Source organism: Rhinoderma darwinii, chromosome 5 (assembly GCF_050947455.1).
Source record: "Rhinoderma darwinii isolate aRhiDar2 chromosome 5, aRhiDar2.hap1, whole genome shotgun sequence".
In the NCBI taxonomy this organism is placed as follows: domain Eukaryota; kingdom Metazoa; phylum Chordata; class Amphibia; order Anura; family Rhinodermatidae; genus Rhinoderma; species Rhinoderma darwinii.
The window spans coordinates 211,361,912-211,506,090 of NC_134691.1; the positions used below are offsets into that span (position 1 = coordinate 211,361,912).

A 144,179-nucleotide genomic window follows, 5' to 3' on the forward strand; every position below is an offset into this window, starting at 1 on the left:
ATCTTTGTTCCTGGCTAAAGCTCTAACTGTATCGCTGCAACTGCAGCAGGGGGGCTGGTGGAATCAACAGACTGTGACCTAGCAACCCTGTCCACCAATCACCGGACTACAACATTTTCGGCATAATGGACAGCTGATTCTCTTAACTATAGAAACCTAGGTGGCAGCTAGATCTACTATCCTCCGATGGCTACAATTAGTGTATAAACACCTTGAGCAAACTCATTTTACAACAGATCTGAAGATATTGAGTCTACCTTTATAGTAACTTCATATTAGTTCACAGGATTAAGATAAATATTTAAAATCACTCATAAATGCTCAATGGGACTGATAAAGATGGGTGAATCACCGGTCAGTCTGTTGATTCCACCAAGCCCGCTGCTGCGCATTCGCAGCGATGCAGTTAGAGCTTTCGCCAGGAACAAAGATGGCCACCACGCATGCGCTATGGAACAGTGAGTAACTCACGGACTTACTCTATTCATTGGCGCAGAAGCATATGGGGAACGCCGAGACAAATGGGTGTTATGTGGTTTGGCAGTGACATCCTACAGCATGACTTAAGTATACAATGTTTTGCACTTGTTTGATGCTTGTTATGCATTAATGTTTACACAGGTGTGTTTTGAAGGAGTGTTTGCAACACCTCATCTGGATTGGATGAATTCACTTTGGGGATGTGTATTTATAACCCACATTTTGCAAAATTAATTTTATGCTTGATAAAGACTCCTGCGGAATCGAAACGTAGCAGTTTATATTTGGCATGTGTTAATAAAACACCTTTCCCATGTGGATGCAGTCCAGTTTTTGTACCAATAGTCTGTCCGGATGGGATTTCTGGACATGGAATTTGCATCCTTTTGAAATGGAGGTGGTGATATTCCGATTAACCCCTTAATGACCGGGCCATTTTGCACGTTAATGACCAAGGATTATTTTTTGTTTTTTCATTGTCGCATTCCAAGAGTCGTAACTTTTTTTTTATTACGTCGACATAGCCGTATAAGGGCTTGTTTTTTGCGGGACGAGTTGTATTTTGTAATTGCACCATTTTTAGATGCTTACAATTTATTGATTAACTTTTATTAACTTTATTTTAGGAGAGAATTGAAAATAAGCAGCTATTCCAGCATTAATTTTCACGTTATAAATTTACGCCGTTTACTATGCAGCATAAATAACATGTTAACTTTATTCTATGGGTCGGCACGATTACGTTGATACCAAATATGTAAAGGTTTTATATCTTTCCTACGTTTGCACAATAAAAAGCCTTTTAGAAAAAAATTACTTGTTTTTGCATCGCCGCGTTCCAAGATGTGGCCGTATGTGGGCTTGATTTTTGCGGGCCAATGTGTAGTTTATTAGTACTATTTTGGGGTACATAGGACTTATAGATTAACTTTTATTTTATTTTTTATGGGGGGAATGGGAGAAAAGAGAATTTTGCCGTTGTTTTTTTGGACGCCGTTCATCCGGCGGTTTAATTAATGTGTTCATTTTATTGGTCAAGTTGTTACGATCGCGGGGATACCATATATGTGTATGTGTGATTTGTTTTGACACTTTTACTGAATAAAACCACTTTTTGGGCAAAAAAAGTAGTTTTATTTGATTTTGACTAATTATTTTTTTTTTTTCAACAAACTTTATGTAACTGATTGACATTTTTTTTTTAAGTCCCACCAGGGGACTTCACTATGCGATGTGCCGATCGCATATATAATGCTTTGGTATACTTAGTATACCAAAGCATTATTGCCTGTCAGTGTAAAACTGACAGGCAACCTGTTAGGTCATGCCTCCGGCATCGCCTAACAGGCAGCTGCGGAAAACAGACCTGGGGGTCTTTGTTAGACCCCCGGCTGTCATGGAAACCCGACGGCGACCCGTGATTTGTTTGCGGGGGCGCCGATCGGGTGACAGAGGGAGCTCCCTCCCTGTCAAACACATTAGATGCCGCTGTCACTATTGACAGCGGCATTTAATGGGTTAAACTGCAGGAATCGGAGCACGCTTCAATTCCGGCAGTTGCAGCAGGAGCCAGGCTGAGTATAACAGCCGTGCTCCTGCCGCTGATCGCGTGGGTACAGTCTCAGTACCCGCGCCATCACAGGACGGATATATCCGTCCTTCGGCGTTAAGGAGTTAAGTGAGTGCTGTGGATAACCTGTTTACCAACTAGTAAGAAATAATCTAGGTATAGAAAAAAAAACTGGATTTGTCTCTGATCTGGGCAACCATTTCTGATATTAATTTTATGAACGCGCTCAGTGCCATGGAAATCACATAGTAGAGGGTCTGAAATTGCAGGGGTTCTAGGGTAATTTCACACAGCAGATTCATTGAAGAAATTTCCACGAAAATACATACCATACATCTAAATGGGGCTGTTTTTGCAGCATGTGCATAGGATTCTGCAAATTTTACTCAAATATACAGGACAGTCGAAAAACATTTCTGTAACAAATTTGTTTTGTGTAAGTATACCCATAGTTACTTCTGTACCTTCACGGCCATGGGTGTAGATATTTTTTGCAGTCTCTGAATAGAAATAGTTAAAAAAATCTATTGTTGTTACGGAACAATCCTTGAAGATATTGTGAATTAAATGGTTTCCAATTTGAACTTTCCCATGATAAATTTCTAATGAAAGTAGCTTTTTTTATTTGTTTTATTAAACATAAAAAAACCTGTGGGACTGGGACTAAACTTTTCCTCTTTCATGGATACAACTTGGATAGATATTCTAGTGCTGGCCCCCTTTTCTCAGGACTTTATGTACCGGGTGGATTTTTAATGTTTATACAATAAAGACAAAACTACTAATGCGCTTACGCGTTTCAAAAGCGAACAGCGTTCTTACTCATAGCCAATGTCAATAGTAAAGTTGTGAAGAAAAAAAAAGGACTATCAAGTTCTTTCCCAGAACAATTATACATCATTCAAAGCTACATTTTCTGAAGTATAGGTTGTATGTGTTGCTACAGTAAGGTATCTAGTGACTTAGGAGATATTTGCTTATACATAAATAAGGAAAACCATTTGCCAGTGATTAAAAGAAAGCATCCTCCATTACTAAAAGTTACATTGCATTGTAGCTGTAAGAATGAGATAATATTATAGCAGTTATCCAGGTTATTACATTTGATGGCTTATCCTTTAGGAAAGACCATTGCTGCAATTCCTTGAATAGCTGCTACGAATATAATTGCATGTGCAAATACGAACAAATCCAAAAAACAGCAGGTGTGTGGCATTTCAGACCCCCACCGATCTAATAATGATGGCCTATTCTAAGGATAGGTCGTCAATTTTAAAAACCTGGATAACCCCTTTAAAATGGAATCTATCACCAGGTTAATGCTATCCTATCCGAGGGCAGTATAAAGTAGAACCAGAGAACCGGATTGAGGTCGTTTTTACAAAAACTACTGAACGCTGACAAATACATTGTCGAAACAAGGTCTCTGGCACTTTATGCTGCCCTCAGATTAGGGCAATATAAACCTGGTGACAGATTCTCTTGGTTTTAGCTACTTTGTGACCAGCAGCTTTACCGTAGTGTTACCAGGAGCATATTCAAGTTTCAGCCATGTGTCAATTGCATATTACTGTTATATTACTTGTTCAACGTACATGTATTTGGTATTAATTTCTTCAGAACATATTGGACTTCCATAGAGTTAAAAAAAAAAAAAAAGGTGAATTTAGGTCTTTTTTTTTACATCTGGTGCATGAACTGGGTGAACACACATTCAGCAACTTCTGCCGACTTCAGAGAAACCAAACGTATGTGCATTTCTTATACGTTGGTAAGGGTGTGTTCAGATCGGTGTTCGGTTCAGTTGATGGGTTCCATCAGAGGAATCCATTAGAGGAACCAATCAACTGAAAGGCAAACGGAAACCATAGCTTCCATTTGCATTACCATTGAAATCAACAGTAATGCTTCAGTTGCTAATAGTTATCTCCGTTCCATAAGGTTTCACTTTTGGCGGAATCAACAGCGCAGTGGATTACATTGCAAAAATCTTTGTCCTGTACCCTACAGCGCAAGTACAATTGCCATGACCACACGGACTGCCAATACTTGTGATGCAGGCTACGGGACATAGCAATCTTTAGAAGTTGGAATTTAAGACTACATGTACACGTTGTGCATTTTTCTGTGGAAAATACGCACCAAAACAGCATGAAATTTGCAGGTAAAAACTCAACTAACCGCACGTTAATCTGTTTTTTTTTTACATTTTGATGCGTAAAAGCGGTGCATTTTTATGGTGCGTTTTTCCTAGGAACGATTTGCAAGCAGAAAGCAAGATAAATTGACATGCTGTGGATTTGAAAATACGCACCACAGGTCAATTTATGTGCCGAAAAAAACCAGTGTGTACATGATTGTGAAATTTAATTTACTCTGAGGGTACTATATTATGCTGCGGATCTCCTGCATGTAATACCAATTGTGTGCATTGAACCTAAAAGTTTATTTTCTTACTAACTTTTTGTGATCATTGTGACAGGCTGTCACATTAAGAATATATCTGTACTTTGGTCAGGGTTCAGGCAAAGATGAATGGAGCAGTCTCCCTGTCCCAGCTGCTGAAAAACACCCCCATAGTACAATGCTGCTGCTGCCGCCTCCACCACCGTGCTTCACTCTAGGGATTGTTTTGGGCAGGTGACATGCAGTGCCTGGTTTTCTCCAGACTTAAAGATTGAACTTTTTGGCCTCAATTCCGTTTCATCAGACCACAGAATCTTGTTTGTGAGCATATGTGCACACGATAACTGCAAATACCTCTGAAATTACTGAGCTGTTTTCAGGAGAAAACAGCTCTTGAATTTCAAACGTAATTGCATGTACTGGCGTTTTTCGCCGCGTCTTTTTTGGACGTAATTTGGAGCTGTTCTTCATTGGAGTCCATGAAAAACGGCTCCAATTACGTCCCAAGAAGTGTCCTGAACTTCTTTTGACGAGGCTGTAATTTTACGCGCCGTCTTTGGACAGCGACGCGTAAAATGACAGGTCGTCGGCACAGTACATCGTAAAGCCCATTGAAAGTAATGGGCAGATGTTTGTCGACGTATTGGAGGTGTTTTTCCAGACGTAATTCGAGGCGTAAAACGCCTCCATTACGTCTGAAAATAGGTTGTGTGAATACAGCCTAACAGTTAGGCTGGGTTAACACGACCATGTTACGTCCGTAATGGACGGAACGTATTTCGGCCGGAAGACCCGGACCGAACACAGTGCAGGGAGCCGGGCTTCTAGTATCATAGTTATGTACGATGCTAGGAGTCCCTGCCTCGCTGCAGGACAACTGTCCCGTACTGTAATCATGTTTTCAGTACGGGACAGTTGTCCTGCAGCGAGGCAGGGACTCCTAGCATCATACATAACTATGATGCTAGGAGCCCGGCTCCCTTCATTACGGACGTAACATGGTCGTGTGAACCCAGCCTTAGAGTCCTTTAGGCGTTTGTTTATTTATTTATTTTTTTTGCCAACTCAGGCGGGCTTTCATGTATTTTTTTTTACTGAGAAGAGACTTCTTTCTGGCCATTCTGGAGTGCTGGTTATTGTTGACCACCTGAAGGTTTTTCCCATTTGCACACAGAATCTTTGGAGCTCAGCCAGAGTGACCATTGGATTCTTGGTCACCTCTCTTACCAAGGCCCTTTTTCCCCCCCGATTACTTAGTTTGTTGGGTGGCCAGCTATAGGGAGTCCTGGTTGTTCCAAACTGCTTTTATTTAAGAATTATGAAGGCCACTGTGCTCTTGGGAACTTTCAGTGCAGTTTTCCTCATCATGGCTTGGTTTTTGCTCTGATATGCATGGTCAGCGGTGAGACTTTGATTATACAGCCAGGGTTGTTTTTTCAAATCATGTTCAGTCAGGTGGACTCTAATCAAGGTGTAGAAACAATTCAAAGATTATCTAGATAAATGGGAGCCTCCCCAGAGCTAAATTTTAAGCGTCATAGCAAAGAGGTGGAATACTTACGTCCATGCAAAGTTAGAGTTTATCATTTTTAATAAATTTTAAAGAATTTCGAAACTTTTGTTGCCACCTTTGGCATTATGGGGTATTGAGTGCAGAATGACTGGGAAATTTTTATTTTTAGCACAAGGCCTCAACATAAAATGTGATTTTACAACTATAATCCTAATAAAAATATATTTTTATTCCATGTATAGAACTTAGAAATGTGATAATTAAAAGTGGAAGCGATTTCTTGCAATGTATGCACCTTTTAAAACCTGTGTACTGATAATGAAATATACAACACTACTGATCGGATCTAAGGAAAATTGATGGCCAGCCTTTGTGATACCACTGTAAATTGGAACGTCTACAAAATTAATAGCGTGCGTCAGTGAAAGGCAGGTGTATCGACAAAGTAGAACACAAAAAAAGTGTTAGAAAAATCTAAATAAAAGCGAACACAAAATATTAAAAAGGCACTTTGCAAGTTCTGTTTATTAAAAATGAAATAGAAAATTACATAAAAAGTTTTGTTTCACCCATCACATTGTTGCATCCCAAAAGTTTCACACATTATATCCCTTTTAAACCAGCATAATCCGTTACGTTGCTTGGCTGTCTGGTGTTAGAGAATGCTTGACCTTGAAAATATAATTATATCAAGACAGCAAAAGTAAGTCTCTGCTTTTACACTTGTGCACTGAACAGTTTTACTCCACAGTAAGATTGTTACTTGACAACCACATAATAAATTAAATTTTACAAGATTTAGGCAAATAAGGTTTTAGACATGTGAACAGGATCAGAATGCACTATAATTTGGAATGTTTGTTCATTCTAACCAAGCCTCAGTTATCGATCTTTCAGTGCCAGAGGATTTCTATATGAAACCACTAATGAAAACTATTTCCATATATCCAAAATGGCTTAGCTAAACATAGCTGTGAAACAAGATTCACAGCCCAGAGCCATATAAAGACTATTGTAGGCTGGAACATTCCAAAGTACAATAAAGAGCAACTTTGGGTAAATCAAATAGAATATTTAAATGCAAAGCCAAATGGCTTGAAAATTAATGGTTAAAAACAAAAACCCCCACACAAAAAACAGCTCATATATATATATACAGTACATTAAATACACAAATTACCTTGCATAGAAGACCGGTACACATTAAAAGAAGCAATGCAAATTTGCCCAACATGTGTACAACTGGCTCATGATATTGTAGTTCTTAACAGAACACATACATAAAGATTTCTTAAAGAAATCAAAATATTCTAAGAAAATATGTCACCTGACATATCAGCACAACTACTACTGCAATAAAAAAAAAAAAAAAAAATAAAAAGTACAACCACAAGACCAAATCAAAACCGGTGCTCATAACCCATCTTCTATAAATGAACAAAGTAATTCTGAAAATTAAAATATTACCTAATGAGCCGGTAATAAAAATAATACATATGCACAATTAAAGAGTACCTGAAAAAGAGGTTCTTCTGTAACAAATGTTAAATGGGCAGATTTAAAAAAAAGTTATGTCACTGGGCAAAGACATTATACAAGTAGTTTTTACTACCAAGTACTGGATATTAAGGAAAATAGTGGAAAGGTGTTAATTTTTCTCTTTTTTAAATCAAAGATTACTTTTTAGACTACGAGACTATCAGAAGTTTTAAACCCTCAAAACGGCTAACAGCCCTATAAACAGGATGGGGAACAGCAGCATGACGATAATTGTATTGAAACCTGTTTTAATGTTCCAGGTGCTGTGATTGCAAGTGCCGTGGAGGCGGCCCCTTCATGTTTAGTATTCCAGGCTCTCTGCGCTGAATGCTACCAGCTCCTTCACTCTGAGCGATTGCTCTAACATCCTATTCAAGAGACCGCTAAAGCAGTAAGTCAGAGCAAAGCATGGCACTTGCATTCGCAGCATCAAAATGTATATTTCTCAGTCATGCAATTTGTATGACCAACTACACAAGTATCATTATGCTGCTCTCCCAGTCTTGTATATAGCAGTCTGCAGTTTCGTGGGCTAAAAATTGCTGACAGATTTGCTTTAAAGATTAAAAATGTGGGCTTCAAATCCTGGGAGACGAAAAAAATGAAAGGCTATACGAAATGATTTTTGGAAACGAAAGATGTCTGTTACAAAACATCATGCAAATAAAACCACTCTAGATGAAAAGTAAAACAGAACTACGAGATCTGTTAAACACCATGTCGTATAGTTCATGCCATCGGATATGTGGGCAGGACGTTACAGAGCAGGATTAGCCGAGCAGATGGATCTATAACTATCTGGGAAAAGATTCAGGATAACTTGTATATTATTAGAATTCCCTGCTCACTCTTGGCCTAGAGTCTAGTGGGCAGCCCTACCCAATGATTGACAACCATTTCTGTATGCATAGATAAGGCTGACAATGAGTAGTTGAGAACGCCCACTGGACACTAGTGAGCAGGGCTATACATCAATAAAACAGGTTATCCTGAAGTTTCCCAGAAAACTTTATATCCATCTACCCACAGAATGAACAGCATGTACCATGTGACAGGTTCTCCAACGTATTTTACGAAATTTGAAAAATGTAAACTTGAGTTATCAGGGTTGAAGTTGAAGGCCAACTGTCTATTTTGTAGACCCAGGACAAATTCCCTATTCTCTGGCAGCTGGGATATTATTGGTTGCTTTAAAGGTCCAGTGGTGCTATGAATATAGTCAGCTGCCAGGGTACACTGAGAGAAAGTTGCCATAGGGACAGATATGTTCTCCTCACAAACTTCAAGACGACAACTATTTTATTTCACATTTAATTTTTTTTTTTATGTATATACACTAAAGAATGTTCTAAAAGACATGTTCTGGCAGTTTTTGTTTTTTTATAAAGGACAAGTGCTAACCGTTGACCAGTTTCTTCTTTGCCTGCATCTGGGAGTTCTTTCAGTGCCAACATACTCATCTGCTGATGTGGATTGGTTGGCTATCCCTTAATTGCTTTTTCCGCTTCCAGGTGTTGCGATTATAGTGATATGTTCCCCTGCTGCCAGTCTGTCTTGTATTAGCAATGCTGTCCACTTCTTGTCCATCTCTTAAACTGCGATTATACATTTCCTTCACTTTTATACCATTGTGATTTTGCTAAAATAGAAAAAATATAAAACATGGATTATAATAGTAAAATTGCCCTTGAACCAGGTGTTGTGTCCTATTCTCTTGTGAAGTTTCACATAACCTTGATTGATTCTAAGCCAGCACTTGTCTACACTACATTTGTTTTTAAACAGATGCCTCAATGTATTCTACCGATTATCCTGTACCTGCAAAAGTATGTGCTACGTAGAGGGTCAGGTAATAGTGCCACGACCCTTTATTAAAGAACGTACTGCGTTTTGTTCAGCAGGTTGAGATGCTGGGATCATGTATGAAATAGCAACTACAAATGTTGGGGGATTACGCCATTCCAGTCTTGCTCCACAATAGTATGTTGCGGCTTCCAAGTAACCACTACAGTGCAGCAATGGTGCTGGCACAGGAGCGGTGCCTGCCTGTGTCACCACCAGTAGATGCCAGCTATAACATACAGCTGACATCCTCCTTTAACGGTCGGGATTAGAAAGAACTTCGACCTCTGCCATTTAACTCCATAGATGCCACTACCAACAGCAACTGTGGCACCAAAGGTGTTTAAGAGGGAGGGAGCTCCCTCAGTCACTCCATGACACGATTGTGGGGTGCCAATGGATTGTCATGGCAGCCGAGGGGCCTAACAAAGGCCTCAAAGTCAATTTGGATCAAGTTTAGTGAATGTCTCCCTGATTGAAGTAGTAAAGTTTATGTATCCATGCTTCCTCAGTGACATTGGGGGAGATTTATCTAACGGTCTTATAGTAAGAATGTCCTTTGCAACCCCACAGCTTTCATATATTGAGCTCAGGTAAAATGAAAGCTGAACTCTGATTGGTTGCTATGGGCAACAACGTACATGTTTACTTATTGCTCTTAAATTAAAATGGATCGACATTTGAGAAGACACTCCAGCCTATTATAGCTGGTACAAATAAACCCAATGTCATCCAATTCATGACAGCACTATTTACTTGCAAACAATCTGGACTGCGAGAACTACCATTAACCTCTGCATTGGAACGCTCGTCGCCAATGCTCTGATGGATATTCTCGGAAGTGTCTTTACAAGAACTGCGCACTATAGGTATCAGGAAGGGCTCTCTTCGAAAAGCCGCACATCTTTGAAAAAGTGGCTACACATTACTTACCTCTGGTGTTTGCTACCTCTGAAAAACAAGCTGCATTACTGACTGGAATATCCAAACACAGGGGAACAATCTTCACTTGATCCGTGAATTTACCTATTAGGCTCTGCATAAAGCACCTAATAGGTTGACTGTCCGTAAAACAGGCAACCCCAAAGCTAAAACAGGCCACGTTTGTTAAAAATGACCTAATTTTTTACATTTTACTCGTTTTGCCTTTTATATTTGGTATCACTGCAATCATGACGACCTTTTTAAATAAAAAAAAAAATGCTAGAAATTTATACAGCACAGAGAAAGTGTATAATTAAACAAAACAAAAAAAACACTAGCTAATTTACCATTTTGCTATTAACCCTCCTGAAAACTTTATGAAAGTTTAATGATTTACACTACTGCATGTTAAATTCAATACACCCCCAGATTAGTCAATTTCTCTGTAAAGGATGAATGTAATACGTGTTTTGCACAGAAGTTAGTCTATCTACTGTTGAAACACTTTCAGCATCTTATTTATACATTAAACTGTAGTTTTTAAAACAAAGTGTTATTAAACCAGTGTAAAAGAAAAAAAACTGTCTTTACTGTCTATAGAAACTAATCACAGCTTTCATTTTCCAAGAGCAGAATATAAAATGAAAGCTGTGCGGTGACTGTTTATGGGCAACAAGGTTTTTATTTAACACAGGTTTCTACATCACCTCACCACACCACAGTAAAAGACCCAGTGTTCGTCCTGTATTGTGATACTGTGTAAACTCTTAAAAACTTGTAAAGTTGTCTGGTAAATGGCTCCCAGGAAGGAGTTATTTAAAAAGCAATCTGCCATAGTTTTTGAGAAATGCAGGGCATAGTCTGTGAGAGAGTGCACGCAACCAAGAGAAACCTTCTCCAGGCAAGTAGTGTACCCTCAAGAGGTATGCCGAAAACAAGTGTACGTGATAGACCACGACCTGGACAACTTCGAGTGACCACAAAATTAGGGAAAATTTATCAAAGTGTGCTCCAAATTGGACAGATTCAAAACAGATTGTCCGATCTGTGCTGTCTTGATGGAAGAGGGGAAGAAAAGCATGTCAATCTTGACTTTCAAACGCCACCTTGTAAACAATGACTTGAAGGGATGAGTTGCAGCTAGACAGGTGTGTTCAAGATGTGCAAGTTACAAGACACCTTGTCCTAGTGAAGAAGGCATTGGAGGATCTTGTCATTCCCCTTCCCCAAGACTCACCTGATGACCACAGCAACCAGAAAAAACTGCCATTAAGCAGATGAGATACAAGGAAGCATCTCAGACTAAAAAGGGGGAAGATGGAGGCCGACTAATACCAAATTTCAATTACAAATGGGAAGGGGGAAGAAGAGCTGTATGGAGGACCCCTTGAAGAAAGGCTTTCAGATGGGATATAGTTTCTCCATTCTCTGAAAAAGAATGGAAATGGCAGAGACATGACCCTTCAGGAAACAGAGGGCTAGCCCAGCAACCCAACCAGCCTGAAGGCAGGCAAGTAGAATAGAGAGCAAGAGAATGGAGATCCGTCTCTTCACACCATCGAAAAACAGGTACAAGGTACAGTGATAAATATGAGAAACTGGCTTTCTTGCGCTGATCTTCGTCTGAATAACTTGGTCCAAAAAGTCACTGGCTTTTAAGACGGTGGCTTCAACAGCCATGCCATTAAGTGCCGCAACTGTCAATTCTGGTGGTAGAGGGGAATTTGGGAGTAGAGATCTGGAAGGAGTCTGGGATAATCAGACTACATTTTCCACTTCTGTGTACAAGCATTTGTGCCAAATCAAGCCACTAGGATGACTAACTCCTGCCTTGAAAGTCCTGAGTACCCATAGAAGAGGAAGTGGAGGGAAAGGGTACTGTAGTAAGAAGGTCTATGGAACCAGCAAAGTAGCCATTGTGACTGCCAGAAGTTTGCGTTGCCTAAAGATACACCCGGGGCACCTTGTGGTTGATCCGCCATTGTATCCATGTCTGGGGTGCCCCAGAACTGGACGAAGATGTTAGTGGGAAAACCAGTATTCAGATACCATCTATTCTCGTTGGTTAGTGACCAAATTTTGCATGTGTACTGCAGAGATTGACAGAACCCAGTGTTCTTACAAGGAGAGGGAACCGCTGACTTAGACAGCTTTTCTGTGGATACCCCCTTTTTAATTCATTAACTCACGGCATTGTCAGTCTGGATACAGCTGGCTGCCCCATTGGAGAGAACAACATTTTGCTCTTCGTTCCAATTTGTTGACAGGCAGGAGAGCTTTCAGAGGTCTCCAACCGCCTTGGGCCATGTGATGGCGAAACACACCCCAGGAGGCTGGCATCTGTAGTAAGCAACTGCCAGTGAACTGGGGAGGAAGCATCAACCATGGAGGATCAGAGGAAAGTTGAGCCACCACAGTAGGAATCAGTGAATATGGCCAAAATCAGAAATGGCTTATTAAGTGAGAGGGGGACTTTACAATTTAGAGAGGATGGCCATTTAAAGGGGTCTGGAATGGAACTGGGCAGAAAGGCACAGATTCCAGTATTGCACCTTCTGCAGTATTGGAGGGGAAAAGTAGTCTGTCGCCTGAGGGACTACTCCAGTCTGAGGGGCACTCACTTTTTCTGGAAGAATACGTGCTGTTGATGTGTCAGAGAATCACCAGGAAGAGGATCCATTGAGAAGGACTACTTTGCCCTATTGATGATCCAGCTGAAACAGTAATTAGAGACTTTAGTCTATGGAGAAGGCTTTGTGAAGAATGTCCGAAATGTGATTACCATGACTCCGTTGGAGCGTAGAAAAGCCATGACTCAAGTGAAGATGCAAAGAGCCATGGAAAGCCGGAAGGGAAATTGAAAATGCAAATGTTTGCTTTGGAATTTCTTTTCAGTGGCGTACATATTCTCATATGCATACAAAATTAAAAAGGGGTAATACAGTTTAAGCAAATAAAGCTTATTCTTGGTTAAAAGAAAACATTTTCAACTTTGTGCATCAATTCCTAATGGTTTCCAAGATTTCTGCCTGCTGCCATTCAATAGGATCCTCCATGGATTACTTAGTGGATAAAAATCTGTCTTGGTCATGTGATGCACACGGTTGCAGGACAGATTAGTTACAGAAAAGATCTGAGCGGTGTCTTCTAATAAAACCCTGCAACTGTGTGTATCACATGACCAGGAGAGATTTTTTTAGCCACTGGTAGTAATCAATTAGGTATCATATTGAAAGACAGCGGGCAGAGATCTTGAACTAACCCAAACGATCCCACGAAATCAGGATTTGAGAAGCTCACTATAAAATCATTTTCTTGTCTAGTTCATTAGGTGGACACAGACTGGGTATGTAAATGTTGCCACTAGGAGGCTTGACACTAAGAATTGAAAAAGTGTCCCCTCCTACAGGATATACTCCACCTACAGACAGCTGTTGAGTGTCTGCAAGCAGTAAGAGAAGCAGAAACCAGGTGAGAGTACGTAAAAACGAGAGAATCCTTGGAACCACAATAGGTAGGTGCTGTGTCCCCCAATAAACTGGTCGAGAAAAGTGTTTTACAGCGAGTAGGCAAAAAATCCTGTATTCTCGTTAGTTGCATAAGGCACACAGACCATGGGACGTCCCAGAGCAGTACCCAGGGACGGGAACAGAAAAGGACATGGTCACCAATTTCAGGTACATGCAAGACCTTGAGACCCAGGGAAGAGTCTGCACAAGCAAAAAGTTGTGCACCTGATAGAACTTACCAAAAGTTTGTAAAGACCATGAGGCCTCCTTGCACACCTGAAGGACAGAAGCTTGATTGCGCACAGCCAAAGTAGCACCAACTGCTCTGGTAGAGTGGGCCGTAATCCAAAAATGGAGAACCTTACCCCGAACCCGGTAAACCTCACTAATAGCCATCCGAATCCAGCGAGCTGTAGTGGTCTTGACGCCATCCAGGTTGTTGAAAGAAAGTTTCTCAATCTGAGGGAACGATGTCCTCATTCATGTGAAAAGCCAGAACTTTATGCAAAAGGAAGTCACTGTGCGGAGCACCGCTTAGTCCTGATGAAGAATGACAGGACCTAAACTGCCAATTCAGAGACCCTTCTGATGAAAGTCATCGCAACCAGAAAAACTTTTCAGGAAAGGCTACAGAGGTAGATTTCTCGCAAGGATTCAAAGTCAGCAGACTGCAGTACCTCCAAAAACCGATTGAGATCCCACAAAGGAATTAGACAACGAGCAACACTGTAGAAAAGTTCTGACGTCAGACTTGGATGCCAACGAGTGACTATACAAGATGGAAAGCGCCGACTTCTGGGAACTAAGGGCCAGACCTTAATCCAGGTCACCCTGGAGGAAGGAAAGAGTTCTGGATAAAGAAAAAGGGGAGAGAGATGGCCATCCTCACACCAATAAAGCAGGTCTTCCAGGTAGGATGGCAAATGCATGCTGAGGAAGGCTTCCCAAACTGGAGTATGGTGAGAATGACAAACCGGGAGCCCTAAGGGCATGTTCACACAGTTTTTTGCAGGCAGAAAAATTTGCCTCAATTTTCTTTCAGGAATTTTGAGGAAGATTTTGACCTGCCTGCACTCTTTGCTGCGTTTTTGGGCACGACTATTGAGCACCACGAAAACCGCTTTCTCTGCCTACCATTGATGTCAACGGAAGGTCAGAGACAAACGCCTGAAGAAAGAGCATGTTGCTTTTTCCCCACGAGCGTTTTTTTTTTCCTGCTCGCGGGAAAAAACGCCTCCACTTCCCATTGTAATCAATGGCAGGCGAATTGGCAGTTTTTTGGCACGGTTTCCGACAGTTTCCGCAAAAAATCAGTGTGAACTAGGCCTAAGAACAGCGGCCTCAGCCACACTGTTAAACATAGCAACCTTATATTCTGGAGGAAGAGGTTCCTGAGAGAGTTCGGGACAGAGGTAATGGCCACGGTATGTCGGCCAGCAGAGAGTACTTCCGCGTACCAACAGATGCAGCCAATTTGCTGCTACCAGGATGGCCAGAATCGCCTTGACCTTAAATTGGCAGAGGAGCTGAAGCACGTACAAAAGGCTGGTCAACAGAGAAAAGAGTATCCACGGCGCAGGGCTCTGCGAACTAGGTTCAGGAGATTAAGCAGGGAACTAGGATGCCATCAGGTTCATGTCAGTCTGTCCCCTTCTGATGCAAATCCGGTCAAACCTTAAACTGGTTGAGGAATCACTACCCAGAATCACCAGTTTCCCGGCTGAGGATGTCTGCGACAGTACGCATTCCTGTGGTCGACAACTGCCTTTCGAGAAGGAACGTCCAGGCGAGAATCTTCACGCCATTGGCCATGACAGAGTTCCATCTTGAGGATTGAGATAAGCCACGGCAGTGACTGTCCCTTGAACTCGAACCGGATGTCCAGACAGCAGGCACAGTTAGACTGCTCAACTCCGCCAGATTTTTGGGGGATAGAGTCCACAGCCCCTGAGCTGTGAAATTCTGAAAAGATCCAACCCTTGAGACTCATACGTGAAGAGAAGCTACCACTTCAGTTAAAAGGAGTGACATCTGTACAGCCGGAGAGAAGATCCCCCACTGAAGCGACTGATTGACTGCGAGGGGAAGAACCATAAATCCAAGGAGTCCATGGAACGGTTCCTCTGGGAAAGGACTGCCCGCTGAAGGGGGCACATGTGGAACTGCGCAAAGAGAATAGTCTTGATTGAGACCACCACAGTTCCAAAAACCCTAATGTAGACACAGTGAGGTCGGAGTAGACTTCCACAACGAGCCTATCCCATCCTGAAGGTCCAACACCATTCCTGAGGAAGAAACTCAGCAGAATGTGTTCCTGGGTGTATCCTTTTATACTCTGAGAGGAAAAATATGGAGCAGTTGACAGCCACCAAACAGGTGACCAGCAATTGCACCCCCTCAGTGGTTGACCCTGTGTAAGGGGACACACTGGTGGGAGAGATACAAGAGGTGCTCCTTAGGCTTGGTGGGTGACAGAGGAGCTGACTTTCTTGTCCCACTTGCCTTCACAGGCAGGGGGACAACTGCGCATTTGCATGACAGTGAGTCTGCCATGGAGAGGAAAACTGAGACATCTGTCAGTCTGCTTCCCAGCTATAAACTGTAAAAAAAAAAAGAAATGGTAGTCTGATGCAACATAAATGTCTGCCTTCTAGGGACACTGAGCTATTCAGTGTTAGCTTAGAGTATATCCGGTAGGAGGGGGCCACTTTTTCAATTCTTAGTGTCAAGTCTCCTAGTGGCAACTGCATATACCCACAGTCTGCGTCCCAGAATGCAACAAACAAATTTTTAAAAGCAAGTTAGTTTGCAATATGAAATTAAAATGTATTACTTATATCATTTTACATTTGCATCAGTGGCAGTGCCCCCTTAAATTTTATCCCCCCCCCCCCCCGATTCTTTGTTCAACTTCTAAATCGGCTATTGGTGACAATGCATGTACAGTACACAATTCCTGGCCCTCTCCCCTGTTCGCTTAGCCGCGCATTAATCTTGGTGTTCTTTCTCGGATAGAGCTTCTGCACTTGTCAGCAGATAATCAGAGCACAGGATTTTACTTTCCAGGGCAAGCTGTGAAGACAGCACTGCTGAAAAACCGGGGATGGGGGGGGGGGGCTTTCAGGAAGCCGCACGCAGTTAGGGAATGTTCACACGGCCTATCTTCGGCCGGTAAACGCCTGAGAAATCGGAAGCAGAACGCCTCCAAACATCTGCCCATTAATTTCAATGGTAAAAACGGTGCTGTTCCGACGGGCCGTTTTTTTACACAGCTGTTATGAAAAATGGCCGCGAAAAAGTGCATGTGACATTTTTGGAGCGGTTTTTCATAGACTATTGAAAACCTCTCCAAAAACGGCCGTAAAAAACGCAGTGAAAATCACGAGTGATTTTTCCCTTGAAAACCGCTCCATATTTTCAGACGTTTTAGAGTGTGTGTGTGAACATACACTAATACTGGAAGATCTAACAGGAGAAACACTTACTCTATCGTTTCTATTCGGTCTTCAGAGCAAAGGCGTAAATGGTCCATAATGGCTTAAGTCCTGTTTTGGCCTTGTGGACCAGGCCAATTTTTTCCAAATCTGACGTATCGCTTTACGTGGTAATAACATTGGAATGATTTTATTTTTTCAAGTGATTGAGACTGTTCTCATGACACATTGTACTTTACGTTAGTGGTAAAATTTGCTTGATACATTCAGTGTTTGTGAGGAACACCAAAATGTTAAAAATTAGCATTTTTATAAATTTAAGTGGATCTGCTTGCAATACAGATACAAATACCACATAAAAAAAAGTTACTAGTTAACATTTACCATAGGTCTACTTAGTTGACAGGTTTGATTTTTAAAGTCATTTTAATTTTCTAGCATGTTACAAAGCTAAATTTAGCAGCAATTTCTCATTTTCAAGAAAATTCCCAAAACCTATTTTGGGACCAGTTCAGTTCTAAAATGGCTCTGAGGGCCCTATATTTTAGACACTCCCGATAAACCTCCCCATTTTAAAAACTGCACCGCTTAAAATACTCTCAACAGAATTTAGAAAGTTTAACTCTAGGTATTTTACAGGAATTAACCTTAGTTTTTAAGTCGGCGGTTTGGGGTAGATCTCAAGTGCCGCCTTTTCACGTTACCAATATCCTCGGGCTTCAGGGCAACTATCTACCACTAGCAGTGGTCTCCGATCATATTTAACCCCTCAAATGCGGCGCTCAATAGCGACCGCCACATCTGAGTGGTTTTAGAGGGTGGGAGCCCCTCAACCAACTAGCCGATGGATTCTATGGCAGCCTGGGGGCCTAACAATGGCACCAACGTCTGCCTTTAGTGATTGTCTGCTAGGCCATGTTTTACACGGACAGGCAATAATACACTGCCATACAGAAGTATTGCAGTGTATTATAAAAGCGATCAAAAGATTGCACAGTGAAGTCCCCTAGTGGGACAAAAAAAAAAAACGTTCAAGTTTTAAATAAATACAAGTCCCAAGTTAAAAAAAAGAAAGATAATTTATAAGCCCACTTTTTCCCCCTTACAAAAAAAATGAAAATATATATTTTTTTAAATATTACTCATATTTGGTATCACCGCTTCCGTAACGAACCCAACTATAAAACTATTACATTTAACCCGCACGGTGAACGCCATAAAAAAAATTAAAATAATGCCAGAATTGCTGTTTTTCCTTTCATCCTACCCTCAAAAAAATTTGTTAAAAAGTGATCAAAATGTCGCATGTACTCCAAAATGGTACCAATAAAAAGTTGTCCCGCAAAAAAATGCCCTCATACAGCTGTATCAGTCGAAAAAAATAAAAAAGTTATGGCTCTTAAAATATGGAGACAAGAACAAATAATTTTGAAAGAAAACCTGTTTTTACAGTATAAAACCGGGACGGCATAAAAAAAAACTATATGAATTTGGTATCGCCGCAATCTTAACGACCCACAGTAAACTTATAAAAAGAATGGCGACATTTGTGGGTTTTTTCAGTACCCCACTAAAATGAATAAAAAAGCTAATCAATAAATTATATGTACCCCAAAATGGTTTTATTAAAAAATACAAATTGTCCCACAAAAAACTAAAAAAACTAAAAAAACTAAAAAAACTAAAAAAAAGTCCTTACACAGCAGTCAACGAAAAGAAAAAAAGTTAGCTCTTTGAATGAGACTATGAAAAAAAAACAAATTGCTCTGTCATTAAAGAGGCTCTGTCACCAGATTCTCAAATCCCTATCTCCTATTGCATGTGATCGGCGCTGCAATGTAGATAACATTAACATTGTTTTTTTGAAAAACGTTAATTTTTGGCCAAGTTATCAGCATATATATATATATATATATAAATATATATGCAAATGTGTATTCAGAATCCTGACACTTCTGAATCTTTTCTGTGAGATTCTAGCAAGCCACACGTAATCCCGCGAGATTACGGAGGTAAACGAGATTTTGTTTCCCTTGCTGGAAATCTCAAAGAAAAGAGTCAGACGTGTCAGGATTCTGAATACACATGACGTCCAGGCTGGATGATCATGTGTATTCATTATCAGGACACTGCAGTAACGTTAATCTCTGTGTATGCGGCTGCACATCGCTGCTGTGTAAATAAATGGAGAGGAGTGTATGACGCTGACTGGTCACTGATTGGTCAGCGTCATACACGTAAACACGCCCAGTTAAAAGCACAATAGACGCCCAGTTGGACATAACGAAAAAAAAAACGCCCAATTGTCCATTTCAAAGCTCATTTGCATATATATAACATAGCTCATAACTTGGCCAAAAATGAACGTTTTAAAAAAACAAAAAAAAACACTTTACTGTTATCTACATTGCAGCGCCGATCACATGCAATAGGAGATAGGGATTTGAGAATCTGGTGACAGAGCCTCTTTAAGGTTTAAAATAACATCGGTATTAAGGGGTTAGAGAAAAGGAGTTAAAATTGGCAAAAACAAAAATTGTAAATTTCATTTTAATCTTTTTTTTCCTGTAAAAAAAAAAAAAAGGTCTTACCAGAGAAACATAATATTTATTTCCCAGATTCTGCAGTTTAGAAACATCCCACATGTGGCCCTAATGTGCTAAGCACAGAGGCCTCAGAGACAAATGAGCACCAAATGGATTTTGTAGCCTATTAGAATATATTTTAGGCACCATGTTAGGTTTGAAGAGTTCTTGTTGTGCACAACTAGTGGAAACACCCCCCCCAAAACACACCATTTGTCAAACTACCTCTCGATAAATTCCTTGAGGGGTGTAGAGTGAGCATTTTGACCCCACAGGTTTTTTTGGTTGAATTTAGTGGAATTAGGCCGTTAAAACGAAAATATACATTTTCTCCAATGAAACGTAGAAATGTTCAATTTTTACAAGGAAGGAAAGCAAAAAAAACAAAACACACCAATATTTGAAAATAAATATCTCCCGATTATGGCAATAAACCATATGTGGTCAAACTGCTGCTTTGACACACGGCAGAGTTCAGAACGGAAGGCACGCCATTTGGCTTATGGAGTTCAAGTTTTGCTGGATTGTTTTTTGGGTGCCAGGTTGCATTTGCAAATCCCGAGGGACTAAAACCGTGAAAACTACCCCAGAAGTGACTTCATTTGGGAAACGACACCCCTCAAGGAATTTATCTAGGGGTATATTGAGCGTTTTGACCACAAAGGTTTTTTACTACTGTAACTCATTACTAAATCTGTCTTGCACTCACTAAATTCTCCAATCTATCCTCAATTCAGCAGCCAGGCACCTTTTTTTGACCAACCGCTACACCAATGCCTCTACACTGTGCCAGTCACTGCACTGGTTACCCATAACCTTCAGAATTAAATTGAAACTACTCACCCACAGTGCTGCACCACCTTATATCTCCTCCCTCATCTACCACCCTAGTCACGCTCTACGTTCTGCCAACGACCTTAGATTAACATCCACCATAATCCGTACATCACACGTCAGTCTCCCAAGATTTTTCTCAAGCTGCACAAGTCCTCTGGAATGTGTTATCCTAGACAACTAGATTAATTCCCAACATTCAATTTTAAACATGCCCTGAAAACACCTTTTTAGACTGGCCCATAACACTCCCTATTCTGACTACTTTCCCTGGCCCCCCTTTTACATTGGTCATGAGAACTTGACCCCCTCATTCAGCAGTATTCCCCACACTCCTTTCACCCTAATGCAATTCATGTCTGTCATACAGATACTGACTGGTGACCGTCTCATGCAGCTTTGTGTGCACTACCGCATATGTATAAAAGATGGCTGGACCATTGTGCTTAAAGAGGCTCTGTCACCAGATTGTCAAATCCCTATCTCCTATTGCATATGATCGTCGCTGCAATGTAGATAACAGTAACATTTTGTTTTTTTTTAAAAACGTTCATTTTTGGCCAAGTTATGAGCAATTTTATATATATGCAAATGAGCTTTGAAATGGACAACTGGGCGTGTTTTTTTTCGTATGTCCAACTGGGCGTTTATTGTGTTTTAACTGGGCGTGTTTACTTGTTTTACTAACTGGGCGTTGTGAATAGAAGTGTATGATGCTGACGAATCAGTGACCAGTCAGCATCATGCACTCCTCTCCATTCATTTACACATCAGCATCACGTTCTTATTAGAACGATGTGCAGCCACATACACAAGTGTCCTGATAATGAATATACATGACCTCCAGCCTGGACTTCATGTGTACTCCGAATCCTGACACTTCTGAATCTTTTCTGTGAGATTCCAGCAAGCCACGCGTAATCTCGCGAGATTACGAGGTAAACGAGATTTCGTTTCCCTTGCTGGAAATCTCACAGAAAAGATTCAGAAGTGTCAGGATTCTGAATACACATGACGTCCAGGCTGGAGGTCATGTGTATTCATTATCAGGACACTTGTGTATGCGGCTGCACATCATTCTAGTAAGAACGTGATGCTGCTGTGTAAATGAATGGAGAGGAGTGCATGATGCTGATTGGTCACTGATTCGTCAGCATCATACACTTCTATTCACAACGCCCAGCTAGTAAAACAAGTAAACACGCCCAGTTAAAAAACACAATACACGCCCAGTTGGACATACGAAAAACAACACGCCCAGTTGTCCATTTAAAACCTCATTTGCATATATATATATATATAAAATAGCTCATAACTTGGCCAAAAATGAACGTTTTTAAAAAACAAAAACGTTACTGTTATCTACATTGCAGCGCCGATCACATGCAATAGGAGATAGGGATTTGACAATCTGGTGACAGTCTCTTTAAGCACTTTTTTTTTTGCATTGAGTCTCCCTTATTTCCTCAGATTGTAAGCTCTTGCGAGCAGGGTCCTCACTCCTTTTGTTTGAATTGTAAATTAGTTTTGTCAATATGTAATGTCTGATATTGTCTGTACAATGTACCCTCGAATTGTAAAGTGCTGCGGAATATGTTGGCTCTATAAAAAGATTATTATTCTTAGAACTAGGTTGTGAACAATAAAATCTTTTTTTTTATAAAACGTAGATTTAGTTTAGATTTCTCATTTTCACAATAGATAAGGGAGAAAAGGCACCCCAACATTTGTGAGAACGGCAATAACCCATATGTGGTAATAAACTGCTGTTTTGACACACGACGGCTTATTGTAGCCGTTTGCGGCGCCATGTCGCATTTGCAGATCCCGATGGACCAAAACAATGGAACCACCACAAAAGTGACAACCTACATCACTCAAGGAATCTATAGAGGGGTCTAGTGAGCATTTTGAACCCACAGGGTTTTTTTGCTGAATTTAGTGGAATTAGGCAGTAAAATTGAAAATCTAAATTTTTTCAGATAAAACAAAATATTTACAATTTTTACAAAGAATAAAGAGAAAAAGCACCCAAACACTATAAACTGCTGTTTAGACACAGTAGGGCTCAGAATAGCAAGAGCACTATTTGGCATGAACACTGAGTGATTGGTTTTTGGGTGCCATGTCACATTTACAGAGCCACTGAGGTACCAGTACAGGGGGAAACCCCTTAAAAAGGGACTCCATTTTGGAAACTACACCCCTCTTGGCATTCATCTAGGGGTATAGTAAGCATTTTGACCCCACAGGTGTTTCATCGATTTTATTAGCATTAGGCAGTGAAAATTAAAAACTACATTTTTTCAGAAAAATTAAATAAATGTAGTTTTAGCACGCAACTTTTTATTTTCACAAGGGGCAATAGGAGAAAAAAAAAACAAGACAATTTGTTACTCAATTTCTCGCGTGTATGGCAATGCTCCATTTGTGTCCCTAAACTGCTGTTTGGGCACATGGCCAGCTCAAATTGGAAGGAATTAGAGAACAGATTTTACTGGATTGGCGTTTGGGCACTAGGTCACATTTGCAGAGCCCCTGAAACACTGTGGAAAACCCAGAGAAGAGACCCCATTTTGGAAATTACACCCAAGGCATTTATCATTTGCCTTGGCATATAGGTCTGCTAAGGTTTTTGTTTTTGGTGAGATAACCAAAGGATAAACCTTTAACCACTTCCTGACCAAAAGTTTTACCCCGTTCCTGACCATGCACAATTTTAACCATTTGTCAGATTAAAAGCAAATTATTGTTCTATTACTAGTCCAACATGCATGCATTTGGCCTGGTTTTTGTCAGAAGATATTGGGCTTCCATATTGCGTAAAAATATTTGTCTTTTTTTTTTTTTTTTTTTTTTTTAAATACGGAAGTAAAAATGAAAGAATTTTTGAACGAATTTAGGTGAATGCCACTGGGTAAAATACACCTGAACGCATTTGGCCACTTCTAGGTTACCTAGGTTATGGTAAAAATCGCAGTGTATAAAGAGCCTAAAGCTGTAAAATACATCAATATATAGGATATGAGAGATAATCTTTAATTGTATGACAAAAAAAAATAAAAAAAATCTGTATTTAGATAGATTACGATATTCCGAAAATCATGATCTATCTAAACAAAGATTTTTTTATAAAGATTAGTATGTCTATCATAGTGGAGTTTTAGGCTGGGGCTACACGGCGACTTTGTCCACGACACAGATCGCATGCCCAAAAACAGCTTTGTCCAGTAGCCTACATCACAGGTAAAACTACCACACATTACTTGCGATGTAGGCTACCGTATATAGCCATCTTATGCCCGATGACCTGTCGCGGCCAAGGTTGTCATGTAGCCCCAGCCTAGATCGATATGACATAAAAAGGTGGATAGTAAAATATATTTATTGAAAGCGGGTAAGCCATGATGTGACAAGTACTGTCAGAGGCTGTCACAACGTTCACATGCCCGAGACCACACAGATTAATCTCCGGGTAAAGCTCTGTAATACAGGAGACTAGAGACACCTTTATCTCAGAGCTAAATGCCGCTGCTGGCATAATCTGCAATCAGCTCACTTAAGGATCAAAACTCACCCTGCTGTATAATCACTTCCATTCTGAGAGAGAAGTATTCTCCTATTCTCAGTGTGTGCAGTGTATGGCAGACATAACAGAAACTAGGCTCCACCAACTAGCTCAGACAACTCAGATTTGGAAAGGGAAAACTGCTCAAAAAAAAATCCACATACAAGTCACAAAAAAATAGTGTTATTCCTCATGTTTTTCTTACGGTTTGCCAGAACAGTATATTGTACTTTAAATGGTGTCAATAGAAACTACAACTCCTACCACAAAAAATAAGCTTGCACACCACTCTATTGACTGAAAAATAAAAAAGTTATGGCTCTTGGGAAGCAGGGAGTGAAAAAAAACCAATGAAAAAAGTGGATCAGTCCTAAAAGGGTTAATTTCTAATGAAAAAAAAAAACACATTTATGACTACTAATGGTGTAATCGGCAGAAATTGCTTGAAAATGAAAAATTTATGAATTTATAAAACTAAACATTTTAGCGGAAAAAAGTTGGATATTCAATTTCACAGCCTAATTCCACTAAATTCTGCAAAAAAACGGTGGGATCAAAATTCTAACTATACCCCTAGAAAAATTCCTTGAAGGGTGTAGTTTTGAAAATGGGGTCACTTTAGGGGTTTCCACGGTCTTGGTCCCTCCATGGCGGTGCAAACATTACATGGCACTGAATAGCATTCCAGCAAAATCTGCGCTCCAAAATCCAAATGGCACTCCTTCACTTCTGAGCCCTGCCGTGGGTCCAAACAGCAGTTTAATACCACATATGGTGTATTTCCGTAATTGGGAGAAATTGCTTTACAAATTTGAGTGCTTTTTCTCCTTTACTCCTTGTAAAAATTTCTGTTTTTTTCAGAAGAAAAAAAAAGTAGATTTTCATTTTTACAGACTAATACCAATAAATGTATCAAAAAACATGTGGGGTCAAAGTGCTACCCTAGATAAATTACTTTAAGGATGTAGTTTCCACTTAGGGCACCACGACCCCTCTTCAAACCTGACGTAAAATAAAGTAGGCCCCAAAATCCACTAGGTGCTCCTTTGCTTCAGTCTATTAGGACACTAGGTTCACATGTGTGATCTCTAAAAACTGCAGAATCTAGGCAATACCTATTAGTTGAGTTTCTCTGGTAAAACCTTGTGTTAAAGAAAAAAAAACAAGTATTGCAAATAAATTTCGGCAAAACCAAATAAAAAATATGACATTTTTAAATATCACTTCTACTTTGCTTTAATTCCTGTGAAACACTTAAATGGTTAAGAAACGTTCTAAATGCGGTTTTAGATACTTTGAGGGGTGCAATATCTAAAATTGAGTGATTTATTTATACTAATATATAAAGGCCCTCAAAGCCCCCTCAGAACTGGTCCCTGAAAAAATAGCCTTTTGAAATTGTTGAAAAGTGGAGAAATTGCTCCCAAAATTTTAGGCCTTGTAACGTCCTAGAAAAATAAGACGTTAAAAAAAAACTGATTAAAACAAAGCATACATATATGGTAAATGTTAACTAGTAACTATTGTGTGGTATTACTATCCGTTTTACAAGCAGATACATTTAAATTTTGAAAAATTCATTTTTTTTCTACAAATATAAAAATCGACCATACTTTTCATTAACAAAGTACAATATGTCAACAATATTTTTTCTGCCTCAAACATACTGTGCGAACATACCCTAAGGCCCTATTCACACGACAGGGTTTGCCGGCCATGTGACGGCCGTTCAAAAACGTTGTCACACGGCCGTAGTAGGAACAACAGACCCCAAATGGGGCTATTCACAGGACAGATTTTTTGACGGCCCAGGAAACCGGGCCGTCAAGAAATGGCACATGCCCTATTTTCGGACATTCTCCCGGCCGCCATAGAAGTCTACACTTAATTGTGTCTAAGGGTATGTTCACACGCTAAACAAAAAACGGCTGTAAAAGACTGATGTTTTCAAGGGAAAATAGCCTCCGATTTTCAGCCTTTTTGGAGCGGTTTTTCTATTGAGAACGCAAACTCCAAAAACGGCTCAAGAATTTACATGTACCATTTTACAGCGCGTTTAATATGCGCCGTTTACAAACTATCGGAACGGAACGCAGTTTTTCCCATTGAAATCAATGAGCAGATGTTTGGAGGCGTTCAATCTCCGTATTTTTAGCTGTTTTTCGGGACGTTTTCTTCCGGAAAAACGGCTGAAAATAAGCAGTGTTAACATACCCTAACACTTCCACAGTCTAATGCAAAAGAAGTGTGCATGGACATTGTATGGCGTGCAACACTGAGGCATAGGCACTTAGTGTACCTTCATGTGGTGCCACATATTAGAGCGCCAAAAGAAACTTTTACAGGAGAATAGCTCCTCAATATGGTGTTTAACATGTCACACTCTTGTTTAACCCCTACCTGCTGTGGCCACTTTTGACCTTCCTGACAGCATTATTTTTCAAATCTGACATGTGTCACTTTATGCAGTAATAACTTAGGAATGCTTTTATCTATCCAAGCGATTGAGATTGTTTTCTCAAAACATGTTGGACTTTGGTGAAAAAAAAAAAAAATGTAGTCAAATTCAATATTTCTGAGAAACACCAAAATGTAGAGAACATTTTTATCTGTTCGTACAATTGATAGTAATACCACACAAAATAGTTACTAGTTAACATTTCCAAACGTATCTACTATGTTTGCATAGTTTTTTGACCGTCCTTTTATTTCCCGAGGATGTTACAAGGCTTGGAACTTTAGAAGCAATTTCTCACATTTACAAGAAAATTTCAAAAGGCTATTTTCTCATGGACCAGTTCAGATCTGAAGTGGTTTTGAGGGCCTAAAATATTACAAATCCCCCATAAATCCCCCCCATTTTAAAAGCTGCACCCCTCAAAGTATTCAAAACCGCATTTAGAACATTTCTTAACCCTTAAGGCGTTTCACAAGAATTAAAGCAACGTAGGTGAAATTTATAAATTATTTTTTTGCAGAAATGTTTAAATAAATTTTCTGTAACAGCAGGTTTTACAAAAGAAACGCAACTCAATGTTTATTGCCCAGATTCTACAGTCTTTAGAAATATCCCACATTTGGCCCGTGTGTGCTAATGGACTGAAACACTGGCCTCAGAAGCAAAGGAGCACCTAGTGGATTTTGGGGCCTTCTTTTCATTAGATTATATTATGGGCACCATGTCAGGTTTAAAGGTCTTGTGATGCCAAAACATAGGAAACACAGGGAACACCCCAAAGACAACCTCATTTTGTACACTACACCCCACAGGGAATTAATTTAGGGGTGTAGTGTATTATGAACCCACAGGTGTTTCATAGATTTTATTAGAATTTGGACATGAAAATAAATTTACATTTTTCCAATAAGAAGTTTTAGCTAAATAAAAAAAATAAGTGGTTGTCAAACTGCTGTTTGGACACATGGCAAGGCTTAGAAGGGATAGAGCGCAATTTGGCTTTTGGAGCGCAGATTTTGCTGGATTGATTTCTCGGCACCATAAGATGTTGCTTTAGCTCAAAATTCTTAATTTTCTCAACAAATAAAAGGACTTAAAGCACCCCAACATTTGTAAAGCAATGTCTCCCGAGTACGGCATATGTGGTCATGAACTGCGGTTTGGGCACAGTAGGGAAGGAGTGCCATTTGGCGTGCAAATTTTGCTGGATTGGTTTCTGGGCGCAGTGTCACCTTTGCAAAGGCACTGTGGGACCAAAACAGTGGAAACCCCCCAGAAGTGACCGCTTTTTGGAAACTACACCCCACGAGGTATTCATCTAGGTGTGTAGGAAGCATGTTAACCCAGCAGGTGTTTTCCAGAAATTAGTGTGCACTCTATGTTGCAGGGTTAAAATGTGAATTTTCCATAGATCTGCCAATATGTCGTGCCCAGCCTGTGCCACCATGAAAAGACAGCTCTAATTATCCCCCACACTAAGGCATTAGCGCCGAAACGCGCGTTGGGGTGGCCATTCGCTGTGTTCTCTATTTGCATCTATCATGGGTATGTTACATCCCTTTGACTTGCTTTAGTACTTTCTTGTGCATTATTGCCTTCCCTTATGTTCATATGGACTTTATAATTCACTTTTATTACCATTTTGTATTAATCATGCTTATGCAGCACATTGTTATACACATATGGTCTTCCCTATAGTCTATAGTTAATCTCATTGGAAGGTGTGCTTATTGGTACAATTTTTGTACCATTTGTTTATCTATGAGACACACGGCCAACTGCCCTTTCTTAGATGTTGGTTTATGGATTCTTTTATCTATTGTAGCTTATTATGTAAATTCAATAAAGTATTTTTCTATTTTTTGCATACTCCCTTGTCTGTCCAGCATCTCGCTCTTCTAGGTTATATCTAATTATTATGCTGTGTTTCCCGGTTTCAGAAACACCCCACATGTGGTCCTAATCTTTTGCCTGAATGTTCGACAGGACTCAGGAGTGAAAGAGTACCACGTGAAATTGAGGCCTAATTTCGCGACTTACAAAGTATTGGTTCACGATTGATGAGGCTCTGATGTGAAATAATAAAAAGAAACCCCTGACAAGGGACCCCATTTTAGAAACTACACCCCACAAGGCATTTATTAAGGGGTGGAGTGAGCATTTCATTTTCACCCCACAGCCCTTTCCTATAAATGATTGCGCTACGGATGGTGCAAAGTAAAAATAGCAATTTATTCCAAATATACCATTTCAGTGGCAAATTTGTGCCACTGGAGACACATCCCAAAAATTGTTAAAGGGTTCTCCCTGGTTTAGCGATGCCATATGTGGACGTAAACTGCTGTTTGAGCACACTGCAGGGCTCAGAAGGGAGGGAGCACCATTTGGCTTTTGGAGTGTGGATTTTGCTTGGTAGTAGTTTTGTTTGGAGTTTTACTAGTATTTTAGTTTATAATGTGGATGCATATGTAAACCGGGCAGAGTACACCAGGGGCATAGTCAGGTGGTATCATGGAGTAAAATAATCCATGGATGTGTGTTACGCTTTGAAGCAATCCTTTATACACAGGCCAGTGCGTCTCACTGATAAATGACGTCCTTCCTTATCCCCCTTTTGGTCCACACTCTGCACCTTTGCGGTTTGAAGAATTTTGCTGGGAAAGTGTTGTCCTGGAATAATACGGGCACCCTAGCTTCCAGCAGATATGTTTGGGCCCTCCCCTTCCTGGTCCCCTAATTTTATTTACTTGATAAATCGCCTCTTGAAACTGAAGAAATGTTCCCCTAGGGCCTGGACAACTGCATATTTTTCTTTCCCGACTTAGAGCCTTAACTTACTTTATTTTTTCATAGACGTAGTGGTATAAGGGCTGTTTTTTTTATGGGACGAGCTGTAGTTATTATTGGTACCATTTTGGGGTACATGGGCCTGATCACTTTTTATCCTTTTTTTTGGGAGGCAAGGTGACCAAAAAAAAACAGCAATTCTGATATAGGATTTTTCTTATAATATAGTGTTCACCACGAATCATAAATGACATGTTTACTTTATTCTGCAGGTCAGTACGATTCCGGCGATAATCAAATTTTTAGCACTTTGTTTTACAACTTTTTGCACAATAAAATTACCTTTGTAAAAATAATGTATTTTTTTCTATCGCCATGTTGTATGACCCATAACTTTAATTTTTTCATCAACGGAGCTGTATGAGGGCTTGATATTGCGATCCAAGCTATAGATTTTCTAGGTACCATTTTTGGATACATGCAAATTTTTGATCACTTTTTCTTTCCATTTTTGGAAGACAAAGTGACCAAAAAAACAGCAAGTCCGGCAGTATTTTTTATGGCATTGACTACGAGGGACAAACATAATAATTTGTTAGTTCAGGTCGTTACGGACACTGAGATACAAAATATGTATGGTTTATTATTTTCTTTCAATAATAAGTGACTTGATCAGGGAAAAAGGGTCTATTGTGTATTTTATTACTTGAAACTTTATTTTTTGACACCTTTTTTTAGTCCCACTAGGGGACTTGAAGGTCCAACTGTTTGATTGATATTCTAATACATTGCACTACCTACGTAGTACAATGTATTAGAACTGTCAGTCCACTGACAGCAAGCCGATCAGGCTGTGCCTCCGGGCAGGGCCTAATCTGCTTCCGTAATGGAAGACAGGAGACCATTGTTAGGTCTCCTGTTGCCATAGTAGCAGTGGGCGATATGCTACAAAACACTAAGGCTGCATCTAAGGGGTTAATGGCAGAGATCGGAGCTAGCTCCGGTTCCTGCCGTTACAGCGGAGTGTCCGCTGTAACATACAGCAAACCCCCACTGCTAGCGCCAGCTTAGCTTCTGAGCCGGAGGCTTAGCCAGCGCCTCCTTGCCGATGGTACCGTTAGCATTTTAGGCCCCGCCTCTGATTGGGGCATAGGAGCCTTCCGTTACTTGCAGACCGGGAGGCCAGTATTAGGCCTTCGGTTGCCATTGCAGCCACCTGCAACCCAGCGGTCACACTGCTGGGGTGTCAGTGACTAAAACCCCTCAGATGCTGCGCAATCTCTATGGAACGCAGCATCGGAGGGGTTAATCAGCCAGTTTGTGCGGGCTCCTGAGCCCGCACTTCCACTGCGACATAATGGGGCTGCGCTTTATGGGAATATATACTTACACACATATATACATACACACACACACATATATATATATGTATATATATATATATATATATATATATATATATATATATATGGCGAATGTCGGGAAGGGATAAAACATACAGAATCTAACAGACTTCTATAAGAGTTTTCTACGGTCGCCTTATGACGGCTCCTTACAACTCAGATCTTTATGAAGCCATAATATGGCAGAGTGCATGAGCCCTAGCTTGAAGTGATTAATGCAATTTTTAAGCAAACCATCACATGGTGGCAATAAAAGGTTTTAATATTTTTTTTAAAAAAGTCACAGTTGTGTCTCAAAGTTTGATTCAAACATAGATAGATGCACAACTCCTTAAGTTAAAGATGTGCAGAGTGCTTACTTATGACTACATTCACATACCACATTTACCAGAACTGAAGAGACCAAAAATCTCAGCGACTCAGAGGCAGGTAGACGTCAGTCACAGAGTTGACAAATGGTTTAATTAGATGCAGGGGGCATTAGATGTGCAACCCCTCATCTTCTCACAGCTGTAGTAGGGAGGGGGGAAAAAAAATACCCTAAATGTGACACAGGACCCATATCCTGATTGGCAAGATAGAAACAAAACCTGGACTATCATCCTGCTCCACCACTTTAAATGCTTGCTGTGCCCCAAATATTGTACCTAGATATTTCAGTTTGGTATCATCTAGAATTCACGACAGGGGCTGGGGAACATCCGACCCGCGAGATCATTTGGTCTGGCCGACTACACTGTCGCCGTGCCATCCGCCCTACTCACTCGCATTTAGGAGCAGGAGAAGGGCAGACGGAGCCAAGTATGGCGGCGGCGGCCTGAGCAGATTTGGTGAGTGCCGGCCCAGGAGTGGACCAGTCCGGTCAGTGATGTGAGGTCAGATGACTGGACTGGTGCACTCCCCGATATCGCTCTCATCGCCGCTGCGTCATTCCCTCCTTTGCCCGTCCACTCACCCTACTCACTCGAAGTAAGGTCAGGTGACTTAAAAGTTTTTGTTTTTTCCATCAAGGGCATTTATGATATATCCAAAGGATAGGTCATAGATGTCCGATAGATGCGGGTCCCAAATCTATTTCTAGAACGAGACCCCCTAAACCCCGTTCTACCTCTGTGTTGTGGCTGAAGCTTGCGATTTCCGACAATAAATAGGAAAACCACATAGTTCTGCAAGCTACGCTGTTTTCTTAAGTCCCATAGAACTGAATAGTAGTTACAGAAACAGCGTAGCTCGCATGCTTCCAAAATGGCAATTCACTACTATGGAAGTTGCAGAAATCGCGAGCTACACGTTTTTCTTCATGGTCGGAAATCAGCCAGAACAGAGGTAGGCATAGGAGGCCCCGTTCTAGAGATGGGTGCAGATCCCAGAGGTGGGACCTGCATCTATGTGACATTTATGACCTATCCGGTTAATATGTCATTGTCCCTGATGGGAAAACCCCTTTAAAAGGGAACTGGTCAGCAGCATTTCACCTATTGAAATCTACTCACCTCACACTGGCCGCTGCTATCAAAAGTTTGTCGTTATCCCCATATCCCGACCATAAATACGGTCTGCAAACATTTCGCGCCATTTATGGTAATAATCCCGCATTCTCGTTCGTTCCTCTTATGCTCGCCCACCGCCGAAAACAGAATGGCCCTGAATGCCGAAATCTCATCTGAGAAAGCGCGCACGTGCCCGTCAAGTATGGTCCGATACCCTTCCCTGCGTCATCCGGGCCTCATATCTAGTTAATGCTCTTGTGCCGCTATGGTGTAGTGTTGTGCTCACGCACTAGAACAGGACATCGACACGCAAGTGCGGGATTTTGTGTGTTGTGGGGGGGGAGACGAGGAGCTGTGTGGGATAGCAGTGCGAAGCGGAATCTTACAGAAATACACTGGGGATTCTGCACACAGCACTTGCAGACTGTATTGACAAGCAGTGTGAGTCAGGGGAGTTTTGTAACTCTGCAGCTAATCATTGTATGGACTCTCCTATTATATCACTGCTCCTTCAGATAGGAAAAAAAATAATCTCAGCAGCACTATATGCATGGGGGGGGGGGGGGGCAGGGGGAGAGTAACAAGGTGGTGTCTGAGAGGTGCCAGGAGGGATTTAATAGTTGATGTAATCTTGAAGTACACAGGAGAGAATGGTCTATATTGCTGTTCAGACAGATCACATGGCATAGCTGATCATAATGAAAAGTTAAAAGTGTATAACACCAACAATATGCGAGCAGTGTCATTTTATTTGCAAAAAAAAAAAGGCTGCTGGAGTGCTTTTTTTAGGGGATGTATGGCTAAATTGCATACAAACTTGGAAGCCAGTGATAGTAACAGATTACAGCTTAGAAATATAGTGGCCCTCTTAAAAAATAATTCTGAATACTGATAACCCTTTTCATGTAAGTAAAGTAACAAAACATCAATACCTTAAGATAATGTGGAGTTGTAGTGTGGCTATTGGCTGCAGAAAGAGAACCAGAATAAAACACATGATGAATGGTTTTCAGTGAGGCTGGTTTAATACCAGCTTGTCTGCAAGGAGGTAGAGGCATCCCAAGAGTTGGGGCAGAGATGGCATAATTTGTCTGAAAAGGAAAAAACAAAATAGATGCTTATTTCGAGAAAACAAAAGACATTGAGCAGATTTGCAAGGTCAGCACGGTTATTAAATAAGTACCTGAGCAGCGGCAGAAACAATCAGGGCTCTAGAATGTGCGTCTTTGGGTCTGTTAGTAGATATAGTCAATGTTGGGTGCAATCCTGCCAGAACTGGAGTCCTTGGCTGCAGATTAAAATGCTGAATTCTTGGTGTAACAGATGGTGGAGTATCAGAGTCCTTAAGGAAGAAAAGGAAAAAAATAAATAAAAAATAAATCCATCATGAGAACATCCTGGCATGGGCTGAACATGTGTCTCTTTATAGCCACACTATGCAACTAGTATCCAATATTTGTGGAACAACTCTATAGCTATTAAAGAGGCTCTGTCACCAGATTCTCAAATCCCTTCTCCTATTGCATGTGATCGGCGCTGCAATGTAGATAACAGCAACGTCGTTTTTTTTTATTAAAAACTTTCATTTTTGGCCAAGTTATGAGCTATTTTATATATAGATGCAAATGAGCTTTGAAATGGACAACTGGGCGTTTTTTTTCCCGTTATGTCCAACTGGGCGTGTATAGTGTTTTTAACTGGGCGTGTTTATTTGTATGACGCTGACCAATCCGTGACCAGTCAGCATCATACACTCAACATCTGCACGCTCCTCTCCTGAAATATTCTGTGCTGCTGTGAACTCTGCTCTTACCATTATGTAGCTCTCAGTCTGTTACCTCTCCTCCACTCCTGTCCTCAATAACAGCTTCACATGATTGGCAAGTCACCACCCCGCACAAGATCCTACTGCACGGCTGACAGCCGTCAGCTGTATAGCTAACAGCACGGTTGTGTTGGAAGCGCGCCCTGCTGTGTCTCACTTAGCAGCTGGGTGTGTTCCCCTCATCTAGCTGCTACGTTCTATCCTGACCGCCGGTGAATTCTCTGTGCGGTCTTCGCAGTGCTGCTACCCCGTTTACCTACGGGAGCAGAACGCGGCTCCTAAAATACTCTGTGCTGCCTTAAACTCTGTGGCAGCACTGCGAAGACCGCACGGAGAATTCACCAGCGGTCAGGATAGAACGTAGCACATAAACACGCCCAGTTAAAAACACAATACACGCCCAGTTGTCCATTTCAAAGCTCATTTGCATATATATATATATATATATATATATATATATATATATATAAAATAGCTCATAACAGCCAAAAATGAAAGTTTTTAAAAAAAAAAAAAACGTTACTGTTATCTACATTGCAGCGCCGATCACATGCAATAGGAGATAGGGGTTTCAGAATCTGGTGACAGAGCCTCTTAAATTAGAACAAAAGCAAGAATTTATTTTTTTACTACTAATCCACTGCAGCTCTTTGAATGAACACCTAGTGTAGCAATGCTTGGCACCGACATATTTATAAATAAGGTCAACTGTAAGGCTAAATTTCTCCAAATTTAACTTAGACAATCTGGTTGTACGCAACCTCCCATTCACTTTATTAACCAAGCGGCATGCCACTGAATATTTCCAAGATCCGATATATTACATTTATATACTATGATTATAGGCACAACACTGTAAAACGTTAATTTATAGAAACTTACAAAAAGCAAAAACTGCTTGACAGAATTCTTGTTTACCCATTTCTCTACTCTTTCTCCCACCGCTTGGATCAACTGGATAGACATACGAGTCTTGTGTTTTGAACTGTACTCACCATGTAACACTTGAAGCGTACCTCCCCTTTCAGAATAAATGGTCGTGTTTACATGAGGAATAACTAGACTACTTACATTCTGTATTCAGTTTTTATTTTAGTAGTATGCCCCTCTGCAGGTACTCTAATTCTCAATTTTGAGTAGTGGCGGAGTCTAAACGCTACCACGTCTTCCATGCACTGCACACGTGAGGTACACACACACACACCTGAGTGTAGCTGAGCAGTGGGGTGAGATATACAACTTACAAGGAACCTCAGAAGCAGCCTCACCCTGCTCCCTTCTCCCCTTTCCATAGACTTCTATGAGCAGCTAGGATTTGATCCCTTAGTGAGCTGATATTTTTGCTCCTCAAGAGGAGATACACTAAGTAAATTCAGACTGAGTGACCAGTTATGGCACGGCAGGAAGAAAGGAGCCTGATAAGTGGAGAGACAAAATTAACACAGGCTCACCATGATACCAATCACATCTAAGTTCATGAACTAAGAAGTGATTGAAATCATTCATCATGACGGTCCAGTGTGTTAGACACACATGACACTCTCAGCCGAGCCTTAGGTTCAGCTGAACTGACAAAATCGGATCTAAAATAGAGGATGCCTAGAAGCAGTTTTGGGAAAACGAAACAATTTTTTAATAGTCATAAGAAAAGAAAAAAATCTCCAGTCTTGCAATTATGCATGTATTTTTTTGCCTATGGCTTTTTACACAAACTTATTTGTAAACGTCCGTAATAGGGTTTCGCAATAACGACACATGAAATTCCATCAGTATTCCATAAGTATTGGCTAGTTATACTTATAAGCGGTTTTCCAAGCAGGAAACTGAACTACATGAGACCGACACTTTAAAATACAAATGCATTGGTATTTGATCTGTTTTTCAATCTCTCCATAAACGTCAAAAGGCATTTTCCATCTGCAAAATTGATTAAAGTTGTGCATGACTCTTTTCAAAAATACACATGTATTATTCGCCCATGTTCCCAAACATACAGAATTTTCGAAAATGTACCGTTTGAATACGAACCCAGCTATATAAAAGGATAAACACTGGGTTGGAATTGGTTATTTGTCACAATAGTACACATCCTTAAGTAGTTCTTCACTCTGCAATCAAGAATGTGCAGATCATCCAGCTTTATTCCTATTGAAGCGCTGGCTCTCTGTGCAGGGAAACCTCACTTGCGGATTCCCATCCTTGCTGCACAGGGCGAGCATGCGGAGTATAAAGCAAACCCTGAACTAGCCCTCTGCTTTCAGTAGGCACTGCTAGGACGCAGAGTGCGTAAGACTGTAGTCATGTGGGGAGCAATGCAGCACCACCCACTGTCCTCCATGCAGATAGACTGAGAAAGTATAGAAAAATGAACAAAAAAGCAAAAAGGCATTGTAACTTAATTTTTGCATAAGAATGTGTAATGTAAGGTTAAATCGAAACAAATTTTACTATTATGCGTTACATGGTAAAATACTGGGTTAAACTACTAAAAAAGATTTGAGGATATTGGTGGACCGTACATTTACCTTTAGCAACCAGTGCCAGGCAGCTACTGCCAAGGCAAATAAAATCATGGGATGCATCAAAAGAGGCATAGATGCTCATGACAAAAACAGTTTTGCCTCTATACAAAATCACTAGTCAGACCACACAAGGAATAGTGTGTAAAATTTTGGGCACCTGTGTATAATATAAGGACATAGCTTAACTAGAACGGGTTCAAATAAGGGTGACCAAGGTAATAGAGAATGGGTGTATTACATTACCAAGAATAGTCAAACTATTTAGTTTACACCAAAAAAAAAAAAATGGCTTGTGGGCGATGTAATTACAATGAATGTATGTACATGTACACATTATATATAATTTGGCAGTACAGAATTCTAATCTTTTTACACCTAGGCCTGTAACCAATGACCAAGGGGGCATTCTCTACATCTAGAGGAAAAAAAGGTTCCACCACCATCAGACAGGGATTTTTTACTGCGAGAGCAGTGAGAATGTAGAACACTGCCACAGGATGTTGTGATGGAGGATTCTTTTGAAAAAAAGTTCAAGGAGGGCTTTGATGCCTTTCAGATTCTGGAGATTATCCAGGGATTTAATCTGATTAGCAAGCGAAATGACATTGCAAAAATTGTGCAGATTGGCGCCCAATCCCCCACTAAAAAAAGCTGTGTTCCAAGATAGGGAACACTGTCCCAATAAAACAAATTCTGCCTTAGATAGGAATGGTCAAACCAGGGAATAGCTCCATAGATTAATAACCTACGTAACTTGTCCAGTGTGCCCCGAGAATTGTCCCAGCATAAGCGTATAGTCCTCTGAAGCGGCCTTGTGTGGAATTGCACATATGGAGTGGCCTTCAAAAGGTCTGAACCACCTTGCCAGGCACCTGCATGAAGAATCGTATGGAAGAGGGAGCTTTATGAAAAAGTAGTCATCCTGGGCATGATGGACCTGATCTTGTCCACCGGGTGGTGAATGCTGACTGTCCTGAGATTGAAAATTATTTCCAAAAACTCCATGCGCTGAGCTGGGAGTACTTACTGTTGATCCACTTAATCGCTTTCGTGTATACAGTGTAAGGTTGTTGACACTGTGTAAACACCCTCCAGAGAGGACAACCTCTCCAAAGAGGTAGATCGTCCCAGTAATAGATGACCGTAATGCCATTGGCGCAGAGAAGAGCCATAATAATCTTCACTTGATCCACCTACCCATGTCATTTGAGTCAAGTGAAGTTTAGGTCCTAGGGGGGGGGGGCACAATACGAAAATTCTGTATCAGTTAAAGAGGTTGTCCACTACTGAACAACAGATTACCTGTCCACTGGATAGGTCATCAGTATATCATCTGTGTGGGTCAGCCACCCGGATCACGCACCGTTCAGGCGCTCCGGCTATCGGATATTATGGCCAATTGAGCTATGTACGGAACCATAAGCAGTTTGTTCCGTAAATTGCACAGCGACCGTGCTGCCGAATCGCAACTCTACTCCTATTCACTTGAATAGAAGCTTGCCTCTATTCAGTAGACGGAGCATACTGCTTTCGGCATGTACGTTAGGCGCTCGGAGGCTGCCGGAGCGGCTTAACAGTGCGGAGTCTGGGTGTCAGACTCCCACAGATCATGTACTGATTACCTCTGCGGTGGATAGGTCATTTGTAGTCCAGTAGTGGGCAACCCCTTTAAGAATAGATTGATAAAATAGATAAAATAATAGATTATTACCGTAGTCAAAGGCTACATTCAGACGAGCTTCGGCAAACCCGGACGTGAAGAACTGACGTTTTTCATGTCCTAGGTGCACCCATGCGGGACGCGTTGTCACGGATCAATAGACTAGAGTCTATGGAGGGATGCGTGACACGCAGTAAAATAGTAACATGTCCTATTTTTTTTTCTCAGGCCCTTCACACGCTACGTTGAAACAACGGCCGTGTGAACGGGTCCATTGAAATACACGAGTCAGTGTGACAGCCATTATTTTAACAGCTGTCACACGGACGTGTTACACGCTTGTCTGAATACCCCCTAATTCCTGCAATGCAGTGGTGGGGCGGATAGGAAGGACGCTAAAGTAAATTATACATATTAAAAAAGGGGTTATGGCACAGTGTTAGCCCATTTTGCCACAAAAGGTTTTAAAGATTACAAGAATTTGTAAGGTTGATCTAAACTGGAGGGAGGGGGACTTAATACAAAACTTTGTCCCAAACAAATGATATGCCTTTTCACTAAATCCGCATGGCTACTGAAAACTAACTATGAACGAGTGTTTTAGACTATTTTATATTTCACATCTAATAAAAAAAATGTACACAGCTCCGAGACAAAGTGTATTTCTAATTATCACCTCTTAAGTATCCTCTCACATATAGTGGGATATTGGTACTCAACCTGTAGAAAATAGGCAACCATTTGCACATTCTACCGTGCATGTACATTATTGTGCAGGCACAGAAGCTGTGCCTGCACTATCACCGTGGGAGGCCAGCAGTAAATGACAACCAGGCACCCGCTGCAACGGCTACTATTGGAGAAACCTTCAATCCCTGGCATATAACCCCGTAAATGCCGCAATCAATAGTGCCCGTGGCATTTAAGAGGTTTGACAGAGTGAGGGGGCTCCCTCTGTCACCCATCAGTTGGCTGCCAATGGGTTGCCATGGAACAAAAGGTCTTAGAGATTGCCTGTCAATTTTACACTAACCGGTAATAAACGTCCTGGTATACCAAGTATACCAAAGCATTATATCTGCGATCAGAAGATCGCATTGTGAAGTCCCCTACTGGGACGAATATTAAAAAAAAAAATATAATAATAATAATAATAATAATAATTAAAGTTTGTTAGAAAAAAATCAAAAACAAAAAAACGGTTAAAATGAATAAAACCACTTTATTCCATAAAAAAAAAGTTAATTACTTGAAGTGTAATAAAAAAAAAAAAAAATCTCGTATCGCTGCAATCGTAACGACGCGAACAATAAATTTAACACTGATTAAACCGCCACACAAAAAAATTAAAATAAAAGCAAAGTTTTTGATTTCCCCTCTTACATCACTCATCTCACACAAGCCCACATATGGCTACAGCGACAAATACAAAAAAAGTTACGGCTCTTGGAATGCGGCGATACAAAAAAAATAAATTTAAAAAAAAAAAAAAAGGGTTTAAATTGTGCAAAAGTAGTTAAAAAAAACACACAAAACCTATACTTATTTGGCATCGCAATAAATCGTACTGACCCATAGAAATAAGTTAGCATGTTATTTATACCGCATAGTGAACGGTGTAAATTTGAAATGCGAAAAACAAATGCTGAATAGCTTTTATTTTTTTAATTACCTCCCAAAAAATAAAAATTAATGCTTGCCATTCAGGACAAAAGAGGTCTGCTCCTTAGCGGCGTTAAGCCATTGTCTGTGGGAGGGGTATGGTGGCCTGCTTGGGACATTGACTTTCCTACCTAGAGTCCACTTCCTAGTGGCAAGTGCCTACACCCACGGTGCGGTCTCTCCCAACAGCAAGAATATTTTTTTTTAGACAGCACCGAGAAAAAGATACATTTAAAAAAGTACTTCATGATTTATACAGCGGCCAAGGTGTAATCCTTTGTTGCAGTTGAACACCATTGTATTCTCAACTTAGGCTATATCATACATAAAGTGCTGAGCTCAGAATGGAACTTTGGAAAATGTAAACTGCACAAGGAGTCCAACAAAATAGACACTAACTTTTCAAACAACTTCTGTTAATTTAACCCCTTCCTGCCGCAGCCCTTTTTCAGATTTTCATTTTCGTTTTTCCCTCCCCACCTTCCAAAGGCCATAACGCCTTTATTTTTCCGTCGATATAGTACTATGAGGGCTTGATTTTTGCGGGACAAGTTGTAGTTTTTCGTAGCACCATTTATTTTGCCGTATAATGTACTAGGAAACGGGAAAAAAATTATTTGTGCGGTAGAAAATGAAAAAAAACAGCGATTCCGCCATGGTTTTTTGCGCGCCATTTTTACGGAATTCACTGTACAATTAAAACAACATTCATTTTATTCTATGGGTCAATACGATTACACCGATACCACATACGTGTAGGTTTTTCTATATTTTACTACTATTACAAGTAAAAACCTTAGTGTAAAAACGAAAATTTATTTTGTTTCGCCAAATTCCGAGAGCCGTAACGTCTTTATTTTTCCGTCGATTAAGTGGTATGAGGGCTTATTTTTTGCGGGATAAGCTGTAGTTTTTAATAATACCATTTTGGTGTAAATGTGACGGTTTGATCACTTTTTATTTCATTTTTTGTGGGAGATTAGGTGAACAAAAAAAAGAGAGATTCTGTCGTTTACAATTTATTTATTTTTTACAGCGTTCACCGTGCGGGTTAAATAATGATATATTGTAATAGTTCAGACTTTTACAGACGCGGTGATACCAATTATGTTTATTTATTTAATTTTTTACTATGCTCTAGGGGGAAAATGGGGGTTTTTTGAACTTTTAATATTTTTTTTTTTTTTTTTTTACACAAAACAACTTTATTTAACTCATTTTTAAATTTTTTATTAGTCCCCCTAGGGGACATCAACCAGCGATCGTTGGATCGCTTGCACGATATACTGCAATACTAATGTATTGCAGTATATCGTGATTCTGACAGTCTCCCATGAAGCCCTGCCGGAGGCAGAGCTTCATAGGAGTACCAAGATGGCGGACCTGGGGGACTTAGTCAGACCCCCAGGCAGCCGTGTGAACCAACGGCTCCCCCCGATCTCGCCGCGGGGGGGAAGTGGAGACGTTACAGGGGGTCGCCCCCCTGTTTTTAGTAATTTAAATGCCACGATCTCTATTGAACGCGGCATTTAACGGGTTAAACAAGCTGGATCGCGCTAAAGCGCGATCCCGCTCATAACCCGGAAGTGTCGGCTGTAACACACAGCTGACACACTCGCTCTATGGAGCGGACTCAGCTCGTGAGCCCGCTCCATATTCCCCCACCCGGCGTGCGCCGTATATATACGGTGGATGTCGGGAAGGGGTTAAAGGAAGGGTGTCGCAAAAAAATTTTTATATTAATTTGCTTTTAGTGTTTTATCAAAAGAAATTTTGTGTTTTACTTTTTTTTTTTTCTAACTTTTTCTTCACTATGGGGCTATTTTTTTTTTTTCATCTCTGTATGTTTCAATTTTTCCCCAAGGCACATCAAAATATGATTAGGATTGCAAACCTAATAAATAATAATAATAAAGTACAATCTAATAAGAATATATTCTCATTTTTATAAAGAAAAATTCTTGCTAAAAAGTCCCTGCATCTTACAGTTGGCAGTGCCGAGCCCTCTGTCCACTTCTTACTTAACCAGCACTCTGCAGCTCCGAAAAACCGCGTACATGGTTAAGTTACGGAAACGCTTTTTCCGTAACTCATCCATGTATTGTACCAGCGATCTAATCATCACTGATTCAAGTTCCCTAGGGGAACTAAAAACGTGTATCTCTTGATATTTTTCCCAAAGTGTAAAGAAAAAAAAATGATTTTTTTGCCTATTTTCTGTTGTCTAAAACCTGGGTGCGTCTTAAAGCCCAAAAAATAAGGGGTGTGTGCAAAAAAAAAAAAAAGGAGAAATATATATATATATATATATATATATATATATATATATATATATATATATATGAGGAACATGTATTATTTCAGAGGGATTAGATAGAATATTAATTACGCCTGATTTGTTTATCATAGACGCGTTAGAATCATCCTTAACCGCTTAGTGACTAAGCCTGTTTTGGTCTTAGAGGCTCTGTAGCCACATTATAAGTGCCCTATCTCCTACACAATGAGATGGGCGCTGTAATGTATGTAACAGCAGTGTTTTATTTAGAAAAACTATCTATTTTCACCAAGTTATGAGCGAATTTAGCTTTATGCTAATGAACACACGCACACACGCGCGCGCTGTGTGATACAACCGACACTTCCGGCTAACGAGCGAGATCCCGTTCGAGCGCGATCCTGAATGTTTAATCAGATCGGGGTCACCGTTGGTTGGCACGGCTGCCTGGGGGCCTGACGAAGTCCCCCAGGTCCGCCATCTTTGTACTCCTGTGAAGCCGTTAAAAAAAAAAACAAAAAAAACCTTTTCCCATTTTCCCTCAAGCACAATGTAAAAAAAATAAAAAGCTAACATAACTGGTATGGACGTGTCCGTAAAAGTGAACTATTACAATATATCATTATTTGGTCCGCACGGTGAACGCCGTAAAAAATTAAAACCATCAGAATTGCTATTTTTTGGTCCCTTCTCGCACAAAAAATTAAATAAAAAGTGATCAAGTCTCACGTACCCCAAAATGGTACCAATATAAAACTGCAGCTCGCCCCGCAAAAAATAAGCCCGCACAGGTCTAAATCGACAGGAAAAAAAAAAATATAACTTTACGGCTCTCAGAATGTTGGGACAAAACTCTAATTTTATTTTTAAACAATCAGTTTTTTCCTTGTAAAAGTAGTAAAACAAAGAAAACTATATAAATTTGTTATCGCTGTAATCGTATTGATCCGCAGAATAAAGTAAACATGCCGTTTTTACCGTACGGTGAACGCCGTAAAAACAAAACCACCCAAAAGGTTGAGGAATCGCTTTTTTCCTATTCCACCCCACATTTTTTCTCGTTTCCCACTACATTATATGGTACAAATCTATACACAATCTATAACTAGTCCCACAGAAAACAAGCCCTCATACAGCAATATTGATGGAAAAATAAAAGCGTTATGGCTTTTGGTAGGTGGGGAGGAAAAAACAAGTGAAAATCCAAAAAATGGCTGCGGAGGGAAGGGGTTAATGCCCAACTGGGCGTGTTTTTACTTTTGACCAAGTGGGCGTTGTAAAGAGGAGTGTATGACGCTGACCAATCAGAGTCATACACTTCTAAATAAAAAAAACACTGCTGTTACCTACATTATAGCACTGATCTCATCGGGCACTTATGTGGTGACAGAGCCTCTTTAAGGCCAACAGGCTTAGTCACTAAGGGGTTAAGTATGATGCCAACGCGTCTGTGATAAACAAATAAGTAATACGCACGCACACAGATACGCGCGCGCACACAGTATTTAACGTGGTGAAGAGAGATCGTTTTTCTAAATAAAAAACACCGCTGTTACCTACATTACAGCGCCGATCTCATTATGTAAGAGAGGGCACTTCTAATGTGGTGACAGAGCCTCTTTAACCCCTTGTCTCAGCCCTTTCAGATTTTCATTTTTTCCTCCCCACCTTCCAAAAGCCATAACAACTTTATTTTTCCGTCTATATAGTCCTAGGAGGGCTTTATTTTTGCGGGACGAGTTGCAGTCTTTCGTAGCACCATTTATTGTGCCATATATTGTACTAGGAAACTGGAAAAAAGAAATTTGTTGGGTAGAAAATTAAAAAAAAAACAGCGATTCCTCCATGGTTTTTGGAACGCCGTTTTTACGGAATTCACTGTGCAATTAAAACATGTTAACTTTATTCTGTGGGTCAATAAGATTACGGCGATACCAAATATATAGTTTTTGCTATATTTTAGATTTTTACTTGTAAAAGTACTAAGTGTAAAAAAGAAAATTTATTGTGTCGCCAAATTCCGAGAGCCATAACTTTATTTTTCTGTCGATTAAGTGGTATAAGGGCTTATTTTTTGCGGGATAAGCTGTAGTTTTTAATACCATTTTGGTGTACATGCGACGTTTTGATCACTTTTTATATCATGTTTTGTAGAAGATGAGGTGACCAAAAAATAGAGAGTCTGGCGTTTACAATTTTTTTATTTTTTTACGGCGTTCACCGTGCGGGTTAAATAATGATATATTGTAATAGTTCAGACTTTTACAGGCGCGGCAATACCAATTTTGTTTATTTTTTTACTATGCTCTAGGGGGAAAATGTTTATTTTTTTTCATTTTTAATTTACATTAAAAAAAGATTTAACTAAATCGGTACTTTTTTTTATTAGTCCCCCTAGGGGACTTCAACCACCGATTGTTAGATCGCTTGCACAATATACTGCAATACTAAGGAGGCAGGGCTTAATCGGTGCACAAAGATCGCAGACCTGTGGGCCTTCATTAGGCCCACAGGCAGCCATAACAACCATCGCCCCTCCCGCGATTTCGTTGCGGGGGGCGTGTTGAGCTGTTAGAGTGGGTCGCCCCCATCTTTCCAACAATTTAAATGCTGCGGGCGGTATTGACCGCAGCATTTAACGAGTTAAACGAGCGGGATCGCGCTCGAGCGCAATGCCGCTAGTTACTCTGAAGTGTCTGTAACAAACAGCCGACACCCGCATTGTATTATGAAGGATGGTTTATTTGCTTATATTCTCCTTATGAAATTACATTGTGAATTATCAAGCAGGATGCCGAATTACTAAGATATGTAATATGTGAAAGTGATAATAATAATGTTTAAATAATTTCGTTTCGTGCAGCAGCCATCCTGTCTGGAGTTCCCATCTTCGTTCTTTTGTAGTGAATAGGAAAGTCATTGTTCCTTTAATACAAGTAATGTTGATTTTGTATGTTTTATCTTTGACCTTGGCTCCCATACTAAGCTTGCAGAGAAGGAACAGGGAGTGAGAACGGAGGGTGGCAAATATGCGTGTGGGAGAGCCACCTTACGGGAACATTCTGCCCAAGAGAGATAAGGCCACCTGCAAACCTGATGTGTGAAGAATTATAATGATGTATCTGGGATGTACGTTATGATCTGCTTTGTACTGAACAAATATTGTCACATTGTCTGATTGGTTAACCTCAAGCCTACACCCCTTCTGAATAATGGTATTATAGTTTGAGTTTGGAAATAAAACTTCAGAGGAGTATTTTGAGCATATCAGCAGCGTCTGTGTTTTCTTCTCCTTCTCCATCGATATAGATCGGTATGAAATATCCTGATTAGGATGCTGGATAAAGTGCCTGGCCTGAGAGTCTGTTTAGACTCGTCTAAATTTCAGTCTAATATATTTTGAGCCATTGATTTCCAAGACAGTATGGAGTGGGTTCACTCAGTGAGCCCGCTCGGTAATTCCTCTACACCGACTTTGGCGTATGGATACGTCAAATGTCGGGAAGGGGTTAAAGTCAACTGGTTCCGTCGGCCGCCGGTGGTGTCCATGGTGCAATCAGGGCATAAGAGTATAATAATGCAGTAAATAAATAATAATCCGCAGATGTGTGGCCAGTGTCGCACTGATAAATGGTGCCCAATCTTATCCGCTTTTGGAACACTCTGCATATTTTTCGTTGCCATATTCTTGGAGCTAGAAGTTTTTTTTAACAGGCCGCCATACTTGGCAGACAAGGGGCCAATGTTAGGCCTCCTGTTGCCGACAGCCGATCGGCTAGCGTGACTACCCGGCTCTTTTAGCCGGGAAACCATGCTGCAATTCTGTGATTGGTCAGTGAGTAGTGACTGACCTATCACAGCGATCGCTGATGGCACCGCGATTGGTCCCCCGACGAGTCACAGTGACTATCGGCTGTCTCTGACAGCCGATGTCACTGTTCTGTCACCATGTGTTTTGACATGTTGACAAATGCACCATGACGTAACTGTACTTCATGGTGCCTTAATGCAGTGCAAACCATGACGTACAGTTGTCTCAAGTGGTTAAAATCTGGTTTCAATCCTTCACTCCCCTATATGCTTACAGCTCATTACTAATGTATATAATATGATATAAATAGGAAAGCAGGTTTTCGCCTTCTCTCGGTGTGCCGTGTATAAAAAACAATGGCAGTTATGCTTTATATACAAGCTTAGACAACTGAGAATTAGAGAGCAATGCAGAATACAAGTCATATAATGGCCACACACACACAAATCAGGTTATTCTGAAGTCACCTAAAAAGATAGGTACTCTTTAAAAAAGCATTTGCACAATCATGACAAATATAACAAAATTGTGCAACTGTAAAATACTTACGATGTCACTGCCTGATAGAGATGATGAAGAGGAACATAGTTCAGAAGACAAATGCTGAGGACTGAACGGAGAAATGCTCAAACACTGGTCAAGAGTAGACTTTATATTACCATCTGGACATGGTAAGCGTAATTCTCTCTTGTTGTCTGCAAACAAGAAAATAGCCTAATATTTTACAAACCACTTAAGAGGACCAATGATTTTAACTGGGTGGTGGGGGGCTTCTCCAGCAAAACATTAATTCTCAGCCAAAGAATTTTCCTTTAAAAAAATATCCTACCCAAGAAATTTTTCCAGTAAGTGTATACACACTACTCGAAACAAATTGCATTACATGCTTAACATTTATGTCATTTAAACCTTTAGAGGTGTTCTCCGCTATACGGAAATTTATTTTTTATATTTAAAAGATTTTACAATTTTACTACTATACCTTCTGTATTAATTCCTTACGGTTTTTCCAGATCTACGCTTGTCGTCATACAGTAGGAACATTCATAGTTTACTACCAGTGGATACATTTCTGTCCATGGTCATGTAATAGATGCAGCTGCTGGGATCGTTACTGTAATGGTATGTTCCCACGGCTTATTTTAGTCCGTTTTTCGGGCCGTAAACTGCTGAAACATCGGAAGCAGAACTTCTCCAAAACATCTGCCCATTGATTTCAATGGGAAAAACAGCGTTCTGTTCCGACGGGCCGTTTTTTTTTACTGCCGCGAAAAAGTGCATGTCACTTCTTGAGCAGTTTTTCATAGACTAGAAAAAGAGCTCCAAAAACAAGCGTAAAAAAAAAGCAGCGAAAAACGCAAGTTGCTAAAAAAAAACGGCTGAAAATCAGGAGCTATTTTCCCTTGAAAACAGCTTCGTATTAGCAGACTTTAGTAAGCGTGTGTGCACATACCCTTACAGTGTATATCAGAGCTGTGTCTTCTAAAGATCCCAGCACCTGTGCGTCCATCACATCAACATGGACAGATTATTATTCACTGGAAGTAAATAATGAATGTTCCTACTGAACAACAAGCAACGATCTTTAAAACGGTGCGGAATACAGAAAGTATTTTGGAAAATTGTGTAACTTAAAAAGACAAAATATTAAATTTGCTGTTTGTTGAATAACCCTTAAACGATCGTCTCAAGTTCACTTACCACAGATGTGTGGAGAAGAATCCATCTTGCTTTGCCAGACATTCTTGATCCATCCCCTATAGTCAATTACTTCTTGAGTGATCTTTATAACCCTGCCCAGTATGCTATAATAAATGGACACGTTAAATATGAAATGTATTCCAAAGAAGCAGGCAAAACTCTACTGTACTCCGCTGAAAGATCTACAAGGGATAAGCAAGTAACACTGCTCTAGTAACATGAACACATTTTATATTTTCATGCCAATACCTCTCAGAATCTCTATTAGGATATGATCTTGCAAGTGGCGAAACCGTATGACTCAGCACCAGGTAGGCATAATCAAATGCTTGCTGGACTTGGATAGCCCCATATGAACTTCTTCCAACATCATTTTCTGTGGGGAAGGAGAGAAAAAAAAAAAAAAAATATTACACCCATTTTTTTCTTTTTAAAAGAACTGCATTTTAGTTTCACAACAGTGTTTGAAAAGTCAGTGCAACAGTACTTCAACAAAGTTTCCAAAGGCAAATTTGAACTGGTTTTGTTTTTTGTTTTTACACACTAAAGAGGATGTCCAGGATTAGAACATGGCTGCTTTCTTCCAGAAAGAGTGCCACACCCGTTTACTGCTTGTGTATGATATTGCAGCTCAGCTCCATTGATGGAGAGCGGAGCTGCAATATCACTCAGTCTGCATGTGTGTGGCACAGATTCTTGGGAAAAAAACATCTTAGTTTTTCAAATACTGGACAGCCCCTTTAACCCCTTAAGGACGCAGCCACTTTTGGTCCAAATGACCGCCTCATTTTTTAAATCTGACATGTGTCACTATGTGGTAATAACTTGGGAACGCTTTTGCCTATCCAAGCGATTGAGATTTTTCTCATGACATATTGTAATTTATGTTAGTGAAAAAATTTGGTCGATAAATTCAATATTTTTTGTGAAAACCACCACAACTTTGCAAAATTTGTCAAAATTAGCATTTTTCTAAAATCAAATGTATCTGCTTGTAAGACAGATAGTTATACCACACAAAAGTGACTAGTTAACATTTCCCATATGTATACTTTGTTTGCATCATTTTTTGAACATGCTTTTATTTTTCTAGGACGTTACAAGGCTTATAAGTTTAGCAGCAATTTCACACATTTAAGAAAATTTCAAAAGTCTATTTTTTTATGGAACAGTTCAGTTCTGAGGTGGCTTTGAGGGCCTTAAATTTTAGGAACCACCACAAAACACTCCATTTTAAAAACTGCACCCCTTAAAGTATTCAAAACCGCATTTAGAAAGTTTAACCCCTTTATGAGTTTCCCAGGAATTAAAGCAAATTGGAAGGGAAATTTGCAAATTTCATTTTTTTTGCAGAAATCAATTTTTTCTATAATACTGAAGGTTTTTACCAGAAAAACACAACTGAATATTTATTGCCCTGATTCTGCAGTTTAGAAATATCCCACATGTGGCCCTAGTGTGCTACGGGCCTGAAACACAGGCCCCAGAAGCAAAGGAGCACCTAGTGGATTTTTCAGCCTTCCTTTTCTTAAATTATATTTCAGGCACCATGTCAGGTTAGAAGAGGTCTTGTGGTGCAAAAACAAAGGAAACCCCCCAAAAGTGCCTCCATTTGGGAAAATACACCCCTAGAGGAATTCATCTAGGGGTGTAGTGAGCATTTTGACCACACAGGTATTTCATAGATTTCATTAGAATTGGGCAGTGAAAATGAAAAATGACATTTTCCAATAAGATGTAGCTTTACCTCAGAATTTTTGATTTTTTCAACAAATAAATGAGGAAAAGCACCCCAACATTTGTAAAGCTACTTCTCCAGAGTACGGAAATACCAAACATGTGGTCATAAACTGCTGTTTGGGCAAGCGGCAGCACTCAGAAGGGAAGGCACGCCATTTAGCTTTTGGAGTACGGATTTTGCTGGATTGATTTCATTTGTAAAGATCCTAAGGTACCAGTACAGTGGAAACCCCCCAAAAGTGACTCCATTTGGGAAACTACACCCCTAGAGAAATTCAACTAGGGGTGTAGTGAGCATTTTGACCCCCCAGGTGTTTCATAGATTATTAGAATTGGGCAGTAAACATGAAAAATTACATTTACTTCCACTAAGACGTAGCTTTAGGTCAAAATGTTTCATATTCTCATCAAATAAAGGAGAAAAAACACTAACATTTGTAAAGCAACTTCTCCAGAGTATGGAAATACCCCATATGTGGTAATAAACACATCAGGGCTCAGTTGGGAAGCAGTGCCATTTGGCTTTTGGAGAGAAGATTTTTCTGGATTGGTTTTTCTGCACCATGTCGCTTTTGCAAAGCCCCTAAGGTACCAGTACAGTGGAAACGCCTCAAAAGTTACTCTATTTGGCAAACTACAACCATTGAGGAATTCATCTAGGGGGGTAGTGAGCATTTTGACCCCACAGGTGTCTCAGATTTTATTTGAAATGGGCAGTGAAAATAAAAAATTACATTTTCCAAGACGACGTAGCATTAGTTAAAAAATTTTTTATTTTCTCAACAAATGGAGAAAAAGCTCCGTAACATTTGTAAAGCAACTTCTTCAGAGTAGGGAAATACCCCACACGTGGTCAAACTGCTATTTGGACACACAGCAAGGCTCTAAAGGGAAGGAGCGCCATTTAGCATTTGGAGTGGAGATTTTACAAGATTCGTTTTGACACCATGTTGCATTGAGCTATAGTACCAGTACAGTGGTGCCCCCGAAAAATTACCCCATTTTGGAAACTAGATCCCTCAAAGACTTTATCTAGGGGTGTAGTGAGCATTTTGACCGCACAAGTGTTATGCAAAAATGAGTAAACAATAGATGTTGCAGATTGAAAATTGCCTTTTTCCACAGATCTGCCATTTCAGTGCCCAATGTGTTGTGCCCAGCTTGTACCACCGTATCCATACATTCCATAAATTGTTAAGCGGGTTCTCCACAATACAGTAATACCCCATATGTGGTCATAAATTGCTGTTTGGGCACACTGCCGGGCTCAGTTGGACCACCAATTGGCTTTTGAAGCGCAGATTTTGCTTGGTGTTTAAGTGGTATTTTAGCTTATATTGTGGGGCCATATGTAAACTGGGAGTACATCAGGGTATATGTAAGCTGGGCGGAGTACATCAGGGTATATGTAAACTGGGCGGAGTACATCAGGCTATATGTAAACTGGGAGTACATCAGGGTATATGTAAGCAAGGCGGAGTGCATCAGGGTATATGTAAACTGGGCGGAGTGCATCAGGGCACAATAGGATGATGTAATAATGTCGTGAATTAATAATCCATGGATTGGTGTGGTACGCTTTGAACCATTCCTTTATGCACAGGCCGGGTTTTTGGGGTATTATACAAAATATCTGCGCTCCAGTATTGCCGAATCTTTGACTTCTTCACTAGCCCTATAAGCAGCACAAGGCCCTAAAGTTTCTTCATCTCCGCTGCATCTACAGGGTCCACCTGTGGGGTCCAGCAAATGACGATCTGGGGTATTTAGTGAAATTCTACTGGACCTAAAAAATTAGTCCGGGCCGTCATTTAGCATCATTTTGCATCTTTGCGTTTTGAGAGTCATAACGTGTTATTTTTCCGTTCACGGAGCTGTGTGAGGGCTTGTTTTTTGTGGAACGAGCTGTAATTTTTATTGGTTCCATTTTGGGGTACATGCGATTTTTTTTTAGCACTATTTATTCCATTTTTTGGGAGATGAGGAAACCAAAACACAGCAATTCTAGCACAGTTTTTTTTTTTTTTTACAATGTTCACCGTGCAGTATAAACATGTTAACTTTATTCTGCGGGTCGATACGATTACAGCGACACCAAACTTATATTGTTTTTTTACGTTTCACTATTTTCCCACAATAAAAATACTCTTTTCTAAAAAAAAAATCATGTTTTAGTGTCGCCATTTTCTGACAGACATAACTTTTCTATTTCTTAGTGGATATCGCTGCGGGAGGGCTTGTTTTATGCGTGACGAACTGTAGTTTCTATTGGTACCATTTTGCGTTACTTGCAACTTTTTGATCACTTTTTATTACATTTTTTTTGGGACAAGATGACCAAAAAATAAAATGGTCAGTTTTTTCTAAAATTTTTTTACGGTGTTCACCGTGTGGTAAAAATAATGTGATATTTTTATAGATCAGGCCGCTCCGAACGCGGCGATACCTATTATGTATAGTTTTTCTCATGTTTTTTCTAATAAAGGAGTTGATCAGGGAAACCGGGCGATTGTTGTTTTTATTAGTTAAAACTTTTATTTATTTATTTTTCTTTAACATTTTTTTTTTCTTTTATCACTCTTTTATTACACTGACCTGGGGACTTGAAGGTCTGGTCTTCTGATCCCCAGTACGATACACTGCACTACTTATGTAGTGCAGTGTATCGTAACGGTCATTCTTCATTTGACAGTTAGCCTATTACGTCATGCCTCGGGCAGGACCTAATAGGCTACCGTACCTGGGCAACCAGGAAGCCTAATGACGGCTTCTTGGTTGCCATAGCAACCATCGCCACCCGCGATCCATCGCATGGGGGTACAGAGGGAGCTCCCTCCCTCTGTCAACCACTTCAATGCGGCGGACGTCATTGCAGCGGGATGTCAGCTGTGTATGACAGCCACTGAAAATGAAGCACGCACAGCTCCTGTGCCGTCTTCATCTACAGGGCGTGACTGTACGCCCGTGTGCGGTAAATCACTTTGAATTTGGACATATCATGCCCAAAAGCAGGAAGGGGTGAATACAGCCACTTAAACACTTATTTCCCATGACGACAATTCTAGGGAATTTTTTCTTTACATTTGACATTGTACCATTCCGGTTATATCGCCTAGAAATGTATGAATAAAATGACTACTGGGTATTACCAGCTTGGGGAAGGGGGTGTCTGATACATTTTAATTTGACAAGGGAATAGGCAAGACTCATTTGTCAACTTACATACTTTGATGAGGAATAACCGATACAGTACATTGTTTAGTGCTATTGTGGATAGAAAATATTGGATGGGTTGTCCCACAATATTATGCATAAAATAACTACCCAATTGGACTTAAAAAAAAATGTTACAGTTATGCTGCCCCCTGGTGCGCTTAATTGCCTCACAGAATGTCCCCCTAATGTGTCCAGTTCAGGGGGGTGGAGGGGGGGGGGGTTACACAAGCTTCGTAAGGTTAGTCACACCGCCCAGATCTCTTGTACACAGCAGAAGTGATTCCTGCTATTGTTAAGGCCAGTCATTAAGAATCGCACACTAGTAGCAAATCACTAGCACTGGGCTGCGCTATCGTTTCCGCTAAAAAAAACCTGAAACCTTGCGGAATGGAAACAAACGGAAACCATTTGGAATGGAAGAATTAACCATTGAAATCAATGGTAATGCAAAACAAGCTATGATTTCCGTTTATCTGTTCCTCTGACAATGGATGAACGGAAACCCCAAACGGGACGAGACGCTGATGTGAACGAGGCCGTAAAGAGCAATTTTTTTTCTACCCCTAAAGCACGCAGAGACACAAAAAACTAAACTCAAATTTCTCCCGCATAAAACAAGGCCTCAAATAGCAACATCACTATTACAAAAAAAAGTTATATGATTGCTAAAAGGCAGAGCTGCAAAAAAAATAGAAAAATTGGTGTTTAAGGCTTTCAGGCCTAGTCATTAAGGGGTTAAATTATTCCAATTGAGACATTGTTTTGTGTTCTCTAATTGTTGCACACTATAGTTTCAATTTCAATATAGAAAATTAGTATTTACACCTAGGTTTTAACCCTGTATTGAAGGCAGAACAAGGTGTCCAAAAAAAGCACAAGCCTTTTAGGTTTCTTTTACCTACTACTGCACATATATTTCAATATTTTATGTTCTAAGAGATATTATATATATATATATATATATATATATATATATATATATATATATATATATATTTATTAGGGCTGGGCGATTTTGCAAAAAAAACAAAAAAATAGATTGTTTTTCAACACTTGACAATTTGATTTAAATCTCTATGGCCCCATGCAGACGACCGTGCTCGTAATTACGAGCACGGCCGGCCACGGGCAGCCAGCCGTTTTTTCGAGCCGTGCTCCCATTATAAAGTATAGTAGCACGGCCCGTAAAATAAAATAGAACATGTTCTATCTTTTTCAACGACACGGGCACCTTCCCGTGAGAAAACGGAAAGGTACCCGTGGCCAAAAGAAGTCTATGGGCCCGTTATTTCGGGTCGTAATTACGACCCGTAATAACAGGTTTTTACGGTCGTGTGCATGAATGAGGCCTACCTTCTTATTTATTTTCCCTTTATTTAACAGTAATACCAAGAGATAATTGAATACATTTTCTTCATAAAATAACTAACATATATTGCTATAATTATTGTACGTAACATCACAACTTTTAACATCTGCAAATACTTTATTTTCTAATAAATACAATTGGAAAAATGTATATCTAATGGATTATAACTTCTGTGTTCCTAGCAGGGGACAGGTTAACCGAATCTATAATCAATTATATACTGTGTGCACTAATATCCCTCTCTGCCCGTCACCACCTTAGCCGGTCTCAGACATTACCGGATTCACATGACCGTGATTGGACCTTAAAAATGGTCCGTGTGTCAGCCGACTTCACGGCCCGATCACGGTACATGTGAACGGGACTCCTGGCATCAGTCATTTAGACTACATTCACAAAAAAAATAGGCATTAAAAACTGATCAATTGTCAGTATCTTGTCCATTTTGCATCAGTGTCTCCAAATTCTCATCCATTCTCATCTTATATAGCCGTTAAAAAAAAAAACTAAAAAAAAAACCTTACATCTTCCAGGGAAGATCATAACAGCACTCACACACAGCGCCACACACCACGCTACAGCGCCCACCCCCAATATAATGCCACAAGACCCATGTAGACAGTGCCACACTCCCTTGCAGATAGCACCCCCACGTAGATCGTACCCCACCTTGTAGATCGCACCCCCACATGTAGATCGCACCACCCGCCTACCATGCAGATCGCACGCCTTGTAAATCGAAGCACCCCTTCCATGTAGATTGCGCCGCTGTAGCTGCCACTAGGAGCTGAATCCCCAGCCAGAGGTTGCCGATGCTTTGGCCGGTGATTCAGCTCCGGTGGGAGCCACAGCGGCGCAATCTACAAGTTAGAGGGGTGTTGTGGTGCAATCTACAAGGTACATGGGGGGGGGGGGTGCGATAGGTGCAATCTACAGCGGCACAATCTATAAGGGTGGTGGTGCGACCTGCAAGGGAGTGCCATCTACAGCTGGGTAGTATCCATAGGGTGGTGTGGCTATGTACTAGGATTCTCTGCTTCCCCGCTTCCCCACGGAACAGCAGTTCCGTCTGGAAGCAGAGACAGAATATGTCGGACCAGGTGGCTGGGCGGAGCTTCCCCTTGCAGCTCGGCACCACTAAAGAATAAAAAAAAAAAAAAAAACTCTATATACATATATAACACACTACCGTTCAAAAGTTTGGGGTCACCCAGACAATTTTGTGTTTTCCATGTGAAATGTTAAATACTTTTGTGTCAAAAAAGACAAAAGTATAATAGGTATGATACCTTTATTGGCTAACCATAAAAGTTCTATATGCAAGCTTTCAGAGCACAGAGGCCCCTTCTTCAGGCGGTTTACAAATGAATGACTTAGAAAAAAGCACAACATTTAGATGTTACACAAAGACAATTAGTACATGAAGTGATATATCATTAAGATAAGCCGGGGCAATAAAACTGAGGTTATAGAGGTGATGACTTAGGAGTTAAGGCATCTGGAGTCAGTCTGATGGGGGACATGACGTGTGTCCATGTAGTGGCTCATAAATCCTGGTGTTAGATTGAGGCCTTGTGTCAATGACTGGAATTTTACCATGAAAACGCACTTATATTTATCAAATGAGTTGCAAAATGACTAGAAAATATAGTCAAGACATTGACAAGGTTAGAAATTATTTTTATTGGAAATAATCATTTTCTCCTTCAAACTTTGCTTTTGTCAAAGAATGCTCCATTTGCAGCAATTTGGCATTCTAGCTGTTAATTTGCTGAGGTAATCGGGAGAAATTTCACCCCATGCTTCTAGAAGCCCCTCCCACAAGTTGGATTGGCTTGATGGGCACTTCTTGCGTACCATACGGTCAAGCTGCTCCCACAACAGCTCTATGGGGTTGAGATCTGGTGACTGCGCTGGCCACTCCATTACAGATAGAATACCAGCTGCCTGCTTCTTCCCTAAATAGTTCTTGCATAATTTGGAGGTGTGCTTTGGGTCATTGTCCTGTTGTAGGATGAAATTGGCTCCAATCAAGCGCTGTCCACAGGGTATGGCATGGCGTTGCAAAATGGAGTGATAGCCTTCCTTATTCAAAATCCCTTTTACCTTGTACAAATCTCCCACTTTACCAGCACCAAAGCAACCCCAGACCATCACATTACCTCCACCATGCTTGACAGATGGCGTCAGGCACTCTTCCAGCATCTTTTCAGTTGTTCTGCATCTCACAAATGTTCTTCTGTGTGATCCAAACACCTCAAACTTTGATTCGTCTGTCCATAACACTTTTTTCCAATCTTCCTCTGTCCAATGTCTGTGTGCTTTTGCCCATATTAATCTTTTCCTTTTATTAGCCAGTCTCAGATATGGCTTTTTCTTTGCCACTCTGCCCTGAAGGCCAGCATCCCAGAGTCGCCTCTTCACTGTAGACGTTAACACTGGCGTTTTGCGCGTACTATTTAATGAAGCTGCCAGTTGAGGACCTGTGAGGCGTCTATTTCTCAAACTAGAGACTCTAATGTACTTGTCTTGTTGCTCAGTTGTGCAGCGGGGCCTCCCACTTCTCTTTCTACTCTGGTTAGAGCCTGTTTGTGCTGTCCTCTGAAGGGAGTAGTACACACCGTTGTAGGAGATCTTCAGTTTCTTGGCAATTTCTTGCATGGAATAGCCTTCACTTCTAAGTACAAGAATAGACTGTCGAGTTTCACATGAAAGCTCTCTTTTTATAGCCATTTTGAGAGTTTAATCGAACCCACAAATGTAATGCTGCAGATTCTCAACTAGCTCAAAGGAAGGTAAGTTTTATATCTCCTCTAAACAGCAAAACGGTTTACAGCGGTGCTAACATAATGGCACAAGGGTTTTCAAGTGTTTTCTAATCATCCATTAGCCTTCTAACACAGTTAGCAAACAGAATGTACCATTAGAACACTGGAGTGATGGTTGCTGAAAATGGGCCTCTATACACCTATGTAGATATTGCATTAAAAAACAGACATTTGCAGCTAAAATAGTCATTTAGCGCATTAACAATGTAGAGAGTGTATTTCTGATTAATTTAATGTTATCTTCATTGAAAAAAACGGCTTTTCTTGCAAAAATAATGAAATTTCTTAGTGACCCTAAACTTTTTAACGGTAATGTATGTATATACATACAAATTATATATCTTTATAGCTATATATCTAAATCTAATTTTCACATGCATACACACACACACAAATTTACCAGGTATCAAAGGATCCTCAATGCACAGCATAGAAGGCCTGTATCCATTTGCCATTGCTTTCATGATTTCTTCCTTAGCAATGTAAGCACCTCCATTTCTTATTCGAATACCGGTTTTCAAGTAATTAAAAGTTCTTCCATACAATTCAAAGAACTCAATCAGAAGCATGCCAAGATTTTCATTTGCCCTTCTAGCATCAATTCTAGGATGCAACTATAAAACAAAAAATATTGCATTAGGTAAAACACCGTAGGCAGAAAGGAAAATACCTTTAGAATACAATTTACCATACAACACATGACTTCTCCATTGTTCTTTCAATTATGTTTGACTGTATTCACTGTGCGGTAAAGACAACTTGCTAACTACTCTATGGGTCAATAAGATTACGGCAATGCCAAAATGAAATAATTTCTCATGATGTACTACTTTTGAAAAGAAAAATTTGGTAAAAAAAATAAAATTGTACGTACAGTTATATACGGAGCGATCATTATTTTTCAGTCGATGGAGCGGTGTGAGGGATTTGTTTTTTTTTGCAGGGGAAGCTGCAGTCTTGCGGTACACATACAAATTTTTGATCTTTTGGGTAGTAAGGGGGGACCAAAAACCAGGAACGTTTGCATTGTGATTTTTTTCCTATGGAATTCACCCATCAGGCAAATACAATATTCTACTAGTTCAGACGTGGCGTACAAATTATGTTTACCTGGTTCAGGACCAGGCTTCTTTTGAGCCTTCAGGACCAGATATCGTTTAGCCATTTTTAGAACTCATTAGTTAAACGGCTGTAACTTCTATTTGTTGAGCAAGTAACGAGAGTTTTGCGATTTTTTTTCGTAGACCGTACAGGATTCTTTTTTTAATCATTTTTATACACATACTTTGCGATTTTTGAATTTTGAGTTTAAAAATAGCAAAAAATATTTCTTGTGATAGTCATGTCTACTGTAAATTGATATATTACACATCTCTTCCAGGGTAAATGGGTCAGGGCTAACACTACGATTGGTGTGGGGAGTATGTTTTTTTTTTGGGTTGGTATTTTATGTGAATTTAGTTCATTTTTACTATGGCTTGTCCCTCAAAAAGGTCAGAAAATACCTTTGGGGGACTTTATTTTTCTTTTACACCTTGTTTTTCCATTGTAACTGGGGCTGTTACTGGGGAAATCAGCTCTTATAGTGACTTGTCACTAATAGGGCTATGCTGGGTCTAGTTAGACCAGGTAGCAGCCTCTAACTGCATCCCGGCCATCATGTGACCAGTCACATGATCACCGATACCGTTAACGCTGCCTCTATTCTATGGATCAGAGAAGATAGAAGCAGTGAAAGCTGCTTCTATCTTCTCTTTATGTTGCCGGCAGTCAAAGCTGCACCCTAAATACACTACGGCTCGGGTTTTAAGGACCTCGACCGTCGGCCATAAATATACAGTCGGCAGTCGAGAACCAGTTAAAAGTATGGCACTAAAGGCAGACCTGGGGGCCTTCACTAGGTCTCCAGCAGGTATGGCAACTGATCGGGACACCGGGTTGTGGGGGGCACAAGGAGGAGACTGAGGGAGCCCCCCTCCAACTGTCTAACCGCTCAACTAAGGACAAAAGCTGGCCATCTAACCTGATTTGTTTTTATGAAGAGGTGAGCAGAAGCCTAGACAGAGGGGCCGCTGTGGATATAGTGTTTTTGGACTTTGCAAAGACATTGGACACTGTCCCCCATAGAAGTCTAATGGGTAAATTAAGGACTATAGGTTTAGAAAGTATAGTGTGTAATTGGATTGAGAATTGGCTCAAGGACCGTATCCAGAGAGTTGTGGTCAATGATTCCTACTCTGAATGGTCCCCGGTTATAAGTGGTGTACCCCAGGGTTCAGTGCTGGGACCACTATTATTCAACTTATTTATTAATTATATAGAGGATGGTATTAATAGCACTATTTCTATTATTGCAGATGACACCAAGCTATGTAATATAGTTCAGACTATGAAAGATGTTCGTGAATTGCAAGCGGATTTAAACAAACTGAGTGTTTGGGCGTCCACTTGGCAAATGAGGTTTAATGTAGATAAATATAAAAGTTATGCACCTGGGTACGAACAACCTGCATGCATCAAATGTCCTAGGGGGAGCTACCCTGGGGGAGTCACTTGTTGAGAAGGATCTGGGTGTACGTGTAAATCAAACTAAATAACAGCATGCAGTGTCAAACAGCTGCTTCAAAGGCCAGCAGGATATTGTCGTGTATTAAAAGAGGCATGGACTCGCGGGACAGGGATGTAATATTACCACTTTACAAAGCATTAGTGAGGCCTCATCTAGAATATGCAGTCTAGTTCTGGGCTCCAGTTCATAGAAAGGATGCCCTGGAGTTGGAAAAAATACAAAGAGCAACGAAGCTAATAAGGGGCATGGAGAATGTAAGTTATGAGGAAAGATTAAAAGAACTAAACCTATTTAGCCTTGAGAAAAGACTACTAAGGGGGGACAGGATTAACTTATATAAACATATTAATGGCACATACAAAAAATATGGTGAAATCCTGTTCCATGTAAAACCCCCTCAAAAAACAAGAAAAAAAGGTTCAACCTGCAGAGGCGATAAGCCTTCTTTTCTGTGGGAACTGTGAATCTATGGAATAGCCTACCGCAGGAGCTGGCTTTAAAAAAGGCTTAGATAATTTCCTAGAACAAAAAAATATTAGCTCCTATGTGTAGAAATTTTTTACTTCCCCTTTCCTTGGTTTAACTTGATGGACATGCCTATTTTCAACCGTACAAACTATGTAACGTCACTGTCACTCTTCACCGCAGCATCTGAATGATTAAACAGCTGGGATCAGAGATCTCAAAACACAGCCTTGCAGGCGGGTGTCAGCTGTTTGGCAAAGCCGGCACCCACCACGTATCGCTCGGCGCCATCTTGTGGTAGAGCACATTTGACGTAACTGTACGGTCGATGTCGCTAAGGGTTAATATACAGTATGAATAAATGCCTATCACAGTAACAGCCAACCACATAATTTTTACAATCGTGAATAAAAGTAGTAAAACACAACCTTACCTGTAAGAAACTTATTGCCATTAAAATAAGACTGTAAGAGCTAATCCCACCAGTAAAAACTTCATTCAGATCCCTTTGAAGGAGAAACTGTTTCAATACTAAAATCAGGTAAGGAAGTAAAGAATATTCCTATAATAAAAAAAATTAAAAAAAGTTAATAACTATAAAGGAGACCGACTAAGCAAAGATGCCAGATATTGAATGTTACAGGCAAATACTTTGACAGTAATAAACATGCATCAGTTTTACCTTCATACAATCTTTGATGAACTGAGCTGCTTTTACACCAGTTCTTACATTAAAACTGATATCTACTTTGACATCTGTCTCCCGGTCTGTAAGTTTAATTATCGGCACCTGAAATAAAAGCAGATGTACACACGTCTTGAACTGAACCCTGTTGCAAGGTGCGCCAAATGTATTAACCCCTTAAGGATGCAACCCCATTTTTCAAATCAGAAGTGTCACTTTGTGGTAAGAACTTTGGAATGCTTTTATCCACGCGACTCAGATTTTTCACTTTGTCAAAAAGCAACCGATGACTGATGTACAAGATCTAACAAGGTGTGAACAGGGCCGGTCAGACTAGATTAATACACTGCAGTATTGTATAAAACAAAAAAAAAACACTAAAAATTTCTGATTAGAAGTCAATGGAGAATTTTTTTTTTTTTAATCATAACCGACCATGAAGGATCATTTTCAGTAAGTACTCAAAAAATTACTTACATGCCAGTGGGGAAAAAACAGTGGGAGGTCCTAAAGCAGTTTCCGGGGAAGGACAAGAACAATGCGCAAATGGTCGACTACTCCACTGCTGCTAGCATAACCTAGCAACCGGGAAAAATATGCAAAAGTGTGCAACTCAGATGTTGAGAGAGACCAGCAACAGCGGAGGGGACCCCACAGGGCTGAAGTAATGAGCGGTTAGTCGGAAAGAGGAGCTCAGCCTTTAGTGCGATATCTTGCCACACAGCATTCAAGTCTGACAAGGAAAGTAGTGACCCCCATCAAGATGTAGAAGAAAGCATTCTCAAGAATGGTGTATATATATCAAAAGGAGGTGCATGTGCAAGACCAGGACAAGATCCTGAAGAATTGTACGCTGAACAAAAGGGGAGACCCATTGGAGGAGAGCAGTCTGTACGTTAGGGAGGAAACTAAAGGCTAAACCCCAGATCCTGCCGGGGAAGACCAAACTTGAAATAAAAAAATAAAAATTAAAACAAACATGGGGGGGGGGGATAATTCCTCAAACTAGTGTAAAATGAGACTTCCAGGTCCTGTGAATATATGAGATTGGGATGGTTATCCGGCCTTCAGTAAGAATATGATGACTAGCTCCACAAAGCCACTAGGTCTCAAACATATGGTGTGAGAAGGCATGCTACCTAAAGGAGTGACTCGAAAGAGCGAGGAGACCGAACCAAGAAGAGCAGGTCATCTGAGAAGTGCCAGGAAAAATGGACAATGAGAGGGACCACAGTCATAAAGGCAAGACTTGTGCCACCAGGATGATGCATGCACTAAGCTACAAAACACCTAAACAAATCCTAGGGAGAAGATGCAGAAGATCTACATTCACTACACCAGCCAAAGACAAAAAGACTAGCCGGAGTACAGAAGTCTTCTGCTGAAGAAGTCCACTGTGCAGTAGACATTAACAATTTTTGGGGTGTGTCTTTAGTGTCATAAGCTGGACATTGAAATTTTTACTTTGCACCATCCGCAGCATAATCATTTATGGAAAAGGTGCTCACTACACCTCTTAATAAATGCCTTGAGGAGTGTAGTTCCCAAAACGGGGTCACTTCTCAGGAGTTTTTTATTATTTCACATCAGAGCCCTGCATTTGTGAAGCAATACTGTGTAAGTTGTCAAATTAGGCCTCAACTTCGCATGGTACTCTTTCACTCCTGAGCCCTGTCGAATGTCCAGGCAAAAGATTAGTGCCACATGTAGGGTGATTCTAAAATCGGGAGACCGCATAATAATTAATTAGAGAGCGGTCTTATGGTGGCACAATTTGGGCACCACATATTGGCATATCTATGGAAAAAAAATCCCATTTTCAATCTGCAACAGAGTGCACACTAATTTCTGCAAAACACCTGCTGGGTTAACATGCTCACTACACCAGGAGGGCTTATTCAGACGAACGTTAAATACGTCCGTGCAACGCGCTTGATTTTCACGCTCGTCGCACGGACCTATATTAGTCTATGGGGCTGTGCATACAGCTCCGTGACTTTTACGCAGCGCGAGTCCGCTGCGTAAAACTCACGACATGTACGTTCTTTGTGCGTATTTCGCGCATCACGCACCAATTGAAGTCAATGGGTGAGTGAAAATCACACGCACCACACGGAAGCACTTCCGTGGGACGCACGTAATTCGCGCAACAGCAGGGAAAAGGATGAATGAAAACAGAAAAGCACCACGTGCTTTTCTGTTTAAAACATCCAAATGGAGTGTCATAATGATGGCGGCTGCGCGAAAAGCACGCAGCCACGCATCATATGGTGATGAAACACGGAGCTGCTAAGTGCCTTTTGCGCACGCAAAACACCGAGTTTTTTTGCGTGCGCAAAACGCACACGCTCGTGTGAATCCGGCCTTAAGTGAATACCTTGTGGTGTATAGTTTCCAAAACGGGGTCACTTCTGGGGGGTTTCCACTGTTTGTCCCACAGAGGCTTTGCAAATGAGACATGGTGACCAGAAACCAAACCAGCAAAATCTGAACTCCAAAAGCCAAATGGCGCTCTATCCCTTCTAAGCCCTGCTGTGTGTCCAAACAGCGGTTTATGACCACATGTGGGGTATTGTTTTACTTGGGAGAAATTACTTTACAAATGTTGCAGTGCTTTTTCTTTAGTCCTTATGGAAATGAGAAAATTAAACTAGCTAAACCTACATTTTACGTGACCTACTGCCAATAATTTCTGCAAAAACATGTGGGGTCAAAATGCTCACTATACCCCTAGATAATTTCCTCAAGGGGTGTATTTTCCAAAATGGGCCACTTGTGGGGGATTTCCACTGTTTTGGCACCTAAAGAGCCCTTCAAACCGGACGGTGCCTAAAATATATTCTAATAAGGAGGCCCAAAATCCTCTAGGTTCTCCTTTGTTTGAGGCCAGTGCTTCAGTCCATAAGCACACTAGGGCAACATGTGGGATATTTCCTAAAACTGCAGAACCTGGGCAATAAACATTGAGTTGCATTTCTCTGGTAAAACGTCTAAAGGGTTAAGAAACTTTCTAAATGCGGTTTTGAATACTTTGAGGGGGTGACTTTTTGGGGGTTTCTAAGATATATAAAGGCCCTAAAAGCCACTTCACAACTGAACTGGTCCCTGAAAAAAATAGCCTTTTGAAATTTTCTTGAAAATGTGAGAAATTGCTGCTAAAGTTCTACGATTTGTAACGTCCTAGAAAAATAAAAAGGATGTTCAAAAAACTATGCCAATCTAAAGTAGACATATGGGGATGTTATTTAGCAACAATTTTATGTGGTATAACTGCCTAACTTACAAGCAGAAACATTTAAATTGAGAAAAATGCAAATTATTGCAAATTTTCCGCAAATTTTGGTGTTCACAATTAAATACTTAATGTACCAAGCAAATTTTAACCGTAACAAAGTCCAATGTGTCACGAGAAAACAGTCTCAGATTCGCTTGGATAGGTAAAAGCATTCCGAAGTTATTACCACAAAGTGAAACATGTCAGATTTGAAAAATTAAGCTCTGTTAGGAAGGTCAAAAGTGGCCAAAGTGGGAAGGGGCTAACTTAGGATTTCTCTTTCCATACTTGCTATAATGAAAATTCGCTGCTTTTCGTCAGCAAAAACCTCAATAGGTTTCAAATTGCTGCCGATTCTTTACTTCTCCATTGAACTCAATGAGGAAAATTCTAAACAAAAATGCAACGGTTCTGCAGCATAAACGGACATGCTTCAGATTAAAAATGTAAAATTAACCAGGGGTGTTATGAACATTTTGACCACAGGTGTTTAATAGAATTGTGCCGTGAAAATGAAAATATTTTTACAATAAACTGTAGTCTTCACTCAAACTCCATCTCCACAAGGAATTGAGAAAAAAAAGTAATAATTATTGGGCGCTTTCTCCAGAGTATTGAAATACCCCATGTGGTAGTAAACTCCTGTTAGGACACATGGCAGGGATCAAAAAGTGAGTACAATTTGGTTTTAGGAGTGCAGATTTTACTGGAATGGTTTTGAGGTTGGGAATCTTGGTGCACAGTACATTTACCTTTGGAAACAAGGGTCAGGGAGCTGCTGCCAGGGCAAATAAAATCATGGGATGCATCAGAAGAGGCATAGATGCTCATGACAAGAACATAGTTTTGCCTCTATACAAATTACTAGTCAGACCACACATGGAATATTGTGTACAATCTTGGGCAGCTATGTATAAGGACATGGCTGAACTAGAATGGGTGCAAAGAAAGGTAATTCAGGGAACGGGTGGATTGCAGTACCAAGTAAGATTATCAAACGTGGGGCTACTCAGTTTAAAAGAGAGACTGCTTAGGGGCTAATTGTAGTGATGAATTATATACTTTTACATTGTAAAGATCTTTCTAACAATCTTCACACCTAGGCCTGTAACAACGTCAATAGGACATGCTCTATGTCTAGAGGAAAAAGGGTTTCACCATGACAAATGGGGATTCTTTACGGAGAGTAATGAGACTATGGAACTCCCGGTATAGAATGTTGCGATGGTTGATTCTTTGAACAAGTTCTAGAAGGCCTTGATGCCTTTCTCGAAAAATATATTACAGGCTATGAGTACTAGATTCTGGAGAAGGGATGTTGATCCCCAGATTTATTCTGATTGACATATTTGGAGTCAGGGAGAAATTAATCCCCTAATGAGGAAATTGCCATCAACCTCATGGGGGTTTTTCCTTCCTCAGGATAAACACCGTAGGATTATAGGTTGGACTTGATGGACCTTTGTCTTTTTTCAACCTTAACTATGTAACTGAGATACCAGTACAGTGGAAACCCCTGAGAAGTTACCCCATTTTGGAAACTACTGCTCTGAAGTAATTCCTCTAGGAGGTGTAGTGAGCCACACAGGAGTTTGGCAGAAATTAGTGCGCAATGGATGTAACTGTTAAATTTTCAAGTTTTCCACAGGTTTGCCACGTCAATGCCAACTACGTGATGCCCAGCTTGTGCCACTGGAGACATCCCATAAATAGTTAAATCTGGTTCTCCCGAGTAGAAAACCCTATAGGTTGTCAAACTGCTGTTTGGGCACACTGCCACGTTCAGAAGTACCACTATTTGATGGAGCACAGATTTTTCATGGTAGTATTTGTTTTTTTCACTGGTATTTAAATTTATGATGTGGGAGCATAGGCAAGATTATCAGTGCATAAGGTGGTATAATAAATGGGTTTAAGAGGAGAACGATGGCAGATGTGGGGAACTTCATTAGCCCCTCCCAGGCTAGAGGGAGCTTTTGTCCCCTGCATCTAAGTGGTTAAACAGCCAGGATCAGTTCTCTGATCCCAGCCGTTAGAAAAGAGTGTCAGCTATAATCAACCGCCGACACTAGCAGCGTACGGAGAAGGCTTAGCCTGCCCCACACCCGTTATGACGTACAGTTACGTCATGATGGGTTAAAGTCTAAACTAAATAACATTGCCATATATCTCAAGTCCCTTTAGGGCATATTAACCCCTTCAATGGTTTATCCAGAAAGAAAAATGTAGGGAATGCAACTAAAATTGAAATATATGCTGTACAGTAAGAAATATCTACTTTACATTCTAAGCCTCCCTGAATGTTTCCCCTCTGTGCCCGCCAAAGCACGTGTCCACTTCGCCATTGATGACAAACTACTGGTGTAGAGCTGCAGAACTAGATCATGGTGGATGTTCTAGCAATTTGCATCCAGCTCGACTGAACCAGAAGACTGGTACAATCATATAGTGAGTACATCATGGCAGGAATGGTAGAAGTTTATTAAACGCAAGCAAGTAGACTTAGAGGCTCTGTCACCAGTTTATAAATGCCTTATCGCCTACATAATCTGATCAGCGCTGTAATGTAGAGAACAGTGGTTTTTATTTTGAAAAACTATAATTTTTGACCAAGTTATACACCATTTTAGATTTATGCTAATTAGTTTAATAGTTCTCAGTGACCAATCAGCATCATTCACTGCTCATTGTTACAGCCCAGCTTCTTTCACTGCACAATCATGCTGTGTGGACAGTGAAAGAAGCTGGGCTGTAACAATGAGAAGTGAATGATGCTGATTGGTCAGCGTCTTACACTCCTGTATAACACTCAGTTGGTAAAAAGTACAAACACGCCCAGTTGTCTATTAAGAAAGTCATTAGCATAAATCTAAAATGGTTTATAACTTGGTCAAAAATGATCGTTTTCCAAAATAAAAACAAACTTATCTACATTACAGCGCCGATTAGATTATGTAGGAGATAGGGCACTTATAATCTGGTGACAGAGCCTCTTTAAGTAGTCTGAAAGTAAATCTAGTGTGCCAGGTAAAGATAAAATAAAATTTTAATTCAGTGTTGCCACCACATACCGTTGCTTTGTCCAGAACTTTAATTGAGCCTGGCTCAGCCACATTTTGTTTCCTTAATGCCTGTTCCAAGAGTTGTAAAGGAGGGTGGTCCCACTTTCCAAACACTACGAGATCTATGTCACTAGAAACAGACATAACCAAGTCAAAGACCTTTTGTAATTTTTAGCTAAATATACTAATCATTGAAGAAATAGTTAATGAAAAATAATCTAAATTTGGCAAGGATGATCTTTGTAAAAGGGACCAGTCCGGTATAAACTTGTGGGTTGGCCCCACATCTTTCCTCTGGGAAAAATTAGCTCTCAGTCTTTTCCCAGAGGTCCAATTTAACCCCTTGGCGACTGATAAAGCTACGTCACCAAGGGAGGGTGAGGTGGTGGGGAGTATGGTCCATGCTCGGCAAGTATTCACTGTATATTACAGCTAACACCTCACTGCAACAATCTGAGAACTCCAATCCCACCCGTTTAACCACTAATATGCCGTGGTCAATAGCAACTGCATATAGCACGTAAGAGGGAGGAAGGCCCCCTCCGTTCGGCCATCTTTCTGCTCCTATTAAGCCAGTTTGTGGCAATGTTTGCAGTGACTTTGTACTGTGAATTGCTGACACTTGTAGCATCAGTTAACAGCCCAGTGTGTCGGCGACTCACAGTGCGGAGAAGTGATAGGAATTAAGGGGGTAGCAGAAAATGAGTGGCACTGCCCCCTCAAAACAGCGGATCTGTGGTAGTGTCAAGAGTCTAGGAGATATATATATATATATACATATATACATAGTGTATTTTAGCATAAAAATAACTTGTAATATCTTTTATAAAAGTATATCACGTCACACAGTCACTAAGATTTTATCTGTAATAGGCTAAGGCGGAATTCACACGACAGGAATTCCCGGCCGGGTGCCGGCCGTTCATAAATCGGCCGGCACCCGGCTGCATTAGGAATAATAGACCCATAATGGGGCTATTCACACGACCGATTTTTTGACGGCCGGGAAAACCGCCCGTCAAAAAATAGGACATGCTCTATTTTCAGCCGGGTGCCCGGCCGCCCGGCTCCCATAGAAGTCTATGGGGCCGGGTAATACACGGCCATCACCGGAATGTGTTCCGAGTGATGGCCGGGTCTACCGTCGCTCGCGCACTCTCTCTCCTCCTCCTCCTCACAGTGCAGAGTGCATGTGAGGAGGAGGATCTTTTATTGCTCGCTGTAGGAGTCGGAATCCCCAATCCCCGGCTGGGGATTGGGGATTCCGCTACAGGAGAAGTGAGTGACTACACTGTCCATATATGGACACAGCGAAGTCGCGCACTTCTGCAGCGGAATCCCCGACTCTATGGCCGGGGATGCCGCTACAGGAGAAGTGAGTGACTACACTGTCCATATATGGACACAGTGACGTCACTCATTTCTGAAGCGGAATTCCCGACCTGTGGCAGGGAATTCCTCTTCAGGAGAAGTCAGTGACTACACTGTCCATATATGGACATTGAAGTCAGTGACTTCTCCTGGAAGGGGGGGGATGGGTGCAACATACAGGGGACTGTGTGGCATCACCTACAGGGGGCAGGGTGGCATCGCCTACAGGGGGCAGGGTGGCATCGCCTACAGGGGGCAGGGTGGCATCGCCTACAGGGGGCAGGGTGGCATCGCCTACAGGGGGCTGTGTGGCATCACCTACAGGGGGCTGTGTGGCATCACCTACAGGGGGCTGTGTGGCATCACCTACAGGGGGCTGTGTGGCATCACCTACAGGGGACAGGGTGGCATCGCCTGCAGGGGGCTGTGTGGCAACGCCTGCAGGGGGCTGTGTGGCATCGCCTGCAGGGGGCTGTGTGGCATCGCCTGCAGAGGGCTGGGTGGCATTACCTACCAGGGGGGCTGTGGCATTATCTACAAAGGGCTAAATTCATCCGATTTTAAAACGGACAGGGAAAAAAACGGATGCAAATCGGGTCCAAATCGGCCGGTAAAAACGGCAACCCGGCCCGGAACGGAATCGGAACGGATGCAAAACGGGTGCAAACCGGCCGGGAAAATCGGCCAAAAACGGCCGATTTTCCCGGCCGACACTCGGACCCTGTCGTGTGAATGAGGCCTAAGGCTATGTCTCAGGATGAAGCAGACTAGCTCACCGATTCAGCTGACAGCGGTGTTCTGCAGCTTCTATGTAAAGTAATACATAGAAGTTGCAGGAAAGAAAACGCAGTAAAATTTTGCTATTGACCATGGCATCTAAGTGGTAAACGTACAGGTTCAGAGTTCTCCAAACCCTGTCTTTAAAGTTAGGTCTTGGCTGTAACGCTGCCAATATTCGCTGGGTATGAAGTGGGCTTGGTGAGCCAGCTCTATACTACCCCTACCTAGCTATGACCTACAGTTACATCAAATGTCAGGAAGGATTTAACCCCTCGATAACAGATTCCAACGAGAGGAATCCTATTTTATTACATTAGCAGGGTGTAACATAGGAACCATATACAATGTATCAGAAATAATTGAAACATGTCGAATAAATCAGAGCAGCAATTTCCAAACTATTTTTTTGGGAAAGTTTCATCTGTTCTGCCAGATCTCGTTTTTGGTCCGAAACATGGTTTTGTTAACATATGCGTTTTGGCTTCTGTTTATAACATAGCCTATGCAGTTCCTGTATGAATCAGTTGAGGAAACTGCTTGAAACCCAGATAACATTTATATCGCAATATCAAAAAAAATAAAAAATTTTATTTTAACAAAGGCATATAAACCCCAATTTAAAAAGCAGGTTGTGCATGCATTTTTTAAGTACTATAGAAAAGCATAATGAAAAAAAAAAAAATAAATAAAAATAAAAGATTGAGTACCTTTTGAACAACCTTTTCCTGTTAAGTTCATTGGGGGGCTGTGGGGTAAATGCAGTTGCCACAAGGAGGCTTGGCACTAAATTCAAAATTGTAGCCCCTCCTACAGGATATACCCCACCTACAGACAGGCACGGAGCCAATTCAGTCTATCCGTAAGCAGTAAGAAAAGGACAAACAAGGTAAGTACAGGTAAGTCAAAACAATAGAGGAGGATCCCTCCAAATGAACCATGAATAAAAAGGGTGGGAGCAGAGTCCACCAATGAACTGGACAAGGATTTTACGTTAAATACGCAAAAAATCCTGTTCTCACTTATATTGGGGGACACACACAGCAGCTGAAGTCTTAAAACAGACCCCGAGAGTGGGTACATTAAGAAAAGACATGGTCACCTACTCTGTAGATGCCTGCAAGACCTCGCATCCAAGCGAAGAAAGTCTGCAGAACCAAAGGTGTGCATCTGAGACCTTCACAAAAGTGTGCAAGAAAGATAATGTAGCTGCCTTGCACACCTGAAGAGCAGAAGCCTGATTGCACATAGCCCAGAAATCCCCAACCGCTCTGTTAGCTGGGCTGTAATCCAAAAAGGAGGTTCTTTACCTTGGACCAGTAAGCCTCAGAAATAGCCACCCGAATGCATTGAGCGATAGCCTTAGAGGCCGCCAAACCCTTCCTAGAACCCTACGGGAGGATAAACAAGCAATAAGACCTCCAAATGATAGAAACGAAAGTCTGCAGGAGACAAAACATCCAAGTTGTCCGCAACTCAGTTGTTGACCCCATGGGATGTGCACCGCTGACTAGAGTTGGAACCTGCCCAAGTAAGAATCTCCTACGGCTTCTGCCAATCTGGCTGCGCTTCAAGTCACACCCGGTAATTGAAATAAGGTACAGCTGTGAAATTGTCCATTTGGCTGGACAGAAGTAATGACCAGTGCAGCAGACAAAGGAAGAGGACCCTCAACTACAGCAGTTTGATGGGGCTGAGCCGTGAGGTTCTGGTACATTCCACTCCACCCCATGAGACTTGCATCAATGGAGAGGATCTGCCAGTTCAGCAGTAGGAAGTAGCGACCCTTTGGGATGTTCAGGGAGAAGATCCACTACTTTAGTGTTCGACAGATAGCTAGAGGGAGAAGGATCTGTTGATCCAGGTAGTCCTGAGAATAGTTCTACAGGAAAAGGATCGCCTGCTGCAGGGGGAGAGTAACTGTGCGAAGGGAACAGGCTTCAATCTAAGCTACCATGGTACCAAGGGTTCTCATACAAAAGGTGAAGAGGTCGGTAAAGTCACCCATAAGGACCAAACTCCATCCTGAATAGTATACAATCTTCCCCTGGGAAAGGAACACTTGTGCCTACAGTGTCAAAAGGCCACATCCAGGTAGACTTCCAGTCTGGGAGGGGACAGGCAAGATTTGGATTGGTTGACAAATCTAACTGAAATTAGCACAAGGTATCCAAAACGGTCTGGAGAGCAGCCACGTTGCTCTCCCTGGTAGGGGACTTTATCAAGAGGTCGTCCTGGTAGAGTGTGACGGACACCCCCTGGTCCGAAGGAGCGCCATCGCCACTGACAGGATTGTAGTGAAAACTCTCGTGGCTAGAATGAACGGAAAAGCCACAAGACTGGTAATGGTAAGGCGGCACTGAAAAAAATCAAGGAGCGCTGGATGAACAGGCTAATACGGACATGTAAATACGTAATATGTTAACGTCAACTGATGGAAGCGATAACATAACAGAGGGATTCCATGCGGAAATAGCGGACCTTGACATACTCGTTGAAACGCTTGAGGTTTAGAATAGGGCAAACCAAGCCACCCTTTGGCACAACAAAAAGGTTGGAGTAGACTCCCTGAAAGAGCAGTCTCTATTGCTCTAAAAAAGGCAGCCACCCAGGAGGGAGACTGCAGAACAGCAGACTGGAAGAAGCGCTCTGGAGAAAGACTGGTAAATTTGATTTTGTATCCCAAGTATACCACTTCCTAAACCCAGGCATCCGAAATGTGGGAAAGCCAGAATTCCTTGATGTACAGTAGTCTGCCCCCACCTGAACCAAATCAAGTGGGGGCACGTCGTCAGGTGAAGCTTGGCTTACCAGATCCAGCCTTGGCGGACGGAGTCCTGGGTCGCCATGAGGGATGGACTTTTAAGGAAGGTTTGGCCTTCAGGTCCTGGTAGGACTTGTCTGGAAGAATGCTAGAGAACCTACAAAAGGAACAAAAATGAGGACCAGTCTTTTTGGCAGGGGTGCTCCATTTGACTCTGTTCTGGGGTATGTGAGTACTCTTGCCACCCGCAGCTTTAGAGATCTCATCCAGTATGGACCTGAAGAGACGATCCTGAAAAGGGAAGAGCAGTCTGACTACTAGGGAGCTGTATCCATGGACCAAACATTTGAGTCAGGTTATTCTGCCTATAGCAATGGTAGAAGCTTAGAGAGGCTCTGTCACTAGATTATAAGTGCCCTATCTCCTACATAATCTGATAGGCACTATAATGTAGATAAGTGTTTTTTATTTTGAAAAACTATAAATTTTGAGCAAGTTAAATTTTAGATTTATGCTAAATTAGTTTCTTAATAGACAACTGTGCGTGTTTTTACTTTATTACCAAAGGGCGTTGTAAAGAGAAGTGTATGACGCTGACCAATCAGCGTCATACACTTCTCTCCATTCATTTTTAGCAGTATTCGCAACACAGCGTGATCTCGCAAGATCACGCTGTACTGTCAGATACTCTCACATTAACTTTATCGAAGTGTCGAGAGTGAATAGACATCACCTCCAGCCAGTACGAGATGCCTATTCACACTCCCGACACGTCGGTAAAGTTTCTTGGGGACTTACTCACACAGCGTGATCTCGCGAGATCACGCTATGCTCTCAGTCACAGAAACTTTACCGAAGTGTCGGGAGTGTGAATAGGCATCGCGTCCTGGCTGGAGGCAATGTCTATTCACTCTAAAGAAACTTCAGTAAAAGTTAATGTGGGAGTATGTGACAGCAGAGCGTGATCTCACGAGATCACGCTGTATTGCGAGTACTGCTAAAAATGAATGGAGAGAAGTGTATGATGCCGATTGGTCAGCGTCATACACTTCTCTTTACAACGCCCTTTGGTAAAAAAGTAACACGCCCAGTTGTCTATTAAGAAACTAATTTAACATAAATCTGAAAATATCAATTTTGAGCAAGTTATGCACAATTTTAAATTAAAAAAACACTGTTACCTACATTACAGCGCCGATCACATTATGTAGGAGATAGGGCACATATCTGATGACAGAGACTCTTAAGCACAAGCCACCAGATGAGAAGCGTCAAGAGATGCCTTGCACAAGTACTTGGATGCATACGACAAGTGATTGGAAAGATCAACTAATTCCTCCTGAGGAGTCCCAGGGAGGAGACCATGACAAATTTCACTTGTGCATTCAGTGGTAGCTCTATTGACCCAGGTTAAGGCAATAATAGGATGTTAGGCAGAGCCAGTAGGCACAAAGGCAGACTTGGCAAAGGGTCCACAGCGCGGTCCAGAGGATCACTGAAAGAAGGTACATCCGCCAAACGTAAAGTTGCAGTGTTGGCCAGGCGGGAGACCAGAGGGTTCATTGCCAGAGACCCCATCCTAAAAGATACATAACATCCAACCGGCTAGAGTGAGAAGCTCATCTGTAGTGCTTCGATCCTTTAGAAACTACTCAATTCAGAATGCACAGGAACAACCTTCTGGTACAGTCAAGGTTGAAATAAAAAAAATAAAAAAAATGAAGAAACAGTGTCAGTGACCTGTAAGGTGTCACGGATCACCTTAATTAGCACATCAATAGAAGTGGACAGTTTTGAGGGCTTCGTCAGGCAGATAAGTCGGAAAGCTGGCCTTCTGACAAGGCCCCCACCCGGGAGGGGAGGAAGCACCGGACAATAGATCTGGGGAAGGCGGTGAGAGAAGAGAACAGGAAACTGAAGTTAGACATGTAGCCCTGGCCCTCTTTTGGGGTCGGTCACGTGATGAAGATGTGGACAGAGTCCAGAGGTGGCTGATCAGAAGGGCGAACCTAGATGCCCATATAGGTGGTTAGCAAGGTCACCAACGGTCCTAGAAAGGGAATTATCCCGATCTGGTACAGTCCCCAAAATACCAGGCGTGGGCAATAATGGGGTGCTTTATCCTGTTGGTGGGGGCCAGAATTTTGAATTGTTAGTGTCAACACGCCTAGTGGCAACAGCATATACCCAAAGGTCTGTGTCCTCCAATGTAACTATTTTTTTTATTAAACACTATACCTAGAGCATGTTGCAACTGAGCCAAGAAAAAAAAAAAAAAAAAAAAAGCTATGCAGGCACTCTCACTTTAAAATAACTGTGTGCAGGGTTTTTAGATAAAAGATATTAGGCTCAAACATATTGACAGCTTACCTTGTGGGTAGATAAAGGCCAGTACTGAAGCTTCCAAAAATCTGGACCTTTAAAGACAAAACAAACCTCAATGATAACCTTCATAAATACATTTCAGGACTGTTTGCCATAAACAATTTTTATGCAAACAACCACCACACACACACAAAAATACAAAGATTAAAAGGGAAGGAAAGTTAGAGAAAATAAAAGGGGTAATAAAGTTTATAAAGCATGGCTTCAGGTAGAGAGAGTTTGATCCTTTGGCTTTTAAGTATAAAAATTAAATTTTCGACGAAGAAAAATTTCCATTAAACTGTGGGCTGACTGCAGAGTTTACACTAGACTGGCTGTACACTATCCTGTACTGAAGCAGCAGTGAAACCATGAGACATGAGGGAAGTGCACAAGTCGAAGTGCTGATCCTGCGTTCTCCCACCTCACCTACATGAGGTACTGTATATTCAGTCAGTGATCGAAGCACTTGTACCCAGGCAGCATCTATTTTCCCCTGAAAAGTAAAAGTGGGGCAGATTTACTAATAGTCTTAAATTTAGACAGTTTATGATTGGACTAGATGCTCCAAATTTATCACAGAGGTTCATGTTAGATGATAAATTTGGCGCACCTTTAGACACGGCTGTCTAACTTTTTACCACCTCTTGGATGGCTTATTTTAGTGCTTTCTTTGCACCAAAATGCTGGCGCAACTTGACCCACGCCCCCTTACTGATAAGTCATGCCCCATTGTTGGATGAGTCACAAACACCTGCTCCTTTTTCACAGATTAATTGGTCTAAAATGATTTGCAAAAAAAGAAATTTAGGCAAGAATTCTGGCGTGGCACCAATAGTAAATCTGCCTTAATATTTGGTACAAGTAGTGAGCATAGGCAAAGTAATGAATAATGCTTACATCAGCTGATGGCCACAGATCATTTATAATGGTTTTAATCCTATTCACAACTTCTCTTCTCATTGCAGCTTCTTCCAGTCTTGGAGACATGAACTCATAGAAATCTATAATTTCTTCATGCAGACTGAAAATGTAAGATGGATATAGTTAGTGTTATCAGCGGTTTAAAAATCCAAAACCCTAAACCCAGATTATGGATTTATCACTTTCCAGTGCAATTAAAGTGTACAGTTTATTCAAGAGGTGCTGTACGACCCCCTTACAGGTTTCCCCAAAGAGTATATTAGGTTACATAAGATGCCAGAGTTTAACTACAGGAATGCCCCTTTTAGAACCACAGTTTTTTTTTATTTAGCTTCCCCGCATGTTTTTTTATCTTCACATTGAAGCAGGAGTATAAGGGCCAGTTCACACTGAGGTTTTTTTACGCGGAAACCGCGTCGAAAAATGCGCCAAAAAACGGCCGAAAATGGCTCCCATTAATTTCAATGGGAGGCGGACACGTTTTTTTCCTGTGAGCGGAAAAACCGGCTCACGGGAAAAAGGGACATGCCCTATCTTCGTGCGTTTACGCCTCTGACCTCCCATTGACATCAATGGGAGGCAGAGAAAGTATTTCGCTGCGTTTTAGGCCCGCGGCGCTCAATAGCCGCAAGCGAAAGTCGCAGCGAAAAAAAAAAAGACGTGCAGGCAGAGGAGAAAATAAATAAATAAATAAAAAATAAATAATAAAAAAAATAAAAAAAATAAAAAAGATCGGCCTCAAAATTCCAAATGGAATTTTGAGGCAGATTTTCCTCCTACAAAAAACTCAGTGTGAACTCAGCCTAAGACTGGATTTACAAGTCGCATTTCTTGCAGATTTTGGCACAAATTATTGAGCCATAGCCAGAAGAAATAGGAAATATAAAGGAAGAACTTAGGCCTGAACACAACCGCATTGGTGTTGCAGTCCACAAAGCCACAGGTCCATATCGGTCCATCGGACCGCAAAAAACCCTTGCTGGGCCATTTGGACTCCCTGATCCACAACAATTTACAAGTATTGGTGAATTCGCAATAAGGGCCTGTTCACATCATCATTCATTTCGGTTTCACTTTCCGTTGCAGGGTTCACCCGACGGAACCCTCCGACGGAACCCCGGAACGGAAATGAACGGTGATGTGAACAGGCCCTTACAGTTCGTAAAATGACTCGTCCTGAGTTTCTGCGGTCTGCAATTGCGGCCCCACACCGATCTGTGTAAATTAGTAGTGTGCATAGGGCAATATGAAAGAAGGAGTTCACAATTTATCCACAAAAATGCAGTCTTGTGCATGAGGTCTTATAAGTCATCCTGGATCCACTTCTGGCTTTTGCTCAAAACTATCAAAATCTACAACAGATGCATGAATCCAGCCTGTGTGTTTTGGTGCATTTTTTTTTAAATGTATGAGGCTGCTAATTTAGAAAAATGCATGAGTTTTTTTAGCTTCTTTTTTAATTAGGCTGGAATTACACAATTTTCATGGCAGCCTGAGCGAAACACTGTAGTGTGAATCCAAAAGGGGAAACATCAGTATTTACTATATACTTTCCCTTTTTGTATCCACTCCTGTGTTTGGCTCAAAATACTACATGTGTGATCCTGGCCTTAAAGAGGCTCTGTCACCAGATTTTGCAACCCCTATCTGCTATTGCAGCAGATAGGCGCTGCAATGTAGATTACAGTAACGTTTTTATTTTTAAAAAACGAGCATTTTTGGCCAAGTTATGACCATTTTTGTATTTATGCAAATGAGGCTTGCAAAAGTACAACTGGGCGTGTTGAAAAGTAAAAGTACAACTGGGCGTGTATTATGTGCGTACATCGGGGCGTGTTTACTACTTTTACTAGCTGGGCGTTCTGACGAGAAGTATCATCCACTTCTCTTCACAACGCCCAGCTTCTGGCAGTGCAGATCTGTGACGTCACTCACAGGTCCTGCATCGTGTCGGCACCAGAGGCTACAGTTGATTCTGCAGCAGCATCAGCATTTGCAGGTAAGTAGCTACATCGACTTACCTGCAAACGCCGATGCTGCTGCAGAATCATCTGTAGCCTCTGGTGCCGATGTGTCCTCGCTCGTCTGACACGATGCAGGACCTGTGAGTGACGTCACAGCGTGATCTCTGGAGAACACGGCTGTGTCTGCACTGCCAGAAGCTGGGCGTTCTGAAGAGAAGTGGATGATACTTCTATACACAACGCCCAGCTAGTAAAAGTAGTAAACACGCCCAGATGTAACACACATAATACACGCCCAGTTGTACTTTTACTTTTCAACACGCCCAGTTGTACTTTTGCAAGCCTCATTTGCATAAATACAAAAATGGTCATAACTTGGCCAAAAATGCTCGTTTTTTAAAAATAAAAACGTTACTGTAATCTACATTGCAGCGCCTATCTGCTGCAATAGCAGATAGGGGTTGCAAAATCTGGTGACAGAGCCTCTTTAAAGAGGCTCTGTCACCAGATTATAAGTGCCCTTTTTCCTACATAATCTGATCGGCGCTGTAATGTAGATAACAGTGGTTTTTATTTTGAAAAATGATCATATTTGAGCAAGTTATGAGCAATTTTATATTTATGCTAATTAGGGTCTTAATAACCAAATGGGCGTGTTTTTACTTTTTACCAACTGGGCATTTTACAGAGGAGCGTATGACGCTGACCAATCAGCGTCTTACACTTCTCATTGTTCCAGCCCAGCTTATTTCACTGCAAAATCACACTGGAACAATGAGAAGTGTATAACGCTGATTGGTCACTGATTGGTCAGCCTCATACACTTCTCTTTACAACGCCCAGTGGGTAAAAAGCAAAAACACGCCCAGTTGCCCATTAAGAAACTAACAAATCTAAAATTGCTCATAACTTGCTAAAAAATTATGGTTTTTCAAAATAAAAACCACTGCCGTTATCTACATTACAGCGCCGATCAGATTATGTAGGAGATAGGGCACTTATGTGGTGACAGAGCCTCTTTAATTTGGTTTTAATATATTTTAGGAAAAAAACTTGTTTTCTCCATGTCTTGATGAGTGGGCTTTCATACATTTTGTGATGAAGTTTTAAAGGCTATGTACACCGTTACAAATGTTTATTAAAAAAAAAAAGTGATTGGTGCAACTTTGTAATTACATTTTATTAAAAATTAACTTTTTCAGATACAACTGCTTTGTATCCTGTATACAGAGCAGATGTATCTAGTGCAGATACCTGAATTAGTCAGGACAGCAGCACTGACTGGCTCAGTGACAAGCGGGTCCTGTGTGACGGACACGTAGGATCCATCTGTTGTCACATGTAAGCTATGAACTTTGACACAGGATCAGCTGCCAATCGATCACATCGGAGACATCCAGGACCCGCTGTCACTGAACCAGTCAGTGCTGCGGTCCTGACTGAATCAGTTATCAGCACTAGATACAGCTGCTCTATATACAGGATACGAAGCAGCTGTATATCTCAAAGAGTAAAACTAATTTTTTAATAAAAACTAATTAGAAAGTTGCACTAATCACACGGATACACAATGTTATTTGAATTTTTTATATCTATATATAGATCTATCTATAGTAAGGTGTACATAGCTTTTAAGGGTGTATTCACACTGCAGTTTAATTGCATTTTTATGCAGCCCGGCCGAAAGCTGCACTGAAAAAAAAAATGAATGTTTTTACCACAATTTGCAGTTCGCACAGAAACTGAATCCAATCGCTGCTTAAACGCATGCGGTTTTCAGATTGCATTTTTTTTTTTTTTTTTTATGCGGTTCTACCTGGATCACAACCACTAAATGAACGCTTACGCTTCATGCAGACGACCGTATGCGCCGGCCGAGTCCAGTCAGTGGTCCGAGGAAAGATAGAACATGTCCTATCTTTCCTCGGATCGGAGACTGAATTTTTCATGAACCTGATTCACCCGCTAATGTGAATGGGTCCGTGAAGACTATCGGGTGCCACTCGGATGCCGTCAAAAACGGCCCGAGTGGCACAATGGTCATGTGCACGATGCATTAGGGTCCATTCACATGTTGCGGCGCAGTTAGAACTGCATCAAATAAACGCATTTAAAATGCACGTTTTTACTGCGTTTTTCCATGTGGTTACATTAACAAAAAACGCATCAAATCGCGGTAAAAAATGTGTTCAGTTTTCAATGTGGTTTTTCAATGCAGTTCTAACCGCACCTCAACATGTGAATGGACCCTTCGTGCTATTTTCTTTGCGTGTTTTTACACAATTTGTCAGAGAGTCAGTACCTTTAATTAGTGGAGTGCCGAGCAGAGTTCATGCGCGGTACTGCTTGTTCCCCTGGCTGTTTTGCCATGCTGGGCATATAGTTTCAATGTTGTATGCAGGTGTTTAATGATGAAACCCCTTTAAAAAAGGCAAAGTTTAATAAAGCAGTTGAAAAAAAATGCACATGGTGGTGGCACATGATTTTTGCTGCAATTCAAACACGCAGCAAAAATGCCCTGTGGAATCCCAACCTAAGGCCTCATAAGCGCACGAACATTGCCATTGATCAGGCCACGAAATCCAGATCCTAGTGTCCTTAATGCCTCAGAGTTGCTTCCGAAACCACTCCATATGTCCGTATATTACGGTCATGCGGTATCCGTGTCAAATGTTTTTTGCGATCAAGTATCGGGTGCTGAAGGTCACGTGATCAGATTTCCCTGACGTTTCCTAGCAATGTATCAGAAAACGCAGACAGCCTACGGTACGGATGCCTTCCCTGTGCGGTCAGTAATTTTTGCAGACTCCGACTTGAACGGCTTCAAAAACAGACAGGGATAGGACATGTTCTATAATTTGCAGAACAGAACAATGGTCCTAAGCCTTAACTTCTTTACGAAACAAGTTCTTGACCATTTCCGAGCACATAACGGCATTTAAAGCATGCTTTTTATTTCCGGACATCATTCACCATGCACTTCAAACATGTTCACGGATTATACAGGTCGTTACGATTACAGGAGAACGTCTGTTTTGTTTACTTAACAGTTATAAATTCAAGTCCCCTAGTGGGACAGAAGCTCTGAGGGCAACATAGGCTAGAGGGTGGATGCATGGTATATATGGTTTTCTAGGTTAGCAGGTGTCTATGTGTGTACATATAACAATGTATACTTTTAAGCACATCTGTCATTTACTTATGCTACCCTGTCTGAGCGTAGAATCCTGTAGTGACAAACGTACTGATTTCAGCGGTCTGTCACTTATTTGTTACATTGCAGTAGTTTAGTAGAACTTATATCTTATATTTGCAGCAGGCAGCAAGCACCGCAAGTGATGAGTACAATGACATTCATGCGCCTCCCGCCGGTGAATATCATTAATATATTGGACTCTAGGCCTGCAGTGCTGGCCACACACTGCAAATATAAGATGTCAATTCTCCTGAAATCAGCGCATCTATCACTACTCTATGCTGCCCTCATACAAGCTAATATTGCAATGGCTGCATTCACAGAACTCAAATTAGTGTTGTGTATGCAATGGAGAACGCAGCACACACTGCTGAAGGTTTGGCAGAGATGTTGACCGACCCAAGTAAATGAAGCCACTATAGACCCTTTCCCCCTTTATTACAGTTACTGCTCCATACTGTGAAATGCTGACGCTTGTAATGGAGGTTTCACAGTATTACAGCCTTCTCCCATTCAAGTGAATAGGAGAAGGCTGTAATACTGTGAACCGCCACTATGAGCAGTAGAGGGATTGGAGGGGAAGCAGCGCTGACACAAGCACCGTGTCCCCTTCAAAACTGCTGATTGGCAGGGGTGCCAAGATTCGTACCCCCACCGATCAGATATTAATAGCATATCCAGAGGTTTGGGCCATCTATTTTTCTCACTGGAGACTTTAATTTACTTTTTTTGGTCCAGTTATTGCACTACGTTTGACATACGCCGTGAAAAGCTACCGACTTTTACATTAAAAATAGACTGACTGATGCCATCCCTCAGACTTAAAGTGGTATCCGTTTAACGGATTTAGTTATGAACTGGGGTAATGAGTTCATGACATCAGATGCCATCTATGGGGGACAGATGCCAATATTAAAGGGGCTTTCCCACGAGAGACATTTGACATCCAAAAGATATGTCAAATGTCAGATATATGCAGGTCCTACACCTAACTCCTGAATGGGGCCCCCTAAACCCTGTTCAGCTGCTGTGTGTTGCGGCTAAACGAGGTAAGTTCTGACCATTAAAAACGTTATATAGTCGCGAGTTACACAAACAGCTTAAATCGCTGAGCTACGCTGCTTCTGTAGCTGCCATTCACTAGTATTAGAGTTACGGAAACAGCGTAGCTCAGCGGGTTACGCGGTTTGCGTAGCTCCCGACCATACAACCTATTTCATGGTCGGAAAATACCTCATTCAGCAGCAACACAGTGGCTTAACGGTGTTTAGGGTGCCCCATTCTGTAGATAGGGGCGGGTCCCAGAGTTGGGACCTGCATCGGACATTTATGACATATCCTGTGGATATGTTATAAACGTCCTTCATGGGACAACCCCTTTAAAGAGAACCTTTCACCTGCGCATCCATGTGCAGTAGAGTGCAGCATGTAATAGGCAGGGCTTCACAAACACTCACTTGAAATTGTTTTTCTAACTTCCTCCGTTATTTACATATCAATGCCGTTATATTTGGCGCCTGATATGTAAATAAGCCCCTAAACTGTCAATGGGGCATTTCTACCTGACTAAATGGCAAAGGGGCGTGAGGTCTCCGCTCTGACACTGTCCAATCAGCTACAGACAGTGTCAAGGCAGCTTGCGCTGTGTTCCCTCCCGCAAGAGCACACACAGACGGAGCGAGCACTCTGCAGAATCACCAGCCTGTGTTATGGGGGTTACATGGAGGGATGCTGGATGATATAAACAGGGATGTTAGGGGTCCATATATATAACTCCCATAATTCCTGCATATAAACCCATTATCCCTGTACATACCAGCCAGCATCCCTCCATGTAACCCCCATCATCTAAGTATATAGCGCCATCATCCCTGTATACATGGTTGATGGGTGTAATATGCAGAAATGATTGTTAGTATATACAGGGATGATAAAGGTACCCCCATATCTGTATATATGAGCAGGCCATCATCCCTGTATATAACCCTCATCATCCGTGTATTTACAATTTGGGCAGCACTATCCATGGCCATGGCGCAAAGCATTGAGGCTAAAGTAATAAATGGGGCGGGCATAGACACCGTGGACCAATAGGATGCCTGGAACGCCGGTATAAGGAAAAAGTCCAGCGGAATCTGAAAATATGTGTGCCGAGCTGATAGCCTGCGTTACACAATTGAATAGTACAGCAGGGAACGGACTGCTCCTTGCTCTACCATAGGATTCAACTTTATCTGCACAAGATTATGTCGGTTATCTGCTCTTTTCCGATAAATTGCTCAGCCCTACCAAGCCATATACGTGTTTTAACAGCATCCTGCTGTATGGAATAGAGTAGTTACTACACTATTCCATACAAAAAATAAAAAGCAACTATCCTGTAAAAGCAATAGAAAACTGCACCTGAGTGATCATGTAACCTTCCGGAGTTTGTTTAAAGTGGTTTGTGACAAACCTGACAAAAACAGACCAGCTTCCGTTTTTTTTTTTGCGAACGAAAAAAAAAAAAAACCAGTCATACAGATGAAACACTCATTTTTTTTTGCAGACACAAGTGGGACACGCTGGTGTGAATAAGGCCCAAGACGTCAAAGGGGTCACTAGTTTGATAACAGAAAACCCAAAGACATCAACCAAGGGAGATTCAGTGGCAGGTCTTCGTAAGGACCCAAGTACAGCACATAGTAACCCATGCCCTAAAAAACAAGTCATGAAATTTGGTATCACCGCGACCCTTCAAACCAATAAAAGAAATATACTGATTTAGTTTATTGTTTGGCAAATAGACAAAAAAAAATAAATAAATTCAGACAATTCTCCTAAACAGAACAAGCTTGTAGGAAATAGGAAAATACATTTTGTAATCTACTCCTCCGTTAGGCCTCTGTATACACTAGGGCTCATATAGACATGGTGTCCATTATGGCAACATCACAATGTTACTTTATCTAAATCATTTGTGGTTTTATTACAGACTTGTCGTGTAGATCTTGGTGTACACACAGGCCGAATGGGAACTGCCAAGCTTGGACAACAAGAGGAAACAGCTTTTTCTCTGTACTTTATAAGCTACAATTCATTGGACACAAACCTAAGTTAAATCCTCACTTTGGATCATCAAATATAGATATTCGTAGTAAAATGCCATATTTTACTTACCCATTTATACCCAGACTGTATTCCCTAGTTTTCCACGGTGTTCCTGAAGCATAGGGCACATTTCTAGATTCTGTCCATCTTGCACCATTGTGAAGACCTTCATGAAGTAAGAAGTTCATGCCATACGTGCTCGCTTTATTCTCCCTTTTCCTGCGGCCAGGGTGGTACTGGTGCAGCTGGTCATAATAACAGCTAGAAAGCTGATTGAGGACATTGTGGTGAAAGTCACCAGGATTGGGGCTATGGACTGAAACAGGAGCGATCATCTGCCTAGCAACGCCGCTGGGATTGGCAAACTGGCCATATACATTATTATTAAGCCCATTGCCAAAATAACCATCACGTACCAAACCTGAGGTTGAAGAAGAGTGCGAGAGGGTACAATTCTGAAAAGGACCTATACCACCACCATAGGGAGAAGAACATCTGAAACCATCCGCATCCAAGTCAGACGATGAAGAACAAGAGGAGGACACGGAGGGGAACTTCTGCAGTCTTGATCCACGAGAGCCGTCACAGGATTGGAGAGCCAAGGCAGGAGGTAAAGCACAACCGGCCACTACCGGTACAGAATCCTGGTCTACAGGCGAGGAGGACGACGATGAAGAGGACGATGAAGAGCTAGGTGTGCCCGGACGAGAACTAGTCTGGAGAAGGTTATATCTATCTAATGCCAAGGAGTTCAGACACATGTGGGAGGTGTAAGTAGGAGGTCCATTTAACATATTAGGGTTAGGGGATAACGTCTGCCGGCTATGAGGGTCGCATATGCCCTGGGAGGTCTCCCAAATATGCATCCAGAGGGCATTAGCAGGACCCTTCTGCTCAGGCTGAATCCAGGCCACACGTGGATCCATGGAAAGTTTAATGGAGAGCTCAGATAGACTGCAAAAGTACAAGCTTTTTCCACACAAGTATTTAAAATTAAGGTTGACAGACCACTAAGAAGCGGAGCTAATACAGAGGTCAGACCATTCTTAAGAGGCTCGTACAGACAAGGCTTCCGGTCCACTTCACTGACACTTCAGGGTTCCTACAGGCCAAGAGGACGAGCTGTGTGAAGGGCCTCTGATAGTAGGAATGAAGGGAGAAGACTGGGCAGGGTGGTGCAGGTCTCTTCCCGTTACTTCTGGGGTCTCCTCTAGAATCAGGAGGCAGAGAGGAGGCGGGGTATGTGACAGCCGGGGCTGGTCTCCATCTACAAGAAGAGATTACATTTACAAATAGAAATGCGCAGTACAAGAGGAAAACGTGTCCTGGTCCGGAGAGAACGGCGGCGTCATGTCAGGGACCTGCCGCTCTACACCAGGGGACAGCAGGTGCTACGCAAAGACAGTATAGAAATCACGCAACTGCAACACCGGCACTTTAACCCACACGTGTGCCCCGCACACTCCTCCCAAGCCTCAGTCCTGCCCCAGTCCAACAGCTACTCACTCACCCACCGTATTCACCGGCACACCCGTCTTCCTGCGCGCCGGTTGTCTCGTACGTGCCGTTCAGCGGCGTGCGCTACTAATTGAAGAACAAAAAAAACGGTCCACGAAAAGCGCAATGCGCACGCGCGGTGCCTTTTAAACTCTCACAGCCTGTCCGCTGTCCTGGAAACAGGGGGGAGGACGCAGGTAATACAAGCCACGCCTTCTTTTCCAGCTTTCCGATACTTCCCGCTCTCGCCACGCCCCGTGTTCGCTGTACGCATGCGGCTTGTTCGCAATGGGGTTGTGAGTTGTCTACCCTAGAATGTGAAACACCTAGACGGCCTATGCAAGCGCTATAAGAAGTTTGTCAGCAAGAAATAATTGTGTAGCTTTGGGTAGTAGAGACCGGAAGTAATATACTAGTCTACACGAATGTATATTACTCAAGGGATTACCCGCAGCCAGAGCCGGCGTTAGGTTAGAGGGCACCCTGTGGAAAAACGTGTGTTTGTACCTTGTTCTTTAGCTAGTATAAAACATAATTTGAATAAAATAAACACAAAATACTAAGTTTAACCCCTTCAGGACTCAGCCACTTTTGGACCTTATGACACAGTCTCATTTTTTAAATCTGACATGCGTCACTTTATGTGGTAATAACTCTGGAATGCTCTTACCTATCCAAGCGATTCTGAGATTGTTTTCTCGTGACATATTGTACTTTATGTTAGTGAAAAAATTTGGTCGATTATATTCAATATTTTTGTGTGAAAAACACCAAAATTTAGAGAAAATTTGCAAAAAATTAGCATTTTCTAAATTCAAATGTATCTGCTTGTAAGACAGATAGTAATACCACACAAAATAGTTACTAGCTAACATTTCCCATATGTCTACTTTAGATTGGCATCATTTTTTGAACATGCTTTTATTTTTCTAGGACGTTACATGGCTTAGAAGTTTAGCAGCAATTTGTCACATTTTCAAGAAAATTTCAAAAACCCATTTTTTTAGGGAACAGTTCAGTTGTCAAGTGGCTTTGAGGGCCTTATATATTAGAAACCCCCACAAATCACCCCACTTTAAAAACTGCACCCCTCAAAGTATTCAAAACAGCATTCAGAAAGTTTTTTAACCCTTTAGGCGTTTCACAGGAATTAAAGCAAAGTAGCGGGGAAATTTACAAATTTCATTTTTTTTGCAGAAATTCCATTTTAAGCCATTTTTCCTGTAATACTGAAGGATTTTACCAGAGAAACACAACTGAATATTTATTGCCCTGATTCTGCAGTTTTTAGAAATATTCCACATGTGGCCCTAGTGTGCTACGGGCCTGAAATACCGGCCTCAGAAGCAAAGCAGCACCTAGTGGATTTTAGGGCCTTCCTTTTCTTAGATTATATTTCAGGCACCATGTCAGGTTAGAAGAGGTCTTGTGGTGCCGAAACAAAGGAAACACCCCAAAAAATACCCCATTTTGGAAACTACACCCCTTGAGGAATTCATCTAGGGGTGTAGTGAGCATTTTGACCCCACAGGTGTTTCATAGATTTCATTAGAATTGGGCAGTGAAAATGAAAAAATACATTATTTTCCAATACCATGTAGTTTTACCTCAAGATTTTTAATTTTTTCAACAAATAAATGAGGAAAAGCACCCCAACATTTGTAAAGCAACTTCTCCAGAGTACGGAAATACCAAACATGTGGTCATAAACGGCTGTTTGGGGAAGCGGCAGGACTCAGAAGGGAAGGCACGCCATTTAGCTTTTGGAGCGCTGATTTTGCTGGATTCATTTCTCTGCACCATGTCGCATTTGTAAATCTCCCAAGGTACCAGAACAGTGGAAACCCCCCAAAAGTGACTCCATTTGGGAAACTACACCCCTAGAGGAATTAATCTAGGGGTGTAGTGAGCATTTTGACCCCCCAGGTGTTTCATAGATTTCATTAGAATTGGGCAGTAAACATGAAAAATTTCATTTTTTTCCACTAAGACGTAGCTTTAGGTAAAAATGTTTCATTTTCTCATCAAATAATGGAGAAAAATCACCGTAACATTTGTAAAGCAACTTCTCCAGAGTACGGAAATAGCCCATATGTGGTAATAAAGTACTGTATGAATACACATCAGGGCTCAGAAGGGAAGGAGCGCCATTTGGCTTTTGGAGAGCAGATTTTGCTGGATTGGTTATTCTGCGCCATGTCGCTTTTGCAAAGCCCCTTAGGTACCAGTACAGTGGAAGCTACCCAAAAGTGACTCCATTTGGCAAACTACACCCATTGAGGAATTCATCTAGGGGTGTAGTGAGCATTTTAAAAGAGAAAATAAATGTGCCTAGGGCACACTGATAGCCAATTTCCCAACCACTGACTGATATTATTAAAATGTAACCTTTATTATTTTTCTATTAAGAATGTCCATAGGGATACATACGACAAACACAACGCTTAAACTTTGTAGCCACTGTTGGTTAAGCTACACGCTCTATTTGGACTCTATCTGCACTGTTGCCAGACAGAGTGTAAAGTAATTAGATAGAATGTATCGGACCCGCAGCTGCAGACTGCTCAGCCTACATAGATACACTATAGTGGCGTGCACTGAATGCCAATAGAACAGGGCTGTTTAAAAGGTTAAATTTAGCCCCCCCGACATGTTTCGCTGTTAACACAGCGTCCTCAGGGGATCAAAACGGGGCTAGTAAGCGCGCGTACAGATTGTAGCTCCTTTTAAAGATTCCGATGTACGTCACACAGGATTCACCTGTGTGGGAACCAATAGACACTCTATCTGAAGGCCAAGCCTTCAAATCCAAGGATTGGCATGTATCTTGGCCAATACACTGGATGTATGTAAGACCAATGAGAACCTGCCGCGTGCGCCTGCGTACCAGAGTCGCGGCTGGACTTAGCCGATTTTAAGTGTAGTGAGGATCTAAGTGTATAATAGTGGGCGCATGCGCACCTCGTCCACAGCTGTACTTAGCCGATTTCGACATTTGTGAGGACGAGGGCGCGTGTCTGAACACTTAGAAGATTCGGCAGAGAGTTATACCGGGCGCGCGTGCGCAACAGAGGCACGGCTAGACATAGCCGATTTTAATAATGGTGCCCTGTTCTATTGGCATTCAGTGCACGCCACTATAGTGTATCTATGTAGGATGAGCAGTCTGCAGCTGCGGGTCCGATACATTCTATCTAATTACTTTACACTCTGTCTGGCAACAGTGCAGATAGAGTCCAAATAGAGCGTGTAGCTTAAAGAGGCTCTGTCACCAGATTTTGCAACCCCTATCTGCTATTGCAGCAGATAGGCGCTGCAATGTAGATTACAGTAACGTTTTTATTTTTAAAAAACGAGCATTTTTGGCCAAGTTATGACCATTTTTGTAGTTATGCAAATGAGGCTTGCAAAAGTCCAAGTGGGTGTGTTTAAAAGTAAAAGTCCAAGTGGGCGTGTATTATGTGCGTACATCGGGGCGTTTTTAATACTTTTACTAGTTGGGCGCTCTGAAGAGAAGTATCATCCACTTCTCTTCAGAACGCCCATCTTCTGGCAGTGCAGATCTGTGACGTCACTCACAGGTCCTGCATCGTGTCGGCCACATCGGCACCAGAGGCTTCAGTTGATTCTGCAGCAGCATCGGCGTTAGCAGGTAAGTCGATGTAGCTACTTACCTGCAAACGCTGATGCTGCTGCAGAATCAACTGTAGCCTCTGGTGCCGATGTGGCCGACACGATGCAGGACCTGTGAGTGACGTCACAGATCTGCACTGTCAGAAGCTGGGCGTTCTGAAGAGAAGTGGATGATACTTCTCTTCAGAGCGCCCAACTAGTAAAAGTATTAAAAACGCCCCGATGTATGCACATAATACACGCCCACTTGGACTTTTACTTTTAAACACACCCACTTGGACTTTTGCATGCCTCATTTGCATAACTACAAAAATGGTCATAACTTGGCCAAAAATGCTCGTTTTTTAAAAATAAAAACGTTACTGTAATCTACATTGCAGCGCCTATCTGCTGCAATAGCAGATAGGGGTTGCAAAATCTAGTGACAGAGCCTCTTTAACCAACAGTGGCTACAAATTTTAACCGTTGTGTTTGTCGTATGTGTCCCTATGGACATTCTTAATAGCATAATAATAAAAGTTACATTTTAATAATATCAGTCAGTGGTTGGGAAATTGGCTATCAGTGTGCCCTAGGCACATTTATTTTCTCTTGTATCCGCCATATGCCTGCCAACCACTAGGGTCTTCTTCTTAGGCCTCATTTACACGAGCGTATTATACGCGCGTGCGACGCGCGTGCTTTTCACGCGTGTCGTACGCACCTATAATAGTCTATGGGGCTGTTTAGACGATGCGTGAATTTTGCGCAGCGTGAGTGCGTTGCGTAAAACTCACGACATGTTCTATATTCTTGCGTTTTTCACGCAACACGCACCCATTGACTTCAATGGGTGCGTGAAAACAACGCATGCCACACTGACGGTCCTGCGTTGCATGCGCGAAAATCACGCAAGAGCTGTCAAAAGGATGAATGTAAACAGAAAAGCACCACGTGCTTTTCTGGTTACAAACATCCAAACGGAGTGTCAAATTAGAGATGAGCGCACCGAACTTCACCGGGTTCGGCCGAACTCGTTTTAACCGAACCCGGCAAAAAATGTTCGGGTACGCGACGTCAGGAGACAGTCACTGCCCACGGTGCTGAAAGACTTAAACTGTTTCAGCACCATGGACAGTGACTTTCGATCACAATATACATATACGTGTAAAAAAAAAAAGAAGTTCTGACTTACCGATAACTCCCGGCTTCTTCCTCCAGTCCGACCTCCCGGGATGACAATTCAGGCCAAGTGACAGCTGCAGCCAATCACAGGCCAAGCACAGGCTGCAGCCAATCACAGGCTGCAGCGGTCTCATGGCCTGCCGCGTCATCCTGGGAGGTGGGGCCGGATGACAAGAGAGGGACGCGTCACCAAGGCAACGGCCGGGAGACCGGACTGGAGGAAGCAGGCAGTTCATGGTAAGTGTGAACGTCTTTTGTTATTCACAGGTTGGTGTATATTGTGATCGGCATTCACTGTCGAGGGTGCTGAAAGAGTTACTGCCGATCAGTTAGCTCTTTCAGCACCTTGGACAGTGACGGGCGTCGACTACCTCATCTCTATGATGGCGGCTGCGCGAAAATCACGCAGCCGCGCATCATACACGGATGACACACGGAGCTGTCAATTGCCTTTTGCGCACGCAAAACGCAGCGTTTTTTTGCGTGCGCAAAACGCACACGCTCGTGTAAATGAGGCCTTATAGTGAGCATTTTGACTCCACAGGTGTCTCATATTTTATTAGAAATGGGCAGTGAAAATGAAAAATTACATTATTTTCCAATAAGACGTAGCATTAGTTAAAATGTTTTCATTTTCTCAACAAATAAAGAAGAAAAAGCACCGTAACATTTGTAAAGCAACTTCTTCAGAGTAGGGAAATACCCCACACGTGGTCATAAACTGCTCTTTGGACACACAGCAAGGCTCTAAAGGGAAGGAGCGCCATTTAGTATTTGGAGTGGAGATTTTACAAGATTTGTTTTTTGACACCATATTGCATTGAGCTATAGTACCAGTACAGTGGTACCCCCGAAAAATTACCCCATTTTGGAAACTAGATCCCTAAAAGAATTGATCTAGGGGTGTAGTGAGCATTTTGACCGCACAAGTGTTTTGCAAAAATGAGTAAACAATAGATGTCGCAGATTGAAAATTGCTGTTTTCCAAAAATTTGCCATTTCAGTGCCCAATGTGTTGTGCCCAGCTTGTACCACCGTAGACACACATCCCATAAATTGTTAAGCGGATTCTCCAGAATACCCCATATGTGGTCATAAATTGCCGTTTGGGTACACTGCCAGGCTCAGTTGGACCACCATTTGGCTTTTGAAGCGCAGATTTTGCTTGGTGTATTAGTGGTATTTCAACTTATAATGTGGGGACATATGTGAGCTGGGCGGAGTACATCAGGGTATATGTAATCTGGGCGGAGTACATCAAGGTATATGTAAGCTGGGCGGAGTACATCAGGGTATATGTAAACTGGGCGGAGTACATCAGGGCATATGTAATCTGGGCGGAGTGTATCAGGGTATATGTAATCTTGGCGGAGTACATCAGGGTATATGTAATCTGGGCGGAGTACATCAGGATATATGTAAGCTGTGCGGAGTACATCAGGGTATATGTAAGCTATGAGGAGTACATCAGGATATATGTAATATGCGCGGAGTACATCAGGATATATGTAAGCTGGGCGGAGTACATCAGGATATATGTAAACTGTGGAGTACATCAGGATATATGTAATATGTGAGGAGTACATCAGGGTATATGTAAGCTGTGCGGAGTACATCAGGGTATATGTAATATGTGCGGGTACATCAGGGTATATTTAATATGTGAGGAGTACATCAGGGTATATGTAATATGTGAGGAGTACATCAGGGTATATGTAATATGTGCGGGTACATCAGGGTATATGTAATATGTGAGGAGTACATCGGGGTATATGTAATATGTGCGGGTACATCAGGCTATATGTAATATGTGAGGAGTACATCGGGGTATATGTAAGCTGGGCGGAGTACATCAGGGCATATGTAAACTGGGCGGAGTACATCAGGGTATATGTAAGCTGGGCGGAGTACATCAGGGTATATGTAAGCTGGGCGGAGTACATCAGGGTATATGTAAGCTGGGCGGAGTACATCAGGGTATATGTAAGCTGGGCGGAGTACATCAGGGTATATGTAAGCTGTGCGGAGTACATCAGGGTATATGTAATATGTGAGGAGTACATCAGGGTATATGTAAGCTTGGCGGAGTACATCAGGGTATATGTAATATGTGAGGAGTACATCAGGGTATATGTAAGCTTGGCGGAGTACATCAGGGCATATGTAAACTGGGCGGAGTGCATCAGGTCATAATAGGATGATGTAATAATGGGGAGTATGAATAATCCATGGGTTGGTGTGGTACGCTTTGAACCAATCCTTTATACACAAGCCGGGTTTTTGGGGTATTATACAAAATATCTGCGCCCCAGTATTGCCTAATCTTTGACTTCTTCACTAGCCCTATAAGCCGCACAAGGCCCTAAAGTTTCCTCATCTCCGCTGCATCTACAGGGTCCACCTGTGGGGTCCAGCAAATGATGATGTGGGGTATTTAGTGAAATTCTACTGGACCTAAAAATGAGTCTGGGTTGTCATTTAGAATCATTTTGCATCATTGCATTTTGAGAGTCATAACGTGTTATTTTTCCGGTGACGGAGCTCTGTGAGGACGCGTTTTTTGTGGAACGAGCTGTAATTTTTATTGGTTCCATTTTGGGGTACATGCAATTTTTTTATCACTATTTATTCCATTTTTTGGGAGATGAGGAAACCAAAAAACAGCCATTCCAGCACGTTTCTTTTTTGTTTGTTTTTTTACAGTGTTCACCGTGCAGTATAAACAACATGTTAACTTTATTCTGCGGGGCGATATGATTACAGCGACACCAAATTTATATTGTTTTTTTACGTTTCACTACATTCCCACAATAAAAATACTCTTTTCTAAAAAAAATCATGTTTTAGAGTCGCCATTTTCTGTCAGCCATAACTCTTTTATTTTTTCGTTGATATCGCTGCGGGACGGCTTGTTTTATGCGTGACAAACTGTAGTTTCTATTGGTACCATTTTGCGTTACTTGCAACTTTTTGATCACTTTTTATAAAAAAAATGTTGAGACAAGATGACCAAAAAAAAAAATGCTGTCATTGTTGTTTATTAAATTTTTTTACGGTGTTCACCGTGCGGTAAAAATAACGTGATATTTTTATAGATCAGGCCGTTCCGAACGCGGCGATACATATTATGTATAGTTTTTTTTCATATTTTCATTTTTTTTCTAATAATAAAGGAGTTGATCAGGGAAACAGGGCAAGTGTTGTTTTTATTATTTATTTATTATTTATTAACTTTTATTTATTTATTTTTCTTTCTTTCTTTTTTTTACATTTTTTACTTTTTCTTTTACACTGACCTGGGGACTTGAAGATCTGGTCTTCTGATCCCCGGTACGATACACTGCACTACTTATGTAGTGCAGTGCATCGCAACTGTCATTCTTCATTTGACAGTTAGCGTATTAGGTGATTCTGCAGCAGCATCGGCTTTTGCAGGTAAGTCGATGTAGCTACTTACCTGCAAACGCTGATGCTGCTGCAGAATCAACTGTAGCCTCTGGTGCCGATGTGGCCGACACGATGCAGGACCTGTGAGTGACGTCACAGATCTGCACTGTCAGAAGCTGGGCGTTGTGAAGAGAAGTGGATGATACTTCTATACACAACGCCCAGCTAGTAAAAGTATTAAAAACGCCCCGATGTACGCACATAATACACGCCCACTTGGACTTATACTTTTAAACACACCCACTTGGACTTTTGCAAGCCTCATTTGCATAACTACAAAAATGGTCATAACTTGGCCAAAAATGCTCGTTTTTTAAAAATAAAAACGTTACTGTAATCTACATTGCAGCGCCTATCTGCTGCAATAGCAGATAGGGGTTGCAAAATCTGGTGACAGAGCCTCTTTAAATCCACTCCCCCCCCCATGTACTTCGGACACGGTCACTGGTTTGTGCTTGTCCGACGTTGCCCCTCTCTCCCTCACTGCCACTGTTCCTGCGGTATGCTTAGCACATACACATCTTTGCGATCCCTGTACTTGACCGCCAGCAATTCTTCAGATGCATAAGCACAGGAGTCCCCCTTTACCATGCGCTTCCCCACTAATTGCTGCGGAAAACCATCTAAGTTTTTGCGCACAGTACCACATGCCCCAGTACTTGCAGCATGCAAATGCCTAAACGGGCACACTGGAATAAAAATTATCGCAGTACAGGTGGTACCCCTGGTGAAGCAGAGGCTGCATTATCTCCCACACGATCTTACTGCTGGTGGAAAGATCAGGGGGGCATCCCGGAACATTTATTGAGCGGTCCCACCCTTCATAAATCCTGAAGCCGGTGGTATATCCTGACCCGCTTTCACACAATTTAGAAAGCTTAACGTCATATCTTGCCCCTTTTGGAAGGTAGATATTGGCGAAAGCTAAGTCTTCCATGGAAGTTTAGGAGGGATTCGTCCACACTTACATTCTGCTCAGGGGTGTAGAGTTGCAGAAATAAATTATTGAGGGAATTTATCAGTGGTCTTATTTTGAAAAACCGATCACGGTTTGCATCGGTACTTGGGTGGGCCTGTGCGTTGTCATTGAAGTGGAGGAACCTCATTATTGTCTAATAATGAGATCTGGGCATTACTGCAGAACACACTGGGGTGGCTTGGGCGGGTCTTGTTTACCGGTAAGACCTAATGGAGGGCTTTTTGACAATACCCAAATTTTTTTTTAATTCCTGCAAACTGATGGGCATCCAATCTCTGGCATGGGTGGATGAAGGTTTCTGTGTTATATACTGAGCGGCATATAAATTTGTTTAATGGACAATCATATTTAGGATGTCGTCAGTAATAAATAAATGGCAGTAATCCATTTGGACAAAATTTCTATTGTCCACAGTTATGCCAGGAGTGGCAGTAAATCCGTGGATTCTAGGCCCAAAAGATGGAGCAGGTGCCCATACAAGAGCCTGAACTGGAGGGACCAGGCTGTCCCGTGCTACAGCGCTACTTGGCCCTGCGCTTTCATGTTCTGCAGTTTCAACTGCGTCAGGGATAACATCCCCTGAAGATGAACCTGAAGTGACGCTATCATCGTCACTGCCTACAACAGGTGCCATCTCTGATATGGTCTCAGACTCTGACCACAGCATGGCGTATGCCTCCTCAGCACTAAAGAACTCCCTCGCCAAAACAAACAATAATTTATTTTTAATTTATTTTTTTATAAACACACAAACTAATTGGTATACATATATATATATATATATATATATATATATATATATATATATATATGTGGATATATATATAATTATATATTCCCTACCTGCCTATTCTAATATAATAAAAGATAGAAAGGTAGATAGATAGAACAAAAGATAGATGGATAGATTGTATAGATAGATAGAAATCTATCTATATAGAGAATGTTTTATAGTGTAACACTTTTTTTCACAGTATTCTTCTAGCAGCAATTCTCTCAAGTCTCTTCTTCTCCTCACACTGAAACAATGTGTGAAATAATGTGTGAGGAGAAGAAAAGAGGCAGGAGATTTGCTGCCAGAAATGTAAAAAAAAAAATAAAATGTGATTGCTGTGATAGGTTTTCACAGCGATCACATGTTCAGGGACCATCAGATTGGTACCTGATACCCTGCCCAGGGCTGTTAGCAACTGCCAGGGCACAGGGCTGTGTGCACGAGATTGCGCGTGCACATTTTCTGAAGTGCCGCCATAATTAGTCTACGGCGGACTTCAGAGACCCTGACCGCTGGCCGTAAAAATACAGCCAGCGGTCGGGAACCTGTTAGAGTCCAACCACTTTTCTGCTGGAACTTGTATTTGAAACATCTTTGTATCTAAGTGAAAACCTAAGAAAATCAATCCCATTGTAGGCTGAAGAGCTGTCTTTTCTATATTTATGTGGAAAACTGTGTCTGATAGAGTAGACATTAGAATTTCTCTGTGTGTAGTGAAGATCTCCTTGTATTGATGAAATAAAAGTATGTTGTCTAGGTATATTATGCATAGAACAGCTTTATCTCTCAGAAAAATTATTCTTCTATTATCCTCGTGAATGTATACGGGGCATTTGAGAGGCCAAATACCATTTCATTCCGTTGGTAAATGTGGCTTCTCCACTTGAATTGGAGGAGCCGTCTCTGCTTTGGAGCAAAATATATATATATATATATATATATATATATATATATATACACAGTGAAGGAAATAAGTATTTGATCCCTTGCTGATTTTGTAAGTTTGCCCACTGTCAAAGGCATGAACAGTCTAGAATTTTTAGGCTAGGTTAATTTTACCAGTGAGAGATAGATTATATTTAAAAAAAAACAGAAAATCACATAGTCAAAATTATATATATTTATTTGCATTGTGCACAGAGAAATAAGTATTTGATCCCCTACCAACCATTAAGAGTTCAGCCTCCTCCAGACCAGTTACACGCTCCAAATCAACTTGGTGCCTGCATTAAAGACAGCTGTCTTACATGGTCACCTGTATAAAAGACTCCTGTCCACAGACTCAATTAATCAGTCTGACTCTAACCTCTACAACATGGGCAAGACCAAAGCGCTTTCTAAGGATGTCAGGGACAAGATCATAGACCTGCACAAGGCTGGAATGGGCTACAAAACCATAAGTAAGACGCTGGGTGAGAAGGAGACAACTGTTTGTGCAATAGTAAGAAAATGGAAGACATACAAAATGACTGTCAATCGACATCGATCTGGGGCTCCATGCAAAATCTCACCTCGTGGGGTATCCTTGATCCTGAGGAAGGTGAGAGCTCAGCCGAAAACTACACACGGGGAACTTGTTAAGGATCTCAAGGCAGCTGGGACCACATTCACCAAGAAAACCATTGGTAACACATTACGCCGTAATGGATTAAAACCCTGCAGTGCCCGCAAGGTCCCCCTGCTCAAGAAGGCACATGTACAGGCCCGTCTGAAGTTTGCAAATAAACATCTGGATGATTTTGAGAGTGATTGGGAGAAGGTGCTGTGGTCAGATGAGACTAAAATTGACCTCTTTGGCATTAACTCAACTCGCCGTGTTTGGAGGAAGAGAAATGCTGCCTATGACCCAAAGAACACCGTCCCCACTGTCAAGCATGGGGGTGCAAACATTATGTTTTGGGGGTGTTTCTCTGCTAAGGGCACAGGACTACTTCACCGCATCAATGGGAGAATGGATGGAGCCATGTACCGTCAAATCCTGAGTGACAACCTCATTCCCTCCACCAGGACATTAAAAATGGCTCGTGGCTGGGTCTTCCAGCACGACAATGACCCGAAACATACAGCCAAGGCAACAAAGGAGTGGCTCAAAAAGAAGCACATTAAGGTCATGGAGTGGCCTAGCCAGTCTCCAGACCTTAATCCCATCGAAAACGTATGGAGGGAGCTGAAGATCCAAGTTGCCAAGCGACAGCCTCGAAATCTTAATGATTTACAGATGATCTGCAAAGAGGAGTGGGCCAAAATTCCATCTAACATGTGTGCAAACCTCATCATCAACTACAAAAAACCTCTGACTGCTGTGCTTGCCATCAAGGGTTTTGCCACCAAATATTAAGTCTTGTTTGCAAAAGGGATCAAATACTTATTTCGCTGTGCACAATGCAAATAAATATATATAATTTTGACAATGTGATTTTCAGGTTTTTTTTAAATATAATCTATCTCTCACTGGTAAAATTAACCTAGCCTAAAAATTGTTCATGTCTTTGACAGTGGGCAAACTTAGAAAATCAGCAAGGGATCAAATACTTATTTCCTTCACTGTATATATATATATATATATATATATATATATATATATATATATATATATATATATATACATACATACTGTATATAGTGGAATGCATCCTCGAGGTCTATCTTTAAATGGAAAACTCTTTTTGCAAAGGGAGTTTCAAGTCGGCCATACTCTCTGACTGGAAATTATTTTTCAGTAGGAATTTGTTTAAAGGGGTTTTCCGGAAGCAAACAATCACATTTAGTTAAACTAAACAATGCAAAACAAGTAACTTTGCAATATAGTTTCGTTGGATCTGATGAATGTAGCATCGTATCCCATCTTCAGTCACGTGACCGCTTGCTAATCCAAAATTGTCACTTACTCTGCAGACCCGTCCAATAGCTCCAATAGCTAACTTCCTGTTTCCGGTTAGCAGAGTGTACGGTTACGTCACAAATGACGTAACTGTACCACGTGTTTCCTCATTTGTTTAGCCACGCCCGGGCCCTCCGCAATTAACTCTGCAGGGCCGTTCCAGAACGTCCTGCAGAGTTAGCAGGTCTACCGCTCCACAGCGGCATTTTGCTCTGTGATACAGCTGTCTCTAGACAGCTGCATCATGGAACTTACGCGCCGACTGTGAGGAGCTCCGTGATACAGCTGTCTAGAGACAGCTGATATCACAGAGTTTTCACCCGGAGACCACTCAGTGTGGTCTCCGGACATATGATCGTTGTGACAACCTGTCACAACGATCACATTGCTCCGAACAGCAGCGCTTACGCGCCGACTGTGAGGAGCTCCGTGATACAGCTGTCTAGAGACAACTGATATCACAGAGTTTTAACCCGGAGACCACTCAGTGTGGTCTCCGGTCATGTGATCGCTGTGACAGCGATCACATTTCTACTCCCAGCAGCGCATGCGTGCCGACGGTAAGAAGCTCAGCCATGTGAATGCTGTGACAGCTTGTCACAACGATCACATGCGTGCCGACGGTAAGGAGCTCCATGATACAGCTGTCTTGTGACAGCTGTATCACCGGGTTTCAGAGGGGTCTCTGGTCAGATGATCGCTGTCACAGCGATCACCAGTTGCATCTTCTCCCTCTCTGGCAGACTGCCGGAGAGGGAGAAGAATAATGTGATGTAAAAAAAAAACACACTTCTTTTTTCAATAAAATTTTTCTCTATAAATAAATTTGTCTATCTGCTACATGGCGACTTTGGCCACGTACGACACAGGTCGACCAGCCAAAGATCGCTATGTCCCGTAGTCTATATTGCATGTAACAAAAGTCAATGTGGTTGTGTCGCAACGTGAAAGTTGCCACGACATGACAGTTGCAAGAAATCTAAACTGTTGTGTCGCAGTTACTTGCAGGTCGCAACGCAACCACATTGACTTTCATTACTTGCGGTGTAGGCTATGGGACATAGCGATCTTTGGTCGCACCTGTGTCGTGGCCAAAGTCACCATGTAACACACGGAGTACAAGGCAAGTAGATGAGATTTTACAAAACTCATCTGCATGCTGCAGACATTTTACACAGCAGATTTTCAAATCTTTGATAGTTTATTAAATGAATACTTTGGGGTCTACTTTCCATAAAGTAATCATTTTTGGGGTGTCAAAGGGGTTTTTCCAGTCCACAAAAATTGGTGGCATATCCTCAGGATAAGCCATCAATATCTGATCGGTGGTGGCCCGTCTCCCCGCAGCCCCGTCGATTAGCTGTTTTGAAGGGGCCGCGATGTTCGTACGATCGTCGCTTCCCCTTCATTTCCTTTACTGCTCACACTGAATCGTGAACATACTTGTAGCGGCGGTTCACAGTATTACAGTATACACTTGAATGGGAGAAGGCTGTAATACTGTGAGCCGCCGCTACAAGTGTGTCCGTGATTCACAGTGTGAGCAGTAAAGGAAATGGAGGGGAAGCAGCGCTTGTACGAGCACTGTGGCCCCTTCAAAACAGCCGATCGACAGTGGTACTGGGTGTCAGACCCTGACAGATCAGATATTGATGTCCTATCCTGAGGAAATCGTGTCGGAAAACGCCAAAAATGGCCGAAAATGCCTCCTATTGATTTCAATGGGAGGTGGAGCCGTTTTTACCGGTTTTAACGCTCACGGGAAAAAGAAGCGGCATGCCTTATCTTCGGGCATTTATGTGTCTGACCCCCCATTGACATCAATGGGAGGCAGAGAAAGCGTTTTTTTGCTGTGTTTTTGCCAGCGGAGCTCAATGGCCGCGGAAAACGGCGTGCAGGCAGATCAAAATCTGCCTCGGAATTCCAGACAGAATTTTGAGGTGAAAATTTTCTGCCTGCAAAAAAACTCAGTGTGAACAGGGCCTAATACAGGATCTCTTGGAACAGATCCAGCAGCAGGTGAGGAAAATGTGCTGACTGGATTGTGTGTACCAAGATGTCTGACATAGGTGGAGTGGGCAGACTTACATTTATCAGGCTGTGAAAGGGGCGGGGGAGGGAGATGGGTGCCTGTACTTAGATCAGGGATAGATGGAGGCACAAAGGATAATGATTATTAGTGTGTGTGACCGTGTGCAGGGAGGGAGCTGCCTGGAATTAGAGCAGGGAAGGACGCACTGACCATAGAGGGGCGTGGCATTATGCAAATAGTTGAGATGCTTTGGAGGAAGGGGGGGGGGCAACTGTCTCCTCAGATGCAACAGCGAATCATGGGTATGGTGGGTTACAAGACAGGAAACAGCCAGGACCAGAAGCAAGGGATGTAAACAGACAGCAAGGGTTGTAAACAAACAGAAAGAGCAGCTGTAATGACAGGGATAGGGAAACAGACAAGTGAGCCCTAATCTACCCGCCACTCAGTCCCTGCCTACTTGCAACGACCCGCCCTAGGCGACGGGGTACAACTGGGCGACGGTCCCTACACTCAATAAGTGCACAACAGACAACAGACAAGGAAACACAGAACAAAGGGAAACGGGGCAGTTGCCCACGGCAACACCGTGAGCAACAAGAGTGGTAAACGAACCGAGTCAAACCAGGAGAGTACGAGGTGCCAAACGTAGAGCAGGAGAGTAGTGAACAAGCCGAGTCAAACCAGGAGTGTACGAGGTACCAAACGCAGAGCAGAAGAGTAGTCAGTAAGCCAGGGTCAATACGAAGCAGGGACAAGTAGTTCAAGAAGCTGCAGCAGGGCCAGGAAACCAACAGAGAAGAATCACAAGCAAGGAGGAACAGGAAAGGCAGGTATAAATAGACAGAGGGCGGGAGCTAGCTCCGTCTGGCCAGGCTGTGATAGGCTCTCCCACTCCTAAGCCTGCCATCCTGAGTGGTGGAAGATGGAGTCAGTCTCACAGACATAGAAGCAGGTGCAGACTGATTACCTATGGGCGTGGATACAGAAGCTGTGCCTGGCAGATCCTTAACAGCAGCAGTGACAATGGAGATCAAACAGAAACTGGTTAGAAGTTTAAAAGGGGGTAAAAAGGGACAACCCCTTTAAAGGTTTTATACTGACGACCGGTCTGACTTATCCGTCCTGTTTTTTTTATCGTAAATAAACGGCTGATCCAGCCTTTCTGTTCATTGATGGATGAGCTAGTGAAATCTTCCCCTCTGCTAATGCTTGTTCTAGAACAATGTCTAGACTCTGTCCTGAATCTGGGAATCCATCTTTGAACTGAAACAGAATTTTTTTCAGTGAAAAGCATAAGCCATTTTTTACTATGTTTAAGACCTAACGGTCTGAGGTAATCATCTGCCAATCTTGCAAATATGTTTTTGACGGTATTAGAGGAGTATCACTTACCTGACTGTTTTTTCATGTTATAGGTCCTGGAATAATCAACTTTTGCTGAGGAAGAACCTTGTCCTCTGTTGGATAATCTCCTAAAGTGTCCCAGTTCATAATCACGGACCTTCCTTCGGGGCTTGTAGGCCTAGCCCTGTCCGAAAAGGCAGTTTAACCCTTTCATGACCAAGGGTCATTGATACCCCTGTGTCCAGGTCAAATCTTCCATTTCTGATATGCACTTCTTTAAACGATAATATCTTTGCAACCGCTTTGAATATCACAACTATTTTTACTTTGTATTTTAACAAGACTTTTGAGGCTTTCATTTTCTAGATTAGTTTAATTTCGTGTTTTTAATTTTTATTATGAACAGACAAATCACTAAAAATGTGAAAAAACAAAAAAATATTTTGTCATTTAAACTGTCAGTTTTTAATGGCTGTTTGGCATCAATGTGTCTCAAATTTGAACCCATTTCCCAGCCGTCTGATTGTTTTTAACCATCATTTGCCATCCATTTTTCATGGACGTTAAAAAAATTGATGAATTTTAATTGTTAGGGTATTTTTGTCCCAACCACCTGAAAACGCCACAGTGCCCATATAGATAGTGACGCAATACCACTGCAGATAGTGTCACATGGCCCACATTGATAGTGCCAGTGCCCACATAGATAGTGCCCACTGTAAATAGAGCCACAGTGCCCACATAGTGCCACAGTTCTCCCTGTAGATAGTGCCCACATATTGCCACATACAATGCCCATGTAGATAGCGCCACACCCCCTGTATATAGCACCCCCCTGTATATAGCACCCCACCCACTGTAGATAGTGACACCCACTGCAAATAACGCCACCCCCTGTGCATAGCGCCACCACCTGTAGATAGCAACATCCCCCCTGTATTTAGCAACATCCCCCCTGCAAATAGTACCACCCTCTCCCCCGTAAATGGCTCCCCCTTCCTGTAAGTAGCACCACTGTAGCTCCCTGTAGGAGCGGAATCCCTCTGGACGGGGATTCCACTCCTTCAGAAAAACCCCTGATGTTTCTGTCCATATATGGACAGTGACGTCAGGGGTAAACTCTAAAGCGGAATCCGCTGCCAGAGCAGGGATTCCGCTCCAGGAGTAGCCCCTGACGTCTCTGTCCATATATGGATAGTGTGCACAATTGAGAAAAAAGGTGAGGGATCAGCGGCGCTCCGCCAAGACCATTTGTGGAATGAACGCTGTCTTTGCTGGCTGCCACCCACTGCAGTCCCTCGGTGGATGAATCCTTACCGGGGACAAACATGTAATGAAGAGATGAGTGAAAAGTAGCAGTATCATATGCGGTAACGGCGCCAGGCACAGAGGAAAAAGAACAAATTCTCTGAGGTATTTTTCAATGGTACTCTTTAATAGAACGACAACGCGTTTATGGACCGAACTGGTCCCTTCGTCAGGTCTGTAACACTGTTTGCACGTGCAACGTGCTTACATTTGTAGTGAAAAAACCGTGAAAGCCCGGTATAGAGCAGTAGGGTTTCACATTTAAAATTGCACAGATTGATGTGGAGAGAAGCCCCATACGGCATGATATACATTTCAGTTTATACAGATGTTTGAATAAACAGTATATGTCATCCATATCTTTAAGAATTTAACAGTATACAATTTTTATTATTATATTCAACCGTTAGATCATGATATCTCTTTTAATGATACTATGGTTTCTTTTGCATTGGTTTTCCATGTACATATATTCTCATATGGATATTAATTGTTCCAAGTTTAAAACGAGTAGTGGTGATAATTACAATAAAAATGATGCAGACCTGCTTATTATAGTAAGTACACTTTAGAGATTATTATTGGTACTATATTCCAAATATTTGTTAAAACATATTTAGACAAATTCTGTGCTGATCCCTCACAAATCTCGTGTACAAGATTTAAAATGAAGATAAATATACAATGGTGTATATAAATGAACGAATAAAAAGGAAGAATACATTTAAAAAATAAATAAATAAATAGATGTTACATTCATCAGAGCTTGAAAATTCCATGCCTAAAATATTCCTAAAACAAAGTTATTTATAAACTCAATAGGTTCGCTCCAAAGTATTTGGAGCTGCCACTAGGGGATCTTATATTTGCCATCTATTACTATTCTTCACCAAAAGAATGCTTTTGTCTTTACACTCTTATATGGTTATAGTCTCCTGGGTGCAGTATAGAATTATGATTTGGTTTACTTCCTGTAAATTTCTATAAGGGAGCCTTATATGTGGTAAAGCTCATGTACTAGTTCTTGATAATCCTAACGGAGATTCTAGTGAAAGGTACCTCTTCCATTTGTTAAAATGCAAACGGGAAAATTATTTCAATAATTATTGGTATTTTCTATTGTTTCATTTAATCCGTCTGGGGTCAAGCTATTATACCTATAACTCCAGTAGGCCTCCCTATTTTTTAAATGGGAGAATGTATTGTTGGTGGTGTTAGGTATATGTTCTAGTGGTGTGACAGTTACCACAAAGGCTCCCTCATGTTGGTGATACAGGTGTCTGGATACACTATGTTTTAAAAAGTGGTTGTTGGTGTTTGATCTGTGCTTATTGATCCTTGTCCTGAGGGGCTGTATGGTTCTACCTATATATTGAAGGCTGTATACGCATTCCAATAGATATATAACAGATCGAGTCGCAATTCATAAATTGTTTAATGGGGAAACGTTTCTTTACTGATATTACATATTGACGTGGTTTTCCTGTGACTTATGGGGTCGCAACATTGGCACATGGCTGTATTGCATCTGTATGGCGGGTAACCTCACTATAGCGGTTACCCGCCAAGTTTACAGCACCATCCACGCAGGATAAAGCATTGACGAAAGTGCCTGAGGAACGTCATGGTATTGACCGAAACGTCGCACTGGCACGTCGCACGTCAGTGGCTATAAATAAATTATTTGTTTGGATAAATAACTCCATATTGGTGTGCATAGTACTTTGTCTCAATGCGATACATAGTACACTGTCAAACGTAGGTACACTGAAATCTACTCCAATTAATTCTATCACCAAATCAATAGAATTCATCCTAACACATAACATATTTTCATTTAATAAAAAAATATATAAACAGATACGAGGCACAGCGATGGGCCACCATGACACATTTCAAAGATGTGGATGTTAGTGGCTATATTGATTTTTCTAGTGCCCACTTTAAACCATGGCTCACTAATATACCCAACAACCAATTCAAAAGGATCAAAAAGAACTGTAACTCCAATAGAAATTATCGACACCAAGCAAATATATTAAAGAAAATAATTATCCAAAACAGATCATACAATCAGCATACCTGTCTTCCCTAACTACTACACAAACACCACACAACTACTACACAGACACCACACAAACAAATAGACGTAAACACAATCTCATTACGGACTTCAACAGTGGGCACAAGACCCTTAGGTCCATCCTGGAAAAACACTGGAACATCTTACGCAGCGATCCCGTTCTGAAAACGATTATACCTGAGAGACCAGTTTTCACCTATAGAAAGGGACGTAGTATAAAAAGCATAGTTGCACCCAGGGGTGGGACCCGGCCGGTACGCAGTCAAATTACAAACGGTTCGCAGAACCGCGTGAAGCGGGAAGCCGGAGCCGGTCCCCTGCACTCAATTGTATTCGCGTCCTTAGGACGCGTATACAATTGACTTTACTAGCGCTGCCCATGCGAGGCACATGATGCCTCGCCATTCGGCGCTTTAGTGATGATGCAGTCGGTGATGACATCATCGCGTCGCTTCATCGTTCCGCTGGAGGAGGACTGGTGCCGCTGGAGGACGGAGCAGGAACGGGACAGGTAAGAATTTTTTTTTTCCTTCTACCGTGAGCAGCGTTGTATATAGTCCCCAGTAGCTACAGGGGATTATATAGGGGACATAAACTACAGGGGACAATACATAGGTTGCAGTAGCTACAGGGGACTATATAGGGAACATAAACTACAGGGGACAATACATAGGTAGCAGTAGCTACAGGGGTCTATATAGGGAACAGTAGCTACAGGGGACTATATAGGGAACATAAACTACAGGGGACAATACATAGGTAGCAGTAGCTACAGGGGACTATATAGGGAACAGTAACTACAGGGGACTGTATAGGGAACAGTTGCTACAGGGGACTATATAGGGAACAGTAGCTACAGGGGACTATATAGGGAACAGTAGCTACAGGGAACTATATAGGGAACAGTAGCTACAGGGAACTATATAGAGAACAGTAGCTACAGGGGACTATATAGAGAACAGTAACTACAGGGAACTATATAGGGAAGAGTAGCTACAGGGGACTATATAGGGAACATAAACTACAGGGGACAATACATAGGTAGCAGTAGCTACAGGGGACTATATAGGGAACAGTAGTTATAGGGGACTATATAGGGAACATAAACTACAGGGGACAACACATAGGTAGCAGTAGCTACAGGGGACTATATAGGGAACAGTAGCTGCAGGGGACTATATAGGAAACAGTAGCTACAGGGGACTATATAGGGAACAGAAGCTACAAGGGACTATATAGGGAACAGTAGCTACAGGGGACTATATAGGAAACAGTAGCTACAGGGGACTATATAGGGAACAGAAGCTACAGGGGACTATATAGGGAACAGTAGCTACAGGGGACTATATAGGGAACAGTAGCTACAGGGGACTATATAGGGAACACTAACTACAGGGGACTATATAGGGAAGAGTAACTACAGGGGACTATATAGGGAACAGCAGCTACAGGGGACTATATAGGGAACAGTAGCTACATGGGACTATATAGGGAACAGTAGCTACAGGGCACTATATAGGGAACAGTAGCTACAGGGGACTATATAGGGAACAGTAGCTACAGGGACTATATAGGGAACAGTAGCTACAGGGACTATATAGGGAGAAACGTAACTACAGGGGATTATATAGGGAACACTAACTACAGGGGACTATATAGGGAAAAGTAACTACAGGGGACTATAGAGAACAGTTACTACAGGGGACAATACAATACATAGGTAACAGTAACTTCACGGGACTATATAGGGAACACTAACTACAGGGGACTATATAGGGGCCCTTATCTACAGTGAAACGCCTCAGGGGGCCCTATCTACAGGGAACGCCACAGGGGGCTCTATCTACAGGGAACGCCACAGGGGGCTCTATCTACAGGGAACGCCACAGGGGGCCCTATCTACAGAGGGCACTATACAGGGAACGCTACAGTGAATGCCACAGGGGGCACTATCTACAGAGAATGCTACAGTGGGCCCTGTCTGCAGGGAAGGGTACATGGGGCACTATCTGCAGCGAACGCTACTACCTACAGAAGGCTCTATGGGGAGCACTATCTACAGAGGGCTCTACTGGGAGCACTATCTACAGAGGGCTCTATAAGGGGCACTATCTACAGGGGGCTCTATGAGGGGCACTATCTACAGGGGGCTCTATGAGGGGCACTATCTAAAGGGGGCACTGTGTGTGGTGTATTACTTTACAGTGTTTGACACAATTTTATTCATGGGCACAGTGTATGGTACTGTTATAATCAGGGGTACAGTGTATGGTACTATTATATTCAGGGGCACAGTGTGTAGCACTATTATATTCGGGGACACAGTGTATGATACTATTATATTTAGTTGCATAGAGTGTGGCACCATAAGAATTTGCTCTTCGTTTATAGGTGCAGAAATTTTGAAAAAGTGAGCTTCCGAAGACATCTGATTGAGCAAATTGACCCATTTCTGCAGAAATGGGTCATGGCCAGGAGGCATCATAGAGTTCTGGACCAGACGGAAAAGTAAAGAGAAAAAGAACGAATTTGAGACGTCGTCACCGGTGAGTCACTAAATGTAAATGTTTATTCTCCCTGTGACTGCTCAGTACTGTAGTCACTGTATGATCTGCAGCGAGATGATGGGTGTATCGTTCTTTGTTGTGAAACCACAACTCCCAGCATATCCTTACCATCGTTCTGGTTATACTGGGAGCTGTAGTTTTATTCCGTACAAACATATATGGCAGGGGTTAAACGAAAATTTCAAACTATCTCTGTACTGAGCTGTATTTGTACTGGTACTGTAAATATGTACTGAGCTTTGTTCTGGCACTGTATATATATATATATATATATATATATATATATATATATATATATATATATATATATATATATATATGTAGTGAGCTTGGTTCTGGAGTTATATTCATCATAACAACCAAGCTCAATACATATATACAGCACCAAAGAGAAGCTCAGAACATATATACAGCACCAGAACCAAGCTTAGTACATATATACAGCAACAGAACCAAATGCATACACATATACAACGCCAGAACCAAACTCAGTACATATATACAACTCCAGAACCAAGCTCAGTACATAAATACAACACCAGAACAAAGTTCAGTACTTAAATACAGCATCAGAACCAAGCTCAGTACATATATACCCACCAGAACCAAGCTCAGTACATAAATACAGCACCAGAACCAAGCTCAGTACATATATACAGCAACAGAACAAAGCTCATACACATATACAACACCAGAACCAAACTCAGTACATGTATACAACTCCAGAACCAAGCTCTGTACATAAATACAGCACCAGAACCAAGCTCAGTACATATATACAGCAACAGAACCAAGCACATACACATTTACAACACCAGAACCAAACTCAGTACATATATACAACTCCAGAACCAAGCTCAGTACATAAATACAACTCCAGAACCAAGCTCAGTACATAAATACACCAGAACAAAGCTCAGTACTTAAATACAGCATCAGAACCAAGCTCAGTACATAAATACAGCACCAGAACTAAGCCCAGTACATATATATCAGAACAACCAAGTTCAAAACATATATAATTCAATTCAAAAAGTGTCTCTCATATATTATATAGATTCATTACACACAGAGGGATCTATTTCCAGCATTTTTTTCTTTTAATGTTGATGATTATGGGAACAGTTAATGAAAACCCAAAATTTAGTGTCTCAGAAAATTGGAATATTATATAAGGCCAATTTTAAAAATGATTTTTAATACCGAAATGTCGTCCTACTGAAAAGTATGTGCAGTATATGCCCTCAATACTTGGTCGGGGCTCAGAATCTGCATGAATTACTGCATCAATGGCGTGGCATGGAGGCGATCAGCCTGTGGCACTGCTGAGGTGTTATCAATGCAGCGTGGCACGGAAGCGATCAGCCTGTGGCACTGCTGAGGTGTTATCAATGTGGCATGACATGGAGCCGATCAGCCTGTGGCACTGCTGAGGTGTTATCAATGCGGCGTGGCATGGAGGCGATCAGCCTGTGGCACTGCTGAGGTGTTATCAATGCAGCGTGGCACGGAAGCGATCAGCCTGTGGCACTGCTGAGGTGTTATCAATGTGGCGTGACATGGAGCCGATCAGCCTGTGGCACTGCTGAGGTGTTATCAATGCGGCGTGGCATGGAGGCGATCAGCCTGTGGCACTGCTGAGGTGTTATCAATGTGGCGTGACATGGAGGTAATCAGCCTGTGGCACTGCTGAGGTGTTATCAATGCAGCGTGGCATGGAGGCGATCAGCCTGTGGCACTGCTGAGGTATTATCAATGCTACGTGGCATGGAGGTCATCAGCCTGTGGCACTGCTGAGCTGTTATGGAAGCCCAGGTTGCTTCATCACTGACTGTGGAAACTTCACAAAGTAAATTTTGCATTTCATTTGGAAATCTCGTCCCAGAGTCTGGAGGAAGAATGGAGAGGTGTCAATCCAATGTTTTGCGGTCCATTGTGAAGTTTCCACAGTCAGTGATGGTTTGGGGGCTATGTCATCTGCTGGTGTTGGTCCACTGTGTTATATCAAGTCCAGAGTCAGCGCAGCGTCTAGCAGGACATTTTCCAGCACTTCATGCTTCCCTCTGCTGACGATTTTTATGGAGATGGGGGATTTCATTTTCCAGCAGGACTCGGTACCTGCCCACCTTGCCAAAAGTACCAATACCTGGTGTAATAACCACAGTATCACTGTGCTTGATTGGCCAGCAAACTCACCTAACCTAAACTCCACAGAGAATCTATAGGGTATTGTCAAGAGGAAGATGAGAGACACCAGACCCAACAATGCAGACGAGCTGAAGTCCGCTATCAAAGCAACCTGGGCTTCCATAACACCTCAGCAGTGCCACAGGCTGATCGCCCCCATGCCACACCATTGATGCAGTAATTCATGCAAAAGGAGCACCGACCAAGTATTGAGGCCAGATACTGGACATAATTTTTAGTAGGACAACTGTAATGACGGGGAAGGGAGACAGACAGGTGAGCCCTAATCTACCCGCCACTCAGTCCCTGCCTACTTGCAACGGCCCGTCCTAGGCGACGGCGTACAACTGGGCGACGGTCCCTATGCTCAATAAGTGCACGACAGACAAACAGACAAGGGTACACAGAAGCTAAGGGAAATGGGGCAGTTGCCCACGGCAAAGCCGTGAGCAACAAGAGTAGTGAACGAGCCGAGTCAAACCAGGAGTGTACGAGGTACCAAACGCAGAGCAGGAGAGTAGTCAGTAAGCCAGGGTCAATATGAAGCAGGGACAAATAGTTCAAGCAGAAGCAGCAAAGCCAGGAAACAGGAGAATCACAGGCAAAGGAGGAGCAGGAAGTGAAGGTATAAATAGACAGAGGGCGGGAGCTAGCTCCGTCAGGCCAGGCTGTGATAGGCTCTCCCACTCCTCAGCCTCCCAGCCTGATTGGTAGAAGGAGGGGGTTACCCGATCAGACTTAGGAGCAGGTGCAGACTGACTAACCACGGGCGTCGACGAAGCTGTGTCTGGCAGATCCTTTACAACAACCTTTCGGTATTAACAATCATTTTTGTGAAATTGGGCTTATATAATATTCTAATTTGCTGAGTGACTTAAATTAATCTATATAATATATGAGACACTTTTTGAATTGAATTACTGAAATCAATTAACTTTTGATGATATTCTAATTCATTGAGAAGGACAAGTATATATACTGAGCTTTGTTCTGGTGTTGTATATATGTACTGAGCTTTGTTCTGGTGTTGTATTTATTGAGCTTTGTTCTGGTGTTGTATATATGTACTGTGCTTCATTCTGGTGCTGTATATATGTACTGAACTTGGTTCTGATGTTGTATTTAGGTACTAAAGTTGGTTTTGGTGTTGTATATATTTACTGAGCTTTGTGTTGGTGCTGTATATATGTACTGAGCTTTGTTCTGGTGCTGTATTTATGTACTGATCTTTGTTCTGGTGCTGTATTTATGTACTGAGCTTTGTTCTGGTGATGTATATATGTACTGAGCTTGGTTCTGGTGTTGTATATATGTACTGAGCTTGGTTCTGGTGTTGTATACATGTACTGAGCTTGGTTCTAGTGTTGTATTTATGTACTGAGATTGGTTCTGGTGCTGTATATATGTACTGAGATTGGTTCTGGTGCTATATATACAGTGAAGGAAATAAGTATTTGATCCCTTGCTAAGTTTGTAAGTTTGCCCACTGTCAAAGTCATGAACAGTCTAGAATTTTTAGGCTAGGTTAATTTTACCAGTGAGAGATAGATTATATTAAAAAAAAACAGAAAATCACATTGTCATTGCATTGTGCACAGAGAAATGAGTATTTGATCCCCTACCAACCATTAAGAGTTCAGCCTCCTCCAGACCAGTTACACGCTCCAAATCAACTTGGTGCCTGCATTAAAGACAGCTGTCTTCCATGGTCACCTGTATAAAAGACTCCTGTCCACAGACTCAATTAATCAGTCTGACTCTAACCTCTACAACATGGGCAAGACCAAAGAGCTTTCTAAGGATGTCAGGGACAAGATCATAGACCTGCACAAGGCTGGAATGGGCTACAAAACCATAAGTAAGATGCTGGGTGAGAAGGAGACAACTGTTGGTGCAATAGTAAGAAAATGGAAGACATACAAAATGACTGTCAATCGACATCGATCTGGGACTCCATGCAAAATCTCACCTTGTGGGGTATCCTTGATCCTGAGGAAGGTGAGAGCTCAGCCGAAAACTACACACGGGGAACTTGTTAATGATCTCAAGACAGCTGGGACCACAGTCACCAAGAAAACCATTGGTAACACATTACGCCGTAATGGATTAAAATCCTGCAGTGCCCGCAAGGTCCCCCTGCTCAAGAAGGCACATGTACAGGCCCGTCTGAAGTTTGCAAATGAACATCTGGATGATTCTGAGAGTGATTGGGAGAAGGTGCTGTGGTCAGGTGAGACTAAAATTGAGCTCTTTGGCATTAACTCAACTCGCCGTGTTTGGAGGAAGAGAAATGCTGCCTATGACCCAAAGAACACCGTCCCCACTGTCAAGCATGGAGGTGGAAACATTATGTTTTGGGGGTGTTTCTCTGCTAAGGGCACAGGACTACTTCACCGCATCAATGGGAGAATGGATGGAGCCATGTACCGTCAAATCCTGAGTGACAACCTCCTTTCCTCCACCAGGACATTAAAAATGGCTCGTGGCTGGGTCTTCCAGCACGACAATGACCCGAAACATACAGCCAAGGCAACAAAGGAGTGGCTCAAAAAGAAGCACATTAAGGTCATGGAGTGGCCTAGCCATTCTCCAGACCTTAATCCCATCGAAAACTTATGGAGGGAGCTGAAGATCCGAGTTGCCAAGCGACAGCCTCAAAATCTTAATGATTTACAGATGAGCTGCAAAGAGGAGTGGGCCAAAATTCCATCTAACATGTGTGCAAACCTCATCATCAACTACAAAAAACGTTCATGTCTTTGACAGTGGGCAAACTTACAAAATCAGCAAGGGATCAAATACTTATTTCCTTCACTGTATGTACTGAACTTGGTTCTGGTGTTGTATTTAGGTACTAAGCTTGGTTTTGGTGTTGTACTTATGTACTGAGCTTGGTTATGGTGCTGTATATATGTACTGAGCTTTGTTCTGGTGCTGTATTTATGTACTGAGCTTTGTTCTGGTGCTGTATATATGTACTGAGCTTTGTTCTGGTGTTGTATATATGTACTGAGCTTTGTTCTGGTGCTGTATATATGTACTGAGCTTGGTTCTGGTGCTGTACATATGTACTGAGCTTTGTTCTGGTGTTGTATCTATGTACTGAGCTTTGTTCTGGTGTTGTATATATGTATTGAGCTTTGTTCTGGTGCTGTCTATATGTACTGTGCTTTGTTTTGGTGCTGTATATATGTACTGAGCTTTGTTCTGGTTCTTTACCTGTTCTGGTGCTGTATATATGTACTAAACTTGGTTCTGGTGTTGTATTTAGGTACTAAGCTTGGTTTTGGTGTTGTATATATTTACTGAGCTTGAATTTGGTGCTGCATATATTTACTGAGCTTTGTTCTGGTGCTGTATATATGTACTGAGCTTAGTTCTGGTGTTGTATTTATGTACTGAGCTTGGTTCTAGTGTTGTATTTATGTATTGAGATTGGTTCTGGTGCTGTATTTATGTACTGAGCTTGGTTTTGGTGTTGTACTTATGTACTAAGCTTTGTTCTGGTGCTGTGTATTTGTACTGAGCTTTGTTCTGGTGCTGTATATATGTACTGAACTTTGTCGCTTTCCTGTTCAGCTTTGGTCAGCATTAAAAGCAAAGGTCCAGCTGCATCCGCAACCTTAAAGAGGTTGTCCACCTTCTATCAACTGATGACCTATCCACTGGATAGATCATCAGTATATTGTCGGTGCGGGTCCGACACCCGGACTCGGCAACGATAAGCCGCTTCGGTGGCGTACGGGCACAGCATGTTATGGCACATAATGCTATGTACGGAGCCCGGAAGCAGTTGGCTCCGTACATAGCATAGTAGCCGTGCTGCAGAACTGCAGGTCTGCTTCTATTCACTTGAATGGGAGCAGAGCTGCATTACTGCAGCTAGGCTGCTATTCTGTGACCGGAGCTGAGTGCTTCTGGCATGTACGTCCGGTGCACAGAGGAACCGGACCAGCTTATCTGTTTGGGGTTCGGGTGTCGGATCCCCACAGATCATGGACTGATAACCTATCCGGTGGATAGGTCATCAGTTGTCAGAAGGTGGGAAAACCCCTTTAATCTGTATGTTCCTCAAAGTTTCGTCTGTGGAATTTGGGGAACTAGAAGTGCCTAAAAAAAACAGGAGCGCTGGATCAATCTCAGGTGCAATTTCATAACTTAGATGTGATTACAGATGGATCCTGTGTGTTGACCCGTTGACACTGAACCCATCCGGTCCGCGGGACTGACGGATTCAGGTATTAGCGAACGATACAGCTGATACAGAGAATATAGAGCAGCTGTATCTCAAAAAGTAAAAATTATTTTTAATAAAAACTAATTATAAAGTTGCACCAATCACACTGATTGACCTTTATTTATTTATATATATATATATATATATATATATATATATATATATATATATATATATATATATATATATATATATATAATCCCAAAAAATAAAGAGGCAGCACTCCAAGGAAATCGGTGAAAAAAAGTGGTGTGTTTATTCACCCCAATCATTGAAGAGAAACTGACTACATCAGCGTCCCTGGCTCACGTATGCGCATGCGCGCACGTGCTGCATAAGGGGAGGAGACGGGCGATGACAGTACGAGCTAACTGCGCATGCGCACCGCTAATATGATGTATTCAGTGCGGTAGGGTAAAAGATGAAAGAAAAGAAAGTACTGAGAACCAGGGTAAAAGATGAAAGAAAAGAAAGTACTGAGAACGGCAGATAACAGGACCAGGTAAGTAATTAGAACTAATTGGACTTAGAAAGAAATGGAAAGTTAATGAAATAGTACGTGTGTTTAAAGGGAGGTGTAATGACAGGGGGGTAGGGAAACAGACAGTGAGCCCTAATCTACCCACCACTCAGTCCCTGCCTACTTGCAACGACCCGCCCTAGGCGACGGGGTACAACTGGGCGACGGTCCCTACGCTCAGTAGGTTCACGACAGACAAACGGACAAGGGGACCCAAGCAAAGGGAAATGGGGCAGTTGCCCACGGCAACACCGTGAGCAACAAGAGAGGTGAACGAGCCGAGTCAAACCAGGAATGTACGAGGTACCAAACGCAGAGCAGGAGAGTAGTCAGAAAGCCGGGGTCAGTATGAAGCAAGGTCAAATAGCTAGGAGCTGCAGCTGGGCCAGGAAACCACACGAGAAGAATCACAAGCAAAGGAGGAACAGGAAAGGCAGGTATAAATAGACAGAGGGCGGAACTAGCTCCGTCTGGCCAGGCTGCGATAGGCTCTCCCACTCCTAAGCCTGCCATCCTGAGTGGTGGAAGATGGAGTCAGTCTCAGAGACATAGAACCAGGTGCAGACTGATTACCCATGGGCGTATACACCGAAGCGCCTGGCAGATAATTTACATTACCCACCCTGCTTTTATGAGGGGCCACCGGACCCTTTCTAAGTGGACCTGGCTTATTGGGGAAACGAAGGTGGAACTTCCTGACCAATACCCCAGCGTGAACATCCCGGGCGGGTACCCAAGTCCTCTCCTCAGGCCCGTATCCTCTCCAATGGACCAGGTACTGGAGGGAGCCTTGGACCATCTTGCTGTCCACAATCTTGGCCACCTCGAATTCCACCCCCTCAGGGGTGAGAACGGGAACAGGAGGTTTCCTCGAGGGAGCCCAGGACGGGGAGCAGCGTTTAAGGAGGGAGGCATGAAACACGTCGTGTATACGAAAAGATGGGGGCAACTCCAGTCGGAAGGAGACAGGATTGAGGACTTCAATGACCTTATACGGCCCTATAAACCGGGGAGCAAACTTCTTGGACGGGACCTTAAGGCGCAAGTTCTTAGATGATAACCACACCAGATCCCTGACCATAAACAAGGGGTTAGCAGAACGTCTTCTATCAGCCTGAGTTTTTTGTATACTCTGGAACGCCTCTAGGTTCTTCTGAACCTGGGCCCAGACTGTGCACAGTTCCCGATGAACGACCTCTACCTCGGGATTGTTGGAACTACCAGGTGAAACGGAGGAGAACCGTGGATTAAACCCAAAATTACAGGAAAAGGGGGAGACCCCTGACGAGTTACTGACCCGGTTATTAAGGGAAAATTCGGCGAGGGGAATGAATGAGACCCAATCATATTGACAGTCAGAGATAAAACAGTTTAAATATTGTTCTAGAGACTGATTAGTCCTCTCAGTTTGGCCAGGCTGCGATAGGCTCTCCCACTCCTAAGCCTGCCATCCTGAGTGGTGGAAGATGGAGTCAGTCTCAGAGACATAGAACCAGGTGCAGACTGATTACCCATGGGCGTATACACAGAAGTGCCTGGCAGATCCTTTACAGGAGGGATGATGGCGACATCTACTGGTGAAATGACGCAAGTAAATGCTAATATCAACAACAAAAAAAGTCTATGACTGATGTCCTATGAAAATAGCAAATAGGGGGATACCCTAGGAAGGCCTATTACTTATTGGAAACCAAGACCCAAATGCACAGAACACAACCCTTCGCAGGGTCCCCACGTGATGGGGTCCACTCCTTGGGGCATAAAGGAAAAAGGGGTAACTCATCCGTGTGCACACAAGTGAGTATTCCAACATCCAGTGTCTGTATAGGATGGTAGCGTAGATATTGTGGAGGCACTTCCAATTCGAGAATGCAAAAACACAGAGACATCAAGTGTAATAAGTATGCTTTAATTATTGAGTTATCACAAACAGAATAATAATGATTATAGTACGAACTATTTGGTCCTGGTACGGCATATTTGGTAACAAAAAAATGAATACAGATGCAAGACTGAAAAAAGAGGGGGGAACATAATTTGTATATGTGTCCAACGTGGGTGAGGGTCAAACTCCCGGAAGCAAGCAGGGAAAACGAATCCCTAAAAAAAATAATAGAAAAATATTATTCAATAACAAAATACAATATAATAAAAGCAATGTAAAGAATGTCAGTACATGCCTAAACCTTTAGGCTGGGTTCACACGTGGCGGAATTTCACTTAAATTCCGCTGCGGACACTCCGCAGCGTTAATCCGCAGCGGAGCCGTTTCTCCATTGCCTTCCACTTCTATTTAGAAGTGTTCGTTTAGACGAGGCGTAAAATTCCGCTGCGGAGCATAGGCTGCGGAGCGGAATTTGGTGTCCGCAGCATGCTCTGTCTGTTGCGGAGCAGTGGCGGACTCATGGCGGAATTTCTCCATTGACTTCAATGGAGATTCTAAATTCCGCAATGAAGTCCGCAGCTGTCATGCACATGTTATGTGTGCTGCGGATGCGTCTTGCTTTTTTGCCATGACATTTCTTCATTCTGGCTGGACCTATGTATTTCTAGGTCTACAGCCAGACTGAGGAAGTTAATGGGGCTCCCGTAATTATGGGAGCGTTGCTAGGAGACGTCAGTAAATAGTCACTGTCCAGGGTGCTGAAAGAGTTAAGCGATCGGCAGTAACTGTTTCTGCACCCTGGACAGTGACTACGATCTCAATATACAGCAACCTGTAAAAAAAATTGAAGTTCATACTTACCGAGAACTCCCTGCTTCTGTCTCCAGTCCGGCCTCCCAGTATGACGTTTCAGTCTAAGTGACGGCTGCAGCCAATCAAAGGCCAATAACAGGCTGCAGCGGTCACATGGACTGCCGCGTCATCCAGGGAGGTCGGGCTGGATGCCGAAGGAGGGACGCGTCACCAAGACAACGGCCGGTAAGTATGAATTTCTTTGACTTTCACAAGGGAAAGTGCTGTCCCTTCTCTCTATCCTGCACTGATAGGGAGAAGGGAAGTACTTTTACCGCAGTCCGCAGCAGCTAGTCCGCATCAATTTACTGCACATTTTGTGCAGATCCGCAGCAGAATCTGCAACGCAGATTCTGTGCGGCATTGATGCGGACAGTTGTGGAGGAAATCCGCCACGTGTGGCCATGCCCTTAGAGAACGAAGGCAAGAGAGCACACCAGTGGGGTCCAAAGGAGTCCTCAACCTAAACCAGCAGCGCCCACCTTGAAATCAACATTAAGGCCATACGGTCTAAGGGTATTCAGCCTGAATATCCATTCGAGTTCCCATTTAAAAAAAAAAAAAAAGCCACTCTGTCACCACCTCGACGTAGGGGTGGGATGTGGTCGATTATCCTGAATTTTAACTGTTTCTCCGTATGGTTCATTTCAGCGAAGTGCTTGGAAACAGGCAAGTCTAACCTTTTATTTCTAATGGTGAACCAATGGTTGTTGAGGAGTTAAAAGTGAGATAATGCTTGATGTGGGTCGTCTTGTCCGTAATGGGATGTGTTAAGGAGCGTCCTTTAATCATATAATGGCAATTCACACAGTATAAACAGGGATAGCACCCTGTGTTGCTTGCTGTCAAGAAACGTTGTCCTGTTTTTTTGACCTTGGGCTCAAAGGATGCCCTTACCAGTCTGTCTTTGAAATTCTTTGAACGTCTATAAGAGAATAGTGGTGGGATCCCAAATTCGGGTACATGTCTAAGGTTGCTGTGAAGAATAGGCCAATGTCTCCTTATAATGTTAGCAATCTTGTTGCTTTGTTCAGTGTAAGCGGATATAAATGGTACTCTAGTTAATCGTTTAGTCGCTGCAATAGTTGTGTTGTCAGGGAGGAGTGTGTCTCTAGGGACGATAGTGGTTCTATTCATGTTGGTTTCTACAATGGATTTCGAGTAACCCCTCTGCCTAAATTTGTTGCCCATCTCTCTGAGTCTGTGAGCGGCAGTTGAATCATCAGTGACTATCCTTTTCACTCTGAGTAATTGGCTGTAGGAGAGTGAGTGCACCATGCCTCGTGGGTGACTACTATCGAACCTCAAAAGATTGTTCACATCTGTCGGTGTAACAAATAAGTCAGTAGATAAATGATTGTCAGATATGGAAACCAAGGTGTCAAGGAAAGAAATTGAAGAGGATGAGTGTACTAGTGTGAATTTTACACTTTGGTCTATGGTGTTAAAGAGGCTCTGTCACCAGATTTTGCAACCCCTATCTGCTATTGCAGCAGATAGGCGCTGCAATGTAGATAACAGTAACGTTTTTATTTTTAAAAAACGAGCATTTTTGGCCAAGTTATGACCATTTTTGTAGTTATGCAAATGAGGCTTGCAAAAGTCCAAGTGGGTGTGTTTAAAAGTAAAAGTCCAAGTGGGTGTGTATTATGTGCGTACATCGGGGCGTTTTTAATACTTTCACTAGCTGGGCGCTCTGATGAGAAGTAACATCCTCTTCTCTTCAGAACGCCCAGCTTGTGACAGTGCAGATCTGTGACGTCACTCACAGGTCCTGCATCGTGACGGCCACATCGGCACCAGAGGCTACAGTTGATTCTGCAGCAGCATCAGCGTTTGCAGGTAAGTCGATCTTACCTGCAAACGCTGATGCTGCTGCAGAATCAACTGTAGCCTCTGCTGCCGATGTGGCCGTCACGATGCAGGACCTGTGAGTGACGTCACAGATCTGCACTGTCACAAGCTGGGCGTTCTGAAGAGAAGAGGATGTTACTTCTCTTCACAGCGCCCAGCTAGTAAAAGTATTAAAAACGCCCCGATGTACGCACCTAATACACGCCCACTTGGACTTTTACTTTTAAACACACCCACTTGGACTTTTGCAAGCCTCATTTGCATAATTACAAAAATGGTCATAACTTGGCCAAAAATGCTCGTTTTTTAAAAATAAAAACGTTACTGTAATCTACATTGCAGCGCCTATCTGCTGCAATAGCAGATAGGGGTTGCAAAATCTGGTGACAGAGCCTCTTTAAGGAACATGTGAAAGGTAATTAACTCATCAGTGGAGCCTGTCCAAATCAAGAAAATATCAATATAGCGCCACCATTGCAATACTTGAGAGTAGTGTGAAGAGGGGTAAATGAAAGATTTTTCTTGCATAGCCATGTAAATGTTTGCGTATGTAGGTGCGATATTAACCCCTTAATGACCAGCCTATTTTAGACCTTAATGACCAGGCCATTTTTTACGTTTTTCAATCGTCGCATTCCAAGAGCTATAACTCTTTTATTTTTGCGTCGACATAGCTGTATAAGGTCTTGTTTTTTTGCGGGACAAGTTGTATTTTTTAATAGCATCATTTTGAGGTACATAGTATTTATTGATTAACTTTTATTAACTTTTTTTTGGGGGGGAATAGAAAAAAATCTGAAATTTCGCCACGCTTTTTTGCGTCCTAAATCTACGCTGTTTACCGTGTGGTATAAATAACACAATAACTTTATTCAGCCGGTTGTTACGATTGCAACGATACCAAATTTGTATAGTTTTTGTATGTTTTACTACTTTTACACAGTAAAAACTCTTTTTTTTCAAAATTATTTGTTTTTGTGTCTCCATATTTGAAGAGCCGTAACGTATTTATTTTTTCGCCGATGCGGTTGTATGAGGGCTTTTTTTTTGCGGGACGACTTGTAGTTTTTATTGGTACCATTTTGGAGTAGATGCGACTTTTTGATCACTTTTTAATCACATTTTTTTTAAAGTCAGGATTCACAGAAAACAGCAATTTTTCTGTTGTTTTTTATTAAATTTTTTACAGCGTTCACCGTGCGGGTTAAATAATGTAATAGATTTATAGTCGGGGTCGTTACGGACGCGGCGATACCAAATATGTGTAACTTTTTTAACTTTATTTTGTTTTTTTAATACTAAAGCAGTTTGTAAGGGGAAAAAGTGGGTTTTTCCTTTTTTTTTCAAATGTTTTTTTTATTAACTTTTTGAAACTTTTTTTTTTACTTTTTTACTAGTCCCACTAGGGGACTTTAATATGCGATTCTGCGATCGCTATTATAATACACTGCAATACTTCTGTATTACAGTGTATTACTGCCTGTCTGTTTAAAACGGACAGGCATCTGCTAGGTCATGCCTCCGGCATGATCTAGCAGGCATTCATTACAGGCAGACCTGGGGGCCTTTATTAGGCCCCCAGCTGCCATGGGAGACACTGACACTCGGCGATCGTATCGCCGGGTGTCGGTGGGAGAGAGAGGGAGTTCCCTGCCTCTCTCCAAAACCACTCAGATGCGGTGCTCGCTATTGAGCACCGCATCTGAGGGGTTAAACGGGTGAGATCGATACTAATATCGATCTCACCCGACAGAGCAGGGACGCCCCCAGCCCTCAGCTGCCTCTGGCAGCTGAGAGCAGGGAGATTTGACAGCTCCCTGCTCTGTTTACTTATTCCGATGCCGCGACGTAAAAAGTCTATGGCATCGGAATAAGGCCCGTTAGTGACCGACGTAAAAACACGATGGGCCGGTCACTAACGGGTTAAAGCCCATGGCTGTTCCCTGTTGTTGTATATAGAATACATCTTGAAATGTGAAGTAATTGTATCGCAAAATAATGGCCAGGAGAGAAAGAAAAAAACCTCTACATTTTTCTGAGAAGCTACTATTCTGCAGACATTGGTCAATAGCATTGAGACCCCTCTGGTGTTCAGTGGATGTATGTAGACTGACTACATCGAATGAAGCTAAGATGGCTCCTGGGGGGACAGTCACCTGTTGGATTTTGAGTAAGAAGTCACTAGCATCTCTGATATAAGGAGGGGTGTCCATTGCAAAGGTCCTGAGATTCCTATCCAGAAAGATGGCCACATTAGAGAAAATAGACCCGATACCCTACAGTATTGGACGTTCTAGTGGATGTACAAGTGTTTTATGTATTTTGGGTAAAGTATAAAGAGTGGGAGTCACTGGATGGTCTATAGTTAGACATTTTTTAGTTGGTTCATCTATTATACCTTCAGAGATAGCATTATCAATAACTGTCACAAGCTTCTTGGTGATCTCGAATTTAGGATCTTGATCAACCTTCTGGTAGATCGTATTATCCTGTAACTGCCTCCTGATTTCCATCACATAATCATTGGTGTCCTTGTTTTTGGTCAGTTCAGATAATGCCGCTATCTCGCTACTAGTCATATTCGGATGTTGTAAACAGAGCCTCTTGCTCTCATCTCTCAAACTCCCTATATCTAGCTTAACTGCTGTGATAAATGTATTGATCGCTGGTTGACAGGGAAAGGGGACAAAATCGCTTTTCAAGAACAGGTCACATTTTATTTCAGTAGGTTTACTCACAATATTACAATCATCTCTATATTGTGCCTCTGCAAAAAAGGTTTTAAGTTTAATAGACCGAAAAAATTTATATAGATCAACCTCAAGGTCAAACCAATTGGCCTTGGTACTTGGGCAAAAAGAGAAGCCTTTGTTCAAAAGGCTCTCATGTTCAACTGTCAATGCTTGTGAAGCAATATTTACCACTAGACTTGAAGTGGGCTGACATCCTTGGTCCTCTGTGTCGCCTGTCGTCAGGTTTTTTGCCCGTTGTGACTTTGGTGGTTTGGATTTCACCGGCATTATGGTGTCTTCTGCCTCCTCTTCTGGTGCATGATTCAAACGTGTACCTAGAAAAAGGATTAATAAAGGAAAGTTTTGAGCTGTGGTATGAGAAACCAGCAGAAAGAGCACCAAGTTGGTTAGTACTTGGCTTTGTCTTTCGTTTGGTCCCATCGTCGCGTTGATCCACCTAGTATCAGCTTGCCAATTGTAGACGTAACCTTTTTCATAGTCTTCAGCATCCCTTTGCCACTTGTGTCTTTTGGTGGTTTCTAGACAGAGAGCAATTGTGACCCTGGGTAGTCAGCAGGTAAAATATATAATCAACAAAAGGAATGCCTTCAGGCAAGCAAAAACCCTTATTTCCTGACTACCCACAATATAATAGGAAAATAAACTAACAAATTTTATTAAGCTACGTGTAGCAAAGGACAGACCACATAAACGTCAGTTTAAAATTATCACTGTCAAAGTGCCGAAGTGAAAGTGAAAACAGCCAGCTAGAAAGCTCGGCAGATCATTCAAACGGCCAGGGTGAATACTGACTGAATTGGAGTCTAAAGGCTAAAGGCCCCATGTACCCCTGAGGACGCTACTAGCTAGCGAAACATGTCGGGGGGGCTTTAAGTGTGTTTTTAATTCCTGTCCTAGCCGAATTTAATGCCGATTCACTAAGTGTGGTTTCTACCTCGTAACTGACTCCAATTCAGTCAGTATTCACCCTGGCCGTTTGAATGATCTGCCGAGCTTTCTAGCTGGCTGTTTTCACTTTCACTTCGGCACTTTGACAGTGATAATTTTAAACTGACGTTTATGTGGTCTGTCCTTTGCTACACGTAGCTTAATAAAATTTGTTAGTTTATTTTCCTATTATATTGTGGGTAGTCAGGAAATAAGGGTTTTTGTTTGCCTGAAGGCATTCCTTTTGTTGATTTTGGTGGTTTCTAGCTCGATTCTGTGTTTATTTAGATGTGGTGTCAGGAAGTCGATGTATAAATCAAAATCGTGTGTGTGGACAGTGCAATCTTTAGTTTAGACTCTAGCAGCTGAGAGCAGGGAGATTTGACGCTCCCTGCTCTATTTACTTTATCCTGATGCAGTGCCGTAAAAAGGCATATGCATCAGAATAAAGCCCGTTAGTGGCCGCTGTTCAAAGGCGTATTGGCGGTCACTAACGGGTTAAGTCACTGTGAAAATACAGCTGCCTAATTGTTATGCTGTGTTTTCTAGTTTTATAAACACCCTATATGTGGTGCTAGACATATGACAGAGCTCAGTAATGAAAAAACACCATCCGCATTTGATGCCTAAGGCCAGGTTCCGACCTGGAACCCGCAGCACCTTCCATCCGAAAAAGCACACCACACTGGTGCGTTTTTTAGAACAGAATTTCTGCTGGGGACTGCAGGAAGAAGGAGAGAGTTCTGGGTAAGGCCCCATGCACACGAACGTATTTTTTTCCTCCCGTAAATACTGGCGTAAATACGGGTCCTTTGTCACACGTATTCGACCCGTATACCACCAGTATTTACGGACCCGTGCCCGTAAATACGGGTCCGTTGTCAGCAGTATTCCACCCGTATTTACGGACCCGTTTTCTCTGCACTAATCATCAGCCCCTTCTCTCTCTATCAGTTCTGGATAGAGAGCAGGGGCAGCCCTTTCGGGCAGAGTTTCTGCAGCGATTGAAAGTAAAAGAAGTTCATACGTACCCCGGCCGTTGTCTTGGTGACGTGTCCCTCTTTTGACATCCAGTCCAACCTCCCTGGATGACGCGGCAGTCCATGTGACCGCTGCAGCCTGTGATTGGCCTGTGATTGGCTGCAGCAAACCTCTGCAATTCCACCGCAAAATTCGCAACACATGGCTTTCTGTTGTGGGTTTTGCATCCTTATTGAATTCAATGGGGAAAACCTGCAACAGAAAAGCAACGAATTTGCAGCATAAATTTACATGCTGCGGATTTAAATTCCGCACTGCAGGTCAATTTATTAATGTTTACGCTGCTTTTTTTAAATCTCATTCACTTTGCTGCTACTGTAAATGCTGCAGAATTTCCGCACAGAATTCCGTTGCAGAAATTCTGCAGCTTTTACTCTGAGATCAAATAGTAATAGAAACCTCCAAGAAGTGACCTCATCCCTCAAGGAATTTATGATTTGGACCCCACAGGGTTTTCAAAAATGAATGAACAGCAGATGGTACAAAGTGAAAATTGCAATGTTCCCACAGATATTCCATTTTGGTGTCCAATATGTTTACGACCAGCTTGTGCCACTGGAGACACACATGTCATAAATTGTTAAGCAAGTTCTCCCGGGTATGGCAATGCAATATTTGAGGACGTAAACTGCTGTTTGGGCACACAAGGGCTCAGAATGGAAGGCTAGTTTTCTTTTGGTGTACTTTCTTTCGCTTGATGTACTCCGCACAGATTTCATATTATACACTTAAATACCAGCAAAACGCCAAACAGAACTGCTACCAAGCTAAATCTGTGCTCCAAAAGCCAAATGCCGCTCCCTCCCTTCTGAGCCCTACAGCGTGCCCAAAACAGCAGTTTGCGTCCACTGATATGGCATTGCCATACCCCGGAGAACCCGGTTAATATTTTATGAGGTATTTGTCTTCAGTGGCACAAACTGGGCATAACATATAGTGCACTAAAATGGCACATCAGTGGAAAATTGCAATTTTCACTCTGCACCATTCGCTGCGCATTAACCCCTTTGCGCACCACGACTTAGTAGCATGTCGTGGTGTGGGGGTGACGTATGGCGCTGAGCCTGCGCCATACGCTGCGGGTATCAGCTGTGTGTTACAGCTGACACCCGGGACTAACGGACAGGAACAGCGGTCGTGCTGTTACAGGAGCCTGTAAAAATGACTATATACTGCAATACATTAGTATTTCAGTGTATTGTATCGGCTATCTACTGATTGCTGGTTCAAGTTCCCTAGGGGGACTAATAAAATGTGTAAAAACAAAAGTAAATTATTATTAGTGAAAAAAAACATATATATATATATATATATATATATATATATATATATATATATTTAAAATCCCAAAAAAAACCTTTTCACATTTTTTCTCTAAAGTAATGTAAAAAAAAGAAAAAAAATACACAAAATTGGTATCGCTGTGTCTGCAAAAGTCCAAACTATTACAATATACCATTATTTAACTCGCACGGTGAACACCGTGAAAAATAAAGAATTTAAAACTGCAAAATCGCAGTTTTTTGGTCACCTTGGCTCTACCAAATTTTTTTATAAAAAGTGCTCAAAAAGTTGTATGTACCAATAAATGGTACCAATATAAACTACAGCTCGTTCTGCAAAAAATAAGAAAATAAGCCCTCACACCACTCTATTGACGGAAAATTAAAAAAGTTATGGCTCTTGGAATACGGGGAGGGAAAAACGAAAATGAAAAAGCAAAAATGGATCAGTCTGGAAAGGGTTAATTACTTTCTGATGAAAAAACATTTATGACCACATGTGGGGTATTGCTCGGGAGAAATTGCTTTACAAATGTTGGGGTGCTTTGTCCTCCTTTATCCTTTGTGAAATTGAAAAAATTCAACATTTTAGTGGAAATAATGTCGATATTAATTTTCACGGCCTAATTCTAATAAATTCTGAAAAAGACCTGTGGGGTCTAAATGCTCACCATACCCCTAGATCGATTCCTTAAGTGGTGTAGTTTCCCAAATAGGGTCACTTTGTGTGGTTTCCACTGTTTTGGCCTCTCAGGGGCTTTGCAAATTCGACATGGCACCCGTAAACCATTTCAGCTAAATTTGAGCTCCAAAAGCCAAATAGCGCTCCTTCCCTTCTAAGCCCCGCTGTGGGTCCAAACTGCAGTTTATTACCACATATGGCGTATTTACGTAATCGGGAGAAATTGTTTTACAAATGTTGGGGTGCTTTTTCTCCTTTATTCCTTGTAAAAATTAAAAATGTCTACGTTTTTTCAGAAAAAAATGTCGATTTTTACCTTTACAGACTAATTCCAATGAATTCAGCAAAACAACTGTGGAGTCAAAATGCTAACTTTACCCCTAGAAAAATTCCTTGAGGGGTGTAGTTTCCAAAATGGGGTCACTTTTGATCCCTCCAGTGCATTGCAAACGTGACACGGCACTGAAAACTATTCCAGCAAAATCCAAAATCCAAATGGTGCTCCTTCTCTTCTGAGCCCTGCTGTGGGTCCAAACAGCAGTTTATTACCACATATGGGGTATTGCTATAATCGGGAGAAATTGCTTTACAAATGTTGGGGTGTTTTTTTCTCCTTTATTACTTGTAAAAATGTTAAAAAAATTATGTTTTTTCAGACAAAAAGTAGATTTTCATCTTCACATACTAATTCAAATAAATTTAGCAAAAAAAACTGTGGGTTCAAAATGCTAACTATACGTCTAGATAAATTCCTTGAGGGGTGTAGTTTCCAAAATAGGGTCACTTTTGGGGGGGTGGTCTTTACTGTTTTGGCACCACAGGACCTCTTCAAACCTGACATGGTGCCTAAAATATATTCTAAAAAAAAACAAGAGGCCCCAAAATACACTAGGTGCTCCTTTGCTTCTGAGGCCTGTGTTTGAGTTCATTAGCACACTAGAGCCACATGAGGGATATTTCTAAAAACTACAGAATCTGGGCAATAAATGTTGAGTTGCATTTCTCGAGTAAAACCTTCTGTGGTACCGAAAAAATGTATTACAAATGAATTTTGGCAAAAAAAAAAATGAAATTTGTAAACTTTACCTCTACTTTGCATTAATTCCTGTGAAACGCCTAAGGGTATGTTCACACGGCGGGGGTCCGTAACGGCTGAAATTACGGGGATGTTTCAGCCTGAAAACATCCCCGTAAATTCAGCCGTACCGGCATGTGCAGGCGCTTGAACGCCGCGTCAATTACGGCCGTAATTAGCGCTGCTATTCATTGGAGTCAATGAATAGCGGCTCCAATTACGGCCAAAGAAGTGACAGGTCACTTCTTTGACGCGGGCGTCTATTTACGCGCCGTCATTTAACAGCGGCGCGTAAATTACGCCTCGTGTGAACAGACAAACGTCTGCCCATTGCTTTCAATGGGCAGATGTTTGTCAGCGCTATTGAGGCGCTATTTTCAGACGTAATTCGGGGCAAAAACGCCCGAATTACGTCCGTAAATAGGCCGTGTGAACATACCCTAAAGGTTTAAAACACTTTCTGAATGCTGTTTTGAATACTTTGAGGGATGCAGTTTTCAAAATGGGGTGATTTATGGGGACTTTCTAATATATAAGGCCCTCAAAGCCACTTCAGAACTGAACTGGTCTTTGAAAAAATAGCCTTTTGAAATTTTCTTGAAAATATGAGAAATTGCTGCTAAAGTTCTAAGTCTTGTAACGTCCTAGAAAAATAAAAGGATGTTCAAAAAACGATGCAAACATAAAGTAGACATATGGGAAATGTAAACTAGTAACTATTTTGTGTGGTATTACTATCTGTTTTACAAGCAGATACATTGAAATTTAGAAAACTGCTAATTTTGGCAAATTTTCTCTAAATCTTGGTGTTTTTTACAAATAAATATTGAATTTATCGAACACATTTTTTCACTACCATAAAGTACAATATGTCACGAGAAAACATTCTCAGAATCACTTGGATAGGTAAAAGTCTTCCAGAGTTATTACCACATAAAGTGACACATGTCAGATTTGAAAAATCGTCTTCGTCCTGAAGGCCAAAACAGGCACAGTCCTGAAGGGGTTAATACCACACTGCTATGATGCGTACAAACACATATAATTTGACAACAAGATATTTAGGACAGCTGGTATAGTTGTAAGGGAAGGGCTATGCTGGGGAACCTAGCAATGTTTGTGGAGTGAAGGTGGAGGTTTGACAAGTCGATCTGGTGTGCTGAGTGGTCTTGGAAGCCATGACAACCAGAGGGACCTGATGGTCCTGAATATTTCAGGTGAGATCTGATAAAACGAGAGAGGGATTGTTTTTTATTTTTGTTTGGTTTGATTTTCTATTTTACTTTTATTTAGGTATGCATAGAGAAAGATTATGATCAAGTTTCTGAGAAATATTGTCCATAACCCATGGGGGTAACTTTTAGTAAAATATGTACTATAATGGCAATGCTGTTTTTACTTTGAAAAAATCCTCATGCAACTATCTTATCTTCTGATACTATTGTAATGAATCTATACTTTCATATCTGAAACGTTGTTTATTTTGTTGTTCGTGTTTCATGTGAAAACTCAATAAAAACAATGAAATATAAAAAACAAGCCCTTACATGTCTATATCAGCGATCCCCAACCTTCTTTTAACCATTGAATCAATTTTAAGCAAGACAATTTTTCCTCAGACCAGGGCGAGTGGGGGGGTCCTAAGAGTGTTTTGGGATTTTTCGCAATTGAAATAGTTGCGGAAAATCTGCAGCATAATACAGTAGCAGCATGGAGGATGAGGTAGAACAAATCTCATCACACGCTGCGTAAATAGTGAGCGGAAAAAATGCTCAGAAATGAACATGCGGTGCAGAGTTTTATTCTGCAGCATGTCAATTGTATTTGCGTAAATGCTGCTTATTTGTTGCCGGTTAAATTAAATATGGGAGGTAAAACCCGCAACAAATAGCAGTTTGTGCGTTTATAAAAAAAACGCAACTCAGAAAAAAAATATATCTTATACTTACTCAAAATTCAGTTTCTTCCTCCAGTCCGGCCTCCTGGGATGACGATACATCCCATGTGACCGCTGCAGCAAATCACAGGCAGTAGCGGCAGTCACACGGGATGAAACCTCATGGCCTGGATGATGTCAGAGGGCCGGCCTCCTGGGATGACGCTTCATCCCATGTGACCACCGCTGCAGCCAATCACAGGTTGCAGTGGTCTCCTGGGATAAAACATCATCCCAGGAGGCAGGCCTGCTAGAAGCCGGCTGAATGCTCAGAAGTTTTCCGCAGCAGACATTCCGGGCGAAAAGCTGCACCACAATTTGGTGCGGTTTTTCGTCCGGAATTCCCCACGGCCTGGTACCAAATGATCCACGGCCCAGTATTGGTCAGCGGCCCGGATGTTGGGGATCACTTGTCTATATCGTTAACATTTTTTAAAAGTTGTGGCTTTTGGAAAAAGTGGAGGAAAAACGAAAGTGGAAATTAGAATAATGGCTGCGCGGGAAGGGGTTAATTCAGAGCCCAGACCAGATCTACATTAATACAGACCCCAAGCCAGACCTTCTATAAAAAATATAGACCCCAGACTAGACTCCCCCTTAGGGCGGGTTCACACATGGCGGATTTTCACTTAAATTCCGCTGCGGACACTCCGCAGCGTTAATCCGCAGCGGAGCCGTTTCTCCATTGACTTTCACTTTAATTTCGCAGTGTTCGTTTACACGATGCGTACAATTCCGCTGCGGAGCATAGGCTGCGGAGCGGAATGTGGTGTCCGCAGCATGCTCTGTCTGTTGCGGAGCAGTGGCGGACTGGTTGCGGACTCATGGCGGAATTTCTCCATTGACTTCAATGGAGATTCTAAGTTCCGCAATGAAGTCCGCAGCTGTCATGCACATGTTATGTGTGGTGCGGAGCGTATTGGTTTTTTAACATGACATTTCTTCATTCTGGCTGGACCTATGTATTTCTAGGTCTACAGCCAGACTGAGGAAGTCAATGGGGCTCCCGTAATGACGGGAGCGTTGCTAGGAGACGTCAGTAAATAGTCACTGTCCAGGGTGCTGAAAGAGTTAAGCGATCGGCAGTAACTGTTTCTGCACCCGGGACAGTGACTACCGATCCCAATATACATGTATCTGTAAAAAAACATATAAGTTCATACTTACCGAGAACTCCCTGTTTCTGTCTCCAGTCCGGCCTCCCAGGATGACGTTTCAGTGGAAGTGACGGCTGCAGCCAATCACAGGCCAAGCACAGGCTGCAGCGGTCACATGGACTGGCGCGTCATCCAGGGAGGTCGGGCTGGATGCCGAAGGAGGGACGCGTCATCAAGACAACGGGCGGTAAGTATGAATTTCTTTTACTTTCACTAGGGAAAGTGCTGTCCCTTCTCTCTATCCTGCACTGATAGGGAGAAGGGAAGCACTTTTCCTGCAGTCCGCAGCGGCCAGTCCGCATCAATTTTCTGCACATTTTGTGCAGATCCGCAGCCGTAATCCGCAACCCGGATTAGGTGCGGCATTGATGCGGACAGTTGCGGAGGAATTCCGCCATGTGTGGTCATGCCCTTATAGAGACGACAGACCAGACCATGTAAATAAATACAGATAGACCCCAGATACATCACCCCCATTAATACAAACACCAGACCAGACTCCCTAAATAAATACAGATCCCAGAACAGACTAGTAAAGAATGCAGGGCCCGGGAGATGAAAAACACAAAGAGATGAATGGCCATCTGACTGTAAGTGAGGGGAGCAGCAGCGGAGAAGGGGGATAAATGCAGGAGGCCCACTCCAAAACTGGCGGGTTATGAGTGGAGTTTATTGAATTGGGATTATATGAAGTGCTGTGGGGGTGTAGAGAGCTGCATTTAGTAGTTCTTTATTTAGGCACAGTGGGGGAATATATAAAAAGGTTAATGCTAGTTTTCTGAAGCAAAAAAAAATTGCTAATTTGACACACGCCATATTTGTGTTAAGATGTGCAACTTTTTTTCGTTTTTAGCAACTTCTTAAAAAATATTGGAAAAGGGGGTGGGGTTTAACCAAATGAGGCTGGGCCTCCACCAAAATGACATATTTATCATAATTTACGCCAGAATCTGGCATAAGTTAGGCCACAATTCTATATCTACTCAAAGCAGGCATTAATTTGCCTTTAAGTCACGCAGGCAGGCATAGATATCTCATATATATTAAAAAGTGTGCACCTCTTAATATATTTGGAGCATTTTCCGCCAACATAAATTAGTTTAAGACTGGTGTTTAACATGACAGACTTTATATATATATCCCCAAGTAAGTGTCCGCGCCAGGACCACTGGGTAGCAACAGCATTGGACGTCAAAAGCACAGCTGCTCATTGAATGGTTATAATGGTGACGCCTAATAGTCACGGCACTGCCCCCTCAGAGACACTGAAGGCTGCAGCCAGAGGCGAGATGCTTATCTCACATCATGGCACGTACAGCCCTGCCCACAGCGACCGCCTACATAGGAGACTTGTGTCTGCCAAAAGGGGAGCTGCTCTTACACATCTGGCTCATAGAGGGATGTTCCAACCCCAGTTCTATGATGTTCAATGAATCTTGAAAGGGTAGTCCAATTTCAACTAATGATTGTTCTTTGTATAGTAAAAGAAAATATGTTTGCAGTATACTTTTTATGTCAATTACTTATGGTTTTCAAGATCTCTGCTTGCTGTCATTCAATAGGAATCGTCATTGTTGATACAAATCTGTCCTGGTCATGTGATGATGTTTATGACCAGGACAGATTTAGTAAGAAATTAAAGTTTCTGTTGGATGACAGAGAGCAGAGATCTTGAAAACCATGTTAAATTGATATAAACAGTTCTTAAAAAATATAAAATAAATTTATTATACAAAAAAATAACATTTATTTGCTATAAGCGGGTATTAAGTTAAGCAAGCAGGAAGACATATCTGTTTATCGTGACAAATAAAAATATTGCCCATACTCAATAGATAGATATTAGACTAAACACTTTCATCAATAGGTATTTCTTCCATAAACTTGAATGCTCAGCCGATCATATTAGTTAATTTATCTGGGGAGTGGGCAGTAAGCTGCTGTTAGACACGACTGAGACCCCTTAACATCACGACTATTGCACTACGTTTGACGTATATGCCAGGAAAAGCTCCCGATGTAGACATTAAATTTAGGCTATGACAGACGCCCCAAGGGCACGTCCAGACGTGGCAGAGTCTTTCCGCTGCAAATGTTGGTGCAGATTCGGGGCAATTACGCAACGAATCTGCACCAACATTTGCATATTTGACAGGTAATTCAGACGTTGCAGAAAATACATCGGACTAGCCACAGATTTCAGTTTTTGCATTGCAAAGGCTGAAATACTAAGTGAAATTCCGCTTCTTCTCCGCAACAGACAGTGCGTGCTGCGGAGGGAAAATTCCGCACCGCAGCCTATGGTCCGCAGCGAAGTATTCCGCAACGTCTGAAATAATTTGCCTAAAAATGTATTGAAACAACTGTAAAAAACGGCCGCTGGAGAATTCCACAGCAATTCCGCCACGTCTGGCCGTACCCTTACAGTGGCATCCGTTACCATAGTCTATAATAGTATTCGTTAAGTGGATACATCATTAACTGTGGTCATAAGATTTTATGACGTATCTGTTAAACAAATACCATAATAGCCTAAGGGTGATGGATGCCACTATTAGGAATACACCACAGGTTTCACCCATAGACTAATATGGTATCCATTTAATGTATACGTCATGAAAAGCTGTTAAAATCACATACTGTATATGTTAAACATATGCCTGTATTGTATTGTATGCCACACATAGGCTCCCATGTTAAAAAAAATGTACACTGCGCAGTATAGGTTTTTTATGCGATCCCGTTGTATGGAATAGCGTAATCTACCACCCAGGAGCACAGACAATCGGGCTATAGGTGAGGTAATGGAGGTCAGGCAGGACCAAGTATGGGGTACTATGGAGCAGGCAGGAGCACAAATAGGCTAGAGGTGCGGTAATGCAGGTCAGGCAGAACCAGGTATGGGGTAATATGGAGCAGGCAGGAGCACAAATAGGCCAGAGGTGAGGTCAGGCAGAACCAGGTATGGGGTACTATGGAGCAGGCAGGAGCACAAATAGGCTAGAGGTGAGGTAATGCAGGTCAGGCAGAACCAGGTATGGGGTACTATGGAGCAGGCAGGGGCACAAATAGGCTAGAGGTGAGGTAATGCAGGTCAGGCAGAACCAGGTATGGGGTAATATGGAGCAGGCAGGAGCACAAATAGGCCAGAGGTGAGGTCAGGCAGAACCAGGTATGCAGTACTGTCAAGCAGTCGGGAGCAAAAATACGCTAGAGGTGAGGTAATGGAGGTCAGGCAGAACCAGGTATGCAGTACTGTCAAGCAGTCTAAGGGGGGATTCACACGAGCGTGTATTCGGTCCGTGCGGGCTGCGTGGTTTTCACGCGGCACGCATGGACCAATACAAGTCTATGGGGCAGTACAGACAGTCCGTGCTTTTTGCGCAGCGTTTGTCTGCTGCGCAAAAAGCGCGACAGGTTCAATAACTCTGCGTATTTCGCGCATCACGCACCCATTGAAGTCAATGGGTGCGTGAAAATCACGCGCACCACACGGAAGCACCTCCGTGGGACGAGCATGATTCGCGCAACAGCAGTGAAAAGGATGAATGAAAACAGAAAAGCACCACGTGCTTTTCTGTTTCCAAGCATCCAAACGGAGTGTCTTTGCGAGGAGCGAACCCCGACAACCGAGGCAAACTTCACCGGGTTCGGCCAAACTCGTTTTGGCCGAACCCGGCAAAAAAATTTCCGGTCCGCGACGTCGGGAGAGATTCACTGTGCATGGTGCTGAAAGAGTTAAACTGTTTCAGCACCATGGACAGTGACTTGCGATCCCAAAATACATGAACCTGTAAAAAAAAACGAAGTTCTAACTTACCGATTACTCCTGTCTCCTTCCTGCAGTCCGACCTCCCGGGATGACACTTCAGTTCAAGTGACAGCTCCAGCCAATCACAGGCCAAGCACAGGCTGCAGCCAATCACAGGCTGCAGCGGTCACTTGGACTGCCGCGTCATCCAGGGAGGTGGGGCCCGATGTCAAGAGAGGCGCGTCACCAAGGACGCGTCACCAAGGACGCGTCACCAAGGCAACGGCCGGGAAGTTCTCGGTAAGTAGGAACTTTATCTTTTTTTTTTACAGGTTTTTCGCTGTTGTGTTCGGCATTCACTGTCGAGGGTGCTGAAAGAGTTAGATCTTTCAGCACCTTGGACAGTGACGGGCGTCGACAAGCCTCATCTCTATGATGCCGGCTGCGCGAAAATCACGCAGCCGCGCATCAGACACGCATGACACACGCAGCTGTCAAATGGTTTTTGCGCTCGCAAAACGCCGCGTTGTTTGCGCGCGCAAAAACGCAACGCTCGTGTGAATCTCCCCTAACACTGCTTCTCTCTTCCAGTTATTTCAATGGTTACCCATCTCCTCCATCATTCATGGCCCTCAGTAATTCTGCGCTTGTCTATCTGTCTTCTCTAATCTCTGGTTCAGTAATGCAACAAATACCCTTGTTCCTAATGTATCACCTCCATTTATTATAGATTGTAAGCTCCCAAGCCGGACCCTCTTATGTTTATATTGTACTTGTATGTCACTGTACCCGGTAACTTACTGTACAGCGCTGTGGAAAATGTTGACACTTTATAAATCAAATTATTATTATAATTATTATTATCATTATTATTAAAAATAATATTAATCATATTCATGTTGTTTTTTAATAGGGACCTCATTGTATTTTTTGTATTCTCTAGATTAGAGGTGTCTGCAAATTTTTATTTAGTTCTTTATTTTATATTTATCTTGTCTCCACTCCTCCACTCCATTGTATATACTGCTCAGTGCTTTGTACTTATGTATTGGTCATTAATGGGATTATATGAGAGATTATCATAATTCTGCCAATGCTTAAACACATAGAAATTGTATATAAATGACATATTATCCATTATACAAGGTTTTAATGGCCTTTCCTGGCCGCATTCAGCTGTTGCTATGAATGATGTCATAGAATCATGGTTGCCTGGACATTATGACATCACGTAACATTATATAAGGAGCTGCTGCCCACAATGTTCTTTGAGGGTTTTATGTAGAGTTGGAGTGTAAGTACGCTGTGTCTGAGGCTCCTGTTTTGTCCTTATTATTATTTTCCATCCTCTTCCTATATATTTCCTCCATCTAATGACCGTGGCCTATGCTTGTCTTTCTTACATCCATGCTTTACTCCTGTCTCTGAGCTGAGTGCACCGCCATTTACTACTATGTCACAGGGAAATACTCAAGCTGTGGCCTGTTATACTGAATATCAGCTTTTTTTTCTTCTCTTATTTCAAACCATTTACAGTGCGATTTACAAGAAATTTTTCAAAAAGGAGATTTTTGTCACGTTGGCTCATTGACGTAAGTCAGAAATTACCGTCCAGAATAAATGTACAAATGCAGAATGGTGTGAAGTGAATGTCATAGAGTCTTCATTATATCCATCAGAAGACAGTAGTATTATATCTACCAATGCGATACATAGAAAGTACAGACATAGACCTGTACAGCAGAGATTATCACATTACTACATAGTGACTCCAGTTTGCAAACTTCTAAATCTCTGCTTAATTTAGTATTTAATAACTTGTGGTCTTTATCCATGAGAAGAGCAGAGACCCTGCAGTATAATAGACAGTCCAACCGGACTACCGAATAAATCCTACAAGATAAGCAGCATCAGAGGAGTCTGGCAGTCACTTATCTCCATTGCCTCATTGAACTAATATACAAATATAAGTCAATAGGATCTGTCATGTTTATCTATATGGAGAAGTCAGGGTTGATAGCCGTCAGTCATGTCTAGGGTAGTATAGTTCTCAATGTATCAAATCTAACATTACTTTCTACATTTACAAATTCCATCATCTAATAGAGCCAACATAATGCAGTATGTAAATCTTCATTATTGTCTGTATGATAGATAGGGCCCTATATATTTTATTATTGGGGATCTTTATTTTTAGTTTAGGACATTTTACCTATGAAACAATTGTTTTTCTATGTTATCATTGTAATAAGAAAGGACTTAATGGTAAAGCAGATGTCAGGGGACAGGCAGATTGTACGGAGGTCTCTGCTGGAAGCCCCCACAATCAGCTTCAGTCTGAGGGGAGAATGAAGCATCACATGGATTTGGTAGTCCACAGAGCTAATAGAGGGGGGTCTCAATAGGGGGAAATCTCTCAGCTCATTATGTCCTAATAGAACATAAGAGAAGGGGGTTGTCTATAGCAGACTGTGATAAATGGTCCTATACAGTGAGATGTATATATAGAGGTCATGTGTATATATAAGGGATTATAACAAAGCGTTACTGTTAGGGATCTGCCAGGTACTACGTCTAGGTATACTCCTGGGATTAATCAATCCACACCTGAGGCCAGACCTGTTAGACTGACACTGTCTCCCACCAACCAGGGTGGCAGGCTCAGGAGTGGGAGAGCCTATCGCGGCCTGGTCAGTCGGAGTTAGCTCCGCCCCCTGTCCTTTATTACCTGCCGTGTTCTCTTCCTCAGTGCTTGTAATTCTTCTGGATTCCTGGCCCCACTGCTGCTTGCTCCAGCCTGCTTCTGCCGTGCTTCTGCCTTGCTGCAGTTCCGCTTTACCTGCTTCGCTTTGCCCCTGGCTTGCTTCCTTCTCCGTGCTCACGTTGGTATACTCCACTTCATCCTGGTCCTGACTATTCGTTCACCGCTCCGTTTCCTCGCGGCGTTCCGTGGGCTACTGCCCCTTCCCTTGCGTGTTCCCTGTTTGTTCTCCCGTGCACTTAGACAGCGTAGGGACCGCCGCCCAGTTGTACCCCGTCGCCTAGGGCGGGTCGTTGCAAGTAGGCAGGGACAGGGCAGTGGGTAGATTAGGGCTCACTTTCCCTTCACCTCCTTCCTGCCATTACATAATTACAAGCCCATACCTAGTCTACCATTCTCCTACGCTGACGCTATCATGGACCCCCTTAAGACCCTGACCCAGCAGATGCAGGGCCTCTCCCTACAGGTCCAGGCCCTGGCCCAGAGGGTCAACCAGGGTGACGCTGCCTTAGTAGTACCCCTCACCTCACCTCTAGAACCCGACCTCAAGTTACCTGACCGGTTCTCAGGGGACCGTAAGACGTTTCTCTCCTTCCGGGAGAGTTGCAGACTGTATTTCCGCCTAAAACCCCACTCCTCAGGTTCCGAGAACCAGCGGGTGGGTATCATTATATCCCGACTCCAGGAAGGGCCCCAAGAGTGGGCCTTCTCCTTGGCTCCTGACGCCCCTGAACTTTCCTCTGTTGATCGTTTTTTCTCTGCCCTCGGACTCTTTTACGACGAGACTGACAGGACTGCTTTAGCCGAGAGTCAGCTGGTGACCTTACGTCAGGGTAGGAGACCGGTTGAGGAATACTGTTCTGATTTTAGAAAGTGGTGCGTAGCTTCTCGGTGGAACGATCTGGCCCAAAGGTGCCAGTTTAGGTTAGGATTATCTGACGCCCTGAAGGATCTGCTGGTTAGCTACCCCTCTTCTGACTCCCTTGACCAGGTTATGGCCCTAGCAGTACGACTTGACCGACGTCTCAGGGAACGTCAGCTTGAACATTTCAATGTGCTCACCTCTGACTTTTCTGCGATCCCCCCCGAGGTCCCGTCCCCTCGCCCCTCCACGGAGGACTCGGAGGTACCTATGCAACTCGGGGCCTCCATGTCCCCTCGACAACGTAGGGAGTTTCGCAGAATGAATGGTCTCTGCTTCTACTGTGGGGACGACAAGCATCTACTGAACACCTGTCCCAGGCGCAAGAATAAAAAGCCGGAAAACTTCCGCGCCTAAGTGATCATCGGGGAGGTCACTTGGGCGCACAGGTATTTCCCGTTAATGTGAAACGCAATAAAATTTTGCTTCCCTTTCAGGTCTCGTTTGCTGGCCGGTCTGCCACGGGCAGTGCTTTCGTGGATTCTGGCTCATCTGCTAATATCATGTCTGTGGAATTTGCTATGTCTCTAAAGATGCCTTTTATTGATTTACCTTATCCTGTCCCGGTAGTGGGTATCGACTCCACTCCTCTTGCTAATGGTTATTTTACTCAGCATACTCCTGTTTTTGAACTCCTGGTTGGCTCCATGCATTTGGAGCAGTGCTCTGTACTGGTGATGCAGGGATTATCGTCTGATCTGGTATTAGGTCTTCCCTGGTTGCAGTTGCATAATCCCACGTTTGATTGGAATACTGGGGAGCTTACCAAATGGGGTAATGAATGTCTTATGTCATGTCTTTTTGTTAACTCTGTTTCTCCCCGGGAGGAGGTAAACACGCTTCCTGAGTTTGTTCAGGACTTCGCCGATGTGTTTTCTAAGGAGGCCTCCGAGGTGTTGCCCCCCCATAGAGATTACGATTGCGCCATCGATTTGGTGCCTGGTGCCAAGCTTCCTAAGGGTAGGATATTTAATCTTTCATGTCCTGAACGTGAAGCTATGAGGGTGTATATCCAAGAATGCCTGGCCAAGGGTTTCATTCGCCCCTCGACTTCTCCTGTAGGTGCTGGCTTCTTCTTCGTGGGGAAGAAGGATGGTGGTCTTAGGCCGTGCATTGATTATCGTAACCTGAATAAGGTCACCGTAAGGAACCAGTACCCACTTCCTTTGATTCCGGATCTTTTTAATCAGGTTCAGGGAGCCCAATGGTTTTCTAAGTTCGATCTACGGGGGGCATATAACCTTATCCGCATCAAAGAGGGGGATGAGTGGAAAACGGCGTTCAACACACCCGAGGGTCATTTCGAATACCTGGTCATGCCCTTTGGGTTGTGTAATGCCCCTGCTGTCTTACAGAATTTTATTAATGAAATCCTGAGAGATTACCTGGGTAATTTTCTTGTTGTGTACCTTGATGACATACTGGTGTTTTCCAAGGACTGGTCCTCCCACGTGGAGCATGTCAGGAAGGTGCTCCAGGTCCTTCGGGAGAATAATCTGTTTGCTAAGACTGAAAAAATGTGTATTTGGGGTACAGGAGATACCATTTTTAGGGCAAATCCTCACTCCTCATGAATTCCGCATGGACCTTGCCAAGGTTCAGGCTGTGGCGGAATGGGTCCAACCTGCCTCCCTTAAGGCGTTACAGTGTTTTTTAGGGTTCGCCAACTATTACAGGAGATTTATTGCCAACTTCTCGGTCGTCGCTAAGCCTCTTGCGGACCTTACTCGCAAGGGTGCTGATGTCCTCCATTGGCCCCCTGAGGCCGTCCAGGCCTTTGAGACCCTCAAGAAGTGCTTTATCTCGGCCCCCGTGCTGATTCAGCCCAACCAAGAGGAGCCATTTATTGTGGAGGTTGACGCATCCGAGGTGGGAGTGGGGGCCGTCTTGTCCCAGGGTACCAGCTCCCTCACCCATCTCCGCCCCTGTGCTTACTTCTCTAGGAAGTTTTCGCCCACGGAGAGTAACTATGATATTGGCAACCGCAAACTTCTAACCATTAAATGGGCTTTTGAAGAGTGGCGGCACTTCCTGGAGGGGGCCAGACACCAGGTAACGGTCCTTACGGATCACAAGAATCTGGTTTTCCTAGAATCGGCCCGGATGCTTAATCCTAGACAAGCTCGGTGGGCACTATTCTTTACCAGATTTAATTTCTTGGTTACCTATAGGGCTGGGTCCAAGAATATTAAGGCTGATGCTCTGTCACGTAGTTTCATGGCCAATCCTCCTTCCGAGAAGGATCCTGCTTGTATTTTACCCCCTGGTATAATCGTTTCTGCCACGGATTCTGATTTAGCTTCTGATATTGCGGCTGATCAGGGTTCAGCTCCCGGGAACGCCCCTGGGGACAAACTGTTTGTTCCCCTGCAATATCGGCTAAGGGTACTCAGGGAAAACCATGACTCCGCTCTATCTGGTCATCCTGGCATCTTGGGCACCAAACACCTCATTACCAGAAACTATTGGTGGCCTGGGTTGCCTAAAGACGTTAGGGCTTACGTCGCCGCTTGTGAGGTTTGCGCTAGGTCCAAAACCCCTAGGTCCCGACCTGCGGGCCTACTACGTTCCTTGCCCATTCCCCAGAGACCTTGGACCCATATCTCCATGGATTTTATCACCGATTTGCCCCCATCTCAGGGCAAGTCGGTGGTGTGGGTGGTAGTAGACCGCTTCAGCAAGATGTGCCACTTTGTGCCCCTTAAGAAGCTACCTAACGCCAAGACGTTAGCTTCTTTGTTTGTGAAACACATCCTGCGTCTCCATGGGGCCCCAGTCAATATCGTTTCTGACAGAGGGGTACAATTTGTTTCCTTATTTTGGAGAGCTTTTTGTAAAAAGTTGGAGATTGATCTGTCCTTCTCCTCCGCCTTCCATCCCGAAACTAATGGCCAAACGGAAAGGACTAACCAATCCCTGGAACAATATTTAAGGTGTTTCATCTCTGACTGTCAATTCGATTGGGTCTCATTCCTTCCCCTTGCTGAATTTTCCCTGAATAACCGGGTCAGTAACTCGTCAGGGGTCTCCCCGTTTTTCTGTAATTTCGGGTTTAACCCAAGGTTCTCCTCCGTTTCCCCTGGTTGTTCCAATAATCCTGAGGTAGAGGATGTTCATCGGGAACTGTGCACAGTCTGGGCCCAGGTTCAGAAGAACCTAGAGGCGTCCCAGAGCGCACAAAAGATTCAGGCTGATAGTAGACGTTCTGCTAACCCCCGGTTTGTCATCGGGGATTTGGTCTGGTTGTCTTCCAGGAACTTGCGCCTTAAGGTCCCGTCCAGGAAGTTTGCTCCCCGATTTATTGGACCTTATAAGATCATTGAAGTCCTCAACCCTGTATCCTTCCGTCTGGAGCTGCCCCCATCCTTTCGCATACATGACGTCTTCCATGCCTCCCTCCTCAAACGCTGCTCCCCGTCCTGGTCCCCCTCGAGGAAACCTCCTGTTCCCGTTCTCACCCCTGAGGGGGTGGAATTCGAGGTGGCCAAGATTATGGACAGTAGGATGGTCCAGGGCTCCCTCCAGTACCTGGTCCATTGGAGAGGATACGGGCCGGAGGAGAGGACTTGGGTACCTGCCCGTGATGTTCACGCTGGGGTATTGATCAGGAGGTTCCACCTTCTCTTCTCTACTAAACCGGGTCCTCTTAGTAAGGGTCCGGTGGCCCCTCATAAAAGGGGGAGTACTGTTAGGGATCTGCCAGGTACTACGTCTAGGTATACTCCTGGGATTAATCAATCCACACCTGAGGCCAGACCTGTTAGACTGACACCGTCTCCCACCAACCAGGGTGGCAGGCTCAGGAGTGGGAGAGCCTATCGCGGCCTGGTCAGTCGGAGTTAGCTCCGCCCCCTGTCCTTTATTACCTGCCGTGTTCTCTTCCTCAGTGCTTGTAATTCTTCTGGATTCCTGGCCCCACTGCTGCTTGCTCCAGCCTGCTTCTGCCGTGCTTCTGCCTTGCTGCAGTTCCGCTTTACCTGCTTCGCTTTGCCCCTGGCTTGCTTCTTTCTCCGTGCTCACGTTGGTATACTCCACTTCATCCTGGTCCTGACTATTCGTTCACCGCTCCGTTTCCTCGCGGCGTTCCGTGGGCTACTGCCCCTTCCCTTGCGTGTTCCCTGTTTGTTCTCCCATGCACTTAGACAGCGTAGGGACCGCCGCCCAGTTGTACCCCGTCGCCTAGGGCGGGTCGTTGCAAGTAGGCAGGGACAGGGCGGTGGGTAGATTAGGGCTCACTTTCCCTTCACCTCCTTCCTGCCATTATAGTTACTATTAGTCAATCAGTCGTCTGCACTAGATAAAAGTTTCCATAGATTTTGACATAGTTATACAGCTGGAGAAAAGATACAATAGGGGGGAATTTATTGAGACTGACTTTTACAGGAACCGGAAAAAGGCAGACTTCATGAGGGGAGAGTCCGAGGGCCCAATGGGGACACTTGATATTTCATAGCTTGTAGTCTGCAATATCGACAGGTGTAGAGATATATGTGTGTCCTTCTGATATCTATATGTCCTTCACCCTATCTGTTATGTCTGTTATAACTGTTATATGCAACATGACTCTTCTGTATAAAATCTATGTATTCGTGGGCTGCGACCCAGAGGAATTGTGAAAATGAGCAGCATGTGCATCACAATTGTCAATCACATTGTCATTGCTGCATTTGCTGTATTTGGCAACAATGTTATGTTCTGTTGGTTGTTTAAGAAAAAAACTAATATACACGAATAAATCTATGTTTAAAAAAAAAAAAAAGAGACTGACTTTTACTACACCAGTCTTAATAGAAAGAAATATTGGATGCGACACATTTATTAAGAGTCTAATGTCTCTTGATAAATTTGTTACATCTTTCGGCTGGGCTGCGCACCACAATTCTAGGGCAACGATTGGGGCCATTCACCATTCATTCCCCCAATTGGCCATAAATAAAACCATAGACTCACCTCACCGCTCCTCTTCACCCCTCCGGGTCCACTCAGCATTCCAGCACGGCTCATACAAGGTCCTGATGCCGAGCAGCGTCGGGGTCTTATATGTGATGCAGCACTTCAACACCATCAGTGCTACATCGCATATAACATCTTGATGCTGCTTGGCGTGAGTTTGTTGTATGAGCCGGGTCATGGTGAGGGGACCCGGAGGGAAGAAGAAGGAGTGGTAAGGTGAGATTTTATTTATTTATTTTTATAACTATCAGCTGGGGGGTTAGCCTGATCGGGACTTTTCTACGCCAGAAAACTGATGTAGAAAGGTTGATAAATTCCTCCGTTGTGTTATGGATTCTTACTCTTGTTTTTACTTTTACAGGATTGATGAGGATCCAGATCTGATGTACGTATATCATTATAATGTATTTCTTAGACAATTCAGAACACTGTGGCCCCAGGGACTGTTACAGGGGCCATGCAGCAGTTGTACAATTGCACTGTATACTGGTTCATACAGCTGTGCCCACACAGCTTTCCTCAGTACAGGCCCCTATATTTTCGTGCCCCGTGGCGATGCCTTTAGTGTAGTGTATACAGAGTCTTATAAACCTTCTTTAAGGAGAGAAGTGAAGCTCTGTCCATCACCTCTGCTACCTTCAGACACGTCCTCATAAAAAATCCTTCTGAGGGTATGTTCACACGGCTTATTTTCAGCTGCTTTTCGGGCCGTAAACGCCCCCCCCCCCCAAATAACAGCTGAAAAACGGAAGCTGAACGCCTCCAAACATCTGCCCATTGATTTCAATGATAAAATTGGCATTTCATTACGACGGGGCGTTTTTTACACGACGTTTGTAAAAACGTTGCGTAAAGATTGTCCCGTAAAAAAAAGTGCGTGTCACTTCTTGAGCCGTTTTTGGAGCCATTTTTCATTGCCTAATAGAAAAACAGCTACAAAAATGGCCGTAAAAAAACGCATCAAAAAAGGCTTGATGCATAAAAAACGCCTGAAAATCAGAGGCTGTTTTCCCTTGAAAACAGCTCCGTATTTTACAGCCGTTTTTTGTTAAGCATGTGAACATATCCTTATTGTGGAAAAATCTACTATTTCCTTGGTTTCTTCAACTGTGGATATAGTCTGGATCTTCTCCTCCGGTCACCTCCGGTACATGACTACCCAATATTGTCCTGAGCCACCACTGAAACTGTACAGGATCTGTATAGAAAATATCACCTTTACTGGATCTAGATTTATGGAGGGGTCATAAGAATAAGGAACAGTAGAAAGTTTTCCTGGAATTCTGTGGATGTGATATTTATATTTATCTTTCTTCTTTTATTTCTACAATAGTTGGAAACAGAATATAATATCCTGCCGTCCAGCGTTCAGGTATTTATCTTCATATTCCACAGTGTTATAATATATGAGACTTCCCTTCCATAGAGACACAGGAATAGTCCTTATGCCTGGGAAATCTGGAGGAACAGATGCTGCAGGATAAGTCCATATATTTACCTGGGTGACACCTGGCATTATAGATGATATTTTCTATAGGTTTTATATCCTCTATAGTATCAATAATTCTCACTGGAGTTGTATTCTTCTATTATAGACCTGGAAGATACAGGAAGGTATCCAGACAGCCAAGACTGGACAATATAATGTAAGTTTATAGAATGAGAAAGACTGAATTTATTATGTTTCACATCAGACATCCTCACTAGTGACCACAGCAAAGATCTGTTCATGGATGAATACATTATCAGGAGAAATATCGATATAATTCTATATATGTGATGTCCTATGTTATATCTCTTATAGTAAAGAACGTGAAGAGAAAGAGAGAAATGAGGAAAAACAGAGAATGGAAACACCAAAGACTGAGGAGATGATTGTGTAAGTGGAGAGATATAATGAGATGACTATATACAGACATTATAGATTATACATGGTTATAATAAGGGCATGTTAAGACATGGATTTGGGGAAAGGGGGGTCATTTCACTTGTTATCGGAGAACAGGTATAGGAGGGGGCAGCAGTATCCTGCATGTCATCACTATGTAGATATGAGATATGAAATACATATGGATGAATTATATTCTTATATCACGGGAAAGATTGCTATTGAGACCTGCCTGTGGTAGGTCTCAATAGCAAGGCACTGATTTTGACATAGACTGCAATACTGTGATATTGCAGTCTATGGCATAAGCAATCTAATGATCGCAGGTACAACCCCCGAGGGG

General features: G+C 42.3%; 1 protein-coding gene and 1 long non-coding RNA gene across 7 annotated transcripts; both read right to left on the reverse strand.

Moving 5' to 3' along the window:
• Positions 1-6,467: 6,467 nt before the first annotated feature.
• Positions 6,468-85,118, reverse strand: TENT4A (terminal nucleotidyltransferase 4A). Of its 6 annotated transcripts, none has more exons than XM_075826918.1 (14): positions 84,974-85,118; positions 83,529-84,726; positions 75,186-75,309; positions 74,292-74,338; positions 67,019-67,139; positions 60,671-60,778; positions 60,422-60,550; positions 57,355-57,568; positions 48,051-48,177; positions 47,802-47,905; positions 46,650-46,795; positions 33,526-33,684; positions 33,275-33,433; positions 6,468-9,147 (listed from the first exon to the last, which is right to left on the reverse strand). In XM_075826918.1, exons 2-14 carry the CDS (start codon positions 84,383-84,385, stop codon positions 8,965-8,967), a joined length of 2,478 nt encoding a protein of 825 aa, XP_075683033.1. In that variant the 5' UTR covers positions 84,386-84,726; positions 84,974-85,118; the 3' UTR covers positions 6,468-8,964. The 6 variants fall into 6 exon arrangements, with proteins under 6 accessions (XP_075683033.1, XP_075683032.1, XP_075683034.1 ...); XM_075826917.1 differs by having other exon boundaries at positions 84,970-85,118; XM_075826919.1 differs by lacking the exon at positions 84,974-85,118 and adding an exon at positions 84,882-84,952.
• A 30,891-nt stretch (positions 85,119-116,009) lies between these two features.
• LOC142652839 (uncharacterized) lies at positions 116,010-121,985 on the reverse strand. Its single transcript, XR_012847941.1, has 3 exons — positions 121,854-121,985; positions 121,629-121,774; positions 116,010-116,216 (listed from the first exon to the last, which is right to left on the reverse strand). It is a non-coding gene; the product is annotated as an uncharacterized LOC142652839 (long non-coding RNA).
• Positions 121,986-144,179: the final 22,194 nt, after the last annotated feature.

Excerpts from the sequence above, each read along its gene's own strand:
- TENT4A (XM_075826918.1), bottom strand. The coding sequence starts at position 84,385 with ATGGATCCACGTGTGGCCTGGATTCAGCCTGAGCAGAAGGGTCCTGCT. Across the intron at positions 75,310-83,528 it reads TACAGTCTGGGTATAAATGG|TCTGCATGAAGAAATTATAG; the intron begins GTAAGTAAAATA and ends TTACATTTTCAG. Across the intron at positions 9,148-33,274 it reads CAACTCCACATTATCTTAAG|CAAAATCACAATGGTATAAA; the intron begins GTATTGATGTTT and ends TTTCTATTTTAG.